Source organism: Megalops cyprinoides, chromosome 6, assembly GCF_013368585.1.
Source record: "Megalops cyprinoides isolate fMegCyp1 chromosome 6, fMegCyp1.pri, whole genome shotgun sequence".
Lineage (NCBI taxonomy): Eukaryota > Metazoa > Chordata > Actinopteri > Elopiformes > Megalopidae > Megalops > Megalops cyprinoides.
In genome coordinates, this window is record NC_050588.1 from 24,386,415 (window position 1) to 24,530,593 (window position 144,179).

Genomic DNA, 144,179 nt, shown 5'->3' on the forward strand with positions numbered 1-144,179 from the left:
GTCGTGATGAATTTCATTCCTCCGTTCCCACGGAAACTCAGCGGTGATTTTTATAAGCACGACACCCAGCCACACTTGAAAGAACAGTGGCCCGCCGACCCCTACGCTCTCCAGTTTGATATTTTTAAAAAAACGAATTCATTATTGATGCAGCGCATCGTTTACTCAGCGATATCTCTGATAATCAAAGGAGGCTGTATCCTGGTGCTGGGAAGGGGAGCACTGGCAGGGCATGTGCGCAGGGACAGCTGCTGGAGGACATTGACCAGGGACGCTTCCACATGCTCGGAGGGCACATTAAAGCTGGCCCTGGGATTGTCGCTCTCCAGCAAACACCAGGAAAGGCTGGCTGCTCTTTAATAGGGTGCTGCAGCACAAACACACAGCTGCTGGTGATCCTGCTTTTCTGATTCATCTCAACTCAAACTGTGGTGACAGTTGTTTGGAGATGGTAGAAGCCCCAGAGATAAGAGACACAGAGAGAGAGAGAGAGAGAGAAAGAGAGAGAGAGGGTGAGTGCAAAAAAATGTTAAATGTTACATTCTTTATTTTTGTTTTTTTTTCCCTGTGACAGATAGAATCCTGCATAAAAAATTCTAAAAAAAATCGAAACAAAGAACGAGAATGGCAAAAAAAAATGGCTCTACTAGAGAAGCAAATGAGGAGACAGAATTGTGAAATGCTGAGGCAGGGAGGGCAAACTGCAGCTTCAAAGGACAAAAAACGCTGTGAGGAACGTGAAATTGGAAGCCTTTTACCCAAAGTCCTCCTTGGAGACCCTGTATTGGGCTACACAGTCAACCTCCCTCACATGGGTCTGGAACAAACTGTGTCACAGTAACGCATTTTCTTTTGGGTCCAAAAGGAACAGATCATAGAATGATTTTGTATGGCTTTGTAATACAAATCTGTCGTATAATACCTATAGGTACTTAAAATATATTTTTTCCCATACATAATGAGATGCAAAGCATTATTTACTTGCCAACAGTGAAATTAATAAAATTCCAACCCTTTTGTTAAGATGCATGATCCAATAATAGTGCTGATAATAATGTTGTAAATCTGATAAATACCACATTCAGGAGCAGAATGTTTTTTTTTAATTTGGAAAAACACAAGGATTGATTTGATATGGCCAATATACTTTTTCACAGCTTTTTACTCTGATATTCACTGAGTCATTCCATTAAGATTTCTATCTATGTGCCCATGTGTAGTGTACCATATTCTCTGGTGATAGATTTGAAGTACTGGGTCTAGACGCAGTGGAGAACAGGGGGAAGTATCAAGCAGTTTTTTCTGTTAACCATCATTCTTACTGCAGTTTGTTTATGTGACAAGTCCTTGTTAATAGCTGGTATTTTATCAGGCCAATTTCAACCACAGGTACACAGGGTTGGAGCCCTTTTATGTAACCCTACTGAGTGAGCAATAAATATTTGCCATTTGCAACACTATATCTTACATACATTTCTGTTCCCTGCACACAGCTGTGAAATATATACAGCTGTTTGGTACATTAGAGCCTCACCAGTCATAAACAACAGGAGAAAGCAATAAAAAAATGCTTGGGGGTGGGGGGAGGCATGACCCCAGCATTAGGGAGACACCAAACTCCACAAGTACAAAAAATACTGTGTCATGAGTCACCATGTTCCATTCTATTTTCTGTCATTCCTTTAACTGCTAGTGTTTCAATTAAAGACAGATTACCCTGTGAGACCCTGTTGAACATTGATCTTTTCCAGTTTCAGTGTTTAGCATCATGACTAACAAGCAAAAAATCTACTATGTGATGCTAAGGTCCCGCACCCATTCCACTGGAATTGGTTTTGATTCGGTTCACTCCAGCCCCCTTCGCACCCCCTACCCACCAACCCTGCCAAAGTGTTTGTCTCTAACTGCCTTTTTGTACAACAGTAGCAGAAGCTGAGGACTGCGCGATGATTTCTACAGCGGCAGTGGCTTCAATCTGTCACCGAACATGGGGGAGAACGTTTATCCTTCAGTTGCAGTGACAGGCAACTTTGCTGGGCAGACATGAGAGGATCACCAGAGCTGGGCGCAGAAACAAAGAACTGTAGCAGCAAACAGACCGAGCGATAGCTGTCCTTCACTCGCATCACACGGTGGGGACTGCAGAGCTCACACGTCACGCAGTAGCACAGTCAAACAGCCTTCTATTAAAAGTGTGCAGTTCTGGGCTCATTTCAATTACTTTTCCTTAAAGATTTCAATGCTGTGGAAAGAGAAGCACGTTTCAGGGCTGATCTCACTCCCACCTCCTCCCACACTCCACCCCCAATCCCCCACCCCCATCGCCCCACCCCCCCTGCCACACACCCCCCTCCCCCCCCACTACACCCCCGTCCTCCCCCCCTCCACACTCCGCTGTAATGTGCCGTGCATCATTTCTGCTGATATAGTGGAGGGGGTTAATAACTGTGCTTCATTATACGATGTAGTGCCTCTGTAATAGTGGGCAGTCTGGCTTTAAGACATGTGATACCTCTCCACCAAGGCTGCACTGTAATACACGCACACTGTTAGTGCATTCTAAAGGAGACGGAGCTCGTGCTCAGCGCTGCTTTTCAATGGGAAGAGAGAGCGGAGAGGAGACACAGCTGTCATTACGCAGGGGCTGATCCTTGGCCGTAAGTAAAAGTGAAGAGGCAAATTAACTCCACATTACCACAAGGGTCCCCTCCAGAGGAAAAGGTGCCACTCAGAGACGATTTAAAGGTGGAATGACATCGTTGCCATCCTCTTAAATCCTGTCCAGATTCTGACAGTGGCTCTCAGCTGAGAGATTTCAGTGACTCCACTTGCTGGACGGCGAAACGGACTGAGCAGGGGGCAGGGGGGGACAAAAGACTTTTTTCCCTAATCCCCAGTTTCACAGATTTGACCAGGAACTTGTGGGAATCCCCGGCCGCGGAATGGATGGATTTAAGACAATGTGTTAAAGCTTTTGGATGAGCGCTAATAGGGTTCTTTCTCTCCTGCCTGGATTACATAGGTAAGAGCTTCCAGTCCTTTTAGTGTCTGTAGTCTTTTGAGCTCATTTGCTGAGTTAATCTTCCAAGAGCATCACTGCAAATGTGTTCAGTGTCAGGTTTTAGTGTAAGCAGGCAAAACAAGCCTCTGTACCTGACCTGCCTTCAAAAAAATAAGGACAGAGAACACATTTCACACACAGAGGGAACTGCAGAGAGAGATGTCTTAGAGTTAAAGCAGCAGAAAGAATCATAGGGGATAAACACCACACATCACATTGAATAAATCTGTCATTTAGAGGTCAGTGTGTATAAATGGATTTTGAAGAACAGTGTGGACAGATCTCATTTTTGTCATTCTAATGTAAGAAATGGTGAAAGTTCCAGACAGCACAGTCTTGTAGGTGGGGGAGATCTCTCTTGCATTTTGTTTAGTTGTTGTTATTACCCAGCTGTTTGTGTCCTTGCTTATCCATCCCTTGTAATGAGACAATTTTTTTGGCATGTATAGAAATTGCTACCCAGTTCCTGCCACCTCCTTTATCAGTTCCTTCGTCTGCTTTTGTCAAATGTCTTCACTCCAGGGATTGTTTACTTTTAAAATGCAAGCACAGTGCATCTTTTAACAGAAAAATTTTATGATGTTATACCAAGTTTTCTGATCTATCACACATTAAAAACAAACAAACAAAAATAATATTGGCAGAGTTCAGGCTGTCAAGAGTCACTATTTCTTACAGTTGTGTGTTTGTTTACTTAAATGTATGATACATTGCATGTAAAGGAGTAAATATAAGACTGGTTTCAGTGTATATCCTTTGTGAGATCGCCCTAGCTCATTTAATACCATAGCAGTGAGATAATAGCATGGAGGCTACGGCTGATCCCGTAAAAGAATAGTGGCTTTTGGACAGAGTAAGTGGCAAGTGAGGTATGGGATGGCCATAAAAAGGCACAGACATTGTTGCCATTTGTGTTCCCAACGCAGAAAGATAAATCAATGTACTAATTAGATGGCAGAGTGGGGGGAAAATGGACCATTAAACAGATTTGCAAATTGCCCATCCAACACAGAGACATGCATTTAACCATTAATTTACTGAAGGAAAAGGGAGGTAAAGGAAACTTAAATTGTGCTTCTACCGATGGAAGTAATCACAATGCCATATCTGAGCATTTCACATAATGCTCAAGGTATCACAACGAAAAAAATTATTTAGCAGCCCTTTCCTATTAAAATATTAAAATTCATGACTGAGCACATGTGGTCCCCTTTTTTAAATGGCTTTGTGGTCTGATACTATGCTTGTTATTTCCAACTTGGTGCACTGTCGATCACAACTGCTGCCATCTCCTTCTGATGTAAATATACGCAGACAGACACAGACACAATGCCCACAGCAGACTAGCTGAACGGAGGAAAAGAACATCTTTTTTCCATTTTGTTACTGAAGCAAGAGCAAGTTTTTTTTCAGGTTGAAGGCAGTTTGCCAATGAGAAATATTGCATGGTGAAAGCATTCCCCAGGGAATAGTTTGCATTTCCACAAAACTGCAGCTTAGAGAGGATTTAGTGCAGGAGAGGGGATTATGAGCTGTTAATAATTATATGCTTAATTTTAGGTGGTGAATATTCAGTAGCAGGTTCAATGTCAATCGAGGGTGCATGGAATGGGTTCAAGGTCTGCTTGGTGCTTCCCCAAAATAAGAGAGATAGCCATGAATGTAATCCTGGTGACTCTGCGAATAGTGTATTCTTACATAGTTATCTTAGCTGTTGCATCTTCAGATATGTCTTACAAAGTTTCTGGGGACTGTTGATTTCAAACTAAATGATATGTTTGTGATCTCTCTCTCCCCCTCCATATCTCTCTCTCTCTCTCTCTCTCAAACACACATCATATGCATGTAACCCCCCCCCCCCCAATCACCACCCTAACTCAGCAAACCAATTGCTCTGCTCTGAAGTGGGTTTTATCATTAAAATGTAATCATATAACAAAACCATTACTTATTTTGGATCAAAGAAGGTGACTGAAAAAAAAAGCAACACACAGAGGAAAATCAATATCCTCCCTAAACTGATAATGCTTACAGACCAATATATACAAAAAATTGTATTTTGTTTTTTTCTAGCACTATCTTTTGTGTCTAATTTGATTGTGCAGATATGTTGTCAGCGACATTGCCTATACACTACATGTTGTTTGTCAGAGTAAAATGATATGGAACATAAGTTGGGAACTAATTGTAGCCACATCACATTAAATTTTTAATCTTCTTTTAAAACTTGGGGAAATAATATTCAGTTTTTGGGAATTCGTGCCATAAATGTTTATAGAGAGCAGCAATTCAGTTTACCCATAAAGAGCTGAAATGTGTCTTAAATCTAATTAACAATATTTACACATTTCCGTCACCCACTTGTACAGAAGAAATCGGCCAGACGCGCTTGAACCATACATTGGACTTTGTTACGAGCACTGATAGTATTTACAAACATTTATTCTGTATATAATCAAGCAAAGTATAATCACAGAAGGAGTCGGGCTCTTACTTTGGTAGATAATGCTACTGTGTACATATAAGGAAGTAGATTAATACTTTTGCTTAATTTACACCATTTAAACAATAGAAGGGACAACCGTTTGAACTGTGTAGGTGCTTTGAAATACTCTACAAAGCTGCTTTGTTAGAGAAGTCATTGATGCGCCAACAATGTGATAATTGTAATGTTCAGATGATTGCCTGATGGAATATCAGACACAGACCCGAAAATGTAGCATGCCTTCCAAATTCGAAAGGACTCCATTTCAAGCCTGTTAGAGGAAGCAGCCTACCTCCATATGCCAGTCGTCAGCAGTCATTAGCAGACAGTTTGACAGATTGCAAAGGTGTCCGACTCTGCGATGAAACCTCAAGGTGCAGAAACATTTCGTCGGAGAGGAAAAAAAAAATCTGTTCTCAAGGTGTTGAGCACAAGTCGAAAAGTTTCAAAAATGTTTCCTAAATAGAAAAATTTAGGACTCAGTCCTGAAACAAATGTGTTTAAAAAAAATCAAAAAGGTTTTTTTTTTATTTTTATTTCATCACGGCATCATCATTGTATGCTGTGAGGCTCAGAGAAAGAATGGGCATTGGCCTATACTGGCATGAAATCAAGGTTTTGTGTTTGAACTACAAGTCTTGCTATTTTTGTGATACACATGACAGGGCTTTCATCACATTCCAAAATTCTGCTGTCATGTCACTGCCAGACTGTGACACGAAGTACACATTAGCTTTCAGAATAAAACGTTAAAGTCAAATGGAAACACTGAGGAGTTATTTAGGCTATATTTATTATTATTACTAATAATCAGCTTTGTTGTATTAAAGCTCCGTAAATAGACAACACTCCTTTTTGTCAAAACTGGAGAGACAACTAAGTGCTGAGGCATCCAGTCAGCGGTGTGTATGACATGCTTTTATGGGGCTTTTCATGGTTTGAACACATAACAAAGACCTTTGCAAAGATATAATCTTATAATATAGACTTCCAGTATTTTTCTACATTCTACAACACTTTATCAGCAGGGAAAATTATCAAGTGCCCAAAACCATACAATAGACATAATCATGGGACTTTTTATTATTCAAAGATTAAATTCATTTTCAAACTAATTCCAAGGTATTTAATCCTATGAACGCAATTCAAACTGTTGGGAAAAAGAAGAAACCTTTAAATTTTTTCTGCATACTGCATACAGAGAGAGAAAGCGAGAGAGAAAGCGAGAGAGAGAGAGAGAGAGAGAAACAAATCTTAAAATCTACTTTTTCAGTAGAATGACAGGAATATCTGGCAAGGATCAATATATTTCAGCAGTGCCAATATTTTGACACCTTATTACTTCAACAATGAGGCCCAACTGTGGTCAGAAACAGAGGCACCTTTGATTTATAATAATGTTGAGCCTCATTCCCTGACTAGTTTTAGTGACACTGAATTCTTCTGCAAGCTTCTCCCAGTCTATAAGGGACTTGTTGATTTTCCCTGGTCCTGTGCATTTAGAGACTGCTGTACTTCCTCTGTTCTGTGTGTGTGTGTGTGTGGACCTTGTTGATTCCTTTGTCTTTGTCTCTCCGCTTTCTCTGACTCTTGTGTATGTATAGCGTGTTATGTCTCTTTTGTTTCTGCCCTGTCTGTGCTTGTGTGTGTCTGTGTATTTGTGTGTGCCTGTCTGTGTGTTTCTGTGTGTGTGCACATGCGCATCTGTGTGTGTGAGTGTGCGTGTGTGTGCACGTGCGCGTATATACGTGTGTTTGTGTGTGCATGTGCATATGTGTATGTATGTATATGTGTTTGTAGGTATACATAAGCATATCCGTGTCAGTGTATCTCTCTCACTCTGCCCTGTATATGTGCGTGTGTGTGCACTTTGCAGACGTGCCCTGCCATGTCCTGGTTGCTGTGCCTGTGGATTAGCGTGAGCGCTGTGTTGCTGTGTCAGGCCACTCTGTATGACACCATCGAGCAACACCACCTGCCCCAGCCTGGCCGAAACGCCATCCAGATCCTTGGTGAGTCTATGCTTACCTCCCTCCCACTGGCCTGTCACTCAAGCACTCAGCAACCATCTGACTGCGATAAAAAACAAGCCTGACATCACCCATTTTTCTTTGCCTTCTTTTCCTCTTGTGGATCCATAGTCTTACTCTTGAGCTCATCAGGGCTATATCTCCAGCTTGTATTACATTTACACTATTTGACTAATGGCAAGTGGAGCACTTGATACACTAATTGTATGGGTTGCACCCAATAAGGAATGATGTAGGTATTTTTTGAAAGTGAAAGGTAAAACAGTGCTGTCCTGATATATATAAAAAATCATTGTATCATTTTCCTTTGTTGTATGAAATATATAATTATATATATAAGTTGTATGTGAAGGAACTTAAGACTCTCTTAAAGTTGGCAGTTAAGTTAAGGATGAATCACTTTGCAGATAGATGGAGTCTGAGTCTATTTTTTTTTCAGTTTGATTAACAGGATGAGAAAGAGCTGCTATGTGCTTTTAACACTGAAATCCATCCCTGAAGCGCCTTGGCACAATGTCATCTGGAAGTATTCTTGTGGGACCCAAGTTAGATTCTAAAGTCGTAATGCTTCTTAAACATTAATGCTGTCTCTGGCTTTCATAAATCCCTCTGTGTTAAAGCAAGGCTTGAGAACTGGCTACTGGACATTGGGAAAAGGAAATAAAAATATCTCATCAAATACATACTTAATTACATTATTAAAAAACAAATATTCATCAAGAAAAAAAAAACAAAAACAAATGCATTTTATTTTCGGTCACAACTTCGATTAAAACACTGAGCTGCCGTTGTCAAAGAGAAAGAGTCTTCGGAAAGCACTGTGGACTCATTAATCCGAACAAGAGGAAGAGAGTGGGACGAACAGCAGAAAGACCCAAATTAATTTTTAAAACTCTGCTTCCAGGTTTTTCAGGCTTGGCAGAGTCTGGTGCCAAAGCTCTACATGAAAGTATATGCCCTACAGTAAGTGTCTTTTAAATTATGCAGAAGGCCGGCAAAACAAAATCTCGCCTGTGGCAGATGGAAACTTAGGCAGGTTATGGGTGAGAAATCCCTCTTCTGTTTATGTGCAGGCGGATAGAGACTTCTCGTTAGTGCTACTCATGCACGCACAGACACACGCACGCATGCGCACACACGCTCTCTCTCTAAGAGAATCCTCAATCAGAATCCATTTCAGTAGATTTCTCAATGCTTTTCTGGGAAAGTGCTGAAACAAATATCTCTGATGTGACTGAAGGGCTCCTTGAGCCCAAAAAAACAAAGAAATGAGTAAAAACACATGTGTACGTGCCGTGTCAACTACCATACGGACAGCTGAAACGTAATCACTCATTTCACCTGAACCTCTGAGAAAAGTGTCTGCAGTCCCCTCAGCACTGCATAAAGCAATGTTCTATATACAGAGAGATGCAGGACATGGACACATTTCTGTGACCAAAGCATCTGTCATAAGATGGTGGGGTCTGTAAAGTTGTTGGAACGATTTTGGGAGAGTACCTCTCTTTCTGGAAGCAAACTATATACAAATCCTCAAAACAGTCTTTAAGACGCACGACAATCCGTTCCTACCATGTGAAAACCGAATGTTCCATATTCAGGCAGTCTTTGCAAAGCCCTTGAAGAGTTGCCTTTAAGAAAAAGAAATGTGTTTTTGTACATCTGGAGCACATTTATTCCCATGCAGTCATAGAAATATGAAGATGAAATCAATTTGAACCAGTCTCTGAATTATGTTAACTGATCTACCCTGAACTGTCTTCTTGGAATTGAAATGGTGTGATAAATATTTCCATTATGACTGATTTTGTAATTTGCAGACTTGCAGTGCCAAGAGAATCTTAGCTTACATTGGACAATAATTACTTTTATCTGTGACTGTTTAATTCAAGAGCAATCAGAGGCTATTAAAATGAGTGTGCATGATAACAAGTTGCTGATAAGGTCAATAGCATGATGCATTAATATACTTCAGAGCAATAATTTATTTGTCAGACACCCGTAACCATGGCAACTGATAAAACATTGACAGATAAAAGTGTAGCGCACAATATAAAGCAAAACATTCTAATTCAAGTGCTAACTGAATAAACAGTAATGCATTTCACAATCACTAATATATTACTTGATGCCACACAGCAAAAAAGCACAGATCTATCAAAATCAGTGTTCAGCAATTCCAGTCAATTGATTTGTACAGTCTGACTCATTGGTGGATTTCATAGCTTCTGGCCAGATGCACTCAGGTAGAAGCTTCCGAAGGCGACAGGAGGTGGCAAGTGACTATTCTTGTGACAGTCAGGAGTAGTCTTTCCGAGCACTGAGGGGACGGTGTTGAAAATGAGCAGGCCCTTGCCCAGAGGCAGTGAGGGAGGGTGGGGGGTTGCAGACAGTTGGCATGTGGTAGAGTGGCAGGAGGTATGGACGGGTAGGGGGTGTGTAAATGACAGTGCCGAGGATTGTCTAGCAGGAGCAGAGCAGCTGAAGGTGTGGCATCGCTGGACACTGATAAAATCCCGAAGCATTGTTGCAGTTGACTAAGTCTGAAAAATCGACCACCTCATAAACCAGGAGCTGGCTGAATGCTGCTCGCATACTAAATATGAGAAGGGTTTTTTTTTTTTTTTTGCAATGACAAATCTTGTACTCAGAGTTGAGATTCAGATTGAGTAACGGCAGAGCAGCAGCTTCATCACCTGCTTGGAAGCGGCCCGGCTGTCTCCCACGAGCCTCCACCAGGCAGCCTCCCTGCGTCCCGTGCCGGCAAGATTGATGGCGCTCCGATTCCGGGCAGCCAATTCTAGTCTCTCAAGAAATAATCCACAACATTGACAGATGAGTGGAATCTGACATGACGCAAGCCTCATTCAGATCACTCCTCGCCTTGGCCTGCTGGAAGCCGGGCGGGGCCGTTTGAGGGAAAATGAGGGCTAGAGATTTCAGGTGGTTCCCCTCCGACTCACGGCAGCGAGAGCCGCAATCAGCAGGAGTGCACGTGGTCGCTGTTGCCCCCAAAGGCATCCGGATAACAATGCTGCATAAAGGTTCCAATGCCTTGTACCCAGATTGCTGAATTGTGAGCGCAGTCACTGGGTGGGAGACATTCGATCACAGTGGGAAAACAGTTCTTCCTCTTCCAGGAAGCAATAAAATTGATCATTCCCCATCCTTTGTCAATAAATACATAGCAGCAAGTAATTCCCCAGTGGTTTCTTTTATTTTATTTCTGTACCAGTATTAACAGTGGCGTTACTCCTACGTACAAAGCAAGGGAATGGTTCTATTTTATTCCCCTTGTCTTTGTCACACTTTTCAGTGAGACAGGCTCAATTGCACAGGGTTATTCAGCAAAGATACCAGGCCGTTTCTAATTATTTTTAAATGGATTGTATTGCATGGGATGTGACTGATGAGAAATTAAGTGCACTTTCTATTTTTGCAACTGTCTTTAAATTCCTTTCTACCAGGGGATCATGGCAGGCTTGACCACGTTCAAGATGAATGAGATGCGATGCCCTCTGATAGGAACGGCATGGGCTCTGCACACTTACATTCACGGGCAGTTTGCTATGGAGCGGGCTGTGTGGCTGTTGGATTGGTCAGAGTATTAAAGGGGACAGGTCATGATTCGGTCGGTGCACCGGGCGGTGGTGATTGATAAACCATTGATGCGTCAATTTGAGCCATTGACCTGAGATTAGTTCTCAGTGACTAATATCCCTGCAAAGAATTGAAATGTCTGATCAATTCTAATGTGAGCACGCCATATAAAACAAAAGAAAAGCAAGCCTTATAGATGGAGCTCAAGTTCGAAAAAGTGAAATACATGAAAGCAGCATATTATCTCATATGTCTCAAAAAAATGGTTCCTTTCTGAGCAGTGAAATTCTTGGCTGTTCAGATCAGAACATTTTCTTACACAAGGATAGTGTCACAACATATGCTTATAATAATGATAATCATTTACATGATTGGTAAAGCACTAAATCAAAGAGTTAAACAATAATTACACATAATTCACAGAACACAACAAAAGACCAGACAGCTACAGTAAAACAGTTCACTACACTTCGATGAACAATCTTTGAACCCCCATGTTCCCTGCAAGCTATAAATTCCGTATTCAGCTAGCTGGGAAGGAAACTGCTTTCAAGAAACATCTTCATTGTCATAATTTCAACAAATCCAGTTTAGAGCAATAATGTCAAGGATTAGTTATTATGTTGGAGTAAAATTGCTTGGATTACTGGTTCAGCATCTCGCGTCTAACCTTCAGTCTGCCCCACACAGCATTCCCACTCCCCTCACAGCACATAAAGAACACTCTGTCTTTCTAGCCAGGAACATCTACATCATGCCATTTTGCTGTTTCACAAAGAGCGCAGCGCACACAAGACCCAGCTGGGATGAGGAAACCTGCATGGATACATGTTAAACAGGAAAGATATAGTGCTTATATTGTACCAGGAGGAGAGTAACAACTATGCACTTCAGGAAGAGTGAACGATTTGATACTGATCATAAATCATTTTGAATGCAACTCATTTTCATGGGAAAAGTGTTTAGTGGGGTAATGTAGAGCTCTTCACAACAGTGGTCATGATTTTGATTTTTTTTAATTGTTTGTTTTCTGAATAAAATCAAGGAGAAACTATGATATACAACATTTGTCACTGACGTATTACGAAATTTCACCAAATTTGTAACATATCTAAACATCAATAACTATAAATTGTCCCTTTTCTTTCTTTTCCCTGAAAAATGAGAAATATGTTCATGTGTTGAGGTAGAGCTCAGTCGCAGGGAAAGGGCATTTTGGGGATGAATATGATAGTGCTGTGGTAGTTTCATCACTAACCTGAAGTGATGGCACACAGATATGTGTCACTCCTGTCTGGCTGGTGGCTTTGATTAAGATCTCACAATGTGACTGGGCAGCAGTGCTGGGCCTGTGGAGGTCCTGTCTGTTCAGGACTCAATAGATTGAGATGCTGAATCAATGTCACAAACACTAGAATGCAGCTACAAGTGGAGGATAACACTGAACCCTCTTCTCAGCAAATCAGTGTCTGTTGGATTTCATGTAGTAAATTGTTTTGCTGAATCCACAGGAATGGGTCAGATCCTAAGATGTGTGGGTAAACAAGCTTGCCTGGGCAGCTCCAGAGGAGTGCAGAGCGTTGGCACAAAATCACATATGCAATGCAGTACTACACCCACACATTCTCAGCTTGGACATTATTAATGAAGCAATTTAAGTATTTTTATATATTTGCTTTTTTGTCTATAGATATAGACACACCACCGTCTTGGAATTTTGAGTAAAGAAACATTGCATTGGAGTTTATTGGCCTCCCATGTATGACTTCTTTTCACATGTTGTCAGTGCAATTCCATTTATACAACTGGGTTTCACAGATTTTAACATGTCATCAGAGTCCTGAAATAGTCTGATTACAGACAGTGTACATATACATAATTTACCCTAACAACAACATCTTTTCTTTGCATTAATTAACAGATTTCACACACATTTTAATTGAATTAATTAGAACTGGAATTGATGGATGAAACCAAATTCAATTAGTTTCTGTTTACTTGAATGAATAGGAATGAATCCGAGTTCAGCTAATTGGATAAAAAAAATCATTTGATCAAGCTGGCAGAGATTATTCAGTCTATCATTCAGAATTACTTCTAATAGTCACGAATAGGTCATTACAACCAGGGGAGCATGGCTAATGGTATTGGAGAGATGTTCCAAATAAGATACTTTCAGACAACGCGCATTTTTAACACATTCATGAAGGGCCTGACAGTTTATCAAAGCATATTGCTTTGATAAACTCAGCTGAATTGTCCAGAAATGTAAATGGAAAAGAAAGGAACAGATATAATTAGATATATTCATTTTAACTGTTATTTTATCCAGAGGAAATTTGTGCAGCAAGCCAGTAGTGAAGTAGCACATTTTATTTTAATTGCTATGAAAACTGTAGACTTAAGAGCAGCTTCTAAGGTCTCCTTCCCACTTGCCCTTTGAGTTAATCAAAGCCACCTTTCCTTTTTAAACTGGGCAAGAGTGTGATGATCATTTCTGTGCTGAACACGACTTTCTCACACATTTCGATCAGCTCATCTCTATCTGGCTCTGAGACAATTTGTCATGGATCAGATGAAACAATTTGTCATGGATTAGTGCACTTAAATGTCTGTCTGATAGTGGAAGCAGTCATTGGAAAAGCTGAAGAATCCTATTATGGTGTTATTTATGGTTGGGAATTGGCACAGTCCATATATATATATATGTGTGTGTGTGTGTGTGTGTGTGTGTGTGTGTGTGTGTGCGCGCGCGCGAGTGCGTGTGTTTGGCATTGGCTTTGGACCATCTTGGAATGTGTATCTGGAATATGGTCCATCAACTGAATAAGTGTGTATGAGTTTTTGCATTTCTCTGTGTGGGTTCACCCATGCACTCTAGATCTATTACATTGTCATGCAGCAATTTCTAAAAACACTTTTTTACAGTGCCTTCATGAATAAGCATAATATTCAGAAGATTAAGAAGAATGAAAAATGCTGATTAATACTGTCACAGAAGCTTCTAATATTCGCTGCTGAAAACAAAAGAAATGCATAATGCTAAAAAGAGCTTTTTTCCCCTCACATTTTTAATAACCATAAGCTTATTCCACACATTCAATGCAGCAGTTGTAAGATTGCTAGATTATTTAGCATTTACCAAGCTGAGCTAGCTTTCAAAGTCAGCATCGAGTTCTCTTACAGTGTATTCTGATGGCTTTCCACAGTGTACAATGAGATACTACAGATTAGATTTTGTTCCTTATCACTATTGATGTCAGATAGTCACTGTGGAGGATGGCTCTTACAGAACTGTGTTCTGTTTATTCAGAGAGCATACACTCCAACAAATGCTATGTGGAAGAAATCAACTCTCTGAGGACAAGGAGACACCATCCCTGGCCTTCAGTTTACCTTTCCTAAGTCTTCTTCAGACCTTTTTAGAGGAATGTGTTCTGACACGGCATACGCACCACTGAAGATTTTTTTCAGCAGGCGAAAAATAAACACCGCACAACCTCAAATGTATTAGTGACAGCATATTTAAGTACCGCTGTGGTTTTACACACTTTGCTTTTTAGTTTGATACCATCTGAATTCAGTAAGAATTCACATCCGCTTTGTTATGCTATAGAGTAACAAAGGAAGACAAATAGGATATTAAAATTCAGCAGAAATGACTGAGAACCACAGAGGTGGCTAAATGTTTCCCCATTACATACTTGTTTGCAGAGGGCTCACTGCTTGCAATTTATTTTGTGACTGTCTTTATGATTTTCTCTCTTCACTGTTTTGCAGATTTACATTGTAGTACAAGCCCAGATTTGCATTGCTTCCATTTCATCATCATCATATGGACATACAGATGGTGTAATGGAACATATTATGAGTTTTACTTATGAACAATTGAGCTAAACTCTAAGAGAAGTAAACATACGATGAGCCTGTTTTCACTGGCCCTATCTGGAGGTTTCTCCCCTACAGCAGTGTCATCTGAGCTGAGAGTATTACACAGAGTTAGACCTTTTCCTTTTCTTGAACTGAATTCATAACAAACAAGCTGAAATGAGTACAGATGGAACAATTGATACCAAATTACAGATTTTGCCTCAGGAAGGTATTGATTTCCCCTGCTCCTTGTTCAAGATGTATCTCTGAAATATTTATAAGATTCATTTGTAATTTTGTTATATTTCTATCTGGGTTTCAGCCCTTTCAGCCCAGTATAGCCTGCAAAATTTTGAATTGAACATTGTGAGGTATGAAAGACATATTTGGCCAAGGCATTGTTCATGCCATTCCCTTGTGGTGTGCATCAAGTCATTGGGATATTTGTTTTATTTTATTCAAGGCAATATTTTTACAGCCATAGGAATGGCAAGGTTCCAACAGTTTCACCCTTATATTGTTCTAGAATATCTGCCCTGTCCTTGTGAAGAGTGATTGAAACAATGTTGGAGGTATTGCCTTGGATGTTTTCGTCTCAGGGAACAGAACTCAATTTGTCTTTTCTTATGTGCCTCTGCCTATCGGGGGGACTCTGTGTACCAAGATGAGGGCAGGATTACATTGACTTACATTGTCTTTATTGTCCAGAAGGAGACCTGATAAGTCTATGGGGGATTCCTAGATGACGGCTGTACTCTGCAAAAAGAAAGCTCAAACCAGTTGTATTCAATGTGCCCCATGGTCGATACAGGTTGTGTACGGTCCTATTCGGTTCTCGAGAGAGAGAGAGAGAGTGAGAGAGAGAGAAAGTGAGACAAAGTCTCAGATGTTTTCATTCTTGGATAAACTGATCAGATTCTCTAGGGAGGGTCTATTCGAATCCTCTCAGTCATTAGTTGTTCAAACCCATCTGTCTTACAGCCAGACGTTTCCCCATTGTTACACCTTATGAACTACAGAGTATGTCTGTGTGTGTTTCTATGCTTCTTTGCAGGATGAAAATTTTTTTTACAAAATCACATTTTTCATGCGCCATTGAACAAACTGGAGTTTTAAGCTCAGCATATGAGAGTCTAGGTAGGGTAGCAATTATGAAATTACCACCATATCTGCATGAAAATAATAATAAATAAAACATTACAGTACAAAACAGCTTAGTTTACTGACCATCTTTCTGTGTTGTGCTTGTTAGAGCAATGATTTAGACAAATTCTATGCTTTTTCATTTACATTTACATTTATATTTAGTTATTTAGCAGACATTCTTATCCAGAACAACTTACAAAATTGTGTACAAACAGGTCAGGCTAGGAGCAGAGACAACACATCATCATCAAATCATCAGTGTCACAACCAATAGTTGTCATTACATAACATACAGTATACAGTGCCAAAGTAAGTGCAAGAAGTAATTTTTGGATATGGCAAACTTATCTGAGGATATTGCATGAATGATCAGAGTGCAGGGTTAGCTAAATGAAGACACAATTTCAAAATTTGAATGGTTTGGTTTCAGGCAAAGTTTTCAGTCTGCAGTTATAACACAATATAAAAAAGAGTAATGCTCTCTTTAATTTGTGACTGAAAGTAAAGAAAAACTGTGTCTGTGGTCAGATGAAATGCCCCAGAATACTCTGTAGAAATCACAATGTAAACATTAGAGCTTATTTTAGGCCACGGGCCCCAGCTATCCTCTATTACTGTGGGTATTTACTCAATGTTCCCATGAAGCACTTGTGAGCCCTGTCAGCCAGGAGGGATAGGGACGCATCATTATTCCCATCCCCAGACAGAGGAGTTCTGGGATACAGTAGCAGGTCTGGGCCCTGCCGCTCCACCGACAGAACACAGCAGCACTTAAAGACGCGCCGCAGGCTGTTTCCCAAGTGCGCCGAGCACGATGTGATGGCCCGTGTGATTCGCAGGCCTCACCCCCTAGAAGATTATGCTTTATTCAACACAAGGAGCACGAACAACACAGAGCAAATCGTGTTTGTCAAGAACACATAGCCGCAATGCGGGGTAACCCAGGACTTTCTGTGTCATGAGACAGAGAGCTCCAGAGAGGTGATTCTCTAAAGCATTTCTTTGGGGCCCTCTAAACAATGGCCTTGACATACCTTTTTTAAACACAAACTCACTGTAAAATGACCACCCTTCAGATGAAAGAGATTCTGCCTTTTTATCCTACCAAATGAGACAGTTATATACAAGCAAACATTTTTATATGAAATACTGAATCTTATAATTAAATCTTAGAAATTAATGCAATTAAAAAATGTATGATTTATCAGAAAATTTATCACATATTGTTTTCTTGATTTAAGTTTCTCAATCTGATCATTTTTACTGAATCATGAAGCGTACAGCTAGCAAGGACTCCTATTCCTGTTTTTTTATTACACTGGAAAATGAGATGATATGGGCGTAGGCTGTTCAATTAAAACCTCTGAAATTCAAATTAAGTGCATCCCGATACATACATTGCGCGCCATCCATTGTTCTGTTGCTAGTGCTGGCCTTCATATCGCCATGGTGAGGTAATTAGAATTTTGCACAGGATCCACATGAGAGTGTAGAACACCAAGCCTACTCAATTCTTCTAACTTCCGAGCAAATTAGAAATGTCATATATAATACAAACGGGTGCAGGCTCAAGGGGGTTCGCTCAAAGGTTGTGACAATTTATTATAATATGAAAGGTGTTGTCAGGTAAATACCAAAATGCAGCAAGAAGCAGAAGGAGAGCTCAATAACAGTCCGATTCTCATTAGAGGGGCGAGCATGTTTCATCTCAGAGGCTGAATTTCTGACAGGTAGAGAGTGGATTGACTTTCTGGCACTTGATAGCTGGTGATGGTAGCAGCTGTAAACTGCAATGATCTGCCCTTGGTAAAATACCTTTTACCAGCTGGGAAAGGTTTCATATGTAGTCGCTCGGAAAAGAGTGATTGCATCAAATCACACTGACATATACAAAACACACACACACACACACACACGTATATACAGTATGTGTATATGTGTATGCTTAAAGTGCTTGTTTACATAAGTTGTTTGAATCAGCGAGTCACAGTGAACCTATACTGACACATTCTATACTAAAGCAAGGTTTCAGCATTGCAAGGTATTTAAGGGAACAAGTACGCTCTTCAAATGGAATTCATCATGTCTGGGTGCATAATCGTGAAAAACAGTCTAGCCATTGAATATTTCAACATGCACTTTATCACAGAGGTTGTGAAGAAATATGGCATATCAAAATTAGTTTGAGTAGCACTTGAGCACTGAATAGATGGAGGAGATTCAAATGAAACTTGTGGTAAAGAGCCCTTCACCCTCACACTCAGGTTGCATCCAACAGCTGTATGATACAGAATGTTCAGAAACATCCGGAACTCTCCACATTTAATCATGTGGGGTTCCCCAGCTCGTCTTGATCGTAGATACTAGTATAAATATTTCATTGAAGTAAGGGTATTCTTTTCTCTGATGAAACCAAAGTTGGGGATATGGTGCATACTGGGATAAAATCACAATGTTCAGAGGTACTAGAACAGAATTATAATATTACAAAGCGCTGGTTATCTGTTGAATGGAAAAATTGTGATCATTCATAAATGAATGAATAAACAAACAGAGTGCACATAAACAGTAAATAACAATAAATAAATAAACATAAGTTCATTAACTATGCATACCTTCTACAGCCCCATTTTCAATTCCAACAAAGAAAAAAATTGCATTCCCTGAAGGGCCTGATCAGAGATGGAATAGGAGATTAATTGGATTTGTGAGTCTTGAGCAAAGACTCTAGAGCGAACGTGGTTGTAAAAGTTGGCAGGGAAGATGTGGAATATCAATCCTTTTCCACCAGGAACATGACCGCTATCTATCATTATTTTCAGGGTGCTTTGGCAGAATGTGGGCCCCTTTGCTCCCAGAATGCTTTGCATAGATGCTTGCGGTATCCAGAGGCAAGAGAGTTATTGAGCAGGGCATGATAATATTGATGAAGGAAATGCCATAATGGCTAATTTGGAATATCTTAGAAGAGAGCCTGCTATTAAAGACACCAGTAACGGCATTTCAGCTGCACAGTTTTCAAGCAAATTGGTCTTTTACTAATCTCACATCTCTATTTGCAAATACTGTATGTGCAAATTTGCAGAATGTATGTGCTATGCACTGTTGTTTTTAGCTTGTATTTTCTCTCAGTCATCCATGCTGCCAGGATTTCTAGGTCTTATATGTAGTTGGAGGCAGGCAGTGAGGCCATTAAATATGAGATTGTGGCTGTGGGAGGTTGTGTTCATATTCTGGAGGTGAATATTTTTGAAAAATAAGATTTTTTTCAGACAGAATATCGACTGCCCTTTCTGCTATGTATCTCATTGTTTCTGGGGTTTGTGGCTTAAGCAAGTCTCTTTTTTGTGATCAGGAAAAGAGAAACAAATCTTTTGCAAAGTGGGTAGATGTCTTATTGTAATAGTCCTACTGCAGAGTTCTATCATGTTTTATTTCAGTTAAAATGGATTTTTGTTCAATTTATGCATGTATACTTGACCACTGGATCCATTTCACCAGAATCTGATCAACAACTCTCTGTTAAATAGGCTATTAAGTTAATCTGAAATCTGAAATTGAAAGGCTGCTTCTTTGAGTATATCCTGGAATTTATGTTTGGTTATTATCTATCCAGCTAGCTAGAGACATCAAAATGCACCAAGGTCCGCTGTAGCCAAATTGTGACTAATTTGCTGTCGTGTTCAGTATAATGCCACTGCCAGTATAATGCTCAACATAATCCTAAAGTCAGGTCTATACAGTGCCCAGGGAGCTCGGATGTTAACATGCACCTTTTTGTATATTAAGTTGTTATACATGGTAATGGTGAACATACTGTATATAACATTTATTCAGCCCTCATCAAACTGTATCATCTTTTTATGCTTTGCCGCGGTATCAAAAACATTTTTAGAATACTGTTAAATTTTTCTTGTCACACTCACAAATCCGTTTTTAGAAGGTTGTTTTTAATGGGAAGAAAATCCTCATTTTTTCCCAAGATAAGATTACACATTTTACCCCAAGCAACAGACAGAAACTAATCTGTGCAGGAAGTAAAAAATGTGCCTGTACTAAAAAGATGACAGCTCTCGAAGGCTAAATCATGATATTAGGTATTTAATGGGGCAACATAAAACTACTTTTTCCCTGAACTATGAACCTGCAGACAGTATAGATGGGAACATTAAGCATGGTTTTATTTCAGACATGCTTACTGGTTGAACAAGACTGAACCAGTTGTCTTCAGGAGTTTTGTTTTTTGAGATATCACTTTTTAATTAAATGGTAATTTCTTTTATGTAGTTATGTATAAGTGAAATGTGCATGAGTGTCTTTTTGGATGGGTTATTGTTTTCAGAAAGGGTGAGGGCCAGTTGTTTCTCTAAATTCTCAGATTTACAATGAGAACATCTTTATATGCTGGACAATAAAATTTATTTTGGTAAGATAGTACCCCCACATTTTTACAGTTGCCCATCAAAATGAAATATCTGGTAGCCGTTTGCAAGACTTTAGCATTTATTGATATCCAATAACTCAACAGCAAAAAGTCGTGGGAGATATGATTATTTTTTGGAGGAAAATGTATATGTATAGATTATCAATGACAGCTGTCATTATTAATGGTATAATTAAAATATGAATGTTGTTATAAGATTCTCATTTCTAATAATTTTAATGGAATAATGGATAGTGAGAATGCGTTCATATACTTGAAAAATAATCGAATTAATCAGGACCCTTACAACATTGCAATGGATGTTTGAAATATGTGCTGAAAAAAAATGTGATTAGCAGCATACAGTTGTTTTAATTTAAGTGAAAATGAATTATTTGTTTGAAGAAGAAAAGCCACAGTCCACTTAGGAATGTTTCAGCTATGTCTTCCAGTGGTATAAGAATTCAAATAAGAGTGATGATTGTCAGAGGTTGCATGCTATGAAAGCAAGGAAGGTAAATGAAGGAGAAAATGTGGGTTAGCACATTTTTCCTCATTTAGTCCCTCAAGCAGAGTTTTGGCAATGTAACAGCAGGCTTTAGAATCACATATGAAAGGACCTTGAACTGAATTCAATGTGGCGAGGGCTTCATAACTTCAACATTTCTCGAGTGGTGTATCACAATGATAATTACTGTTTGGAGACAGTAGGGCACACACACACACAAACACGCACACACACACACACACACACACACACACACACACACACACACACACAAAAACTGTGATCATTTAAGACATGTGACATGCATTGCCACCCTTCCTCTCCAGCAGAGCACTGAGTGAAAACACCTCAACTCATTTGCCTCACCCTGAATTAACTCCATTTCTGTAGGAACATCTGCTGATGGAGAGCTACCATCCTGCATGGCCATCATTTTCCATCTTTCTTTAGCAGTTTGATCTACTATTCTCTACATGTTTATGAAACATCACTGGCATTTTTTGTGAGGTGCTCATAAGCTATTTTTCATATACTGATACGCAATGGGAACAATATAAATTTCATATTGCATGCTGTCGTAGTAGTCTTTGAATCACCTGATTTCTGATTTTTGCTTAATCATTCCTGGATCATCATTAGCCAGTATAGCTCCCCCTATTTCATACCAGCCAAAGGTACCTCTTCAGGAAATTCTCAGGTGGGCTTTAATAGACTTTGAAGAAATGACCTGTACCCTGGCTCAACTACCAAACACCATCAATGTAATGGAGCAATATGCAATTTCCTTTCAAAAACTGTTATACAGTGTACGGATCAAACATAACACATTGATTAAATATATTCCCTAAACACCGGCCCTTGGGCTATTGGCAGAGAAAAGGAAATTGTGATTTCAAGGGCAAAGAACATGTCTACATTTCTCTTATCTAGGGCTTGAAAGATAATATCTATCTACCTATCTGCCTATCTATCTCTCTCTGTCTCTGTGCATATATATATATATATATATATATATATATATATATATATATATATATATATATATGTATATGTATGTATAATATAATATGAGAGAGAGAGAGACCTTTCTGCCTGTGCTTCAGTATTCAAAAACATAATTAATAAGTCACAGAATAATCTCCCTGTGAGCTATTCAGATTGTACATCTGTCTGAATCAGGTTCAGCAGCCCTAGAAAAAAGCAAAACAGACTGAACAGATAGATACAGAATAATAGAAAAATTGACTAATTCTACTTTTACTGCGGCAGTGGTGTGATTGGCCGTGAGCTTTGTGTGTGCATGTCTGTGTGTCTGTGCATGCATGTGTGGGCGCTGTTGGGTAGGATGGGAGTCAAGAGACTGGAGGCTTCTCACTCATCCTCGCATACTGACACCCACATCTCCTGTTGGAGCCCCAGTCAGCTTGACATTGTGTACCACTGAAATAATCTTCTGGCTCCTACAGCAGGAGCAAACGCACATGTACTCACGCCTGGAAAACAGCAACTACTCCCCTGTTTCACAGTTCTGTCTGAAACTGGAGTTGGACATCGTGATAAGCAGGGTTTCAGACAGCAGCCAAGCTAATAGAGTTCCAGGAATAAAGAAAAGGAAGAAGCAACTTATTGAACAATAATATGAAATAATGTACATAACATTTTGTTGATCCACCCAAGACTGTGCAAACCATTTGATATACTGTGCACATAGAGCCATTTTAAATAAACATTAATTTGTAAGGAAGGACAGTCCAGTCAGCCCTGAAACAATGTCCAAATGCCTTCACTTATTTAGAAATTAACAACCTTGTCCTACTGGTATTAAGTAGGTCCATCAAGTGATATTTTGTCTGTCTCATTTACTCTTGTGTAGCTAGATTAACTGTTTACAGGCACATACAAAGTGTGCTAGCCATCTCCCTCAAGCTACATTTACGCAAAAAATGCCAGTCAAAGTATGGTGACCAAATGCTATACTGTTTGTTTTAGTATTTATTTTATCTGATTTTTCTTTCAGTAGTGTGACAGCAGAGTGGCAAAGGCACAGAGTGATTCCTTTCACCTGCACTCACATCACTGTGTGTGGGGGAGTAGGATTTTTATTTTTTTTTTATGTTAATGGTTGAATTCTGGGAAAAAAATTGTTAATGCATGAGTTCTACTGTGGGAAGGGGAGGAGGGTACAAGCTGCAAACTCCATCCATGCTCAAGACATGGTTATTACTTAAAAATCTGAATTCAGTAAACTAAACTTGAGCAACTGATATGACATATGTGGGACCTTATGTCTAATCAACATGCCAGTAACATTATGACATTAGACAGTTTTCTCCTATCTGCGTTCTGGGAAAACATGAATATATTGATTTATATGTGAAAGCAATTTATGTGTCACTGTATCCAAGAAGACAGACTGATATTATCTGTCTATAAAGCTCTGGGAATGAAGCGCTGGCCAGAGATGATAATTACTCCTCACATTTATCTGAGCCAATGCAGGAGGCTCTAGCTGGGAAGAAGTGTCAAGTACTGTATTTAGTCCTTGTTCAACTCACTCCTTTGGTCTAAATCCAATTTATCAGCAGCAATCGACTAAAGAAATTGTCTCTTTTAAGAGCCACATCAAGTGCCAAAAAAAAACTACTGAAAAACAAAGCAGAATCATACCATATTAGACTGGCAGTACCTCAGGATAACAGGTCACACTATTACTCTAGCACTCTCGTGTAAGAGATTATGTCTGACACAGTCAAAAAATATGATATGTACTTACTGTTAGTTACATTTCTAATCATCTAAGGTTAAAGGTGGGTTGTAATCCACCAGAGATTTAGGCACCTGGCAAAATGACAAAGTTATCATTGCCGGTAGGTGCCGCACAGTGTGGCAGACATATAAAAGGCCTGCAATTTGCTCACACAATTCCAGGAGTTAAATATTGAAACACGGCCCAGCAGATGTGCCACCACAAACTGGTAAATTGTCACTGTCATTTACTGTGAGAGACACCTGCAGTTATTGGGGACACTGTTCATTTCCCAGATTCAGGCCAGGAGAGGGTCCAGCTGTCAGGTGTCACGCTGACGGGAATGGCAGAAATGCGTCGGCTCTCAGAAACGCGCCGCATGAGTTGTTTTCTCGCCGCAGAAAGGCCAGCAAAGGACAATTTTCTGCAGCCAGGATTTATTATGAAGGGGGGGGGATGCCCATCAACAGCTGCATTGACACTTTGCTTTAAACAATTGTTTGCTAGTTTGTTTGCTTCTGCAGCAAAGGTTGATAGAACAGAGAAACAAAGAGCTGTTCTGTTTGCCACTTTTTAGTCCTTCTTGCCCCTTCTTGGGTATGCAGCATGTATTGTGAAGCGTTATTTGTTGAAATAATCACTGCCCCACAATGCCTAGAATACTGCAGTGAAAGGCTTTCCTGATGAATCAGATGCATTTGCTCCTTGTTCCTGGCATTAGACCCACACCTTCTCATTACTATCATTATTACCTGTCAGTTACAATACTTGTATTCTTAGCAAATGTCTAATTGTTTTCTTGAATGCTATTGAGCAGTCATTGGGGCTTAGGCTGAAGAATGATAATTGCCCCACGTGTTAAACGCCAGGTACTCCCACATCCCTCCTGCCACACCGCTTGGCCTCCTGTGCTCCTAAAGACACTCATACGAGTACATCTAAGTCTGCCTCTTCCCTCTCTCTCCTCTCTTTTTCTCTCTGTCTCTGCTCTCTTCTCAGCTCAAACTTGGTGTTATTATTTTTTAATCACCCAGTATCTAAGCCAACAGTCGATGTGAAATATACCCGAAAAATCCTTTTTTTCCCATCCTTACATCATATTTAAATCAGAAGAATCCCCCCCCCACCACACACACACACACACACACATGTACACGCACACACACACACACACACACACACACACACACACACACACCCCACCTATCCCCTCAGGCTGACTTTGTAAGAGAAATTTATTAACTCTTACCAACATATTTCTACCGTTCGATTGTCCTTGTCTCCTTTGCCCACCCTAACAATCAAGTCCTCTATGAGGCTCCACTTCTCAGCATAAAACCTAGCCTTACCATTGTGATGTGAACATGATTTTTCTATGGGGCTGGATCAGTGGGGATTTAAAAGGAAGGTGTGCTCATTTCTGTTTTTATCAGCTTTGATGACACTCAGATTTGATCCCCAATATCTATTTGTGTAGAAGTAAGAAGGCAATAGCCCCTGTTTACTGGTATGCTTACTTTCTACCCCTTTTGAGCCCGGTGTCTTGAAAATTGGGGTGGCGCTTTTAGCATCTTGACTTCCACTGAACTGATGAATGCATTGTGAAATGTCAGCGACAGGTAGAAGAATCTATGGGGAGGGTTACCACAGAGATGTCTGGAACTAATGACAGATGTTAATACAGCTCAGAAAACGTTGTAATAATAATGCTGTCAGGAGAGCACCTACCAGGGCTTCACTCACTGTGACAAAGTAGTGTGCAATTCCTTTTTATACTCGACCCCCTTTTAAAAATGAATCATCTGATTCCAACGTGAGAGGAAACATGGAAAATATTTATCTTAAAATGCATCTATGATAGATAGATAGATATATAGATGCAGATGTATTTTTAATCCCACAAGAAACAGTTTCTTTTTTAATGGTGACTATGTATGTCAAGATATTTAAGATCACTGTAAATACTGACATTTTGTAAATACTGTAATCTGGAGCCAACAGTTAATCACAGTGTGTCTTTGGCATTTTTTGTGATGGTAGGATCACACAGGTCTGGTAGATCATAAGGATTCCAGAGTAGTGCTGCCCTGAAGTGAAAGGTGCTTCACTGTGTTATTCATCACTGTATTGAGCTGAGTGCAACACCACCAAGCCTATCCACTGAGTCTTCACTGGCTACCAATGTGTCGCCATCAAGGAACAATGAGGAAACTCTGAACAGAAAGGACAGTGATGCAACTTTTTCTTTTAATACCGCGTATCAGCACAATTACTGCAGCTCACAGGAACCCTGCCAGAGCGTCTTTCCCTGGGGGGTTTACTAGGGCTTTGATCTTACCCAGAATACCCACGTGAGTTCCCCCTTTGATATGGTTACAGGCTCTTACAGAAGGATTAGGACTCGCGACCCTGCTAAGGTTAATGTAGTCTGAGGAAATGGACTAGCTCCTGTTTAGCTATAGGAAATGGTGGCTCAGTATTCAAATATAGGATTTAATTATGCTAGTGGGACTGCAAGTGTCTGTGCTGTGAGTCCCGGAGCAAACGGGGGTCTTCCCAACATTCCCTGGCATGATTCCTCAGACAGCAATTAAAGTCTTGCAGAAGGGATTTGATTTCTGATGTGTGTGTGCGTGTGTGTATGTGCATGCACATTGAAATTAGTTCAACACTCGTGGTGTTCTAAGTTCTATAAAATATTAATATCCTTTTTTTTTACTTAATGAATCGTAAATTGCATTCAGTTTTCACCATTATTTCCGTCCAATAATTGGTTCATCAGCATAAAAAAAGCGGGGAAAAAGAAGTGTGAAACACCACCACAGCCAGTTCTTCATGATTTAGCATTCAGAAAAGCGCTGAGAGATCATAATGTCAGTAAATACTACTCACGAATACACTTCAGGTGGAAAAATGTATTTTATTATTCTACAGCCTTTTTGAGTATGTGTTTCCATGGAGAGCAAAAAAGAAATCATATGCTTGCCAGACACAAAAATCAGATATTATCTGCTACCCTACCCTATCTGCTACCTAAGTTCAAAATATATATCATTTACAATAATAAACATCCAATTTGCGGTAGAAAATTTAATGATTTTGTTTCAGAGCAACAAAAATACATTTCTTCCGCGTATTTCAATTAAAATTAGATGGTTAATTTAGAAAACATAAATGCCCATCATTACCCTCTACGGTTTTTGCCACAGATTAGAATCGATTGGAAAGCGAGTGCAATTTCAGACTGATTAAGTGAACTCACCTCCATCATATCTAAAAAGCTTTCTGTTAGCGTTCTTACTTACCTCCAGTGCTGTAATGGTAATTGTAACTTTGAAAGCCAACATTTATGTAATGGGATTCTAGGCCAAACAAATGAAATAGAATTAATTATGCATGTTGAAATAATGCTTGATAATGACTTGATATTTATCTTGAGCAAACGTAGGAGTGCCATGCGGTTGTGTGATTTAGATAACCCTATGTAATCTCCCTCATTTGCCGAACGACAGGGATTCAGTGTTTTCTTTGCATTTACTTTATCCAAGGTGATCTTTAAAGGCAGAAACGGAGAGAAAAAACGAGTGGTGGGAATGGATGTCCAGCTGAGGAAGCTGCCCACAGGTCACAGCAGGGTTTTACCAGCACACGGCCCCACTTATCCCTGTTCATCAAAACGCCTACGGTTACATGGCCGTACAGGGGCAGAACGCAAACTACCCCACCCATCATTAACGCGTTCGCTGGCACGCCTGGCCAATGAGTCAGTCTCGCGGAAGGTGGCGTGCACTGTGTGCCAGGGCTGCTGTCAGGAGATGACTGTGATTCTCTGGGAATCAGGGTTATTTGCAGAGCATGCTGAGGTCATGTCCCAGCACTGCCAAAGGGCAATGGCAAGGGGGGGCAACATGAAATGGCATCATGCCACTGCCTTGAACACACACACACACACACACACACACATTTCCCAGGCTCTGCCTTGGTCTGCTCTTGCCACAGCTGTGGGTCAGATGTCACTGACTGGTGGCCAGACCAAAGAAGGTCTGACTGCATTAAACAGCGTCAAGCTGTTCCTCTACGGTACGGTCGTGCCTCCGCGGCTGAGGACATGTCACTCTGGGAGCAATCACCATCTCTGCAACACAGCAGATGTGACCTCAAAATAACTTGGAACGTGCATAGGTTATTGTCACCACGCTGATCGTGAAACAAGTAAGAATCAGACAAAGGAGGTTATTGCGGGATGGCTGCAATCTCTTCATAAAAAATGGTAGAAACATTGTAGCTATGACAAAACCATTTTTTTGTTTTCACCATATCAGATCACAGCAGAATGCTGTTTGTGAGATCACAGATGAGTTGAAAGCAAAATTTAGTTTGTGTGTAAACCCTGTGGATGCTGAATTTACATCATTATCATAGGTGTGGCTTCCCTCCTTGGGCTACAGAAATAAAGATCACAGACAACCCAATGTGTTGAACCTATGTAGGGACCAAAACCATGACCTGCACGTTATGGGTACGAGGACTACTTCAAAATATGGTTTGTGATCGCGGATAATGGTCTGAAAAGACTGTATGGTTGGTTAAATGACATGGTGCTCAATTGCATCAGTATCTATCCCTCCATGGTTAGTGCAACAAAGGTCAGCTTGTGCAGGATATATCGACACAGGGGGTCATAGATATTTCTGTTAGAGACTGAGGGCACTTTATATCTCCAGAACCCTACATTGAGCAATGACTAATGAAGATGGATCCAGTACATTATGTGGATAATGACTTCCTGTGACAAATAAATCCTGGCAGCTGCCCACCACTGTTGTTGCTGGATATAGGAGGATCACACCTTTGGAGCAGATGAGGACTGTGAGGCATTTATGCACTGCCAGTCTCTCAGCTGTCTCGGTGTCTTTGTGATATGGAGCAGAGTGAACATGATCCCGTAAAGCCAGAATATCCAAGCTGTAATAATATTGTAAAAAATGTACTGTCATATGCCTCCAAGCATATGAGATACGGTTTTGCTTACTGCATACACACTTGCGCACACACACACACACACACACACACGCACACGCACACGCACATTCACTCATGCACAGACACTCCTGGTCTCAGGAGAGCTGATGATGATGTTTATGGTGGTGATGATGATGATGATGATGATGATGATGTTTGTTGCTTGTGCAGATCAGTGAAAAATCAAAACCTTTGCACAGGAGAAAAGCAAATGCCATTTTGATAAATAGATAAATCAATGCCCAACACTAAGCACGGCAACATGCAATTATTTCCAAGCCTCTTTAGCTGGGGGGCAGAGGTGTGCGTGGAGGGAAGGGAGGGGTTGCTACTAAATAAACAGCCACTCTGGCTCTGCAAACAGTGCATTTACGGGAAGTGCTGGACCCGCGCGGCATTCCGTGTCTCCCAAGTGGGGCCGGACCCTTCCGCCTGCCTCTCCGCTTGATGAAGCTAATGCAAGGAGGCGGCTCCCTCGCAGGCCCCAGCAGGAGAATGGATTGTCATCAGTCACAAAACAAAAGGTTATCTGCCTGCATGCATGATACAAGACACTGACAGTTTAATAGCCTTATGTAAGTGTGGTTCCTGGAGGCACATTATTTTTATTTAGACATCCCCCCTCCCTTTTCCACCCCCCTCAAGCCCCCCAGCCCCCTCGCACCACCCTTTAATCATCTCCCTGAGACATCCCGGCTTGGGGGCGGCAGCGATGGAAAGCGACGTGCAGCCCTGGCCCCAGGCCCCACCACATCTGGAGCCTGCCAAGCCAGCTCTAGGCCTGAGCGCCGCTGAGTCGACATGACGACCACTCGAGGCCGGGCTCCTCCGCTGGGTAGGGGGTGTGTGTGTGCGATTCGGCAGCCAAGGGGGGTGGGGGAGGAATTGGTTGGGGGGGGGGGGCTGGAACATGCACCAGCTGCAGTACAAAACCGTCATGGAAACCTCGCCTCGGCACCACTGTCATATGCATCCGCTCCAATGCTGACATCTCATGTACGCAGACAAAATGCAGATGTTTATTGTGGAGCTCTGTTGTACATTTCAAGCCTTGCGCAGTCCATGACACATCAGTTTTGCCATTAAGTCCAATGGCATTCCTCCAGGTAAAGCTTGTTGAGCTCCCCCTCCATTTACATGGACATCGTTAAGAGTGTGATCAAAAGGATATATCGATTTATTAAATGTTTTTTTCTGGTGTTGAGGAGGAAGCAGGGGGAGTGTTTTAGAGATTTGTTTAGAGAGTGATGTTTTAAAGATTTTTGGTTGATTTGCAACTTCATCTTGAGGTTTTGCTGTAAAAAAAGAGAAAAAAATGAAAAGTTTAGGACCCTGTGGAAATCTTGACAGATTCTGTGGGAATACAACCATTTTCTTTACCAAAGCCTTCAAGTTAGGGGGTGATGTTTCATTTTGTTGGAGAAATGAAACATAATGGGGTAGAATAGGCTTATACATCAGCCTTTTGAGAGACATCCCTCCATCTCACTTATCCAGTGTTTACCCAATTTCCACCTTGTAACAGAGCACCTGCGGTCTGGCAGCGGTCCTCACTAACCCCCAGCAGCTTCTGCTCACTGAAGTAATAGCCAATTTCAAGCTCGTTTTTTCCCTAATTAGAAAAACACATTTACTTTGTTTAAAATTCCTAATGAAGAAAATCACTCTCACCTAAGCCATGACATAACAGTTACATCATATAATTGAGCCATTTACCATTGTTTTCACATAAAAACGCGGGCTGTGGTGATGCTCTGGAAATGAACGCTGTGTTACTTTTGAGGGCTGCATGTTGTGTCCTAAATTATTTGGGCTTTAAATAATAATGTCACAGCATGATATTATTCAAAATGACCTTTTGTATAGCTAATATCTTAATTACGCCAATTGTTCAGTCCGGCAGAGAAGGTAAAATGTCATTTTTCAGAGTTGCTGAAAGAGTTTTCTTTCCTGAACGGATCAGCTTGTAATATGCACTGTGCAATGTCTCCCTTTGGAATGTTTGTGTATTTGTGTATGTATTTTGGCTTTAACCTCAAACAACAAAGTTATTAAAGGCTTATGTTTTTCAGTTTCACATCTTCAATTCATTTCAGACCTCAAAGCACTGTTTCTTTTAGTGTTGCTCTGTATGTGATATACATTTTGAGACACTGTAGCTCAAGGAATGTTACTGAATAGCTTGTCAGCATCAGCAAGGTCAACATTATTTTTTTTTTCTTGGAAATTTTCAGTTCGGCAATCTTTCTCAAAAGATTGAACGTGCACTAAATACATACTAAAGACAACTATCATTTTCTCAGCTCAGCTGAGAATGCCCACAATTTTATTAAGTGCCAAACCCTTCCAGCAAACGGTGAACACACAGTTGCAATTACCAGAAGAGGTTGATCTAGGCCCACTGTCAAGACAATTGATTGCTGAACAAGATATTTTGGGCAGAGCCAAAGCAAACCTACATAAAATATTATGCGTACAAGAAAAAAAAAAACCCAAATCAAACCAGGGTAGACACGCGATTCACTGTTGGGGAGTGCTCGTCTGTAATGTTCTGTCTGGTATCAGAAGGCCCCTGCCTCACACCCCTGGTGGTTACTGGACACCGGTGTGTGACAGCTCATGGTGAAAGTGCCTCACGCTCGGCGCTCTGCTGCATTTGTGTTGTGTCTACGAGTGGCTTTTCATTTCGTTGCGGCAGGGCCATGGCACATTTTCCCCCAAGGTATACTCTTTCTGGTCAACAGGAAAGGAACCGTGGGAATCGTTAGGAACCCGAAACGGAACATGAGCTGAAATCAATAGGCAGAGATGCCTGTAAATAATGCACCGCCATACAATACGCACCTCGCCAGGACCCGACTTCCCGCTCGCCGCGCTATCAACGTTTCATCTTAATATGATGGAACAAGTAAAAACAGTTTGCATCCTGTCAGTCAAGCGCAAGATATACGAGTCCACTTCTCCAGGACGCGATGAAAACAAGCGCATTTACTTGTACATTTACGGTCTGGTTAGCATGTCAGTACAACACTCTCGTATAGCTAAATTGCTGAGATTGATACAGTATTGCATTTCAGCAAAAAATAAATCTGCATTGATTTTTCTTCTTCCTCTCTCTGAAAATGAATCTCATCTTAATATGCACTATTCTAAAAGGGCTTTTACTCGCTTTAATGTCTGGGTTCCTAAGTGCCAAATCAATGCTAATTTGCTTCTTCTTCACCTCAGGGTCATGTAGACGTTATACGTTGCTTTTATTCCTTATTAAAAATGCATATAAAAAAGGAAGTCTCAAAGTGGGGTGTTTGGACTATCAGGATTCCTTTTTAAATATGCCCTTTGCATCTAATGTGTTTTAATGATAAATTAAATAAGGGCCCTCTGATGCAGTTAGTGTCTCCCAAAATGAAGCAGGACAGCTGAGCTGGGATGAGGATTGTGAGATGCTGGTGCACAGACAGAGAAGTTGTGAATTAGTTATGGTCTGTTAGTCTTGTAGGGTAATAACACTGTAAGTGAAGTGCAAGTGGAACTCACATTTCACTAACTCAGTTATCACCAGATAACTATATGTGCATGTACATATACATATGTAGTGAACACGGGGGTAAGTGTGTGTGTATGCATAATATAAGCTCTGCATTAAATAAACAAGGACATGGAGGTACAAATTAAACCATTATTGCTGATTACCCTGAAAGCAGCACATAGAGGGCACACAAGTGTCAAGTGTTTAATAATTTGTGGCTCTGTATTTATGCTCTTTTAATGTCAGCTTCATGAAATGAAAGATTAAAAGTAGCGTCAATTAACAGGAATGTGAGAGCACTTCAGGAGCTTAGACAATTAAATTTTCAGACAGGGACAGAATCATTGGAATTGGGGGACCATCAAAGAAGCAATTGACACAACACTGAATCATTAAAGGAGACCAACTGCTTGACATTTTCCATGGAATCTTTCTCAATGATTCTGTCTGTCAAATGCAAAAAAAAAACAGCAATATTTTTTTTTTCTTTTTTGGAGGTGACTAATGTTTTTTCGCACATGGTTTATCACATAATATTTCTAATTCACAACAACCATTGCATGATTTTCACATTGCATGATCACATACATATATAAACTGCAGTGCTCTTCAGGACATTTATGGTGATGTCAGCATTCCCTGGGCATGAAAAAGGTTTAACATAGATGATTCAGTACTTTACCTTTTAGACATAATCTCATTCTCTACACTTGCAGTTATTGGAAAGGTTGACCAGTGTCAGACTCAAAACATTGAATATTGGCATGTAAACTCAATGCATATGTGATTGGAGTGGCAAGATTTAATAAAACCCATGACCTTCACCACCGCATTGCACATATTCACAACACAAGACATGCAGGATGCAATGTCCTGAGAAGACTCACCTACATTCAGCACTGAGCTCAATAATACACCGGAAATAATATTATATAATATGGATTGCAGTTATGTGGGTAACCCATGAACAACATTATCTTTACCTCCCATCATGAAAGAAAGCAGACAGCATGGTTGACATTCTGACTTACATTCAGCACAGAGAGGGTTAAAACATTGCTTTTTGTAATGGAAAAAGATGATAAAAACTCACACGAGCCTGTAAAGTGGAAATGTATGTTGTGCATTGTACATTGTGTATACCATGTCTTTTTTATAGGAGGCTCAGGCAGAATAACAGCCTAGCAGCAGAATATCGGCAGCATCATTTTGCAGTACCATATATGATCACAGGTTTTACAGCTTGTTCACATGCAGTCAGTGACACTGGTGGTGAACATGCATCTCACATTGAATTCCATATGACAGATTTTCACCTTGTGCAAGTGTGGATGGATAAAAAAAAAAAAGTCATATGGAAGCATAGTTATCGTGCTGTTTATTTCCGATTACCGTCTAACGCGCATTAATTGCACTTGATTTTCAATCCTGGATGTCCTTATATGTCGTTGGTTTCAGCTCCTTTATCCACCCCCTATCTCGCTCTCAGCAGAAATGCATTATGACTCTTTGTAGCATAAATTTAGACATGCTTGGACAGGATCATTTTTCACCAAGGCCTCTGCACAGCTATGAAAGGCCGAGACAGCAGCGACAGAGACAGTCTGATACAGAGGTGGTGATTTACCTCTGTGCCCATGCATTACGCTGTTGATTTGAATGGAGCTGTTTATTAATGTCGATCTACCTGTCGTAGGAACATGCTACTTGCCATGAGCAAACACCTTCCTTTTGATTATCCCGAAAGAGCGTCATGAATCTTATTTTAGCACAATAAAAAGTCAAGTCAAAGATAATGAAGCTTTAAGTCAATCTGCTTTATATGTGGGAAAACAATGTGCGCTTATAATGGTATTAATGATGGCACTGCCTGAATGTATAATTCGTTTCTTTGTTGTGCTCTGCAAATTAGAAGTAGCATGCATTTTCAAGTGCGCAAATGCATTTCTGGGCTGCATCATGCTGTGGCAAAATCAATACAAGCTATCCTAATATGTGTCGTCCATAGTATTCATTCAAGCAAGACTTTTACGGACACAGGATCAAAGGCCGGTAAAACTGGAACACCATATATTATCTTGGGGGAATTGGAATGATTCTTATTCGTTTTTTGAAAGATGAGGGACTCATCTAGACTCCTAGAATCAAACCACAGAGAGGCAGTGATGGGACAACAATTAATTAACTTCCATCTCTACAATCCAATTTGACGGGTACAGTCAAAAGTGGTTTGTTTCAAAATAAAAGTTCCTTCTAGAAGGGATCATGGACGATCTATTCAGTTACATATTCAACAAGGAACAATGAATGATCTATTCAGTTACATATTCAAAAAATGTGTAGCATGCAGACTCTGTACTTTAAATGTCCTCTACACACTTCTACAAATTATAGGAGTAATTTCACTATCCTTTCGACACGCACATTAATGTCCTTTGTGATTACTTTTTCTCTACCTTTTCTTCCTAATGTTTTGAAATATAACACAAAGACATAAAACACACAGTGAGGAATGTTGGGTTTGCTCTTGCAATTACATTACTTATTTATATCGGAGAAAGATGGCGTATAAAAAGGCACTGGTGAAAAGTTGAGGTAATGGTTCTTGGCACCATGGTAACAAACAAAAGCCTTGTAATGACTCACCTTGCACTGCGTGGAACGGTGTGACGCTAACATGTCGTGACACCCCAGCTAAACATCTCACAGAGCCAGGCGGACCGCCCAGGAAGGGCTTTTGAACACCCAGAGAAGGTCTTTCCTCCCAGCGGGGCCTACAAACTCACACAGCTTTGGGGATTCCACACCTGCTGCTTCATTCTCCACCCTTCTTCATTTGCACACAATAATGCAGGTGAAGTCAAAAATTCAAATCAGACTACATCCTGTTTTATTCACCCCGATGGGAATTGATTTCTTTCTCTTGTAAGCGTGCAATAGGTACATTATGAAAGAACACAGAAGTACTACTTGTTACACAATATACATTGTTTAAAACAAGGGGTTGTGGTTTATGTAATCACATGCAAATCTACATTGCTGCAGTATTTGCCTCTGTAACAATCAGGTAACACCTCAAGCTGTTTCATAGTTATTAATGTAGGAGGTTCCAATTACATGCATAATTACACATTTTATAAAAGTATGTGAAACCAATATCTGTCGACATCTTATTTCTACATAAAATAAATATTTTTTTGTGAGTTGTTTTTGAGATAGGTTGTTCGCAGTGATTTTATTAGGTATATTTACAGTGTTATTGTAATGATATTGTTTGCTTAACAACTTACATGCCCCCCATGTTTTTTGGCACTTATTCAGATGGATAGTCCCTAAAGGAATTCAGGTTAATTAACTTACACAAGGCCCCAAATGGGAACTTTACATGCAACCTTGAGGTTACAATCCCAGTACATTAACTACTACAACATAGCGCTGTTTCTTTATTATTGATATTATTAGATTGATAATAATAATAAGAAGAAGGAGAAGAAGAATAATGCTTTTTCATTTGTTGTAATATCTGTAATATGACTAATATCAAAATCACAAAGAAATACAGTTCAATATTTTGTGTAACCCCTAGGCCAGAAAGCATTGTATGTTGTTTTGGGTCAACAGTCAACCAGTATTTTATTATGAGAGTATCATCACAATTTACTTGTACAAGTTGAAAACACACTCTTGATTTTTACCTCTGAGCTGAGGTTTGAGTCATTTTCCCCTTGAAAATGTGGGGCTCGACTGGTTAAAGGCTTGATCTATGGCAGCCAAGTGCTGAGCAGTCAGAGGTCCTGGGCTCTTAGCTGTCAGTGTCAGTACAAACCTCCAAAGCTGAACTGAACAGGCAGATAACACCTTTCTCTTCTCAGACACATTCGCACGCTTTAATGGAATGGGTGGAACAGGATCTGTTTTAGAACAGAGGGAAGTGGCTGCTATTGTTAACCTATTTCCATAGTCCTTTCAGTTTACTCATACGATAAAATGCACTCAAGAAATAATTAATTAAACTAGAGGTGTACTTACAGCTCATTACTCAGGAGAGACACACTTCTGTTCGACTTGGGCTGGCAGTCAAAAGCCTATGACCATTCCCTTAAGATAGGGGAAATACTTAATTCCCTTTGAAGCTTCACATGGAAAAATGAAGTCATCAGAAAGAACTAAAGATCAATGATATGAATGATTGAAGGATAATATCATGCCTACTTGCATTTAAACATCCTTCATCTGCCAGAAAGTGGTATTTTGCATTTGAGCAGAAGCAAAGAAAAAAAGAAATATTTATTCTTTCCATTATTTATGCTTTGCCCTGTCTTATTCGTATGAATAATTCAATGTATGTGACACGAAAAATACCGGGGCATCCTTGTACATACAAATCTGAAGTATGTATTTAATTGAAAATGTACAGGCATTGTCATGCAGTGCCCTACTGGTCTTTGCTCGGGATTTTTATGAGTAAAATGAGTTTCCATCGCCCACAGCTTAATTAATTATACTGCGTGCATCATCTGACTCCCGCAGCTGTTCACAGATGAGTTGTTCAATAGGAGGATCCCCATGCCTTAATAAACACGCGAGATGGCTCCCAAAGTTTGCAGCTGTCGTCTCGGGTTTTCTCCCGGCGCCTGAAGCCCCGGCAGTGGCGCAGGAGAAATTGTTTATGCAGAAAGGACCCATCCGTTACAGCCAATGGTAATCAATCAAAATGATGTCAAACAGACACAATATATTTAAAAGCCCGTGTGGCGGAAAGGAAACATCGCTTTCTAAAAAAAAAAAAAAAAAAAAGACACACTGCTGTTTTTGCATTACGGTGGATCTTGTGACATCTGCAAGCAAAACCGCATTGAGGCAAGAGCAATTCCAGAGGAAACCTGCGGGCCTGAACTTAAGTAACGCAGAGAACCATGAACGCTGCGCTAAAACACATTTTTCTGTACACACATTTTCATCTATTCTTGTGAATACAAAATACAAACCCATCCAGGACTGGGTGCCCATGTGCAATAAGTTGGTGTGCTATGCACAATAAGTAATTTGCTGCAAGTTACAGACTGCAAAGAATTTAGTTCCTCTTTGAACAGCTATGCTGTCATGTAGATAAGTGACATACAATACACTTCCCTCCGTCCACAGAGAAGCAGTGTGAATGCATTATTAAAGAGCATTGTATTCATGGTAGGTTTTGTAGTGGACGGTCCCCGCTAACCACAAAATGGAATGAGTGTGGGGTATGACGGGGAAGTCTTTGGTCGCTGTTCTTGAGGGGTCTCGGAGGGTAAGCCAATGTGAACCAAAATCATTATGACCTATCGCCTCGTCTCTCAAAAACAGAATGCTTCACTTTGGGTCAAGAGACCAAATGGTGCCAAGGGAGTGGGTCAGTGATTACAGTAAGAGGCCTGCTCTGTCATCGATTTCTGGACTCTGCTCAGGTTCACGGAGGCAGAACAGAAGCTGATACCAACAGAGCTGTAGCGTGGCAAGGAGAGTGCAAGGTCAGGGAACACAGCCCATCTTATCCATTTTAAAAGCAACACTTTTGAAGTGTGGAGGGAAAAGCATGGCAGGACATTTAATACTGCAACAAAAGCCCCCCCCCCCCCCCCCCCCCCCCAAAAAAAAAAAAAAAAAAACGTGAACTGAGTGGAATACTCATCCCGAAATCATTCAGGCATGTCTTGGATCATCGTGTCCCTGAAGGGTTTTGCAACTTTTCATGATGATGGAAAGCTTGGCCAGATTGGATGATCTCTTTGTGTCACACATAAAAGAGCTGGGATTTGCAATTTCTTGTTCGAAGAAAAATGTCACAACTTTCTCTCTTTAAATTAGTCAATGTAATGCATCTTCTGGAATGTCACATTGTGCTTACAAAAAGTGTCACTATTTTCAGAATTGAAAATATGCATACAAAGCACTTAACATAATTTTTTGAAAACCTTAATATTTATGTATAGTTATAAGTAATTCTCTAACTGTGATTATTACTGTTGCTAGGAAACTGTGGCCAATTTAGAAACCTTAATGTGTTAGAAACCTTATTCAGAAATCCAGGAAAGAGATTAATCTAATCTATTTATATGGTTTAACACATAGTGACCATCCATACATACCTTCTATATACATATTTGTAAATGCATACACATTGCCTGCATGAATAGGAGCTGTATTGAAAGCAATTATTCTGTAACTTGAAACATAGAGGCAAACATTGGGTTATTGTAATGAAAAATGAACTCCACATGTGTGAAGCAAGATTTATTACCTCTACACGGATGACCTGCTGTAGTTACTTCCCCATAAATAATTTTGTCTTTAACCTGAAACTCTCCATTGAGGGGAAAAAAAAACTTTTTGAGATCATGAGTGGGGATAAAACCTTGGGAGAGAGGGAAGTATTAGTTTTCTAAAAAGGAAAGCTTTCACGCTATAATAGAAAATGCCAAGTTCAGTAATAATGGCTTTGTGCTGCCATAACAACTGTGGCACTGGTTAAAAAGATGCTGCAATTCCTTTCTCCCTATGAGCTGTTATGGCGAAGTGAATGTATGAGGGAAAAAAAAAAACTTTTGAACTTTGAGAATTAGCTTCATACAGCCATCACACATTTGGTTTTCACAATGCTAAGCACATAGTGCAAGCATAAATCACTGCTGTGCAATATTACTGTCAGCAGACACTTGGCATACTTTGCCATTCATTACAGTTTAATTGGGTTCATTTTACTCTCATCTTTCCATACACCCAGGTAGCTATCAGATTGGATCTCTAGTTGTCTATTGTGGAGGGTCACAATGTTGGTATCTCTACTCTAAGATCACTGTCATCTTCTTCATTTTCTTGCTCAGTATTTCCATTCAGTTTTCACAGTGACTCTTTGCTCCCTCTTGTTCTCTCCAGAGTGCACCAAGAGAAAGGAAAGGCAGTGAATTAGTGGGGTTATTCATATGTTCTGTAGAGTTCAGAATACAGCACTCTTGTTGTGAACACAGCTCCATTTTTCAGTATTTTGTGCAGACTTTATGTCATACATTTGTATTTTTTTGTAATTAAAGGAGTAGTAATCATTGTATTACACTGATAGAGCCATGTAGGGAATATTATAGGATTTGAATTGTTAGTTATGTTTTTTTTTTCCTCCATGATACTTACAGTACCTACACCCTGGTGTTGCACTGTAATTAACATTTTTTTTTGAAAATCTATGCCACACTTTATCATGCTGCAGGGAAACAGAGTGGTGAGGTGGTTTCAGACCTGGGCCAAATAACCAGAAGCGGCTGAGTTCCAATCCTGCGTGAGCCACAGCTGTTGTGCCTTTTAACAAAGCATTTTACCTGAATTGCCTCAGTCTGTATCCAGCTGCAGGAGCAGAAATTGTGTGAAAACGGGAGCTTTGAAAGCTGACCGGGGTAAAGGTTTCTCCTGAATAAATGGCAGAGTGCAATCCTCTGACTGCGTTAAACAGTAACGGCACCGGTACACTCACATACACACACACTACTGTCACCTGTCTGACTGGTTCTTCCCAAGTTAAGGCAGTTTCAGGAGAATGAGGAGGGGAGTAGCTGGGTGATGAGAGGTGGGGTCATAATCAGCTGCCCGTGGAGCTGATTTCAGTACTCATGACAGAGGAGAGCTGGCAGCATGGCAGGGACATAACTCTTACCCCATGAACAATGGTACCATGAAATTGGGTAATATTTAAATGTCTCCAGTGCATTTTGTGTATGGATGTGCATTATATATTTCACAACATCTCTGTTTTATTTAGTTCCTGCACCACCGGCTCGGAAACGATAAGAGTGGTGGATTACAAATAAATCAAATCATGCTCTTTAAAGGCTCTGCATTCCATTGCCAGCCGATCCAAGCTAAAAATAGAGTCCCATTTCAGAGTTTCTTTTCATCACAATGCTGGCTGTTGCCAAGCATATCATTTTCCCATCATCCAATTTGGCCCAAACTTCGGACTTCATCGCTTCTGATTTCCTGTGCACCTCCTCTCGCAGATGGCCTCTCATCCAGGATGGATAGCCCCGAATGTGGGACATCAGAGTTCATACATTGGCTAAGTATGTTTGCTTAAACAGCAAGCACATCTCAACTCTAGAGTGTCTGGTTTTTTTGTTACACTTCAGCTCACACTTTGGCAATCGAATGAATTTCTTGACTTGACTGAATATATGGCAAATCCTTTGCTGTATACAGTATGGCTTTGCCCTTGCTGTTTGAGCTGTGGAGGTATGAAGACAGCAATAAAACATGTTGAACTGCAGCCCTCTAGGAACAGAGCTGCAGCCAAAAAAGAACAGCATTGTGTATGGCTCTATTAAGTAAAACCTATGTTGAAAGCACAATTTTGTTTTTTATTTCTAACATGCAGCCTGTCAGTCCTTTCAATGTATCTGAGCGGGGAGGATTTGATGTATCAATTAGTGCCTATTTTGACCTTTTTTGCTATAATAGATGTCAATTTTTTAAGAATGAAATATATATTTAGCTCCACTGGAGAACTCTATGGCCATGCTTTGTGTTTACACACTCCATGTAGTTCATTCACCACAGCCCAGGAAGAAAGGATGAGCTATAGAAAAAAGATGAATAGAAATAAAGAATTCACGCTGAGTGAAAAGAGCCTCCAGGACCGTGGGATGAGAGAAATTGAGGCGCACGCTTGAAGCTACTAAAATTGGATTAGGACTCAGGTGACTAATTGCACCTGTGCTGTCAGTGCAGCTCTATGGCATGTATTAGAATAATGTGTTATGAAACGTACAGAAAATAAAAAGAACCATCTTTTAAGTCTGCATAACCACACACACACACACACACATAGACATGCACTCACATGCATACACACAGATACACAAGTACACACACACACACACACACACACTTGGCTCTAATTATAATTTTAAATTTTATACATTATAAAAACATTTGCCATTCATTTATTTGACTGTTGAACTGATAGCAAAGTGTAATAAAACAAAAAAAGTGAAATTAGACATACTTATTCAAAGATAAGGACAAATCACAAAGCTCATAGATGTCCTAAACCATGACTGTTTAGACACTTAAAAAGACAAAATGATCCCTGTCAGCCTTACATTGATCAAAGAATAACATTTCCTGTATCGGTATCTGGAGGTCTATCATTTAGATAGAAATCCAATTTAATGTCTGACCCTATACCTCCATATTTATTACAGGTTCTTAAGGCAGTATTCTCATCATTCCTTAACATTGCATTGAAGAACTTAAATACTTTTTTTAAATACTTCTTTGTTGCTGAAGGCCCAATCAAGGCAGCAGGCACCATCAATAATACTGGAGGAAAAGGACTGCATTTTGAATCAGGCTACGTTTATGATATACAGGGTGTGCCATCTGTAATGATAGAGGAACAGGATTGCATTTTGAGGTAGGCTATGTTTATGATGTACAGTAATTCATGCCGCAGGCACCAGAGCAAGAGCACTAATCCAGATTATGTGCAATAAAGTCATGTGATACATTTAATGTTCTCATTAGCGCCTGCTTCATTGGCTGTATTTGCCAAATGCCAATACATCGCATGGATCACACAGTCACATCACGTACAATATCACAGAGTATGGCATGCTTTCAACACCAAAATGCTAAAATGTAATCAGAAATTCGTATCACTACACTAACCTCAAGCTTTGAGAAATGAATATATCATGTTGATTTGAGAGCAGAGGCATATGGGATCAATCTAGCAACATAAAAGACACATTGGGATAATTAATGTCGCAATTTAAATATTCGGACACTTGAAAAGATGAGATTTCACCCTCACAAAGAAATTACTTTCAAGTGATTGTTTGAGGCACAGTACATTTGTGCTGTGGGAGTTATAAGGAAATGCTTCAGCATGGCAAATGTCAGGGACTTACGTTATAGAGTATAGAGCTTCAGATACGTATGTTTGTCTGGTATGTGTACACACGTTATTCAACATAGGTCGATTTGCTATAAACATTGGCAGAGTTGAAGATTGCATGTCAAATCAAAGTTTCCATTGTTCTGCATTGGCATTCTTGTTACTCGCTCTACTGTTTCAAGTGTTTAGACAGTTGTGAGATCAAGAACTCTGTTGTTTATAAGAAAAATCAATTACTTGGCCTTCGACTTAGACTTCAGCAGCTTCAAAGCATGTCCCTTTTTCACTTTTTTTCCCTTCAAAATACATTCACCACTCCATAAACTGACAGTAGCTGGAATGGTAATACACTTCTTCACATTACATTCTAAAGCCACAGTACTATACATAGCCTTTCTCCAAAGTCTATGCTAATCAAAATCAATATCCAAGTGACAATAAAGAAAAGTTCAACAAGAGTATTTCCCCTGAGTACTCTGATTCTTTGCAACAAACTCGGTCTCCAGCTATGTGCAAACAATTAATAATAAACTCAATACATCTGATAATATAAACATCTGTTAAAAAATATTGTATGATTAAGTTCTTTTTTCTAATATGTTTTAAGGGGCAGAACCTGTTCGCTTCGAAAAGAAAAACATGCATCTATGTAAACGAGATTCACTGGTTTTGGGATTTGTGGAAGGGGCAATCGGAATTTGCATTACAGTGATGGCAATTATCAGCATGTGCTAATAGAAATGACCATGGGCCCATTAAGGTATTGAGTGATGCACAGGTATGTGTGAATCTGCCAATATTGGCAAAGTTCCCAGAAGTAGTGTCTTTTTTCCATGCCAGAAAAGAAAAAAAGGTTCTGTCATATGTCCATTTTGTCATCCTTTGTGAATCTCTGAGACTCTTCCAGTTATATGTGGTATTTTGCCAACATTTACATAAAAAGAGGGAGTTATTTTAAAAAAATGTTTGTGTCAAGTCCACAGTACTTTATAGGTCCTTGCTCACATCTCAACCCAATAATAGCAGAGAACAGCAAAGGCACAAACCCCAAGATCCAAACTGTGATGATTCCAACGTGAAATGCATTACATCAAGAAATTGAACTAAATGTAAATGTAAATGGTAAATACGTTATAATGGGTGTTGTCCCATCTTTTGAAACATCTCAATTCAAGTAATCCACATCTGGTAGGTAGATATTATCTATTTACTCATAGGATGAACATGTTTTATTCCCATATGGATATTGTTTTATTTTCCCAGTCCTTTTCTGACAGGCATAATCAGTTTATAGCAGATACAACTTCAGAGCAGTGTAATGCCACAAAATAAAGGAACAAATCGTGACTGCCTCTTTAAGGGACAGAGTGTCAAACTGAATCATTGCTACATTTTAGTTTTATCTATTCAGCTGTTTATCTATGTCTGCATTGTATATGCATGCATACATACATACAGTACATGCATAATGTGGGCAAAACTGAAGAAAAAAACAACTCTGTTGTGTTGTAGGCTTGGGAGAAGATATTATGCAAAGCCTGGCGGGATCAGCCCTGAAAAACAGATGTTCTGGTGGCTTTTCCATTTGGCTATTGTTATCAGTGCACTGTGAATAAGAAGAGAAGTCTTCAGCCTTCTGACAGTATGAAACAGAATGATAAATTGTCCCATGAGCTTTAAACCCTCATAGATAACACATAAAACACAAGATTAAAACATAATACATGGTCTGTTACACAGAGAGCAGAAAGATAGAGAAACCCTTTTTTACAGTTGCCATAAAGTATACACTGAATGAATTTTAAAACTGAACAGTCTTAAACTGAAGAGATGAGATGATGATAATAATAATAATTATTACCTGTGCATGACCTTAATAATGCTACTAATACTAATACTACTGCTACTTCTACTACTACTATTTTAAAGGGACCATGTACAATATTACTACTGCTACTGCTACTACTACTACTACTACTACTAATAGTAATAATAATAAGAAGAAGAAGAAGAAGAAGAAGAAGAAGAAAAAGAAGAAGAATACATGTTTACCATCCAAATCTAAACATGTGAGCATCATATTAACCATGATTATTACTGAGACAATTATGTATTCCAACTTCCATGGAGGCCTTGGTGTTACATTGCATGTTACAGCGCCCTAACTCATAGATTCATTCTAATTAAAGAACAGAGAAATGTTCTTTGTGATCTTCAACTAAGCTGCAGTCTTCCAGGGTTGTAACTGATTAGCGGCAATAATTTCTGCTGCCCTGCTGAAAGAAGAGATGTTGAATCCCCATTGTATGATTAATCTTGCCTGCATGAAGCACCAATTATATCACATGCTTTTTGACATACTGTAATTCCATATACTTAAAAAAAAAAACATTAATATGTCTATATCTACACAATGAATATGTTTACACTATTGTATTTAGTAAGATTCCAGTAGGCTCTATGTGTCATGTGATACCATTCCAGGTACACACTTTCACAAGGCGATACCACTGTGCACAGTTGGCAATATCCTCTTCTGAGCCCAGGCTCACAGCTTAGCTCACAGCAAGAGTGTTTGGGAGGTTTTGGTGGCCAAAAGTAAAAGCTGTAAGTTTTGAGAACACAGAGCTCCCGGTTGATGTGTAACATTAATTTCTCATGATGTTAGTCAGCTCTCATCAGCGTTAAACTTTACATGCCTACAAAATGCCAGTCCAGGAGACAAGAAAGGGACTGGGGGCATACGAGAAGATGACTTTTTTCTTGAGTGTGACACTTTCCAAACTGCAATAGCAAAACTTGTATAAAATTTTAAGATTTCAATATCTTCCGCTCCGATGGCTTTGATTGTGCTGGAGTGATGTATTTAGTGCTGAGAATACTTTCTCTGCTCTCACAATTACCGTGGAAAGGCGAGGCAGATGAAATGTGCAGGGGTGGTGGGGGGGTTGGTTTAGGTTATAGGAGAAACATATTGGACAGACATAGTCCTGAAATTGCTTCTAATCCCTCACCTAAATGCTCAATTTAGCTTGCTGATCAAACAATTATCTTTTATTAGGCAAAATGTAGCAGAAAAGATGTGCAAGAGCAAAGGCCAATGGCTCACAGTGGTGTCGTGCGCTATGGCTTTGTGGTGGTGAGTGATCTGAAGGTTCGAGGCGTACGTCTGTGATGGGATCTGATTATACCGTGAGGTGAACAATAACGTGCTGCTTTTTATTGTCAGAGGGACAAATGCTGCATGAAAAGCCATCAGTGGGTTCAACTTTAGAAAAAAAAATTGCTGCTTTCCAAAGCCATTTTGAGTTATGGAATTATACACTTGCCAAAAAGACCAGTTCCTCTCTCTGTATTTTAATTTTTAATATTCAATTTTACTGTGCAACCGCACTATAAAACCAGAGGTTAATGGTCAAGGTTGGGAACAGAATAAATCTGTGTGATAGTAATAAAACAATTATTAAACACTTTTCAGCATTTTCCTTCACTTTGTCCCACGGTGCACAGGATGGTGTACAGAATGTGCACAGAATGTGTATACATGGAGTCTGTATATAGCATGTATACCCTTGACAGTATGTAGCATAAAAGTGACCTAACTCAGCCAGTCAACCAATGCACAATGAACCAGAGCAATATACAGTATTATTACATACAATAATTATATTACATCATCATATACTCTAAATTTTTATTTCTAGATAGATAGATTGATCAATGAAATTTCATTTGTTCATTCCAACAGTTTCATACAATAGATTGCATTGATGAAAGACAATCCAACACTAGAATCTGAAGTGGCAGGATTTCAAATTGTCGTGCTGACTTCTGGCTCCTTTTCTGGTAGATATGTAGGGATGTGTGTCTAGGTCATTCATCTGTGGCATGCCTTGTCTGGCTCAGGAGGGATCTGAGGAACATGGGGAGAGCAGGTACCTCTGAAATTGGTCATTAAAGTGTCTGCAGTCACAGCTGCGTGGGGCTCCGCCACCCTGAGACCTTTAAGAAATCCTTTACAACTTCAGCCATTCGACACCAAATAGCCCCATTCCCTGCTTTGTTAATAATATTAAGGTGACATTCATATGTAGGCAGTTAAATATGTGCCCATCAAATTTCCTGCCGCCCTTTGTGGTTCTCTTTAACCTTTACAGAAGTCTCTACAACCTGCCCTCCCCTATAGCCATGCCGAGTCAAAGAGAGACAGAGAGTACAAGCAAGAGACCTTGCTTTTGTCAATATTTTCTCCACAGTGCATTAAACAACCCTTGAGATAAGCCTTTGACCCTCAATTAAATAAAACCAGAAATCCAACGCCTTCATCCAACCGTTATGCAAGAACAAGATCAGTTGGCTCTGGAATGGCTCTGCCCATTTTTCAACTTTACTTTTCCTTAAGATCAGTGAAACCCAGGGAGTTATTTTGGCCTTACAGCCTGGTTCTTGTCAAAAGCAGGCAAAGGGTGGACATAGCAAACTGTGTGGTTACATTTGCATCAATTCATCCCAAAACTGCTGGCAAGAGAAGAGAATGTCAGAGGATGGAGACACTGATTGGTATTCCAGGGAGGATGGCTCTCAGTTAAGAAATCAAGAGATGCCCAAATCACCCTGAACCATTTCTGTGTTCTTATCAGATATTCATTCTTGTCCTCATTTGCAGTAAGCAATAATGTGACTGTGCTACAAATGGAAAGCTATGCTAACCTTACATTTAATATTTTAAACAGGGATGGTAGAATACTTTTGCCATTACATTGCTCTGCTAATGGGTGACAATTTAGATAACTACCTAGCTTTTCACTTTAGATGGATAGCTAATGTTTGACATAAGGTACAATGTGAAAACTTAAAAATCTGTGTGATACATTAGCTTCAGTTTGCCAGGCACAGAGGTAACCCAGGCATAGCCCCTTTCAGTCACCCTGAAATTCATCAGGCGCCTGCAAGGTGTTCAGATGACATCAGTGGAGGACCTTGTGCCCCCCAGTTGGAGGCCATTTCGCTGTGTAATGTCTTGTTGTGTGAAAAACAGCTGCTGGCTATGAGTGAGTGTTTGACTGTGTGCAGAGGATTGCATTCATGCCCCTTCAGCACTCCTTCATCAGTGCAAAGGCATGGCGTAGTGGTGAGACAAGCCTAACATTCAGCTGAGGATTCCAAACAGGGATGCATAAAGGGAATGGCAAAGTGAATTTCTTGGACCTCTCAGAGTTGCTTAGGTGTCTGCAGTGGTAGGTCCTTTGCTCAGATTCATGCACCCTCTGCAAGGTTCTGGCAGGGCAGGGTTGGGCAGAATCTGCACTCAAAAAAAAAAATCACAAAACCCACTGTACTCTCAGCGTGGAAATTCCCAAAACCATGCATGCATCCTTCTCACTCTGTTCAAACCAGCAAAGATCTCGTATACATTACGCTTTTTTATCAATGAATCCAGGGATACATCTTCACTGGTGTTCATTGCTGGGAATATGTGCTATTATATTTTATTTTACTTATCTATGTGTGTACAGTATGTACATCTGGTAATAAATGTAAAATATTTTAATATAATTAAATAATAACAATTATATTATTATTATATTAATAATTTAATAATTAAAGTTATAATTATAATAATAATACAGTTCTCCAATACAGTTTGTGGGCATCATATCCTTCCACTCTGACTACGGCTATCTTCACAAACCGACCTGCAGTATGTGCGGTTGTTGTTGAGTTCATGGCATATTTGAATTGCAGCGCATAATGGTAATGAGCTAATGAGCTAATGCTAAAAATGCTCCATCAGTGACCATAATCAAAGAACATTGTGGTATTGCAAAGATTTTTTCCCCATGTTTCAACTGGACGTAATCCATTTTACACATTCATACATCCTTGATGGTACAAAAAAAATCCCATTCTTAACATACCACTTCTTAAAGTAATCCAATTCTCTATGGTTAGAATGAAATGGCCAACTTGCTTTAATGTTATCTACAGTATTCAGAATTTATGAAACTTCATTTATTTTCAGCAGGAAATGCATTTAAATTCTTTGAAATTCCTGTGATAGATTTACTTTACAGAGCACATGGATTATCTGAAAATACTTCTGCAAGAATAAAAAAATCACCCAGTTGCAAGCTAGGTTAAACAGAGCTTTGCTAATTCTGTGTGGATTTGCAAGGAGTTGTATGGATCAAGGGGTGGTGTGTGAAAGTTAATGAAACTGTTCTGCCGTTGAAATGGCAATGCTCGATTAACACAAAGCTGGCTGGAACTTCCAAAAACTTGGCATGACAAACTAATTAACTGTGCATGCTGAAAATTTGGATGGATTGATAATTTTATATCACTAATTGTGAATAATGTACTGAAAACTGTAACTATGTGGCTTAACAACAATGAACGTATTAATTTAAGCATGAATATTCATGGAACGCAAACACACTGATTGATCGATATTTTGGATTAGTAGCTGCTTTCTTTAAAAAATATCAAAGGAAAGCAATAATTTGAACTATCCAAGTAAACATCACTAAATCGGCAGGAAAGCTTTCAAACTGGAAACAATCCTTAATCACATTAACCACATCAATAGCCAAGACAGATTCCTAATGTGCCAGGTCATACATCTTAAAAACAAACAGAAGAATGGGAAGCCATGATACTACTGAGCACGCTGGCACTCTAGGTTTGCTAGCATGCAGCCTGTGGTGGGGGTCATACTCCAAACCTGACAACGTCCTGAACACCGCATTCCCAATGTAACCTATGTCTCAAGAGTCCCATACCACTGTTTCTGACCCTTCTTCATCCATCAGAGGAGTCCTGCCCTGACAAAACTTGGATCCGTGGGCTTATCCTTTAATGGCTTTCTGGCTGCATTAAACTCTCCTCTGCTGGATGTAAGAAAGTGGTTAGAGGTACTGTAACAATCACTCATCAGATTCCATTAATTAGTGGTGGCGTGTCTTGAGCTCCTGCTTGGCTTGATGTGTGGAGAAGGCAATGTTTCGAAATCAGAGCATAATGAACTAAAAGGTGTGCATTATCATGCATCGGAGCACATCACAGGTTGTTATGGCCCCTAATGTTGTCCCCGGTGAGCCATAAAGCTTGATGCATATTAATAGAAAGCTTGCGATGCGGTGCAGGATCATCCTATTCTGCTCCACAATGTTTCACGTTTAAGCGTGTGGAGTCCAGTAGAGGTGCAGTCGTGGTATAATTACCTCCTTATAGCTACTATTGTAAAATAATGGATGTGATTATGAGATGGGCATTTTCAATGAAGGTTTGTTGTCTGGGTGTTCAATGCTGCAAGGGAGAAACAAAAGGAGTGACCCATGCTGTCAGTGCTGAAAGAAGCCGTACGACAGGCCTACCAGACAAGCAGGTATTCAGCCAAAAGATGGTGACACTAAGAAAACGGCAGTAATTAATTTGTCATGTAAGAGACAGGTCCATTGGGTCTCTGAAGCTAACTCACTTCCTGTTTGTAAACAGTCAGAAGTTGATTTATGTTACCGCTGCTCATGATGCATCTTTACCAGGAGAGAATGGTGAATCCATCAAAAGCGGATTAACAGCCGATGTCAAAGGTCAAAGTAAACAGAGTGCACATCAAGGAAACAATGGTCCCTGAATTATTGAAGGAACTTTTGAAGGCTTTTTAATGGATCCTTTTTGGAAAGAAAAGCTAAATTATTCCTGAGTTAAAGGGTAGCTCCAACTATCCCCATCTTTCAAGAAATATGTTAAAAATGTATCCTCCTAAATAACTAATTGCTCCTGATTCTGCTTTGATTCATAGCTTACATTAATATATTTCAGCTCCTGATTTATTTAGAGCATGCCTTTACAGAGATCGCCTTCGTTTCTAAAATAAAATCTGACAGGAAAAAAAAAATCCTTGGCACCAGCCGAGACTTTATTTTAAAACTTTATTGGTTGTGAGCTTTGAAAAAAGGCTCGGATAGTCTTTACAAGGACACCCCAGGACCCAGCCACAGAGTTTCCACTTGGATCAATTTGCTTCCCGAAGCTCCCTCCATATTCAACTCATCATGCTGGCATCAGTCAATATCAACACAATCCCTGACATGGTATGTCAAAGCTTTTAGAATGCAGGGGTTGCCAGGCATGAGCTATCCTCTTTGGTGAGTCACACCCTATAAAAATATGTGTTTATCTCTGAACTGATTATTTCATGGGCTAGTGAAGTATTTAATGGAATGCTCTGTGTTGTCATTTGTTGCAGCACCCTCGCTGTTCCCACTTTGCCAGGTGCCATTCAGAGTCAGCGGGGGGGCTAGCATCAACGGCGGAGTAAAAACAAATAGCAGGGTGGCCGCAAACACGCTGCGTGTGAAAAGGAGAGTGTCACTACCCGCCAAAGCCAACTATCAAAAGCAGCCGAATAGTTCAGCATGTGCCAAACGCCTACGCACCAGGCCACAGGCAGACGTATTAAAACTAAACATACAAATAAGAAACCAGCAACTGTGGTGTTACTCAGAATTAGTTGTATTTGCAGAGCGTCCAAAATAAACCATAAAAATCACCCCAAATGTTGTACTGGAGAAGGGAACCCATGCTATCTCTGAATGTGTCAATTCACCAGATCTTTTAAATGATAAAATAAAATGCAATTATTTGCATTCTTTTGCGAATATATGGATACCAAAATGACAACTTTCAGACTGACGACAGTGATTGATTACAATGCATAATTGTGCAGCTGATCATTGGGAATGACTGAAAGTGCATAGAAACTTTTCAATGAAATACAAACCTATTTTCCACAAACAGGTTATTAACAATTCAAATCGTGAATGATTTTAATTTAGTCCAAGGACTATTTTAATTTTATCAGCCATGCCAGAGCTTTGAAAAAGCTTTGAAAAAGCCAAAAGCTCCCACTTTGAAAAGTGGTATGCCTCAAAGAGGAAAAAAATACTGGCACGCCTCAAGAGACCATGTCTTTCTTGTTAAAATATTTTTTATAATACAGAAGCAGTTTTGCATTTCTTGTAGATGGAAGACCCATGAAAGAAATTACCCCATTCAAGTCCAGCCTCAAGAGCACCAATTGCTTCCAACAAGTCTTAATTTGCTCAATTCCCCCACTTGAATTCACTCTGGTGTTGCATTATATGTTTCTTCATTTAACATTACTCTAATATTACTCTTACGTACTGTAATGTATCTAACATTACTCATTAACTAGTCTTATAAAACTGTATAATAAATTAATTTGGCTGTTCATACTATTCACAAAATGTGTAATGTTTACTTCTAAGTTTCTGTAATAGCTGGTTCCCAAGGTTCTAGAACCAGGTCTTGCTTTTCTATAATTTAACAAGCGTTACACAGAAACAGGCATGGGAGCAGTATTTTCAGAAAAGAAATGCTTTAAGTTTTACATGTTGGAAAGATTTCAGAAGCTCTTGTCTCAGGGAGACATTGTTTTATGTTAAACAATAAGCTGAACAGCCATCCAACTCCAAAAACAGCCAAATGTCTCATTTAATCATTAGCTACCATGACCATCATGTCATTACAGTGAAAATAACATGTTAATATACAACTAAATAAGGCAAAATGCAGTGTGTGATCAGTAACATTAGTTAGTAAGTTAAAAAGACAATATGCTTTCTTATGTTACAATATTCTTTTGATGTGACTACGAGTTGCTCAGTGCCGATAACTGAGTGTTCATTGGACAGTAGGGATGGCTTATGTTCTGATGGGACTGCATGTATCTTTGTTGCAGACCCTGCTTACAGATCATGGTCATATTGCCACCTTCACCTTCAAAATTACAATACTTCTTTAAAGTACATGCACTAAAAAGTAAATGCATGCCCCAAACTCAGTAAAGCACAATTCCAGAGAAATAAACAAAATAAAACAACTTAGTAATGATGTAAAGTTATTTATACTCAAGTAAGTATTCATGCTCATAGCCACTGACACTAACACTATTAAGCCACGTTAAAAGAGAAGAGAGAAATTAACAGGAATGTGGCAATCAATAGGCACAAATTGCTATACTCACAGCCGCCTGTATCTGTGTTACTGAACAGAAAGCAGGCTGAGACCCAAGGGCAGATTTACTCATTTGGTGAGTGCAATATAAACATATGTGGGTAAACTGCATTCGCAATCAGTGTGAAGGTAACAACCAGTTTTCGAAGACTGTTATGGAAAGCGGGTAATTACAGAGTAACTCTAAAGAAACAATTTATGATTGCAGCTAGTTAAAGACATCATAGAACATAACAATTTACCTGGAATAAGTCAGAGCATAAGAGAAAACAGATGTTTTTCAAGAGTAATTAGCAAAAAAATGTGTTAAAAGAGCCAAATGTGAACTACACTAAGTAATGATACAGAAATGAATCAATACCATGAAAATGCAGGCACACAATAAAAGCCTCACAATATATATATTTTTTAACATTCCTTCTCTGTTTCAAGTAAAAATATGAAATACATGTGAAATAAAGTTGTACAATGTGTGCCCTCGCACATTTTTACAGTAAAACAAGGTTATAGACAAACAGGCTGATATTGTGTGGCAGGTCAATGCTTTCAACTTCGCTTCCAATCTATGGGTGCTCCCAACTGCAGCAATGCCATTTTGTAACCCACGGCGACAAGGTCTACCCAACTGCACCAGAAAGTCCCAGATGGATACAAATGGATAGAGAACGAATCTGAATAGATTTGTGAGCAAGCAGTACAGCTCACCTGAGTTCAATTTCAGCAAGTAGGTGTGCATGGAGCATATCACTGGAACGGATGGGAATCGGCCTCCCCTCAGTGATGTCAGCCATGCTTTGCAATGTCATTAGGGGAGCGTGACAGAGGAGGATGTCACACGAGGCAGAGGAGATGGACAGACAACCTGTATGTTTAAGGAGGGTTGCTCTAATGGAGTTCCATTAGAAGTGATAGATTTATGACAGTCCAATCAGAGGGACAACATTCTTGCGTTCATTCATTTCTCCCTCCTGGGACAAACTACAGTACACATATTCTTGGTGTTTTTATGCGTCTTCTTTTCCAGGTCTCTTCAGGTTTCATCCCCCTTGAAGCATTTCTGACATCTTATTATGAAAAATAAGCCATGAATACATACAGCTGGGAAAGCTGGCCAGGGGAAGGAATGTATTTTTAATATACACATCTATGCATTCATGGAGGGGACTATGTAATTCTTTTTTAGGCAATGTCAAAGATGAGTTTGTAATATACATATATGACAGTTAAGTATACTATTTTCACTTGTCACAGGTTTAAAATTATTTACCACATGTGCATTCATGCACACACAGACACACATTTCACCGTTTTTATGCTGTCAGTTGCAATAAACAAAGAAGGGGAAGTAACCAAGTGTGCACTACTGCAGCACAGGCAAGCTAAGAATGCAGCAAGGCTATTCTACAGCGTTAATATGGTTTTATTACCCTAGAATACTGTTTCCTCTGCCCCCTCTCTCTCTAAGTTATCAGTCAGTTTCTGCCTGGGGAAGCAGCCTTTGGCACCTGCTTCATTTCTTTTCATTAATCATTTCATTCTCTTGCTTTCATTTTATATCCCATGCCAGTTAAATGCTATTTTTGCATGACATTTCACAACCATTAGCACAAAATGCTAAATAGCTATATAACAAAACAACTAGTCTGCCTTAAAAAGACAATGATTTCTTTGTTGGCTAAAAGTAAGGAGTGCTTAGCATGTAGCAACTTCCAAAGCCTAAGAATAAGAAAGAAAGGACCCGATGATATGGCCTGCCATTTCATTCATGCCTAATATCGAAGCAGTGAATGTAGGAATACAAGAGACAGAAGTGGTTCATTTCAGGGATTTGCCTTGTGTTTGGCCTTGCATTGCAAAACCTGACGTGCAGTTGTTCCTTTACACATTTTACACATCATTTAACTGTGAAATTATGTTTCTTTACAATATAGCTGTTCAACATTGGAGAGGAATTACACTGCTTATTGAGTTTATAAGATGCTACTATTTCAACTTCCTTTATCAGCATTCCGATCCGCTGAAGCTTAAATAATTATTGCGAGCCACCCATGTGGATACATGTCACATTAAATATTACACTGTAGGAAATACCAGGAGTAATATAATCCGTACAGCGCACTTCTCATATGCATTAGTTGCCCGTTGAAGCAGTTTAGACCTGACAAATCCTGTGACACACGGCCTTGCTCTCTTTTAGCTAACAATGAATGTTACTCACCTCTCGTTCAGGGCAGAGTCTCTGGGAACTAGGCTTTCACGCACACTGAACCCATAACACCAGCATCCTGCAATCCACCAGTGTTATCACTGCACCATTTTCAACTCGGCCACACCAAAATTTCTTCTACTCCTTTGGCAAGGCGAGGACAAAGTTCTGATTCCACTGTGGGTTTTTGAAGAATCTTAAATTAAATCTGAAAATGAATGAAGCACACCTTCAAATGAATTAGGGATTTTAGATGTCCATTTGTTTATATTTTAACAAAGAAAATGAACAGTTTCTCTGTAAGCTCTTTTTCCGCATTCTTCTGATCATACTGATACTGAACATTTATGGAATGTTCTTATGCAGCAATGTTCTTATTGGTGCATTTACTTTTAGTATGCACACATGAGAGGATAATAAGAAGTGATTACTTAAAAATACACTTGCATCAGTATCTTTAAAATTCAAGCTTTGAGAAAGATAAATGAACATAAACAGCTTTCTGGAAGCTGATAAAGAGAAGAGGTCCTCTTCCAGCTGGAGAGACAGATGCTGCACGGTCTAATCTTACATTAGATAAACTCATATTAGACACTGGTTAGATGACACACTATTAAGTCTTTTGCATAAATCCTAATATAAGATGGTAAAAGCCCATATACACTTACTTTTAATGCCATTAGCGGGGGTGTCGTGGTATGAGGATGACATTATAGCAGCAGAGGATGCAATGTTCAGTGGATGTACTGTGTAAGGATAATTACACCCTTGAAGTTGAGATTGAAAAAGAGATTAATACTCTTTAACACACACATGCACACACATAGAAACATAGAGCGAGGGAGAGAAGAGGGGGAGAGAAACGGGGGTGAGGGGAGAGAGTGGAAAGAGTGAGAGACTGGTGTGCTCAGTTGGAAATCATGTAAGTCGTGACCCTTGCAGAATTTAAAATTCAGTCCCAGATGTGTGATTGATCACAGGATGTCTGCTCCAATACCCTTGGGCTGACCCAAGGCTCCCCACCATTCCACCAGGCTATCTGGTGTGACCAAATTAAAAACGAGGGGTCATGTTCCCCAACAGACCAGCATATCGTGGTCATGGCACCTAATCCAAATCTTTACGGTTCTTTGGACACTCGTGCAGGAGAGATGCATTAATGCTGTGCATGTAAATGAAAGTCCATTTCCTCAGTTTCCCTGGTTGATTTCATAGATCTTAAGCATTAGTTCAGTAATTCATAAACTTGCTTTGCATTTCATTAAGTCCTTCCTATGCCACATTCAAACACCCTGTCCTTCTGCACTAGCATGGAAGCACTCTGTATTTAGGAAAGCTTGCAGTGCGGCATATGTTGCATAAACTCTCCCTGCTTTTATTTCGATGCTATGCTCCCTAATTGTTGCTAATTGTTTCACAAAGAATGTATAAAATATGTAGCTTATGCAAACCAATGCTTATGCTTACACCAATAGTAAAATGAGAGCAATTTCAAACAGAGGGGGCTTCTCAGGTGGAATCTGAGTAAGGGTATGATCAGGGAATTGTGTTAAATTGCACTCGATAAGTAATTTGATTATTTGGCTCTCGGCTACAGGGCTGCCAGTCTCTCTCTCTTTCTGAGTGGGATGAGTGGAAGTCGATAAGAATGACACAAGTCCCTTTAAGGCTGAACCTGGTGGTGGGCTGTGCTCGGTGTACACGCTGACAAACCCGGGAACTGTGTCCCGTTTCATTAAGCCAGGCTTAAAACATACTAACATTCAGGAGAAAGAAGGGAGGTTGCCAAGGCCGTCCGTTGCATTATTGGGCTGCATCTTCTGTTTGTCACCATTGCTACGGCCTCTACCGACTGTCTGTGACTGCAGAAAGAAGTCAGAGTTTTGAGACTGTTGGTAACACATAGCAGTGTGTTTATGCAGACAATAACAATTTGGTTTGACTCGATATTGTGAGGGAGTGGGCGATAGTGCTGTATCCACTGAAACCATTTTGCTTGATATCTTTTTTTCACTTTTCACAAGACAGATTCTTTAAAAACAAAGGTAAAAGAAAAAAGACAGAAAAAGGAATGTACACACACAAAACTTGGGGATGTCAAATGTATCGGCCACAAAGATTGAAGAGCTGTCAGTTTTATTTTTATTTATTTTTTTTTACCGTGTACAAAAAGGAAAATCAACACCGTATCGCCCGGATGAGACATCACTCGAAGAACAGCAGAGAGCCGGAGTGATATGAGCTGTGGAATGAAAGAGTGAAGGGACATGAGGAGAGAGAGAGAGAGAGAGAGAGAGAGAGAGGATATGAGACAGGGGAGACCACAGCAAGCACGTGGGTAACAGATGAGAGAAGAGAGTGGGAGAGCACAGAGACTGGCAGCATTACATTAAAGCCTTGAGATCGGGGGGGGGGGGGGGGGGGACAGTTTACTCCTCGACCGGTTTCCTGGAAAGTGGTGATGTCACAAATATGCAATTCAAGGACAAACTTTACTTGCATTAAGAAGATGTTGTTTGTGGAGACAGGTTGAAGAGATGGGTTTGGAATAAAAATAATATAAAAAAAAAAACACACTCAGAAATGGGTCACACACACACAAGCAAACATGCATACATTCATTCCCACACAGTGTTGAGTTTGGTGGTTAAGTTACAATTACAGTGACAAGTTTGCTCTGTTGGAAACAATACCTTACAAGTCATGACCTCAGAAGAATTTTAAATTCAGCCCTTGATGTGGGATTTTTAGCAAGACGTCTGATTCAGCCCGTTAGTGCTGACCCACGGGACCCCACTCCTCCACAATGCTATCAGGTGTGACTAAAAATGATGGATTCAGGACATCCTTATATTCCCGAAATGCATCATTACCCTTTTCTCCAATATGAATACAAATTTAAAACCTACAGTGTACGGCGTGGAGTTCATAACCCAATACAAGAATGCACTAGATGAAACCATTTTAGTTTTCTGGCATTAGTAATCAGAGTGCACACAAGATGCCCGACTTCGCATTGGTAAGAATTATGCATACTGTCCTTGGGCAGCCCGGAAGCTAATGTCAAGGTAATGACAACATACCGGAGAGTGCGAGAACCACAGGTCCATAGACTGCTACTATGGCACTAAACAAGTCCTGGTAGATTATTCTGCACTAATCAAGGATCTAAAACTACAGAGATTGCTCTTTTCCCTTCAAAATGAAAGAATGTACAGCAATTTTTCTCCTTTTTTACAGTTTCTATTTTCTACCAAAATATAAACAAAGATAATTTAAAAAATCATAGCCTTTAAATGAAGACATTCAGACCTTCCCAAAACCTTGCCATCAGATGTAGTTCATGTCCTCAAAAAACCTGCAGTGACATTGCACCTGCCGTAGAATGCAGCAGAAAGCAGTATTTCCGCAGCCTTTGCAGATTTGCTTGTATTCCTAGAGAGTTGTCTTTGAGACTCTGCCTTCCTGTGTTCACCCCTCTGACCTTGGGTTGGGTATGTGCAGGCCAGTACATATGCTGCTCTGAATCTCTGCGGACCACACCCATGTTGCCCAGCTCCGCTTCTCTCGTGTCCATCTGTTCTTACATTTCCTCAGTCCTCCAACTCTCCCAAAACTCGCATCTCAAAGTCATCTCATGGACCCTCTCTGACAGCTAGTTTTCTCTGTTTGTTTGTTGTAATGCAAGCGCTAACAAACCGAGGCACGAGATATCAGAATGGAGAATGCTTTGTAGGCAAAAACAAATGAGTACCACCGAAGGGAGAAATTTAAGCACATTACTGTAATTAATGTTATGACACCGTGAGAGTTGCAGCACCTTGCAACTACAGGTGTTGCCATATACTCAGATTATAAAATTATACCATTTTGCGTGCTGGTTATCTACTTCAATAAATAATGAGAATCTAGCAGTGGTGGGGAGGGTCTCAACCGTTAGCACTGTCATTCAGAATGATTATTGCTTATTTTGGTGTCTTAACACTTTTTGAACAATGTAAAAATTAAGTAGAACATATCACATGTGGGAACATGTCTTCCAAGGAGATTCATTTGTAAATTATCTTAGAGTTTCAAGCAGCAATGAAAAAGGCAAACTTGTTCATGTATTTCTAGGTACTTCTGATGATAAGACGAACAGTATTCAAGGGAAACTAAATGGGAAATTAATATATAGGGGGTTCAGATCCAATTTCACTCCATAATCCAAGAGCCTGTTCTAGTTTTTCAATGCAAGAGCAGAGTAAATTTTTTTTTAGATACTTACATGTTTAAGGCACTTCAAGCCTAGAGAGATGTTAAAATGACTATTTGTAGAACATATATAGAAATGTTGTGGCAGTCAGTGCCATATAGAAGAGTGACAATAAAGATGTGTCATTCAAATAAACAGAATCATCCCTTTCAACCTGATGGCAAATAAAAATCAATTCCATATTCACTGCAGTTCTAGTGCCACTTCTCAAGCATAATATTATTCATTCTTCTTTCACTCTTCAGTCTTTGATTACAGTGACTAAAAGTGAACAGTGATGGGACTTTCATTACTGAATGAGGGCCCCAAGATCACACTTCAAATATTGACCATTCTATTTGAAAATCCAATGCATGAGGACCAGAATGGTTTTCATTACATTGATACTTTTAATTTAGACCTGGAATCACAGCTCTTTTGATTTCCAATCCAGTCAAGAACCTTAATCAAAGAATTCTGACTTAAGGTGGCAAAAAAGATGGTGCCCAGTGTAACTGCTATATTTAAATGGCACTAAATCTATCCAACAGGTTCTTTCTTTAAGATTAAGCAGTGAAAATGAAATAAATTTCCCAGTTCCTATTTATTGCCAGTCCTCTAAAGTTCATAAACCCCCCACTCAATGACCTATAGTGATAGTAAAGTCTCATTGTGTTGTGTTCTTGGATGGTGGCAGCTAGCATTGATTCTGACGAAGACAGGCAGACATAAGTGATGATTCAACCAGATGATGGGATTACTGCTCATTCAACAAGCATTTTTGGGTCTCTTGGGGATACAAACCCAGTCTCAGTATTAAAATTCAATCAATTAAAATAAAACATGATAATAAGTATCAGAATTAAGAAAACAACTTCTCACTGGCTATCCTGGTGTAAATAAAAAGGTCATTACAATAAGCAGTTCTTCAGATCTAAAATGCATTCTCATATTTACAACACTATTTACACACAATAACATTAAACATTCAAAACATGTAAAAGATCATCTCTGTTCTTATTACAGTGACCATAGACAGAAAATGAACCTTACAGTTTAAAATTTACATTTACACATCACCTGAGGGATACAAGCCCTGTCTGACTTCCTTGGCTATTTACTGTCATGGCAACCATGGTAACCATAGAACAGGAAAAATGTAAAATATTCAATAATAACAAAAATAGCATTGAAATAACAAGATATCATTGTAACATGAGTCTAAGTCATATTAAAAATACTGAAAACATTAAAATAGCTCAATCTCTAAATCAATTTTTCATTAGACAAGAGAATAGCATGCAAGTCCATAGCAAATTCTAATGACACAGTGCAATAAGCATCTGTTACACCAGCAATGCTGGGAGTTACTGTTCACTGTCAGATGTAAAGGCTACTTCAAGAATAGACACTTTTTACGGCACCACGACTGCAATTGTTCGAAAAGGTTTCCATCCACGACCACGACTGATCAAATGAGAGACCACTGCAAGCCTATTTTGCTGACATCGCTGGATGAAAAGAGAGAAAATAAATTGCACTGGCTTTTGTCAGGGCTATCCAGCAGGTTTTGGCAGCACATCGAGCAGTGTGAGCAAGGCGAGGAGAGGAGAACTGGCTTGTGGAATTGGACCCTAATAGGACTTTGAGTGGTTGGTGCTCACCGAACAGGAACAGAGGAATTACACAAATGCACTGTTAATGGGTTTATTAATAACTGCGTTATTGACATCCCTGTATCTCAGAGAGCCGCTGGAGGATGGCGGAGAGCCACCATCGTCCAGCCTCTTCATTCTGCCTCCTGCCTTTTTGCGCCGGCTGCGGGGCTTTTAGCTGTTCGGATACGGTGGTAAAAACGGCACTTCTAATGGACCCTTGGGGCAAAGCGGAATGTGTTCTCTTAACAAGCAGCCGATGCTGATGTCTAAACTTGGTAAACCGAGCAACCACAGACACCTAGCACCTAACAGCGGGGAGATCCACGCATTCAAAGCATCTATACACAACACGTGAACAGAGTTACCAAAGGACACTGCTGGACTGAACATCACCTGCCAGTGACAGGCAGGCAGAATTCTAAATAAGATATGTCAGTCATTTTATAGTTACGATCAGCAATCAATCACAACACGTTTGTCATGATGTATGATCACATGCACTCAGTCACAAACTCGTTTTGGTGTTAGAGGTAGAGGTGTAGAGGTACAGGTAAAAAAATTTCAGGGAATGCGCAGCTGGAAGTAAGGCTTTGAAAGCCGACTGTAGCATTTGTGTCTGGGCCAATCACAGAGATCCTTCAGTCACCATCAGGGGAAGATTAGGAGTGAAATACCTTTTTTCTCCTCAATGCCAACAGCCACGGTAGTTACTCTGGGTCAGATCTGAATAAATCTTCAAGCGCCGCTCCATCTGTGAGCTGCGTGAGGTCGGCCGTAATAATTCACTTTCCATGTAAAACGGGGCGCGTTCGCCTCCGGAAGCGGAGGACAACCCCTGGGCCTGGCAGCAGGTCTGCCACAATTAAGTTTAAGTTTTTTCCTCAAGGTGACCTGGCGCGCCACTCCTTCCCGCCACGCGTCCGCGCCGGCTTGCTATGACAGGGCAGTCACTGCTGGGTAATGAGACAGCGTGATTGATCAGGGAATGTCAAATTAATGCAGCTGGAAGTCGGCCAGGGCCCAACACAAGCCTGCGTGGTGTCACAAATTGCGGACCCTTTTCTCCGACGCTCTGATCGCGGCCGGGAGCCAGCCACACTGCTCCCAACGACAGCCCTCCACAACACTCTGGGACAATGGGAAAACAAAAAACAGAGAGTAATGAATTGCTTGTCTTTCACAACAAATTTGGCTCTGCGAAACGCAAGACAAGAGATGTGTCTCAAGACCAGTGGTCCTGTCAGCCAGGGGAAATGATATGTTGCGAATCAAATGAAAGGAAAGGAAAAGGCATTCTACCTCACCACTTTGCAAACAATTTGGCGCTGCATCATACCCATTGCCAGCACAGCGAGTGCTTCAACATCCTAAAAAAAAAACTGTCCATCGGGGTGTAGATGGTGCCCACCTCCTTGCTGCCCTACTCCGTGCCAGCCAGCCAGATTTCTAATGTCCCCAACCCCGCTGGGAGAGGGTGACATCGAGCCTCCGCAGTCTCGGATCAGTAAGGCAAAAATGACGGGATATGGGGAGTTGTGAATATTAATGCGGACACGGGGGGCAGGCGCGCAGCTGAATCCGGCATGCCGCTCCGTCAGGGACACGCTGGTGCGGAAAGCCCCGCTTTGACGCAGCACCTTTCAGAATTCTTACACTCAGTATGCTACACTAACTTGGGCCTCCTTCCATGGCTCTTGGCAAGCTCCACAGAACCCGAGCACAATGGACTGGAACACACACTGCAGGGCTTTGCATGTGAATGAGGAAGTGGTGCAGGTATCGCTTTAATGTGAGATGACGGCTCTGAAACGGGCACGGTGCGGGATTAATTGATTGAGGAATGCCCCTCCGGTGCTGGAGTTCTGTAAGAAGAAAAAAAAAAACATAAACCTGTGACATGCACACCGGTGAGCTGAGTTCTACCCGCTCTGCAGACGCTTCCAGAGACGCCCCACCCATACAGTAGCACCTACTGTAACTCTCCATCAAATTAATATTCTGAAGTCTATCTTATCAAATATGCTAAGTGCTTGCTGAAAACCTGGGTATGAGTGTGGAGGAGTGGATTTTTTTTTTTTCTCAATTTCGATTAAAATTCCCCGGCAGGTGTGTGTTTTCAGCATGTGCTAATGAGCATGTGTGAGCTTTCCAAAACCTGTGCGCCCTGGCGAAGCTTCCACAATTAGCACTCCAAAACTGCCAACGCACGCACCACGGCCTGACAGACTGCAGCACCTGCAGACACGTGGGGCCACACTTTTGAATGGGTTTTTCAGCCGCAGCACCCCTGCAGCACTGCATGTCACACAGGCTCACAACAGTTGCTGTCACTAAACAAACCTTTCACAGAAAGGATTCTCATACATCTAGAAGCAGTAGAGTTTGAGTTACTGTTATAGGCTGGTCAGCAGTGTGGAACAGTGGACAGAGACCTACACCAATGAGCAATGTATTTCACCTGAATTGATTCAGTAAAACCTATAGCTATTTAATTTACTGTAAATAGTACTGTGAGGAAAAAAAACAAGGGCATCACCAAGACCAGTGTGTTGGCTAGGGTAAAAAATACATAATAAATATGTAATATATACATAACACACTTAAAAGTGTAGAGTTCATTCAATTGCTTTGGCTAACCCAGATTCAACATCAGCCAGAAATCATTTCGTAATTACTTGCCTGCTATGAAACCAAGGCATTTAAACTGGAAATAACGTTGCACGCAGTACATTTGACCAGAAAAATGAAAACAGAAAAAAAAACAGGTAAAAGATCATGCCATATTAGCACTGACTACATACACAAGATTTAACAAGGGGCCCAGTTACTTCAGGGCCATCAAAGCCCCAATGGATTATTGTGGACCAGATTTACCATCTCTGAGTGACAAATCTAGGGAAGCGCCACTTTTTCATTCCACATTAAGCAAACTGATGGTTCACTGTACATTAGCTGACCTAAGCCTCTTTAAACTTAGATATAAATTTCATTATAGTGATGTCCTTATTTTCACAGCAGCTCCTCTACATTTTGAGTCTCAAAATGGTTTTTTTTTCCTTTTCTAAAGAAAATGTCAACTAGGACATTTTAAACTTCTCTTCATAATCAATTGTATAGACTTTTTGTTTGTTTGGGTATGTTTCTAAACAAAACATCTTCATGTCATTCTTTTAAAAGGTTAATTGAGTCTGTTGACCCCTCACTTGCGACAATGTGTGCCTTTGAACAACATGCATTTAACCCTCTCCCCACAAAGAGAACACAAAAACACCAAACAAACAAAATTGTTCAAAGAAAAAAAATCTATTCCAGAAGTCTGGGAGGATTGTGGTACAAAGTCCAATCTTTAAATGTCATCCCAGCAACCACTTTTCACTTTTTATTAGAAACTTTCCTTGAGTGCAACACAAAATGCATATTCTGTCAGGGAAAGAACACAGTTAAAGGATTATAACAGTATTAGCTGGTCTTAAATTATCTTCCATTTATCCAACCCATCAATCAAAACTGTCACAGTGCAGGAAATCACATCATATCACCAACTTTTTTGCCTTTATTGTAATGTGCAAAAAGTCAATGGCTGTGGACTTGGACAATGTGATTAGTGTCTTTGATGAATTAGTTCTGTTGGTAAGAGACTGTTTACTGAGTGAAATGATTGACCGAATCTGAAGAGCTCCCGGGCATATATTGATATTTGTCCTTTTTCACATCATATTTTGACTGCTTTTGGAGTTATTGCTTTAGGGCCTGCGGGTTCAGTTTGCAAAGCAAATAAAGTTAACTTTAGTAGTTGTAAAAAACTGTTCATTTGCTGTGATGCAGACTCATGTGACACAACACCTGGTAAGCAGTACATCTGGGTCCTGAGATGTACCCAAGGCTCTGAACATCACTCCTAGGGGACTTTTTGGGCTTAGACCCTTGACAGAACAATCAGGTCAGATATGCTCCAGAGGCCCCTGGTAAAATGGCATAATGTGCCCACAGTACAGTCACAAGATGTGCCCACAGTATGAGCACACAATGTCCCCAGAGTACAGTCACTCATTTTGCCCAGTATATGGCCACGTTATGGTCCACAGTACAGTCACACAATGAGTGTGGTCACACAATGGTCCAAAGTAAGATCATGAGTGAATCATAGTCAAGGTTTTTATATCAAGTGTGGACTTTTTCTGTTGCAAAGATTGTGTGTGTGTGTGCGTGGGTGTGTGTTTGTAAGGATTGAAATAACAATGCGATACCAGCTCATCTTATCATTCAATAGTTTATTTGTATATCCATGGCTTCCCCTGACCAAGACCTTTACTTTGTGAAGACGGTTCCCTGGGTTGGTTTCACCACTAGCGCGTTGGTGCTACATAAAATAAAGGTTTACATGGGCCTAAAATTGAAACCCAAGCCTGACCCAACGCTCTGGAATACCTGAACCAAACCCAGCCCAAAGAGGATATCCTACCTGGCCCAAACCTGAACTACAGAGGTGGAGTGTACTCAGATCAGGGGGAAATCAACTCAAAATCACATTCAGCAGCTTATCTTACAAAAACCTATCCTTTTCTGTAAAACACAGTGTACTCAGTGGAAAAAAGGTTCATATCAAATGAACTATCAAATAAATCCCACAGTAGACCTATGCAATGTTCTCCACCTTAACAAATGAATACAATACAGTCCATCCTTGCTGGGAAAACAATGCACTATATGGTGAATAACGTCAGTCTTTTTCAGGAAAACAGGGGACACTTTGGTAAACATAAGTTCTATTTAAATAAATAAATCAATTAATCCTCTATTCAAGCTTGATATGTTCAGTAGCCATAAAAACTTAAAAACATTATTTCCTCTTCTGTATACTCCTTTCATTCAAAATGGGATTTTTAACACCGATGTAAACAGCAGTGCATTCAAACCCTGACACCCAGAAACACTGAGCCTGAGCTGGTGCAGGTGAAGTTTCAGGGATTTAACATAAAGAACAGATGAGGTTTAGTACTGCACTGTTCCCCTGCCATCAGCTCATGATAAAAATTTGTCGCAGTCTTACTACCAGTATGAAAGATAAAATTCTCCCTTACTTGAGGCTGGTTTAAAATATGGTAGCGGACCTTTAATGGATATTGATAACGTGTTTTCTAATGGTGTTTAGTACAGGCAGAAAGACAACGTAGGCCATAGATTGACATTTCAGATGATGAATGAGGTCTCGACACAAAAGTTGTTAAGTATACCTATCACAGGACTGATTGATTTAATCAAAAATAGCGACTCAAGATGCAATAACTGGAACTGATGTGGGTGTGTGAATTCATGCATACGTATAAGGAACCACCAGACAGGTTACTCTGATCTATTGATCAGAGTTTGAGATAGTGGTTTTCATTATGAGCTGCAAGGGGTAAAAACTACCACAAAAAATGTACTTCGGCCCAAAACATACAGAACAAGTGATTAAAAACTAGTTTTGTTGCATATTTACTACTGAAATACTATCATATCCTCCCTTAAGTGAAACAAACAACACCACCGTTGTTGCTACTGTGATTCACTTTAACAAACAGTGAACTGCAGAAACAAAATTTAAAAAGATTATGATATGCTTATTGCGGTCAACTTCAGGACTGAAGTGACACTGACTTAAATAAAAGAGCAAAGATAAATTAGAGGTAAACGTATCATGAGCCAGATTATTCATGAGCACCCACTGTAACCCCTCAATTTACACAGATACATGTTTTCATCTGCCCCACCGAGAAGATATCATATCCTTATATGCCATGTACCTTACGGGAAGAAAAAAAAATCCCTGCATGACGAATCCATTCCTGCTATTGTTCTTGTGCAATGTAATCACATGCATCATGCTTTGCCTGGAGAAGGGCTGTTTGCTGATAAGGGTGGTGATCATAAAAACCTCCCATTGCCTGAGAGAGAATTCCTTAAAAGGGCTTAGGGTTTAGGAAAGAGAAGCATGGCGATGGGTTACTGACCATAAACTGCTGATGAGCAGTGACCCGGCCCTGCGACCCGCCGCCGCATGCTGGAAGCTCCCGCCCGTCCCGCGCGATGACGCATGCGACCTCCGCATCGGCTTGGCCGAGGTAATCGAGCAGCGCAGGCAGGAAACGGAGCAGATGAGTGGGATATAGGACGCGGGCGATGGCCCGCGGCCCACAACACCATCATCTGATATGGCAGCGCGCGTGCCACCCACGTTGCCTCGGGACGCGAATTGTTGCAGGCCGGCCAACGATATTCTGGACACGTCTTTGTGTTATGTCCGAGCCGGAGCTGGCTGTATCAACAAAGATGACTTTGTGGAGACTGGTGTTTGCATCCAGCTCTATAATCCTGTGAAGATAGAGCTGTGCAATTTAACTTCCACTGCAGTACCTACCCATACAGTATTATTATAAAACTCATATGCTTACACTGTTCTGTGAAGGTCTCCCTGCATATGCATTGCCATAAAAGATATATGGATATATAAGGAATTCTTATCTACATGTACTGGGTCTGGCATTGGCTTCACCTTGGATTAACACTTTCAAGACAAGACACCAAGTACCTCCACCCACTCAAAGACATGGTTTTCATTGACAATATGTCAGGGGATTTCAAAGAGCCAGACCTCGTTTTTGCACCAGCTGTCTTGATGAAAGAAGACACAAGTACAGCTATCACTGAATTTCTGTTTCTCTGCTCTGAAAACAGAGCACAGCATGCTGAATGCATGGCCTAGCTGACCTCTTGCATGGAAGTCTGAGATGATGGAAGCTGCTTGAGACTTTTACAGATTTGGTGGAACAACCAAATACTGTTGGTTGACTCATATGTTACATTTCTGATAGCCTACTTTCCAGTCGTTAGCTCTGGCCCTGATCATTTTTCTGATCATGATCATTACATGGTCACAATTATTGCTCTGGCTATAATTCTGACCATGAAAACTACTCTGACCAGAATCATTCCTCTTACACTGACCTTTACTCTGACCACCATTGACCACCATCTGCCAATGATCTTGATCCTAAATATGACCTTAATCTTGACCGTGACTGTGATTAGGCGACCTTAACTACTCTCCTGACCATAACCACACTCACACAAACTATACCATTCAAAAGATTGTTCCACATTTTCACAAACCCTAACTGCTCTCATTGCCATCCATGCAATGGTGAGATGATTATCATTTAGCTCACAGTGTATTTTCACAATAAGAAAGCAATTATCAATGATTAGAAGTGATTCTTTTAAAAAGCAATTACAGTAAAGTACTTTGAAGGACAAATATTAACATTTGTGAGATGTACTTAAGCAAGAAGAATTGATTACAGCAATGTGACAAGGTTAACCCTTGCCAACCTACCCACCCCCATCCGCAGTACAACAGAGCAAATTTGTTCCACCGCTGTGGTATCTCAGTCATGGTCAGAAGATGATATAGCTGCCTTCAAACCCTGGCTATAAGGCTCAGCCTGCTCTCATGACAAGCACCTTGCTGAGCCGCTTGGGTCTCAGATATTTTTTATGTTTACTTGGCCTTTTTAAGTATAGCTTAATTCAAGCAAAAATTCGTTTTTAAAAAGGTATACATGGTGTCAAGTATCCGGGTGGCAACTGATAAAAAAGAAAAACCATTAGAGTGCCAGAAACTGACACTTTAATTCCAAAAGTCTTAACTGACTTACCTGCCCTAAGAACTTTGCACCTGAAAGAAATACAGGCCATTGATAAATGTCCTCCATCTGGCCCAGTTTAGGGCAGGTCTGTCAAGTCTGCTCCAGCTGCAGCCCCTCTCTCTCATTTTTGCCTTCACATAGATCCTCCAGATGTTTCTGGCTCAACCTCCTCCCAGATTGAGTCCAAATTAGGGGGGGGTGTCCAAATTAGGTAGTCTCTGATTGGCTGACCTAAGGATTAAGTTTGACTCCACTGAACTGGGAGATCTTGTTCTCTTGCACATCATTCCCCCCCCACGAATAAATACTTTGTCAATTTGCCAAAAGTCATTGAAAAGCAATCCTTTTTTCCCATCCAATGTGCTCCTGACATGAATATTGTAACAAATACTATAAACAAATAAGTAGTCCTCGATCTAGTAATAATCAATAATGTAACACTGTAAGAAAAGTGTGGATATTGATGTAACACTAGAACCATTATGCAATGAGCAGGACGATGTAAACATATTTCAAAGCATGTATTTTCCTCTTGACGTAAGTGTGCATGTCCGTCTCAATGAGGCTGGAGTGAAAAGGGTCACTTCCACCCCTCTCTTATTTTAGTGCTCCATTAGTGATATACCAGAGGACAGATAAAGCAGACAGAAGCAAAATCTATCCCTTTAATGAAGGCTAAATTCATTCCTCATTTTGCATTGACAAGCATTTTCAGTATTGTTTGCAGATGCCCAAAAGGCAGGAATGTACTATAAATATAGTGATCTTTTTTCAAAGGACGAGTGACTTCTTAATGAATTACACCAAAAACATTTTTAAAGAGGAAACTATGAATAAAAAAAAGCATGTATCTTTTTCTATTTAAAGCACGTGGATTATGTGCAACAATTTGTTTTCAATAATCTTTGTTTTTTAATTAACAGTTAATTAAGAATCCAATCTTTTCCATGCAAATTTACATGCAAATCTATCATATTATATGTACTGCTCAATTTCTGAACCAAATGGCTGAACCAAAACCAAGGCTTATTTACAGTGTACACACTCCCCACAGAGTCTTTGTGTGTGTAATAATGCTGGTATAATAAAAATAAGGGTCATAAAGTGTAATAAACCAAGAAACTGGCTCTATTTGCTGTGATGAGGAAGGTGTTTGTTTCTAGTATGGTAGAGAAAAGGTACAGTAGTATATACAGAAGTAGGCTGACTAGGGAGGTATAAAAAATGTTCACCTCAACTCACAAACCAATATAAGCTCTATGGTTAGGCATATCGCTGTAGTCGTACCTCATGGCAGTTTCACTATCAAACAAAATAACCGAGTCACAGCTATCCAGTAATGGAAGTTAATTTCATATCAGCTTCTTTCCAAAGGAACAGCACAATGCAGACACTAAAAAGAGCTCCAAATTGCACTGATGGCCCTTTCTTGTGAGTGACAGTGAATTATACCTTTTCCATATAAAGTTCTGATAAAAAGCCAAGATACATGGGCAATTGATTGGTCTGACACTTGCTTTAAAGGCAGAAGTGATATTTTTACTTGAATGCAACAAATAGGGAGAACCAGAGAGTTTCAAAAACGCATCTTATCAGTGTGATTAAAATAATTTGAGCAGACCTGTTCCTGGTTGTCACTGCAGAGCCCATCACTGCGAAATGTCTGTTCAACTACAATGGTAAAGCCCCTGGAAAGGACCCAACTGTTTTGGCTACATTTCTTTCATAAGTGTATCTAATATTCCCATTTATGTAACATTCCCAGCTACTTCAAAGTAAGCGTTGTTACTTCAGCACAGTGTTAATTATTCTGTCAGGAAAAAAAAAAAAAAAATATATATATATATATATATTTCATTTCTTCATATATCATATACTAAGTCAATTATATTATAAGTCAATTCTGAAAGGGAAAAAAACAGGCACAAACTGCTGCACTTCGTAGACTTTATATTCCTATTTGTTAATAAAGCCATTGGAGGGGAATAGTTCAAGCAAGAAGATCCTATACTGTCTACACCTTGATATTTTTTTTTGTGTAAACTGATGTGAAATTAGCCATTAAGAACCACTGCTTTAAGGTAAAAAAAAAAAATTATGTCCAATACATACAACATGCTTTAAACCTCTACTCAAATATCATACGTGACATCCTTTGAGCTTGCACACAAAACAAATCCGAGACCTTTTTCTTTGGATAATATTAAATATTCCAGGAATACAATATGTTATGAGCACAGTGTCTGCTACTACATCAGAATTACTACATCTGTTCTGCTCGTGACATACAGCTCCCAGTTGGTTGAATCGCGAGAGGCAAGTTTCCAACGGAAATGGAGCGCAGACGGGATGATCCTCCAAAGATCGGGGGCGCCAATTAGCCAGCGCAACGAGGCCGATTCATCTGACATTTGACATGTATTGTCTAAAAAAACTGACTGTTTTTCCTCTTCTACAGTAACATTACAGGAAAAAATGTGATTTCATTCGTCCCTTATGGCTCCTGTTCAAGTCCATTAAGCAGCTAGTGTGCTCCGGATCTCCACAAATCATAATCTGCACTTGCATCGCTCTTGTCGTGCATGTCGAAGAGTGGTCCTAGATTGATTTTGCCCCGGACAGTCCCAGACAGGCTGTCCAGGTGCGTCTCAACACAGCTCTCATTTGGAGGGGCGTCTTCTGGGACTGGGGTTGAGACAGGCGTGGCACATGGGCATGACTGTATGCCCCTCCCTTCTGAACGCAACGCAGCAGGATGTGGCCAACAGGTCGCCTCCCATTGAGGATGAGACTGCGGGATTCCTTAGGCCCGTCAGTCAATGCTTCCGTGTGTTACACCGCTGACACGCTCCTGGAGGAAAGCGGGCCTGCTCGACGCCCGCCAGCATGATATTCCCCATTCGCCGGGGAAATGAGAGAAGGGATCGAAGCGACTTTGCCACTGTTTAAATCTTTAATTGAGATTTCTATTAGGAGCGCACCGTTAAGCGTCAGTCGCGATGGCAAAGTGGCAGCTTTGGTTCTGAGATGATAGAGGAAGAGGACAGAACCACGTCCCCACCACCCCCTCCCCCATGCGGAGGCCGAAGTGCAGGGGAAATGGAAGGCAATTATCATCGTGCATGGGTCCAGCCTTCACATGGTGAGGCATCTCCCTGGCAGTTCATATTTTAGTCCACCTTCTCCCATGAAAGATTCATAACCCAAGGATGTGGTCTTAAAACAATAAGCATTTGGCTCTCAGCATCTTGCATCAATCACTAAAGTGAATCCATGCGTGAGCTAAGAGTATGGCCTTGTAAAACCCATTTGGGATTGCTTTTGGCAGGGGGGGGCAGCATCTCACAGGTGGAAAAACATGGACAATTTGCATGTTCATTAAGTTCCATATATTGTATCCAGATTCTTGGTTTCTATTTTACTAAAGAAAATGAAAAAACACCCCCTCCATAGTTTATTTTCAGACTTCTGCATTGAGGTTATCTCTGTTGCATAACATGCGTTTTTATGTTTTTTTACATCAAAGGAGAACTGTGGGCCCTACATTATGTAATTAAGAATATTCTTAATAGATCTATGTCTGTGTTTATGCTGCTGTGCTTAGCAGAGCAAATATTGTTGCTATGGCAGGGGTGTCTTGTGATTTATACCAAGAGAACCTGCCCTGCTGCAATTCGCTTAGTATCCGTCACGGGGGGCCCTGTCCGTGCGTCCAGCACGCATAGTATATAAAGCTTGTCTAATTAAACTTATGACTGAAGACACCCGAGGATGTTTCTGCTCCATGGGATACCAATCTGGGGAGAGTTGAAAAGTAATTTCCCCTGTCTTTCCTGCCTTCTTCAAGCCAGGCTCAAGCTATTACATTTAATTGCACTTTAACAATTTGTTTTGAATTGCCTTCTCGTAATCCATCTGTGGACTGACTGCACATCATCTCAAGCTTTTCTGGTAATTAAGTTGAATTTATGCTGTTGGGTGGAATGTTACAGATACGGCTGTGACCCATGTGTTGGGTCTGACTATATGTACAGAAACATAAAGTAAGTGAGCAGTAACAGTGTGATATACTGGTTAAGGATCTGGCTTTGAGACCCAGAGGTTGCAGGTTTAAGTCCCAGGGGGAATGCTCCAGTCCCACCTGAGTGAGGTACTTAACTGGAATGGCTGAACATCCAGCTGTGTTAATGCAAGTGAAGGGCGTACATGCAAGATGTGGTATTAACACAGCATTTAGTTTATAGATCTGCAAAAAAAAAAAGACATTGGTATTTCAGTCTTGGGATACATATTTCCAATGCAGGCTTGCACTGAGTGGTAATTTTCTGAAATATTAAGAAAAACCTGTCAAACAATTCAACATTCTCCTCAGGTGTTTTTGGCACAGTGGGATATCAATTGTCTTTTTTTTCCAACAGACATACAGTAGCATTGAACTAAAGGTCTTCTGTATGAAAAAATAATAATTTCAAAAATCTCCTGCTGCTGTCAAAACACAAATACGATAAACAATCACAGCAGCAAATCTACAACTATGATTTGATTTTTTTGGATCTGGCAAATTCTGCATCATAAGCTCTTGGTCAGCAAACACATACAACCAAATATTCCCCTTTCTGTGGGTCAATGGCCATCACAATGTCAGTAAAATCTGAATTTTCATCTGTTGAGGTGACTGCTCAGCTCCTCCAGTAAAGTGATTTTACAGCCAGGAAACAAGCCCCAAAATAAATAAAAAAAATAAATAAAACAACTTCTTTGTGCAAGCAATGGTTAGCCCCACAGGAGGTCATTTTCAGCACAGTGTAGTCTCCAGCTCCCTGCACAGTCCCCAGTGTAACTCTTCCCCATGTGAAAGAGAGTCCATGGAGGCAGAAATCTGATGTATTCTAACTGAGAGGGTGAAGCACATCACAAGGGAAAACTCTGCTGATCCTGATAATTCCCTCTGCTCAGATCACGAGAGGTAAATGGGTCTGATCAAGGGACTTACTGTTGGTTTTCTGTCTGCCTTTATTAAGTTTTTTCTTCCTGCCAGGTATTCGGGATGATAAATGAACTCTGGTTGAGTTGAGCAAACAGTGCATAGCAAGTCAGCAGTGCTTTTTTTTGTATTTTTTCCTTGTTGATGGTCCCTTGATGAAACAACGGTAGATATTTTGGCCTGTGCGTGAGCTGCTATTGGAACAGAGGGGTGGACTGTCTCTGTGAGAAGGAAATTATCCAATCTGGAACCGTCACATCGAAAAAAAGTTCACACATTCTGAGAGAGGTCAACTGAAGGAGACGGGCTCGGCCCATTTTTCACTCTGACCACTAGAAATGACTGGTTCCAATGGAGATAGGAACTCTTGGCACAGAAAGTTGTCAGTTCTGGCTGGGCCTGTTTTTTGTTGTAAAGAATTTTTAGTTGTAAAGGGGGCATGCTTGTCCATTTTTCACAGTACGAGACTGAAATTGTCAGTTTTGGATGGGGAGGGGTGGGGTACTTTTTACACACCATGAGTATGAAACTACAGAGCTGCCTTTGATCCACCCCATATTGACTAACTTTGAAAAGAGAGTCCGCTGCTTACATGAATTTCACAGCTCTGCTAAGAGGATTTCAGCCTCGGAAAAATGTCACGCTGCAATTTTTTATACATTTTATGCCATCTTCAAATACTCATGCAGTACCTTTCCAATGTTTCCAGACTCTAACCTTCTACTCACCTACTAGCCTTCTCAGAGAAAGGGGTTTCATAATACTGATGGCCAACTACTTCATGCGAGCATCTAGACTAGGTACAACTGTAGTGTTTAGTACTTAACCACTGAATATTTAACACCCATTTAGAGAACAATGTGTTCTTATGTCATTGCCCATTAATACTTATACCCTTTACCTGTAGACAAAAATGACCTTTCTCCCTCATCCAGCAACATTATGAACTAATCCAGTAGACATGTTCAGCACCCTGATCTCCACTCCAAATGGTAACCTTTGAGAAACACTGGTAGGAATGAAGGGAGAGACACCTGGCAAAGATAGGAGCATATTCTCTCCTCTAGGAACCCAAGAGTGCCCTTCTTCAAGGTTAGCTCCCCTGTGCCACAGTAATTGAAAATTAAGAATTTAGCGTAGTGTAATTAAACGGTACCCTTTGAACCTTTGGAGGCTTTAACAGCATATTAACTTTTGAGGTGGTCAGAGGGAATGACTTGGAAAGAGACTCCAAATGCACATGTCCACACGGAAATGTAACGAACTCTGACAGGTCCTTAATTATCGCCCTGCCCAGCAGTTAAATTGTCTTTAATGCTATGGTTATATTTCCACGACGCGTGAGTCAAAGGAATATCTCATTTGTTTTTAATTAATTATCAAATAAAGATGTAAAATAGGGGCTCGACACTTCCTCAGTTAGCTTTAATGCTCATTTGTGAACTTAGCACTGTATGTAAAAAATAATTACACAAGTTATTACTCTTGGCCTAATGAGGTAGTGAGGGATGAGGGATATTTCTTGTGGTTTTTGCTCTGTCGTGTTGGGTTATATGGGAGAGCGGAGCACTGTTCTCTAACGGCTCATTTTCTGCATGAAGCTGCTACAGATTTAAATGAACCCTGACTGTTATTATCTTAGTTTCAAGCTTACCTCAAGCTGCCTCTGAACAAAATAAACCTCTCAATGATATTTAGATATTAGAGCTTGACATTCAGTTCAAGAAGTCCTTGGGGAGTCATTATGCCTTGAAATAGAAGTTAAAAGCAAGATGAATTTAAGGATTTTTGCAGCATGGTAAACATGCCAAGGGATCATACAGAACCCAAGAAATGTCCTTTTACTCTACTTCCTTGGCATGAACAACCAAATGCAAATCCTAAGTTTGATTTTAATATACTGTCAGCAATTACACAGTCTTTGCCCGCTTGGATATTCATGATCTGAAAGCACGGTCAGATCGTATCGATTTTAGTAATACAGCAAGGTACGCTTTAAATTCAGAGCAGTCCCCATCCTCTTCGGGTTAGGCTTATGGTTATATTTATTATTCCTGTCACTTTTAATAAATTGCACTTGGCCTGCAGTGCATTGTCTTATTCTTTTGTATTTTTGACTTGAGGTTTGCAGTGTCTAAAGTAATCTACTGCAGCGCTGTAAGTCTCCTCCACAGGAAACTCTCTGCATTAGGTTCAACACAGCTTAATCTACTGGGCTGAAATAATGCAATCAATACCATTAGTGCATTTTCCAGGTCTCTTATCACTTATCTTCTCAGCTATCAGGTGGGGAAAGAAGAACGATTACAGCAGAACTCCATACAGCCCAAGCAAACAGCAGTAATCTGTTTCTGTATCAAAACACATTCAATTATTCATTTTTATTGCAAAAAGAAGCAATACTGGCTATTTACAACTATATTTGTTTGCTTCAGAATTTGATGGTAAGTTTCACAAATACTTTGTTGTTTGTTGAGAATGACTGCACTTTCAGTCAGATAATGAGCTCTTTGTTGATACTTCTTGCATGCATGCATTCATTTCACACAAGCACAAACACATGGTGACGTGACCCTGCAATGTTTCTCCACACAGCCTATGTGGAAAAATGCATTTTGCAGTTCAACACAATGGTGATTTTTTAGTAAAGTGGAAACTGCACTTAAATGTATTGTAGAGAGACATCTTAAAAGCAAGAAAACGTCTGCAACACTAGAAATCTGTTACTAGAACAGAAAAACAGGATTGTACTGTTTACCACCTATCACTCAAAACATTAAACTGCTTAACTATATCTAAGAAGTAGCTCTTAAAGTACAAGAAAGGCGTGGTGTGGTTGATGTAGGCAGGCCCCTCATGACCAAACATGGACATTTTTGTAGTATGTATGCAAATTATGCAGCCAATGACATCTCTGTCTGCACATGTCACAAATTAATGTCAGTAAGCAGTAAGGTAAAGCTCTTATGTAAAGCACAAATCAACCTTTAGTTTCAAGCATCTTGCTCCGTTGTATACTCCATCAAACATATTTTATGTAAACCACCACTTTGGCCCAGACACTGTTTTTATGCAATTCAACGCTAATACATAAGGAAGAAATAGGTCACCAGCAAGCTTAATACTTTAAATAAGGTAATTAGTCATTATGACATTTGACCGCAACCCATAAAATAATATGCTGGTTATGTTTTGTGAAAGAAAATTGATTGATTCATTAACACTGAACAAGGGTACTCTGTTAGGCTGGTCCCATTCCATGCACATTCTCTGAGAGGGTTAATGCAATGAGGTAGAAACCTAACCTTGTCCACTTCTTACAATAGTTTAAAACGCATTGCTGCAGCTCATTAGCTGCCAAATGCAATCGCTGGAAGCCAATGCCCTGTGGCACTGAACACAGAGCTCCTAATGAATACATACAGTCCATTCGCCTTCTTGCACAAGCAAAATGAAAAATGGCACCATAAGCAGGGAAGGAGGCAGCCTACACCTACACTGTTGTACGTAACACATCTCCACTGATTTGTCATGTCACAGTACATTGTTCAACAGCACTTTACGATGTGGGATACTCCCTTCCAGCATTCCACATGAACATAAATTGAAAATGAATTCAATCAATTCAAATTCAGTTCAATTAATTCAATGAATTCAATCGATAATAAAAAAGTTAACTCTTTTTTATTATCTGAATTTCTGAAATTACCCCCAGTGCCATAACAAAAGTATTCTGGATGCAAGCCAAGTGTTGTGCTTGCATTATAACAATAGTTGTTGTAATATAGCTTTAAGGTTTAACATTATCTCGAATGAATATTGAGCGTTTACAATGTTTTCAGTTTGTCAAAAGGCAATTTGTCAAAATGCATCATTTTTGTGGATCTGATGAACAGTACTTTTATTTTGAGGCTATGGCGATAACAATATATACTTTTTTTTTTACATTTATTGATTTGTGAGGGATATTTACTTGCCCATAGTTTGAATTATATTTAATTACATTTTCTACCCTGCACTGTGCTTATGTACTATGATACGGCCTTAGGCACTAACAACAACTTACACAGGCTTTAAATAGTAAGATCAGATAGACAACAGCAAGGGCGCTGAGACTGCTTCCATTCCAGACCTTTTTTTGTTGTTTTTCAGTCCCTAGAGCAACTCAAACTGGTAAATTGCCGTATCAGATATGTTTGCCTAAAATCCAGCTCAGCTCAAACTTTCCCAGCACCATCTGTTTCCTGTCTCTGTTTCTTTTTTGCTCAGAATTGCCTGTGTATCACTAAGCCCTTTCCCCACCATGGTTTCCTCATGCTATCTGAAGCTATGCATTGATTTTCTGTATTGTACTCTGTGTCAAATGCGTGATTTAAAAAAAAAACGAAAAAAAAACAGAATGAAGAAATAAATTAATTTGATGTATCGGTTGCTTCAGTTCTGTAAACACTCATGCGAGTATGCGCTCTATATGTTTGTGTAATGTTGCACAGCAAAAAGCCTCTCTCACTGTGAATGTATTTTATTTATTTTTTATGTTTTTGTATTTTCGTTTCAAGTTAGTCTTCCAATTAGCATTCCTAAATGGATATGCGGAATGACAACCTTTCAGGGAAAAAACCAGGATTCCTCAAGTGTACATCTGGAATTCCTGTATGTTTTGTACATTCTGACATTTGATTGACACACTAAACATGATAAACATGTTCCTTAAACAGGCTGTAGGCTGTAGTTTCTCCCAATTCCCATTTCATTTTCTTGGAAGCTGACAGGCAGATGTAGCCTACATTTTCTACAATGTTTAAATGCACTCTGCTAAGCCCTGATGGATGGGTGTTTTATCATCAGGCACATTTGCATGAAAGACAAACATTATGGTGTTTCGGTTTGTTTTGACAAACGTACACTAAATGCTCTCTTAGAATGCAGCATACAGTGGAACTGTCTGAAAACATTCCATGAAAACGGGCTTTAATTTATTCCATCAAGAAGCAAGAAGTCGTTTGACTGAAACCTCTCCTTCCTCTCAGTTTGAATGCATGAGAGAACAAGCCCCTAATGATCTCCTGGAGCTGTGACCTAATACAGCAGTTTAATTAAAGCTTTTCATGAGCTCTTGGGGGTTCCTGCATCTTCGTTAGTTCTCTGAGCACATATCGATAATTCCCTTACACCTTAGGTTTTGTGTCTGAAGTGACCTATTTAAACGTGCCTGTCTACGTCGGCGTGGAAAGCTCAAGAGGCTTTAACTGTAAAAGCTATGTAGCCCATCTAAGTCCTAATGTACATTTGTTTTAAGAGGGATGAAACAGGATTAATTCTGCAACTGTACACTTCACTAAGCGAGGAGCCCGACCAACAAACTGCCTTAATGAAACACTACAAACAGTTTGTATTGAAACAGCTGGAGGGGCACAATGGCAATCGTGTCTGCCAGATGCCCTCTGTCCCAGGGCTCCTGGTCACCTGACTGGGCTTTTGTTTACCGTGTTTTCCACACGAGTATTTTTTTCTGGTTGGTGGCGCACGATGCCAGGCATCGCATTGCGTGCAGAGGAGGGAGGAGAGGGAAGGCCCTAGGCAGACCATCGGCGTAGGCAGAAATCTTGTGTTTCAGGCTGATAATGGGGCTGACAAATAGGTTTAACAATAGCTCCTTTTCAGAGGAGCGGTCTGAGGAGAGGCACCTAGGGTCTGTTTGTAAGGCCTGAAGAGGAGGGTCAGAGCAGAGAAATTGAGGGAGGGAGGAGCAGTAGGGCTCTCAGGAGAGCTCCATGTATTGTAAACCAATGACAGAAGTTGATTAATTAGATTTCTGTGAGACAGGAGCAGAGAGAACAAACTGGTATGAAAGAGTCCAACATATTATGTGGCAACCATCACGACAACAATATGACAAAAGAGAAATCAGACCATTTCTCACTCAAACACTCATTTAAAGTGTTGCAGAAGTGTCCTATAGATATTCTCATTTGATTTTTTTAACATTGAAATATTAACAGAAAAAGAAAAAAATGACGCTTAGACCTTGGACTGTACCAGTCTTGTATTTGTATGTTTCAGACAGCAATCTGTCATTAAAGCTCTCAGGCTGCCTGGAAAACATTGTGGCTGGATACTACATGTCTGCAGCATCTGGCATTCTAATTTTATTATTGCTGCTTTGTATTTAATCTGTAAACATGTTGACAAATCGAGAGAATGATGAATAATTTCCAGATTAGCCCTGCATGAAAATAACCCCTCAATTTACTTCTGCCATTGTGAAACAACAGCGACCCCCCCCCCCCCAAATCACATTGGTATGTAAAGGAGATCATGCTTTTTATTAATGGGATATGCTATAAATGGGAAAGGGTGGGTGGGTCTTGGTACATTAGCCTGAGTGATTCTGCCGGAGACATCATTTTGATTTGCAGCGAACATGTGCCTGTGTAAATGAGTTAGCTATGTTTGCCTCACTCTCTTCCTCAGCAGTAAAGCAGGTCAACCCTGTGTTTCGTGCATGTCTACAAACATTTACTAACAACCAGTGCTTCACCTGTCCTGTCCACAGACATATGCTAGCATTGACTGCGGACACTGACCTTGAATAATGAGAAGCGATCCCCGGTGCTGTGTGCACTGTGTGCGCATGACAAGGTTCAGGATGGACAGTTATCTCCTGCCCTTTCGATAGAAGTCTAACGAGAGAGAGAAAGGAGAGGCTACACTAACAAGCGACTTCATCAAGGTGAAAAATGAGTTGAGCGAGAATGCATCCGTTTTGACCTACCTCATAAAAACGACGGTGAAGTGAGAAATGAGCACAGCAGTCGACAACTACCTGCAGTGCCTTTTCCAAGAGTGTTCGTCATGAGACTGTGCTTCCCGCCACTCTTGCAGTAGAGACAGGTCTCATAATATGGTGCCATCAAATTTATAAAGCACTACACTGTCAAAAGCCATTAGGAGCCAAGGCACTGTATATTCCAGAACCCTCCACAGGGTAAACATGGAATCGGAAAATATGTAGAGATAAATATTGCTTAAAATACTCCGAATATTATACTTAGACTGTGTAGTACAAAATAAGGTGTTGATATGGCCCAAGGCAAAGCTGAGGGATGTTATCCAGCTCATCCATCCATCATTTTTGCATTACACTTCTAAGAGTGTTATACCACTTTTAACATGGTTGCCAAGACATTTTATGCAACGGTCACTTAAATTAAACACTATACATTTGTGTTAACAGACAAAAGATGTACTGTTAATGAATGTATTCCTCCGAAACGGCAAGTACAGTCCCACCGTGGTGATGTTATTCAAACCTCAAAACTTAAAATAAACTGATTTTCTGTGCTACACAATAACATATCTGTCTTTATTGTTTGTATAATATTAATGCTGATCCTAACGTTGGAAACTGGTTGGTTAGAAAACAATGTTTATATGATATGCTACGTTGAAGCTGCTCAGTTCAAGCTGACATTAGCTAGCCAGCTAAAGTTAACATGTAGCTAAACACTCATAGCAAATTGTCCAAATGCAAAGTAAAACACAACAAACAATTTGCACCGTGTCCGATTACTCTGTAAACTACAACGCTATTTGTTACCACAGGCATGTCTGTGCCATACCATCCTACACAGGAATTAGTTGAAGCACATACTCACTAATGGAGAGGAGGTTGTTCAGCTAGTTGGTCCTTCCATGTTTTCCGACTGTTCTGGGACAATGTTGTCAGGTCTCTCATGTCGACATGCGTTGTCCAGCAGACATTTTTTCGCAGTTGTACACAGTGGTCCTTATGCAGTGCAATAAAATGTAATGAATGTAGCAATGCTAGCTAACTAACATGCTACCATTCCAATTATAGCGACGATACTGCATCTAAATGTCGTTCGTGGCCTTTTCAAACGTGTTGCTTGTACTGACACAAACGTAGGGGGGAAATCGCATAATCATGGTTAACGTTAGCTTGGTGGCGATGTAAAGCGATAGACGTATAGACGTTTCAAGCATCTGCTTAGCTAAATAACTATCATACGAGTTAGCTATCGTAACGATAGATTACCTTGCTAATTTAAATAAGGACTCGCTCCCTAGCTGTCATATTTAGCTTTCTCGTTAAAAGGCTAGCCGTGATGGGAAAAAACGTAAATTTGAAGCTGTATTTAATATCCTATATTAGGTGATCTTGTCAAATAACCGATATGCTGTAAACTACTTACTTCTTTTGCCGTTAAAGGTTAAAGGTGAAAAGGCAGAGATTAACCTGTCCAGACGGTTTCCGGTGGGTAACACATTTGGAATGACAATGCGTACTGTTGTGTATCAATTTGCAGTTCATAATACAACATAATTATAGTGCTGTTGTGGGGAAGCTGCACATCTTTAGAGTACGGCCATAGGGTAGCAATCGAGAAATTATCAAAGCAACATATAAATGATACCTAAATTCAACAAATCAAATGCTATTGTTAAACATAATTTGAAGTGTTCTCAGTAGTAATAAGTAACCAAAAGATCCCCACACTGGAGCATTAGAGATGTGAAGGGCAATGAAGGAAATGCCACCTTCATACCTTAATTTCATCTGGCATTTGTCATATTGTATGTCACTGTTGTATGTCACATTGTATGACTAAAGTGCAAGTAATGATTATGACAAAAAGCATAAATTAACCCCCTAATTGTCATTAAAACAAAGAAACTACGTGGATACTCCACGTGTCCCACCCCCTGACAGACACACATGCACGCACACAGTATTGCCACACGTTAATACGGAATTATCTGATTTCACGGTTAGTGATGACAGTAGAGATCACATTAAGAGGTGAATTGAACCAGTCATGAAGAGCATTAGGCTTACATTTCAAATGGACTACAGGAAGGGATTGCTGACAGGTGAAATTCGCTTGTGATTGTGTCATCTGTTATTTACGTAGGGGAAAGTCCAGATATATCATTTTAATGAACTTGCATTTTCTAATTCTCTAATTCACTTTCCTTCTTTCACTCTTGACCTTCAAATTCTTCAGGTAATTTACCTCCGAGGTGAACCCTTACAATTTCAATTGATTGATAAAGTTCTACAGGGATGTCAGTGCATTCCCATCTGTTTTGCTGTAGTCATGCTGATATTTAATAAAAGGCCTTGTATGCAGGGGAAATAGTGACAGTGAACTGCGAACCAAGCTGGAGATTTAGGGGACAGAGGTTGTCAAATGTAACCTTTTGCCCTCCCCACCTCACCCGTTGTCATTGTATGGTGTTGGTGTTTTAATTGGAAAAGACTGCCATGTTGTATTGTCAATAAACTACCCAGTTTACCATTGATTGATTTGCTGAGGAATAAATCAATATACAATGAGGCTTGGGCCTTTATCTGTTCAAACCACTATATGATTTTTTTCTTAACTTTGAGTAAAAAATTGAAGACAGTATTCTGATTTTTTTCCCAGGTCTTACAAAACAAATGTAACACTTTATAATGTCATTCATATGTGTTATTCAGTCTTAGAAATTAGGCGCAGTAGTTGGATGTGCTTGAATGTGTTTCTCAGTTTTCATTACGTTCCAACTTTTGGTTTAGCACGTTACGTGTTTGATTATTTTCATGGCTATTACTCTTTCAAAAGTCATGTTGAAAAAGTAATTTCAGTGCTCACTGACATAAAATAGATGACCATTGTCCAGCGTCTCTCTTGCCCATTTCTAATGCATTATGCTTCAGAACAGCAGTATTTTTGTATGACATTTGCTCCCATTGAGTTCTGAGAAGTCCTTTCAAATATTATCAACGGAGCAGAGCACAAAGGTAATTAACTACAATGGCAGAATAATGGTGTGCCTAGAAACAACCCAGCCAAACTGAGAAAACACTTCATGTTGTCGTGACAGTATATTCCGCTGGCGACTAAATACAATGGCAGAACCAATGCAGATATTATCTGCTCCTCTAATGCCAGTGCTGTTGGAAACATTAAAATAGTAACCTCCCTGAAGCTTTTGTTCAAAATTTAAAAATGGAAAATGACTATCAATTATGTGCAGGCCAACAGTGAATCATCGCAAAGCGTAGGAGAGGAGTACAATATTATAAATCAGGAAAAAACTGTAGTACACAGATATTTTTTTACGGACTAAAGCTACAATGAAGTGTTGAGGTCTTTAAGGTACAAACCTACAAGCAGTACACTTTTGATTTAAAAGATTTAAACTTTTTTGATACCTATGGTTATCAGCATAATTGGATGTGGAAATGAGATTGTCAGACTGGTGTATGCTAATTCTCTGCACACAAACATTTGAGCCTTGTTCCATTTGCAGGCTTATAAATCTCAGTCTGACAAAGTTAAGGACCTGAATCTTGTCTGAGCAGGGAGATTTAGATATTATCATCCATCTAACTTGAGATGGTTATTGTTATTTATCCAGCTACTGTTCTGCTGTTAGTCAGATGTGGGGAGCAACAAAATTGGTGCACTGTTCACCATGAACCACAATAGTGTTCTACTATTTAGTCCTTCATCCAGGAAATAACACTTTAATTTATAAAAGGCTGTCTCTTTTATTACATTTTGTGTGCGTGTGTTAAAATGTGTGACTTGACCCAATTGACAACTTCTCCTGTTCTAAAAACAGGTCTAATCACTATTGTTCAAATGTGACATGGATAATGAAACGGTGATCTCATACCTTGTGAAGCATCAACTCTCATTAGAGTCAAATCAGGGCAATGTGCTGAAAGGATCCCGTCTGTCTGCTAAAGCTCTGCACTCTTTTCATACTTTTCAAAGCATGTGTTTCCTGTTTTGTTTTTTATTTGTTTGTTTTTAGGTTTTGATGCTGAATTTAGAGACTTTCAGAAATGTCATTTTCCAATCTTTCCTTCATAAGCGTATACTTCAGACACTTGTAAAGGGGTTCCAGCTGAAGTCTTCTCCCTGTCTGTGCTATTGTGATTGATATTTATTTGATTTTAGATTATAAATGTTTTCTCCTGTCAGTTCAGGAAGCTCAGATGTTAAATGAAAGATAATATTTGCCAGAATACTTCTATCTGTAGAATACTGTTTTGACTGTCTGTGTCAATCGTGTGCAATGTATTCAGTAAAATACATTATTTTACCTGTATTGCCCCCCTCTCACAGATCCTTGGGGAACAATAAGAAGTGAGTGATATGGGGTCTTACCAGACTGGCATGTTGCATTACAGACTGCAGGAATGTATGCAAATAACTGGCAGAAAGAGATGTGAGCTTATTAACCTGCATTGCAAATGAAGGTCTATTATGCAAACTCATGCAATTCCCTGTTGTTGTGCTTTAATAGTAAGTGGGCAGATTATTCATACTGAAGAGGATTCTCTTTAAAACATATAGGGATTTTGCATGCATGCATAATTTGAAATGAATAAATGGCAATTGATGCATTATGCCTGTTAAATAATGAATTGGCTGAGATCCCAGAACAGTTTCACAGAACCGAACATGTCGGGAATAGATTTAGTGAATTCAAACAATACCAGAGATCTCAACAGATTATCAACGCTGTGGCACATTCCGCAATCTCTGCAGGAGTCCGTTTCACTAGAGTTCATGAGGGTCACGTGGAAAACCCTCACACATGGGCATTAAATTCACCACATCATAAGTGCAATGGTGTCATCCTTCTCAAGACATGTATTTGATGGCTTTCAAAGAAGCAGTGCCTTAATAAATGCATTCCTACCCCTGGATTCAATCAGCATTTGTTCTTAAATTTGATTTACAAATATATGCAAGTGTTTTATTTTTTCCATAACACAATTTTTTACTAATTTTGATAACTGCTGGACTCACCAAACTGCACTTTTGTGAAATGAAATTTTTAATTTTTAATTGTGAGTCAGCGTTAAGGATTAATTTAACTTAAATCCAGGGGTTAGTCTCAACATTTTGCCAATGTTACATTTTCTGTGGTTTGAAAGTGAGGCTTTTCAGATCCAGAGCCCATCTGTGAAATGTGAAATGCAGACAGATTCAGCTAACAGTGAGCGTGAAACTAAAGAAGAGTACTAAAAGGCGTCCATGTAGTCCCCTGAATGTTATTTTGGTAACACCTTTAAGATGCGACAGACCTGTAGAAAAAAATACCTGGCCTTTAAAAAATGATTTCCAGCACTGGAACCGTGCATATCCCTGTGTCTGAAACCGCAGCCCAAAAAACTAGGTTAGATTCTGCATATTTTTACAGTAATTATGCTCTCTTTTTCCATTGTTCTTTGAAGAGAGTTTCATCATTTTGCTGAAACCTTTTGTAGGCATTTGCCAAAAGCCGGGGGTTCTCACAATATTAAAATACTGTTGATGGTTTCACATTTTCATGACGTTAATGTGCTAAACATACTGTGGATCAAAACCACCCTTGTCACAGGAGTCTTGAGAAATAGGGCATTTATAGATTGATTTCAAATCTGGATACAGAGCATAATGTCCTTAGGCACAATGACAGATATTGGAGTTATGGCACAGAAAACATTATCCCTTTGAACACTAAGGGCTTTTTACAAGCTTTTTTCACTGCTTTTACTGTTGTACAGATGGCAACCGTATGTTAGAACTTACTTTATTTGGTAGACCCATCTGTAAAAGTAGAGATCCCATTACCAAACTTGGAAAGGAACCATACTTGTAAAACTGTTAAACAAAAGTGTCTTTTACCAAAAAATATTTGTGTGGTATTTTCAAAAATATGCGTCATGTTCTGTGCTGTGAAGGTATACAACTTACTACATCAAAATATTCAAAAGGGGATCTGAAAAAGGCAGGTGCTCACAGATAGAGGACCAAAATACTTTCCCAAAAAAAGATCTCATTTGAAAACAGAGTTGAAATTAACAAAAAGTCAATAAACATAAAACTGATGAATTATAGGATGTCAAATCAATGATGGAGACATGACTGAGGATCTGTTATTGTATAAAGGAAAGGACATTCTTGGTTTGGAAATAGTGGATAAAATCTGCAACAAAGGCAAGCAGTAGTTGGCAGTGGAATATATGCATCACTTTGATTCAAAGGATTCATGTACTAATAAACTGTCCAGGTATGGGGCATGCAGTGATAGGTCCCTGTCTCATTAAGAAGTGTAGGTCTTTAAGCAATTTGTTTTGGGTTATGAAATGAGAGGTTTTGATTTTGTGACAAAAACTTTGTTAAGGTGAATGCTACAGTAAGATTGAATGGACAGAAATCACCACCTGAAAGAACTTTTATTGGTTTTGATCACCTTCCATGTGAATATACACTGTGAAAATATATCAAAAATAACATTATAGGTAGATTTTTACTTCTGCAAAGCTTTGCCAGCCATGATCGTGATGAATTGCAAATATATTCTCATCGGTGGGCCTCCAGTCTCTCTGTCCCTCTCTCTCCAGCCTCTCCGACTGCCTGTTATTTTGTTCTCATCCTGCTCTTCACTCTATTTATGAGGTGGCGGCTTGTCTCGTACTATCTGGTGCGAACACTCCTTCTCCCAAATTACTCCATTACCACTAAAACACCACAATTTATGAATTTCAGCCCTTCGAGATCCTCTGCCATAAAAAGCAGATGCCCAGAGCACAGACCCATTCCCTCCAAAACACTCTAAAAGAGTTTCCTCCCACGTTCTGGACATTATTGGTGGTGTCCTTTAACTCTTGTGTATTTCAGAAATATCAGGTTCAATGGTGTACAATAACTTTTTTCATGAATAGGATTTTTTTTTTTTTCCAAACAGCAGTGGGCATTTTGAGTGGGTCAAAATTAAAGGTCCTTGAGCTAGGCAAGTTTGTGGCTGTTGCAGGTAGTCAGTAACCTGCCGTTTGACTGCAGCCAATGTGTATAAACATCTGTCATGTCTGTCATGAAACATCAGTAAATTGACCTTTAAAAGAAATGACAGTGCACAATTCAAAAGTGCTGTCAGGAGATCAGATACAGTATAAAAAGAAGTATTACCGAAGCTTTGAAACTGGAAAGCTGCCTGTGATGGATGACTCTGACTCAGGAAATGGACATTACAGAGTCAAAGCTACGTATCAGACAAAGTTAAAGTGGTATTCATTTCATATATCCACACTAAGAGGCTGATGCCAGTATCTTGTGTTAATCAGAATACATCATGTGTTATCCTTAGATGTGGAGTAATGCCTGAGGAGGAATCAGTTGGACACTTCCAGGGCTGCAGTGAGGTCAGCAAACCTGTGAGCCTATATCTTGTGAAAGATGCAGGACTACATTCTATCCTGCAGGGGTCATGAACCAGGTCTTAAATCTCAGCCTTTTTGCTTCAGGCCTTGGTTGCTGTGGTGTGCTCACTTGTCTCTTATCTGCTTACCTAATGTTGCCCTCCAGGCTAGGGTGAGCTGGGGAATGAAATGCATTGCAACCCAGTCACGCAGAGAGAAAGACCTGAAAGATGGAGAGAATGTGCGGGCATAAAATTGTGCCCCTGTGCTGCATTTCACACAGGTGGACATACGCTTGTCACTTAGATTAATAAACACCGCCCCTTGTTCCTAGCCATGCCATCCATGAATTATGCATGTGTGCACATAGCTGCAACCAAGGGCCTAATCTTTGGGATTTTATCCCACCTTTGGACACTGTCACATGTGCAGAGGGTGGGAAAACACATTGCTGCACCCAAGTGGTATGGCCTGTGAGATTTTAGCACTCTTATCTGGGGAACATGAGCAGGCGAATATGCAGTGAAAGGGCCATCCTGTATGCATATAGTAAAGTTCTTGAATGTGTCTTTATACATCACCGTTGTGGGTTCTGTGTTAAATAGTCATGTTCCTGCAGTGTAGTTTCTGCTCTCCTCTAATTGGCCATGAGAGTATTACACTAGCTGTTGCAACATCCACATTTCAAGTCATTGATGTAGCTCTCACCAATCGACTGTGTCTGTAACAAATTATCTTAGATTACATTAAAGACTGTGACCCTGCTTAAAATGGAAGATTCTCATGTTGGTGATGCTCATTGTGTGTCATGAGATGTTCAAAACACAATGCTGTCCTTCGCACAATAACACACATTTAGTGGAAAGCGGCAGAAATACAATTCCCAGCACGCTTTGCCAAGAATACTTTCTTATCTAGCCATGTTGGCCTAACTCTCAGTTTCCTGAAAACAAGGCTGTTCTTGGCTGTCTGGAGGAGGTTCAAGTCTTTGCAGATGACTCATTTGCAGACTCGGGGCATACTGGTGTTGCTGCAGATTATTTTAAGAGTCAACTTGGGCAGTGTGCCATGAAGTATCGCTTATGCTTAAAAAGCAAGCGAGTCCCTTCTTCCACACAGTCCTTTATGAGCAGTGAGGTGTGAGTCAGATTGCATTAGGGGAGAGGAGACCAAATGGGTCTCGACACCAGCCATGGCGCATATTTCCATGAAATTACTTGGATCCAGTGAGACTGACCATGCATGCATCTTGGACAGGACTAAATGCCACAGTCATGATCACAACTGCACAATTATGCAAATTTCATCAGAAATAAAATGTAAAACCCCAAAAAAGAAAATCATGCTCACAGGCAATTGCGTGGATGGACATGGAATTAAATTGTGGAAAACGCATTTTGGAGTTCAGAGCTAGGCGTGTGGCAACAGTACTTCCTGGGCTGGATTACAATATAATCCATGTCCATACAAACAAAATGAAATAGCATGATATTAGCAGGCATATGTTTGGGAACGTGAAATATATGGTGAATTAATTGTCATCTTCGAACAGTTACATGACTAACATCACAAATCTCAAGTGCCTGACTTGTGTTTTTGCTCATTGAAACTCCACATTATCTTGCTTTGTACTGCATTTAAAAATTATCTCCTGAAACTGGGGAAGGAATTCAAAGCTCTCCCTGATGTTTTAATAATGATTTCTTTGCATGCCTGACACCAGGGAACATTAAAGATACATGCAAAATGCTAGCTGGCCCTAAACCACTTTGCTACATCTGCTAAAGCACATTTGAAGCTTTTTTCATATCCCTTTCAAAACCGAATAAATGCTGCTAAACAATAGCTGGCCACATCTAGACCAGTCCTACACATAGACTGGAATAAGACTGAGGGAAAGTGCTTTTGATTCAACATGTGGTGAAATCCAACAACATTTCAGGACCATTAGATCTGATCATGGTTTTGAGGACCCTTCAGTGAGGCAAAACCATGGATTTAAACATAATAATAATTAACAATTTCATAATTCAATATTTTATTTTCCTGGACTTTGGATTGGCAGGGAAATAAATTTGCACTGACACTGAAGGAATTTGGTATCAAAACCATAAAAATGTTTAGACTGCGACGCATCAGACAAACCTCAAAAACATCCATACTCCGGGAGCACTTGAGGGCAGTGAGAAATTGTTATTTACTCTTTCTTACAGAGTTCAAATAGAAGATACCTCTCAGGTACATCAATGTAAGGTATGAGTGAAGGGTGTTTTTTTGTATTTGTATTTATTTATTTATGGAGAGCATCATTATATTCTGTGCTGCATAGTCTGAACATGCCAATTAAAGCAGTAAACAGGATCTTCAGCGGCTCAAAAGAGCTGCAGTACTCACACAGACACACTAAACAGATTTGATGCTTAAAAAGGTACGGTATCTTTTTTTTTGTGAGCTTTCTGAATTTGAATCAGTAATGGGGCTAGTTAAAATTCCCAGTTAAAACATAATATGGAAAATGCAATTTTCTCCTGACTAAAGTATAATTAAGCTGTTTATGCTAAGAAGAGCTTAAATGATTTATTTGAGTTGCCCTGACCCTGTTGTTTGTTTCTCTTGCGATACATTACTGCTTAATGGCTGCTACTGAGTCTGAGAGACTCTTGAAGGTACTCACGGAGTCACTCAATAATTACCAATCACTCGCACTCTGCATAGATTACATCTGCGTTAATTCTGGGGAGGCGAGTGTATCTGGAGCCGGTGTTACTGCGGTGACAAAGAGCAGCCTGTTCAAATTTATACGGCACATTCAAAATATGTGATACAAAGCTATTGACTAGAAAACAAGTGCATTTTTTTACAGCTCTGACAAGCAATGAAAAAGAGACATTACAAAGTTATGATGTGAGTACTTTATCAATATACCATGGTAAATATAAAGTCTCCTTTAACATATGGGATTCCAATTTGCTTATGTCTACCTCTCATGTACCAGAAGTAACATGTGCTGGTAATGAAAGTTTCGGTGCAAGTGGGTAGTTATTGATGTTTGGTTCTTCATATGTACGTTTTCAACTGACAGACAAATATGTTTGTAACTTTTGATCGTTTTTTACTATAATATTATATTCTATACAAGAATCAGAATGAGCACCTTCAGATGAAAAATTAATTATTTTTCACACACACAAATTTTATCCTTTTAATACAGCCATTTTTGCCTGAGATATTTTGTGTGAGATAATCAATAGTATGCATTATTTTAAAAGTATACTACTGAAATATTATATCCAAAGAGTAGATCTAAATGAACTCTAATGAATTGTTCGCTATTAAATTATGTTTACTACACAAAAGTGAATTATTAGCATGTTGCTAGTAAATACTCCACATAATTTTGTGACTACCATGTGTGCATTCAGCTTCTGAATTCCAAGCCTTACGGCAATGAGGTATGAGTGCTACACATGTAAACATTTAAAACATAGTATCTTTTTGGAAGTAGCTCAATCTGACCACAAAAAAACAACAAAGCAATTTATTATATCATATGTTTTCCCATTAAATAAGCATGGTTGAAATATAAAATGCTGGTATCTCTGATTCTCTTTTTGATCCCTTGTTAGAACTCTTTAGTGGAGAGCGGAATGCATGATTTGATCAACCTGGGAACTGGGATTTTATGATAGGTCTATAAAAGGGTTTTTCTGCTAGTTGTGTAATTGTATTTGATTTAAGAAGGTTTTGGAAAAAATACCATTTTTGTAGTTAAATGAAGTGAAGGTTTTTTTCTTTTTTTCTTGTTGAATACCATCTTCCACCAAAGTCTCTCATTAGTAGACCTTTAACTGCCTATTTGCGTGACCTAAGATAATGAAGCATTGATCTTCTTAAACACAAGTTCTTCATCCAAAAATCAAATAAGCGCTGTCTATGGGATGGCCAGGGTGAAAAATGACTCCTCGATCTTTTCATTGATGGGTTTCTGTACATGGTGGTGAGGAAACACAAAACTAGATAACTTTTTCATTAACATTCACACTTACATTTTCATTAATGATGTTGCAGTTTGTTGATGTTGTTCTTGTGCAGTTGAGCACACACACCGTGAGTTATAGTTTAATACACAAGTATTCTTCAAAGTAAACATTATTGGCAAATGGCAGTTTATTGCTGCTGTTTTGTATATGTATGGATGCATGATATATGTTTCCCTTTTTCGATGTAACACAATTTCTGGTTTACTTTCAGTGACTCACTACACATGTTGAATGATAAAATTAAATAAGTACAGTTTTAGCTAATCTGGGCTAATCAAGGGGTTTATTCTGAATTCTCCTCTTTTTTTCTCTCTGTATCCACATGTCTTGTCAGCTAAAACAAGAATATGAGTATTTGATTAAATATTTACACCCTCAACCCGCCCCAAAAAAAAAAAATCCCCATTATCCTCTTTAAAAGAGCGAGCTGTATGCCAACCCCATTAGTGCACAGTGCAATAACTGTGGCTCTTGAGTATAACTGATTGCCTGGTTGTTGCATGCTATGGTGCTGTAGCTGCAGTAAAACACCAGATGTAAATTTCATCTACGGAGGCTGCAGCATGTTTCATCATCCAGCCCCAGAGCAGCCCAGCTGGGTCCCGGGTCCTGGGGCCTCATTTATCAATTTCACTCTTAACCATGCATAGGCACATTTTCATGCAAAGCGTGTGATTTATCAATGCACGAAGCTGCATGGAAATGCTGGAAAATTGAGGCATACTTAAAACCGTACACACAAGTATTTCCCGTTGATTGAATAACAGCACTGTGGGGCAGAAACACAGCTCTGTTTCCTTTAGAAAGTTGACTGCATAAATGACAGTCCATTAAAAAATCTTTTTTTATTGAAATTTTACAGTGAACTGCATCTTACACACAATTCCTTCAGCCCAAAGCGAAACAAATTGGTTTATGCATACACATACTTAAGTAATAAATAACACATATGAGTTGAGCTATTTAACCTGCATTTATATTAAAAGAAATGTGTCTACACTGCCAGAAAACTGTTCATTATACTCCGTAAATATTTGCACAATTGTTGAACATAAATAAAATAGTACAAGCTGACATGAAAATAATTCACAATTACATTTTGGCATTTTATGGAGGTGAAAAATGTTGAACAGTGATTTAAAAAAAAAAAAAATTAATAGCTTTTGGATTTCAACCTAAAGAAGCATAAGTATAAGGATTCTTAAATGTGGAATGATAATGCCCTGTATTCAATGAAAACCGCCGAGTAATTTGTAGAGGAAGTGCAACTCAATAGAGGGAAAAACAGTCCTCCCAGACGAATTCAGCAGGAGGTTGACAGAAGGGGTTTTTTTTTAAAATAACATGACTGTGACTTTTGATTGAATCCAGGGATGAGTGTTGGAGACGTGTCTGTCTTAGGCAGCAGCATGTCACTGTCACAATATGACAATCCAGAGTGCTGCTCACCCAGGTTCTCCTGTAAGGCCAGGAACAGCCATTTCCCCTCAAGCTGCAGGCACACTCACTCTTCTTATGAACAACTTTTTAATTCTATGCACCATTATTTCCAACTTGTGCACAACTTTTCAGTCCCAGGCACTATTGTTGTCCACTTAGGGTCATAGAAATTTGTTTGCTTTTGTTTTCAAAGTTGGACAGTAATATTCCATGGTAACAACATTGCATGAATAGATTTATTAAATGTATATCTTCACCATATAGTGATGATTTTGGGAGTGGTCTATGAAACATACTTGCATAAGTGCAGTTTTCCATTGTGACTTCCCACATGAAGATGAAATATACTGTAATGCATACAGAAATATGTTGTTCAGGCCTGAGAATATATTGCAAATGCATTTAAAGTATATTTGCACTATATCAGATTGACAAGAATATATTTTCAATATATTGAAATAAAAATATATTCTCTAAACTATATTTAATACATACATTTTTTGTATGGGTCATTAACAGTTACAGGGCAGATATGTGTACACAGTCTTCATAAATACCCTTTTATCTGTGCTAATTTAGGGCTGTAGAACAAATTTAGTACCCAAGTACTTTAGTATTCCATGTATAAAATGAGAGTCCTTGAGTTTAGACCACTCCTTTAAGGGTTTGTTGTTTTCTCTGAAAACAAAGTCAGTTATCTCTCTCTCACTCACTTTATATACATATACATAAATACATACATACAAAAGAACTACAATGTTACAGTTATCCACAACACTCTCCTGTGTCTAACAAAGCCTCACCAGTGGCAAACCCAGTGATGGTCTACAATTAAATGAAGACTTCCTCTCATAAATGGGCAAAAAGAGCACATAACCGATGACAAAGTGCACATTTGTCCTGACGACTGTGCACAGATCTCTTTATTATTACCCATTCATTGCGGGGAGGGTCCATTATGTATGGCTCATTTTGTGCACAGATGGTCCAGGGTGGTTTAATGTCTGCCTGGTGGCCAGACAGAGTGCCTCTCACCTGACCTTAAACTTCCCAAGCAAACACGAAGCAGGCATGAAAGAAATGAAGCCCTGTTTATCATTTTGATGAAGAGCCCTCTCTTGGTGTTGCAGGATGCACTGGGTAGATCCACACAGTTACATTATTAACTCCTCATCAGTGTCAGAGGGGAAAGTTTTCAATCCCACCACGAGTCATCATTTATAACTCTTAACACCGCTACAGCATCACAGAGGAAAGAATAGGTGTGATTGTTAAGAGCTGAATGTATGGTTTGTATGTTTGTTTATTAGATAGCCTGTGCAAACCCTGCATTGCATACAGAACAAAAATTAATTACACTTTTCCTCTGATCTGCTGTATTTGCTCTTATATTACATCAGTTCTGGCAAGGCAAACAGTCTTAACTCTCCTCCATTCCTGAAAAAGGTGCTCTGGGGTGTATGGAAATGGGAAATGATTACCATTGAGTTGTGGAGATGTGCACAGTGACAGATAACATAGACCACCATTCTGACCCAGATGAGGCTTTAAATGTGTCTCCTTTGACACTGTAACGCAGGCTGATGCCTACATTCCCGCTTTCCCGTGCATGCATGGAAAGGATATGAAGCTGTTTGCTGTGATATAATGATCTGGCATCTAGGTATGAATTTGTGGGTAATTACTGTACTGCAGTGATGCGATTCTGTGGTGGGTGGATACAAAATGCATTTGGCTGGTGCAAATGAGCACAGCGGACACAGATTGTAGCTGCAGAGCGAAGGTGATGAGAGCACCTGGTTAGGCATTCAATGCCCGTTCACCAGACCGCCGGAATGTAGATCCTCAGTGATAATGCGTTCTGTTTGTTACGAGGATCCATGTAAGAATACGGAGCCAGATCAGATTGCTGTGGTTTTACAGAAACACATCTTCAAAGAGTCCAGGGGGGAAAGGCAGCTGTGTTCTCTCCATTTCCCACACACCAAGGTGGGAATCGTAAGGGCTTCATTGGCCACAGGCTTGGAAGCAGGAAACCAACAATAAAATATTAATGCGAGACAAAATTGTGGGATTTCAGTGTATTTATAGCACACTTAAGGGATTTTTGCTGTATTTTCATGGCTTGTTGTCTGCTTCCAATCCATGTACTTTCATATCAACAACCGGCTTTTAAAAAGTGACATTGACACTGACAGAGACTGTCATTAATGGGGCTGGAGAGCAGTGAATGCAACATCTCTGCAAATGTTTTTTTTTTCTTTTAAATCTCAGTTTAGTGAACAACTATAGTTGTGCATTTCACTAGCTAATGTGATGGAAATGTTAAATGAGATGCTTCCAAACTGGTCTGAGAATATAAACTTGGCGCTAGAATCATTTACTTCATCAACTAACCTAAACAATTTTTGCTTTTCGCACCAGTTCATTGATGCGTTTTATCTCCAAAAGAAAAAATAAGGAAAAAACCTTATTTTGGGAAAATGAGTGTGGTTTCTGTTGCGTTTATTTATCTAATGCTCCCTCCATCCCGGGAGAGATCGCTCCTCCCCATCCTTGGTCGAGCCGCGCTTTAATTGTTGGACGGGGCGATGATGCGATGGCTGTCATGGAGAGATAAAGAGTTTCCCCCGGGCAGCAGGAGGGGCCTGCTGATCTTCCCTGCCAGCGGAATTAGCCGACCGCTTTCTAATTGTGCGAAGGGGCTCTCCAGTCCTGCTGTCGTTACTCGCAGTGCCAGCAAGGGCTCTGCAGGCCCGTGCCTCCCTCCCTACCCCCTACCCCCCCACACACTGATCCCAGCGCAGCCCCTGCGGAACCTCTCAGCCTCCGTTCTGCACCACTCCCAGGGACCCTGCGTTCGCACTGTGCCATTCAGCGTGTGCCAGCAGCCACAAAGACAGCGAAGATTGATTTTGTTTTGTTATTTTTTTCCTGTGTTTGTTGTTTCCCTTAATTAATCCAGCGTTTTTCAGAAACTGTCAATCTGTCAAGGGATGCCTTCTCTCGTAGCAATGATGATAATCTCACCTTTCAGTAATGGTCACTCCAAACGTTCATTCGAAGGCTGGTTATTTGAAACTCCATGAGTGAATTACAGCAGCGGCGCTGATTTTTTGAGTGTAATGGATGAGAGAGCACTTAATTGTTCTGTGTCTCAGGGCTTATTTTAGAGCCCTGGGAGCATGTCTCAATTATCCCACTGTATCAATACCATATGTGTGTCTTCAGAAAGGCAAGGCACTAAACTCAAAGACTGCTTCAAATTTCTGCCAGGATGAAGGCTGTTTTGGGGGGTTTTTTGAGCATGCTGGAAAAAAAATTCAAATCTGTTAGGAGAATGAAGACGCTTAGCTATTTGCATTGTGAAGTGACAGAGAATAAAATATCTATTATAAGTGACTTGCACATGAGAAATAGAACATCAAAACAACACAAGAAAATGCAGATACAGTATGTGCAGGTGTGGTAAGAAATCCTTTCAGGCCTTACATAGATATAAGACAGATATATACTTTATCTCTATGTATACACATATTATAACACTGAACCTAAAAAAGAATGGTGTAAGGTGATATTGGTTTTATGTTAAATATTTTTAAGAAAAATAAAAAATTGAAACTGCTGTTTGCATAAGTATTCAACCCCAATACATTAATATTTAGTAGAGCCAACCTTTGCTGTAATAACAGCTTGAAGTCTTTTGGGGTAAGTATTTAACAATTTTGCGCACTGTTTTGGAATGATGCTTGTCCATTCTTCTTGGCAGATTTGCTCCAGGTTTTTTCGGTTGGTTGGATGACAGTTGTGAACTACAATTTTCAAACAGTGCCACAGATTCAGAATTAGAATCAGAATCAGTTTTTATTGGTCAAGTACGCTTTTACACATACAAGGAATTTGACTCCGGTTCCTATGTCTCTCATAGTGCGTACATACAATGATTTTCAAGGTGACAACAACAAATACCATCCAGCAGTAGCGGTACAACAAACAACAAGAGTAGTGCAGGACACATACATGGAGTGGCGTAAGGATGGAATGAATGAGGTATATAAAAATAAACATGAACAGATGTTGTGCAATACGTGTACAGCTACATAAGTTACCAGTTTCTCAATGGGATTTGGCTGGACCACTGTAGGACATTCACCTTTTGTTCTTGAGCCACTCCAATGTTGCTTTGGCCTGGCGCTTGTGCATTGTCCTGCCGTAAAGTGAATTTTCTCCCAGGCTTCAGTTTTTAGCAGACTGAAGCAGGTTTTCTTGCACTACATCCCTGTTTTGCTCCATCCATTCTTCCCTTAATTTTAACAAGATGCCCAGTCCTTGCTGATGAAAAGCATCCTCCAGCATGATGCTGCCACTACCATACTTCACTGTAGGCATGTGTTTCTTGAGGCATGGACAGTGTTAGGTTTGCGCCACGCATAGTCCTTTGAATTTTGGCCTCTTGTTTTCATATCATCTGACCACAAAACATTTTCCCACATTTTAGCTTTCTGGCAAACTCGAGACTTGCTTTGAAATGGTTCTTTTTAAGTAATGGCTTCTTTCTTGCCACCCTCCCATACCGGCCAGTTTTGTGCAGAGCTCTTGATATCGTTGACTGGTGCACCTTCACTCCACTCTCAGCCACTGAACTCTGTAGCTCCTTGAAAGTGATTGTTGGCTTCTCCATGGCTTCTCTCACAAGTCTCTTTCTTGCTTGGATGCTGAGTTTTGAGGGACCACCTTTTTTAGGTAGTGTCTGGGTTGCTTGATGTACTTTCCATTTCCTGACTACTGATCCCTTAGTGCTCACTGGGATATCCAAACACTTGGATATTATTTTGTATCCTTTTCCTAATTTATGCGTAGGTGAAACATTATCTCTAACTTCTGCAGAATGCTCCTTAGTCTTCATTTTCACATCGTTCCTTCAGATTCACAACCTGACAAATGATCCTTAAACATAGTGGGGTTTTCATCCAGAAAATGTTACAATTATTTTAATGGTTCACAGGTTGAGGTAATTGGTCTAATAGTAAGGCAATTGTGTTCTCGTTAGGGCAATTTTTTCATCTGTGTAAACTTGGAGTTTGTAGAGCACCAGGATTGAATACATATGCAAACAGCGTATTTCTGTTTTTTTTTTTTTTTTAACAAATTTCTAACATAAAACCAAGGTCACCATAAAACAATACATTTTGAGTTTCAGCGTTTTAAAATATCACACAGAAAAAAATTTGAATGTATCATTAGTAATTCAAGGAAATGTGAGAATTGGTCAAGGGTCTGAATGGTGTTACAAGGCGCTGTATGCATGCACAGTATGTTTAACCTGCTTATATGAGTGACCATGGCTGTCTCTTTTCAGAGGGTGGAACATGTGAGGTCATTGCAGCTCACAGGTGCTGTAACAAAAACCGAATCGAGGAGCGGTCCCAGACTGTAAAGTGCTCCTGTCTACCAGGGAAGGTGGCCGGAACAACAAGGAACAAACCTTCTTGCGTTGATGGTAAGTAAGCCTGAAGAGACTGAAATTTCTCTTTTGTTTTCCTCAACAATTTCTTTCCTTTTTGTTCAGCTTGTGGAGGAAAGAAGATCTATATGTCTTTATATAACCTTTATCAAGATAATTCCTAAAGGGTACGATACAAGACATTTTTACCTGAGCTGAAGCTGAAAACTGTTCTTGCTGAAGAGATTTTTGTTGTAACAGTGAGGTCAAGAAAACAGCATTCTTGTATGCTGAAGCTCCAGCCTTGCCAGTATATTTTTTCATTCATAGTTTTCAGAAGCTTCACTGATATTACAGGCTATTCATAGTTTTACATTAGCTATTTATAGATTTACATTTCCACCAGTCTCAATCTGCTTGTTCCACTGTGTTGGAATATACTCAAAATTAATGTTCCCTACTACTGAATACTTAAAAAATAGAGTTTTCTCAAATGGTCAGAGCCATTTGAGAAATAATTCAGCATAAATCATGCCCATTATTGTAGGAAAGAAAAATGAATGAAGAAGGTAAGTTAGTAAGTGCATTGTTAAGATGTCTTCATCCCAGAATCACTGGGCTGGACACAGGAAAGGAGCTCTTTGTCTGTAATAAATTTGCTCTGTGAAACCAGAGTACCTGGATGGCCATGGCTTTCATGGTGAATCTCTGAATAAACAGTTTAGGATCCAAGAAAAAGGATGTAACTATAATTTCTAAACCAAACATATTTTTTCTGGTACAACAAATCTGTGTCTGTTTTACCACAAAAAGATATCAGCCAAAAAGTTCAGACCTGGTAGATTCCTTGGGATCCTACAGCCATTACACCATAACACATTGCCACAAAGCAAGTATACAGATGCAAGTACATCAATCATTACACAGAAATTACTGTTACACAACTGTTACATATGATACCATGTGACTTCAGTTACGTATATGTGTTCTTTTAAAAAGACACAGATGTTTTATGAATACTTTATTTATGTTTGCAAATCTCAAAACCAAATGAAGAGTTGTTCCAATACCAAGGACCTGATTTAACAAAAGGAGGATCCAAAATGCCCCTTGTCAAGTTTCTATCTGTGAGGATATATTGCAAGGAGGCTGAGTGACTCTCTGATTACCTGGCAGCTGCAGGTGTCACCGATCACAGTTGCGCAGTAATCACCCCACTTAGCTCAGTCCAAACAAAACCCACAACTCAGTAGTCTGCACACACCAGGGCTGACATACGAGAAATGCTGAACTAATGAGAATAATCAACACCATGGAGTAGGTACAAGAGAGGCCTTTACAAACTTTCCAAGCTCATTCATTGTGCCTGCAGAAGTATGCATGGAGAGTCTCAAGAGATCACTATTGAACTTGTCAGTGACATGGGAGAAAGTGAGACATCTTTACACAGTGGCAAGGGGATAAAATTTAATTTAAACTGCCCTTTTCATCCGAGAGGAACTGACTAGTTTCCATGGTCCTCAATTGTATCCACAGTGCTTAGTATTGCATCTGTCTCCTTGGTATGAATTTTCATCCAGCAAGTTCTGAAAATAAGTGTAATTACCAGCATACCAAAGTGACACTGTAAGTAGCTCTGTTAGACATGAAAAGTTGTAAGTGTGAAAAAGAAAAAATTTCTACAGTTATTATTTAATTTCCCTCATATAAAATAGGTCAAATAAAGGTGGACTAATAAAATTCAACTGAATGTTTTGTGTCCATGGGGAGAAAAAAACACATTTGTAGGAAAACCTTGCTATGCAGACCAGTTCTTACAGAAATGAATTGTCTGCTTTTACAGAAGATATTGAGACACTAGCTACGTTTACATGCACACATTTTTTTCATTCAGAATGAAATCATTCCACTTGATGATTCCAAACATACTGTTTACATGAAAGCAATCCGATAGTTTGTGTGCATTTACATGTCACAAGCGTATAATCAGAATTGATACTCTGGCATGCGCAAGATCCCGCATCGAGCATTCCCACATAGCCAGCTTCAAATATGGATGTGCTGCGTATTATAGGCAAACATTTCTCAATTCTAATAAAGCAACAATTCAAAAGAAATCTCCTCTTTGAATAAGAGAAGGCGAGCATGGGGTGCTTTGTGCCGGGATACTGTCCTGTGCAGAACAATACCTTTGCTGCCCATTCCATCCGCCAAAACAAGACTGATGTGGATGAAAGTCCGAAGTAAGGACTGGTGGGACAACGTTGTCCTACATGAATTTACAGATCTGGAATGGAGAGACAATTTCAGGATGACACGGCAGTCATTCATGAAGTTATGCTCAATGACAGAGGTGTACACAGCACCAAAGGAGGTTACAGTTAGAGCTCCCATTCCTATCACAATGCGAGCCGCAATTGTGCTATAGGCCTACGAACTGGGTAGCTGTCCAGAATACCCCGTTATTTTGAACCAGTTCAGAGTCCACAAGAGCACTGTGAAAATGTTTGTGTACATGTTCTGCAAAGGGATGGTGAATGGACCCATTAAGCAGCTGATCCGATCACCAAATGAGGAAGAGGCATGGGACATAATGTTTAACATAAGCGTGGTCTCCGTCGTCAAACAATTTCTTGCACTGGCCGCCATGTTTTTTTAACTCTGTCATGCATAGTAAAATGTCAGTATGTCATTACTTCGCGTAATGAACATGCGCAGAAAGTTCCAAGTGCAGAAGGCAATCCGATTGAGCGTCTACATGGCTAATATTTTCCGATCAAACGTATTATCAGAAATCTACACCACCTCTTTCAATCCGATGGAATTCTCGATCCGATTGGAGTATTTCATTCTGATCGAGGTGTTTACATGAGACATTTTCATTCCAACTGAGCTTGAATCCAGTTATTAACAGAATATTAGGCTCCATGTAAACGCCCCCACTGTCTACAAACATGTAAAGGACTGCATGTCCGTTCTTTTTCTTGTCATCTTGCTCTTTTCATTGTGTCTGAGAAAAAAAAAAACACTACCAAGGTCTTCATTAAATCAGTGTTAGACGACACTGATTCAGATCATTGTCTCTAGAAAAATGCACATCTCACATAAGCAAACCAGCTTTTGAACAAATGGAAAATCCCCAGAGCCCATTACAGTCATGAGTTTGTGCCAGGATGGAAAGAAAAGTTATTCAGCAGCGGCTCTAGTCTACTCACTTCTAAAATCCGGGAACAGGAATACCTGCCCAGCATGGATCCAAATAAGAAGGTCCTTTGCATGCAACAAAATGTCACTTACATAAATCTCAAATGCATGCAGAATTGATTGAAGTAAAAAAATGTACTCGTTAAACACAATTCTGACTCCTGATTCAAGAGTGGGCAGGCTCCTCAGAGATACCTAAGCACAATGAGAAAAGCCAGAATGTTGCAGCCCAAATATCGACCCGCAACATATTTTTAAACAAACACAAATATTGTGAGCTGACACTGGCCTCACAGCCAGAGTTTTTCTCCTTCCTTCTCATTTCTTATTTGGAGCTGGGTTGCTGCTAAGGGCCTCTGTCACATGTGTCAGGGATATGGCTTCAGAGCTTCAGCGAAGGTGCAGGGCCCATGATTGCGAGCAAATGGCAGTATTATCTCCAGGGACATCATCAAATAGCTGTCACATAAATGTTTTTAGTACCTTTATTAGGCAGATTTTCGACACATCACAGATTGTTATCAGGGCTCAGATGGCTCACATAGAAGCACACATGTGTAATCAAAACAATTATTTACTGAAAAGGGAGGAAGGGAGGGGAGAGGGCGTGTACATTTTGAGAGATTAGATCGAGTGGAGCGGTTCAATTTATCCGTTTCATGTCCCTTCGGTCGGGTTAAAAAATGTGACTCTAAACCCGTGGCGTCAGCGGCATGTCCCTCTAGCGCTGCCACGGCCCAGATAAGCACAGATCCTCCGGTCCCGCATTGTTAATGTTCTGTCTTTATGAGTAATGGGGACACTTCCGAGGATTGTCTCCTACCCCTGGGAGAATCTATGGGTCCCGTCCCCCTGCACAAACTGCCGAAGACAATGCGCCGCATCCACATTTTTCACGCGCCAAATGTGGGTGGCTAAATTTGGAGTGCAATCCCCCCTCCCGTTGGGTGACTTTTTAAAGACTTTCAGCTCAAGTTGTTAGGATTGTCATTTTCATCATCGTTAATATAACACTCTTTAAAAGGAATAAGAGACTTTTTTAAAAAAAAAAAGTTCTGGTGGTCATATAAAAGACAAAATCTGAAATTTGTTGCCATGCCATTGCTTTTTTCCTTTCACTTCAGCTTTTAGAGATGTAATTTTTTTTCCAGATTTGGGAAAATCTGTGATCTTTAATAATTTAGGGGAAAATGGCGCTTGTGTTGATAGTACCACACACACTGTGAGTGTGCTGTCAGATTAGCGTGCTGTGGCAATCGATTATTAGCTTTGACAAGGAGAGCCACGTCCCAGTTCTGTCAGGCATCACAAGGTTCTTATTGAAGAACATTCCTTTTAACAAGTCAAATGCTCTGGCTTATTTCTCACAGTCCATGCAAGGGCAATCAAATATGGTCATATTACATTTTCTTCGTTGCACAATATGCTGTGTACTAGTTACAAACACGCAGAAACAAACACCTACTTTTTCACACGAGTACACACACACACAAACATGCACACACACGCATGTATGCTCATGCACCCACACATAGACGCAAATACACACAAACACACACATTTTTGCATGTAAAGCATGGTGTTTGCCGCATGTGGAGAATGAGCCCCTCTGTTGGGTGCTCAGTAGGACATGATTTCATGCAGTATTTTACAAGCATACGGAGGGAAATCCAAGGAAATCATGAAATCTGAACATTCTAAAACAAAATGAATTATTTTGTTGTGAATCAGATATAATGTAAAAGAGATACACATTTATAGAATAATGCAATTTTTTTCACAGAAGGCCATAGTAAAATAAATATATAAGTAATAATTACATAAGTAATAATTACCCGCAATATTACTGAATGCCATAATCAAACCATTCCATTAGTTAAGCCATTGAAAAGCATCCACTTCTCAATCCTGAAAATGATAGATTATAAAAAACCTAGAACGTTTTATTTTCATAATAGATTTTCCTTTCAGGATACACATGTATTTTGATAATTTTACCTACAAAATTAGTATATACCTGCTCATCTTCATAATGTACCAGGGAGGTGTTGAGACTAAAAACAGGAGTATTTACCTCTTTAAAAACACTGTTTTGTTAGGAAAACATATTTTTGAATTAAACTATGTCAAAAAATTGAAAAGATTCTGTAATACACATTAAAATATTTAATTTGATTCCTTCCTTCGGGATATATCATAATATCTGTAGTTACAGTGACTGCTCAGTTCCATGTGAATAATCATGTACCTCATCTCACTCCTGGAAATTTAATCAAATTTATTACAATAATGACGGTGTCCGTATTCCTATTCATTTCTGCGCCCCACTTCAAATAGTGTTCATCATCTGACACATTTCTCTTTCCATCAGAGTATCAGAGCACACACCCAGGGAGACAGATATGGTTAATTGACTGTACAAAATGAGGTAAAACTGCTACACAGAGTAAAAAAAAAAGTCATTTAATGGGAAATGTGATATACGTCTCCTCCACTTCATGTGTATGTTGAATCGTAATATTACTTCACCCTGTGAAGCATGCATCAGCATAACCACTTGTTGAAATGACATATCGTCTTGTTAATATGTCACATGAATCCAAATTTGTTGTGTATCTGGGTGCACATCGTCAAACAGACACACAAAATTGCTTTAAGTGACTTACTAGATTCAGATTCATGCAAAGTCAAATGCTTCAGTCCATTTTTGCTTAAAGTACAGGAAGTGAAGTGCATATTGCTTTGCTGTGTTGTTGCAAAAGTACCACAGAATGAATGTCATATTCTCCTTGGGTGAAGCACTTGTTCCCCTTCAGAAATGTATTCCATCATAGTTTGCATCCCACGGATACAGGTGTCAGAGTAGCAAGTTGACTTGTCAAGGTATCTGCCCTCTAACAAGCAAGAACAGGGGTGTCCAATTCTGTTTCTCCATGCTGCGCAGTAAGCCCACAGTAAGCCCACACAGTAAGCCCACACAAAAGAGTTACTCAAATGTGTAAAGTAGAAGCAAAGAAGGGCACTGCAGAGCAGCAAGGTGGGTAAGCGCAGCCAAATGAATATTAGACCTATACTTTGCAACACTTTTACACCCAAATTGCACTTTTATCGCAAAACTGAAAAATTTCGCCAGCTAATGCCTTGCAAAATAGTATATGCATTCATTAAATAATGAATAGGAGGAGGAAATATATTTATTTGCATGAGCATCCCAAGACATCAACTTTATGGATTATAAAACAGTATGTTTATCTGCTCTCATTTTACCATTGCATTGTAGGTAACATTTTATAAATGCAGGGTAAATATATGTTTACATGTAAGGGATGAAGGTTGAGTTTAGGTTATATTTATATAAGGGACATGCATACTAAGATGACAGCTCCAGTGTGTAATTATAAAACATCAGGCGAGACATAAGTATTGCATTGTAACAATATGCAGATACATTGTAGTTACACATTAGTAATATGTTAATACATAAACTACCTGTTTAATTTAGACTTAAACACACTCATGAGATGTTCCACTTAATACTGCAAATATGTGCTTCCACCTACCTTCCAAAGAAGCAAGGTCTGGCCAAATAGTAGCACTGCAAGAGAGCAGGATTGTGGGATTTTTCTAACATAAAGATTTGGGCTTGTGAACACCCACCACTGCATCGACCTTCACTGGGCCCTCAGCCACCGAAGACCTCATTAGTAACCTGACCACCAACCAGACCAGAGGAGCTCTAATCTTTGACCAGGGGAGATCACTCCCTCTCACAGATAGGGCTGAGATTGTGCTGCAATGCCTCTGCTGGACCAACTAAAATCTTACTGGTGCTGAAGCTTTGTCTATTTGTGTAGTTGCAGTTGTATACCCTTCAAAATAAATATGAGATTCCCACATTTGCTACCGCTAGGAATACAAATACTGTGGTTAAATACACTGTACTTTATTTAATATTTGCATCTTGAATACATGCAATCAACAGAGAGGTATTTGTACAGCAGACACTGATAAAACCAACAAAGTCTTTGTTAATATCAAATTCTTCACATGAGATCTAAAATCAAGGGTCTTATCTGCAATGATTGTATAATGTTAATTATGGCTGGACACATTATTGATCAAATCTATAGGAAGCATCACTTAATAACCAGGTGTTTATTTCAAATTGAATATTCCTACAGGGATCCATCATCCTCGGATTTAGGTGGTAACAACTGTCAGCTGTTACTGTCTGTCACTGGGACCACAACTGTGTATGGGCAGTCACTCTTTCACTGGGGTTTATTGTTTTGAGGAGGCTCTTCTAAGGTACCTTGTGCAAAGCTGCTAACGAGTAATTTAATTGCTCTGGGACAGTCAATAGCCCCCTAGCTAGCTAAGTTGCATGGTTATGAGCTTTATTGTCATGCAAAGACAGGTTTTCTCTTGCTAAGTTCCAATTACTGGGGTCTTCTACTGTGAAAGCACCTTTATTTTTTTTGCTCCTGAGACTGAACTTCCTTCATCCTACCAGTGGTGTAAACAGAACACTTATTGCTGATTGCCGCAGAATGGTAGTCATTGACATGCACCAAATCATTTGATTGGTTGAAGTGGTGAGCTTGCCGTTTTTCTTCCTATTTAATTCTGGGGTTATAACACTGTCAAAACAGTTCTAGCTGTGAATGTTCTTAAGGATTCTGGCAGCAGGTAGTAGCCTGCCTGCTCTCACTCTTAGTCAGTCTTATTGGAGTGAATGGTGAGTGTGTTGCCACATCATTGTTATCACAAATATCCCTAATGGCACTTGTACGTGTACCACTGTGTCTTGCTTCCCCATTCACCTTCATGTTATTTTGAGTAAAAAATATCAAAATGCTACCTCACTTGACTTTTAATAACGGTGGTTGTGATTAGTGGTTGGTGCTAGAATTTTTATAGCATAGTGAGTACTGTACTTTAATGCACACTTTCTATTCAAATGAATTTTGAAAAAAGTAGCCCTCCAAGCAAAGCAGGAGCATCACACAGCATGGTGATTTCTTGGGACAGATAGCCTAGCCATGTTACGTCTCAAGCAGTGTTGCTATGCTGTTTAATTATGATTTGTTAGTGTTTGCTAATGGTTTTGCCCTGCATGTTTTTAAATTTTGAACTGACAAAAAAACAACCTCCATGAATCCTAGTAGGATGAAGTGTCCTTTTCCCCAACAGAACATGGTGCTGAGCATAACCATTGTGAGTGCCTGCTTGTAGCAGAAACATACCATTAACATGATCCTATGGGCAAAAAAAAACTGTACGCATTCAATCAGCAAATTATACATTCCATTGTATCCTGTCGGTAAAGTGTGGTGTCTGTGCATCACCAACTTTTTGTGGAGATATCAGGGGTTTAAGAGGAGGTAATGGGGGTGGGGGGAGTTCTTTGATCCCAAAGACACTGGAGCATGGGTGCTGCACAAGCTTGACAATCAGTGACTGATTGTAAGCTCAGCTGCTGTCGTAGTTCATTTCAAGTCAATTAATCAAGTTGCTGTCTGAGTTGTACGCACCGACTGTGTTTCATTAATAAAGCAGGTTCTGGGTATTCATTATAACTATAAATTCAGTCAATACTGTGACTGAAAGGCCACACAAGCGTATTTGAATAGCTAATCAAGAGCCGAGTCCAGGTCAACGGTTCAGCAATTAATTCAAAGTAATGACTTCCAGTCTGACCCCTGCATGCGGGGATGACCCCAGAACCCCAGATTTCATACCGCCCACTTCCTAATGTCAAACAAGGTCAGAAATCCAAACTTACATAAGAATGAGCTTAACCACTGTTACCAAGGCCTTTCCTTGCTTGAAAAGCATTCTTTTCCATCTTCATTTTGCAAGGATTGAACACGGTTCCTCTTTTAATCAAACAAGTAATGATGTTTCGTTTTTCATTGGGCAGATTCACAAATCAGTTAACAGTTATCAATAGGAGAGATATCATCCATCTCTGAGAGTGATGGGCAAAGTTCTTAGGGGATTGACATTCTGTATCTAAATGGAAAATTAATACTTTGCTCTGATCACTGGCAGGGCATTGATGTAAGACAAATGGGCATGAGGAGGCCAGAGAGATGCTGAGAGAGTTCACCATTATCTAGTGTGATGCATCGATTGGGCTAAACAGTAAATTAACACCTGCGGAAAACCATGAAAATTTAAACCTAATTGCTTTCCGCTGCTAATCTTGACTGGAAACAATCAATATGTGGCATAGAAAAGACACTTAAAGCCACCAAAATGACTGAAAACCTATCCTGTGGCCTTGATGAATATGACATAAACTACACTTGTCAAGAGTTCCCCATAAAAGTGCTTTTGGGCTTAAAAAAAAAAATTCATCACCGCAACGCACTAGAGGTTATTTGTACCCTCAGATACACCCCTACTCCTCATCTGGAGTAATGGTCAATTATTCATCAGCAGCATTCCATGCATGGAGTGGAGTTATGCCTTTGTTCTGAGGCACTGTAGGAAGACAGACAGTACATGTCGACTACAGAGTAATGACCAGGCCATGTGGGTCGCTGGCCCCTGGTGTACTACACTGCTCCAATAATCCACTTCCCTCACATTTGGGAAAAGATGAGATGGTCTAAAGTTGCTGATGTTGTGACTTTCCGGTGCAGGGGGGCACTGGGGAGGAATTAGAGTGGATCACATCCGGGCCCTCCTCCAGAACAGAAGGTCACCTGGAGCAAGCCTGGCACAAGTCCAGCGTGCGTTGAACTGTGAGGTTGTGCACCGAAACTCTCACTGCTGCTTAGTGATTCAGGGAGAAAGAACAAAAGAGAATTGGTGAATTCCATTTGAAAAAAATCCATTCCATAAAACTACAGAAATGTTGCAGTCCATATCAACTAGTGTTCATTCTTGTGATGCGCAGATTTCATGCACCTTCACCTTGAGTAAAAACACAGTTTCAAGGATTTGTGAGCATGGACTCAGCAGAAAGATGCATGCATTTCAAGCAGACCAATATTTACATTTGACTTCCTGTACTTTACATATTCATCTACAAATGTCAGGCCAGTACTCATATTCTTACTAACACAATAAAATCCCTTTAGCTCAAGATGTCCAGTTTTTTAAGGCCATTTTGTTAATTCAATTTTAATATATTCATGCATATTTTGTATGCCATATATACTATGCTTTCAAGAACTGAAGACACATTTTTAAGAAGGCAAGAATCCCATTTGGGGTAATTTGAATTTGAATATTCCTTATCTTCAGTGTATTTGTTTGCCTATAAATCTGACAAATGTTGGTCAATCATGCTGCTAAACTTTGGTGTATTTTCCTGTGAAAGCGTAATTTAGTATTTCTGTAATATGCCTCTAAAATCACAACTTAGTATAATGGAATAACTGGAGTATAATGTGAAATATTTATTATTGATTTATTATTTAGTTTATTTATTTATTTATTATTTTATTTATTTATTAATTAGTGTTGGTGTTATGATGAATCCTGACTTTTGTCATTCTTCTTGACTTATCGAAGCCTGTCAGGGCTTGGCCATTTTTGGCCAGGAACACTGGTAACTCCCAAGTGTTACTTGGAACAATAACACAGCAATCAGATTTATATTTACTTACTTATGCACCCAATATTAGAAGCATATATAGAAGACTTAATATATTTAAAACCCAGGGAGACATACAATATCAATATCCTTCCTTTTAAAACATGTTTTAACATGTGTGTGTATGTTTGAAAATACCAGGACCTGCATTAAATAATAATCTCTGTATCTCTGGGTACAATAAATATCATTAATTTTGCATTCAAAGTCTGTTTCATATTTCAGCATCCTTGGTTAGACAGCATTTTAATCTGATCTCTGCCTCTATACTTTTTTATTCCAAAGATTGATTTTTCTTTTGCAGGTAATACTTCACCATTTTCAATTTAGCTGGAATCCTGCATTGAAAGTGTTGAATATAAATCCTACCGAGGCTTGTAATGAAAAAGAAAGTTTCCAGGTTTGCTTTTCTAAACATAAAAAAGAGAAAATAGAAAAGAGCCCCATTGCATTGCTGTTCCAGTGTCATGTTGCTAGATACTTGTTTGTGTGTGTAATTCCCGACAGACAGATCAACATGATTAAGTTCAGGAAACATGTGAACTACAGAGACACTGCAGGCAGCTGTTATAAAAAAATGTTATGATGAAATGTGAAATCAAAAAAAAATTAAAGAATGTGCCTTGTATTTCAATACAGTGTATGCATGTTATCATGCCGATAACAGCACAGAAGGTTCTACCAGCTCGGAGGTAATCAGAAAATAATAGAGCAGGATTTGTCTTGAAAAGGACAATCAGTGTTGATGCTTTCATGTGGAGCATGACGTCTATTAATTTCTTTCAAACATAAAAAGCTATAAAATCTGGAACAATAGCACCAAACTATACTCAGGTTGGAATGGACAAAGAGAAAGGTTGCTCTTTTTTCTGTCTCTGTGATTTTCTGATATGGTGGGGTTACTGTATAAGATGCATTGTATCTTTAGCCTAGCAGCTCCTTTCCATGTTATTTCCAGTAATTGAAGGCTAAAGTAGAGAAGGCTGCTACCCATATAATTACAATGTACTGCAGGAGCACAAGCATAGATTGCAAAGGTTAGTATTTATTACTTTGTGTGGAAACATAAGATACAACACAATCCATATTGCTTCAACCTTTTTGTCTCTTACAGAGCATTAGGCAGATCATAAGGTCGCTATGCTTGGGTGCAGTTCAGGCATTCAAGCCTTTGTTGTTCTGTTTACGTCACATTACATGTTTGAGTTTCTCATTTTGTACATACATAAAGCAAAGGCTTCAAAATCTAGAAGTATTGTATATGAAGACAATAGACAACGCTGTTTAGAACTCTGATGGAGCAGATGGTTCAGGTAACCCTTTTACAGCAGAATGTGGTTTTCTTTTTTTTTCTTTCTTTTTTTTACAATGCTCTGTTTGGATCTTTCATCATCATCAGTATATACCTACTGAGGAAACAGTCTTTGGGTTAGGCAGCACCATTGTGCTTGGCTCAGTTGCTGTGGATGTCTGCATATGCTTGGCTTTGTTTAACGTAAAAAAAAAAACAATCAATGCAAATGAAAAAAAGCTTTCAGGAGTTCACAAATCAAGGGTGATTAAATGAAAAGGTACACCCTCTATCATACATGGGATTTCTGTGTAATAGCTGCCACGAGACGCGTGCTGAGTGCAGTCGAAAATGAAAAGGGACAGAGCAATGCGCTGTGATTACTTTATCTCCTCGGATTGACACAGGGACCCTCGGATTAATGGATGCTCGGCTCCTGCTCTGAATCCAAAATGCACCACTAGTCCCGCACTCTCTTTGCACAGAGTCACTCCAAGAGCACAGGCAGGGCAACAGCATGCCTAGGATATCTAACACAGCCCAAGTCTCCGTGGTACCTATTAAGATGACACAGAGATGGTGCATTCCATTCTAAACTGCACTTCTGTTCGATAATAAAATACGCGTAGAGAGCGCACTGCGTGTGCACTGCATTTTGTGTTCTCCATGAAAAATAGAACTGCACGATATTTCTGATTTGCTGTGGAATGAGGAGAGGGCTGCCTGCGGAGAGTTATTATTGATTAATTGTTACCCTGTAACCTTGGTAACACCGACACCAGAGAAACTTTACTGAGGATGAAAAAGATGAGTAGAGAAAAAAAATGTGTTAAATGTTTAACCTTCAAATCCTGCTTAGCTTAACTCTAAATCACAATGATGTCTGGATGTAATGTCTGAAAACCATTATACTGTAGCTACAGGCAGCAGGTTAGGCATAAAGGGCGATGATGTGTACTATACAAATATATTTAACATGCATTATTATTTTTTTATATGCATTTATTTTTAAATAAAGTTAGATTACTTAGTTTAGAAAAGAATATTCCTTTTTTCTTATGGTAATCATCTAATGATAGTTCATGAATTGATTTAAAAGGTGAGGTTCAGAGATAAATGATTATTTTATGGCCATTATCTTTTTTTTTTTAATTGAACTCTAAACCTACAGGAATTTGCAGGCTGGATTGCAATATACCAAAATGTACCGAGGTTTCTCATGCATTAACATGCACACTGTGTGAAAATGCTAAGAAATTAAGAATGGAAAGTGTCAAACATTAAACATCTAGAGAAATTGCCATCAATTTTTTCACTTTTTCACTTAAACGTGTAAACGTGTAAAATGGAGTGTATGTCATGCAGGGTTTCAGCACGTCTCCAGTTTTGTATGATGAGCTTTTAATGGTGACCTGCTGGGGAATACGAGAGGGAAGGACAGTGTGAGGTCCCATCCAAACCGGGGAAGTTCATGTAGGATGCATTCAATTATGAACTGAAATTCAAGCTCGGATACAGTGACTCAAAGTTTCCATTTTACCTCTTACACTGTGACCCCCACATTCAGTGGTGAATGCTGACACACAGAGTTGAAACATAAAGTATAAAAGGTGCACTTCTACACAAAGAGTGCTTTTAAGGCAGTGAGTGGGCCCTAGGCCACAGATTCCCAGTGTAGGTCTATTAGTTTCTGCAGCCTAAAAGCTTTCATTTTTACTCCTTAAAACTAATCCATTCAGAAGTGAGCCACAGAGCAAAGAAAATGGATGTATTTTCTTTGGTTTAACAGACTCCTCTGACAAGCACCTGAAATGTGCAGGTTGCTTAAAGGACAGCTCTAAAAACATTTTTTTATGAATAATGTAATATAGAATTAATGGAAATGAATAGTTTACCTGATATTGTGCACGCATGATGCTTCCCTCTGCTTCTTTTAGTGATTGTTTGTTAATTGCATGTCTAGCTTGAGAACTGGTACAATTAATATAAGAAATAATCAAGTAGACATTGTGAATTATAATTTCTAAAGTTTTGCACTGAGCCATCAAGTTCTATCCTATTTCATTTGTTGTATCTGTTGAACTGTATATGTCATATGTCACATGTTCAAGTAAAGCAGACTCCATTAGCATGAGGTTAGTGGACCGTCAAAAAAAAAGTGTACTCGGTAAAACATGAACCAGCACAGTGTTCTGGGAATTAACCATTTAATGTGTAATGTGCCAGTGACAAATAATGTATGGGGGAACCTGTAGCATGAATAGCTTATGTGCACTACAACATCTTAACACGAGATGGTGCTTGGTTTTCTGAGATGTGCATTAGGTAGTAAGTAGACTTACCAACAGCATTTTTGTGCCAAACGTTTGGGAGATTTCAATAAATGTTAGAGAGAAACTGATTATTACCCTTTGGTAAGCATCATATTTTCGTTATATGATGTTATTGGGTTCTGCCCCTTATTAACAAATAGACAAACTCAAATACATGCAAACACACAAACATATAGGTACGGTACACATACAGAAAAATAAACATACATACATGTGTACATATGATCATATACACACATGCATGTATGCTCACATCCACCTTCAGAGGGCAATGGGGAAGTTAAAAAAATGGCTGATGGCTTACAGGAAGTGTATTGTCACTGGTAATTAGAGGTAATTAGATTTAATTAAAATATGAGATTACTGCTTCTTCATGCACTACAGTGATATCAAAACAAAATAATGATTAATCAGCCTTTGAGCAAACTGTTGTTGTACACAGCGAATTTCATTAGAAAACTAATTGCTTCAAGAGGGAATGCTGATAGAACACTTGAGACAAGTGTTTGTGGTATTCATACATGTAACCACAATGTGAGCTGCTTCATTCACGTCCTTTCACCTGGGTTCAATCACCATTTGTCTATATTACTGTATCAAAATTGAAAGCGTATTAGTTTTTTTTTTCAATTGTCAATTTTTTCAGTATACAACTAATTTTGCCTTTTTTGAAAAACAGTTAATTTTTGCATTAATCTGGTAGACACTCACAAATCTCTCTAAATTCTGTTAGTGAATCAAAAAGCATAAAATAATACTTGGGGCAATTAGTGATGAATTGATTGAATTCAGAGGTTTGTCAACATATTTGAGATTAATTTGTTGCCTTAGACTAAATTGTAAAAGAGAAAAAATGTTAGCTTCAAATTTTATGGTGAAAATCAAACACAGAGAATGGTTTTAGTTGGACAACACAGATAAAGATAAATAAAGATCTTTTTTAGAGGAAGACCTTAGGTTAAAAGCCAAAAGTATTTCTCTAAAAGTCAATTGTGGTACTCCTGCTGTTAATATTGTTGTAAATAATCCCAGCTCTTATCATTCATCCTTCAATACTTTTACAAGGCCAAAAGTCCTTACACAAAACATGAGCAATTTAAGCTTACCCAATATGTAATGCTAGTATTGATAAACACACACACACCATTGATTTCATGGACTAGTTAAACATCACTGGAAACTCCTCTCTACTGGATCATATTGGAACCCCTTTAAAATCAAACTCCACTTAATACTATATGTGGCAAAGGTGGTATTAAGGAAGTCACAATGTATGTCTAATAAGACTTGGACCAAACTAGACATGCCCAGCTTGTCAGGCTTGACTAGTCCTAGCCCATCTGGAGCTCACTATGTGATTGCTGTGCCTCTCTGTTCCCCCACCTCAGCATCCATTGTGATTGGGAAGTGGTGGTGTGAGATGGAGCCTTGCCTGGAGGGAGAGGAGTGCAAGACACTTCCAGACAATTCCGGGTGGATGTGTTCCTCGGGGAATAAGATCAAGACAACAAGGGTAAGACCTCCACAGCACTCCATCCTGATTCCTGAACACAGCCCGGAAAAGCTAAAAATAGTCACAGAAAACCACGCATACTCACTGGATACTGTTATCATTTTTTATATTCTGTATATGCTGTTTGTGAGTCAAATAGGGGCAGTTGAATACAGTAGCTGATTTTCATTTACTACAGTAGTAGATAGTATTATATATATACACACGCACACATGTGCACACACACACATACATGTTGCAGCTACCAACTGCCTGTTTAGTATCAATTTCAGCTATGCTATAAGTTGTTTGGTTTCAAAACACCCTGCATGGGTTCACTGACTATTTGCCAGTAAACTAGGTTAATTACAGGGTTGCATGCTGACATGCTGGTAATCAGGTTATCAATGTTTGATAAATAACCTCAACAGGAACAGTCTGCAATCTGCACAGCTATCATGAACCACCCAACTCTGTGATGCCAAATGCATCATCAGCTGACAAGCAGTCCAAGTCAAACAGTCCAGGGTTCCACTAGATGGCTTATTTTGAATAGCAGTTGATAGGGAATAAAGTGCATCTAAAACACCATTCACCAACAAGAATTTCAAAACATGACATGAAAAGTCAGAGCCTCCAGGTGTACAATGAAGCACATAAAAGACACCAAAGCTTTGTGGTCCTGTATATCAGAAAGGATCTCAAAGAGCTATGAACAGACTGTCAAGTGACCTGTCACAGAAGAGCAGAGAATCTGAAAAAGGAGGAACACTTTTTGGTAAAGATAATGCTTACAGTATTCTATACAGTAATATCTATATTGTAACTCATTAATATGACCACAGTGCAGTCTTTCATTTGGTTAAACTACCTTCCCAATCCCAAATCAAACTGGGTCTTGAAGTCTTGTCTTTACACATTGATTTGCAAGCACATTTGTGAACAAAAGAAATGGCGTGTAAACAGTGGGGGAGATCAGCCATGCTTAGGCAACACACAGTTTTTCAAAGCATTGTTCCCCTGGTTGTGTGCTGTTCCAAGTCCAGCTAGAGTGAAAAGAAGTTGACTGGATGATTCCATTTTTCAACTCACCAAGGTAAGATCAATGGTCCTAACCCTACCTTTAAAGCATTGCAAGAGCACATCCTTTGCATCATCGTTAAAGTGATTATAGTGATTTATTTACATCACAGTACTTTGTGGACCTACCTTCAACCTTTTTTAATATCCTTTTTCTTTGAGCTATTTTTAAGCAGTGCAATTGTGAAACATACATCTACATCAAGTCCCATGAAAGATGAGTTGTTACTCTTGATTACACATCAAGGTGAGAGAGGAAAATGCATGTGGAAGTGATGAATATACTGTATATGTAATTTGTCCATGACCTTTCTTTACAGAACACCCAGCCATACTCATCTTTTTAGTTCTGGAAGGAAAATGCAGAGGAGAGGGCAAAAATTAAGACAGAGTGGCATTCTTACTTCCAAAAAGGTTGGTTCTTTCATGTTTTTAAATTTGCAAACTGTAGCGCTGTGTGAAAGTAATTCATTTGGACATGTTGCCAGTGATTGCTCATTAACCCTAAGACTTAATCAAAACAATATTTGCAATGCATGCATTTTCATGCTGCTTACATTTAGATGGAAGCTACAAATTTGCTGAGCTTTCAATACAAGACATTGCCTATGCATCACCTCCAAAATTCCCTAAGAAACATGCACAAGCATACGCTTTGCTCAAGAACAAAATTTTTTCTCTGAAAAAAAAATGTTGATTTGGAGAGATGTGCCCACAAGCCGTGATTCATCATGACAAGCTTCAGCTTTTTTGCACAAAATGGTTGGGACTGGGATCAGGCGTGGGTTAGCTAGGTTATCCTGGATCAGTGCTTGGGGCCACTATCTTCTCAGAGCCAAACACTTAGGTGCCCATTACATGAAAAGCTCACCATTGGCTAACAGTAGGGAGGAAAAGGCTGACAACATGCTGTTTCAGATCAGTGTAATGCCAGGATCAAGTAGTTCTACTCGTTGGGGCCTTTGTTTCAGGTCTTTCTTAAGAGGGAGAGACCATCAACACACTGACAGGGTACGATGTATGTTTGACTGGTGATTGCGGGTATATCCACCAGACTAATCCTTGGCATGCTCTATCTGTCTGTGTGAGTGTCTCCTTGGGCAAAGACATGTGCTTACGCCATCTCTGTCCTTCTGCTCTGAAGAGTATTAGGAGCAGCCTTGTCTCTTGACTGTCCCTAAGGGGTGTACCAAGGAAGCTGTTTGTGCACAGACTACACAAAAGGCCTAAAGACATTTCTTTTTTGCCTTGTGCATGGGAAAGGCAATTTATGGATTCACATTGCATAATGGGTGAAAATGTATATTTATCAATGGAGTGTGAAGGACCCACTCTGCAAATACATTTTTAATTGACCAGACCCGTTTTAATTGATTTGTCTTCCGTTCTCTCATTCAAACATTAAACAAAGGCAGTGCTGTTACTAGAGTGCTTCTCTCTCACTGCATTGATTATGCCATTTTTTTAGAGGCTTTCACCCTCCTATATGACATTTTTGAGTTTAGACACTCTTGAAGTATAAAGTTGAAGTGGGGACATTGTCTCATATGAATTTTATACATAATGTGATCCACACAATCATTTACATTTTTACTACTGTCCATTCTGTCTGTTAATGGACCTCATCTTTCATCCTATCTGGGACATCTGAAAAACAGAACCACTACCATCAATGTCTACATAGTCACCAGCCCCAACTGAATTAAATGAGCAGCCATCTGCAGTCGATCATTTTGCTCTGAAAAAATACAAGCGAATGACACTCCGTCGCAATAGACAGGCATAAAGGCGAGAGTCCGAAAAGCAGGTTCCTGACTCCCTTGTCTTTCTCTCTCTTTCTTTATGTCTTTCAGAGAGGGACCTTCCTTGCCTGTATCACCAGACAAGGCAGGCATTTTGTTTGAGGAGTCTCAGTGAGAGGAGCTGGAGGCCTCCTTACACACCCCACAGCATAGATCCTCATTACCTGCATCACTGGCTAAATAGATCAATCAATTATGTACTGCACAACAATAATAAAACCAAAAAAAAACAGAGATGAGAGTTATTTTTCATCATCCATCCATACTCCCAGCATGGCCCAGTCTGGGGGGAAAGGGTTGGATCGTTGTTAGTCCGAAGAGCACACAGAAACATCAGCATAATGGCTGTCACTTCTTGGTGACACTGAAAAGAGCAAAAATATTTGTGACTCTTGAGATTATTACGTGATGCATCCTCAAAAGTAAATGCGAAAGTGTTTTAAAAACCTTTTGCCTGTGTGGAGCAGCAGCAGTGATTTTTGGAAGATCATACTATGTTGACACATCATGGCTGTTTTATGTTTTCTAAAAAAAAAAATCTGAGACAAAAACAGTCATCAATTTAGCTCTTTAATGTTTCAAGGACCACATGTTTCTAATTAGAAAAACAGAAGGCCCTTTATACAAGAGTATGCAAGCTTTAGTGTAAAGTGAAATATAACCCATCTGCTCCATGTTTCTTTTCAGAGCAAAAGTGATTTGCCCACAGATGAACTAATATCATAAAGATAAAATTGATAATAACCAACCACATGAATAACTACCGCAAACCTGAACAGAATGAAAGAGACCATAAGAGATTATTTCCCATGAACAACACTACCTGTTTGTTTGCCCTCTCTCTCTCTCTCTCTCTCTCTCTATTCTTCATTGTCAATGGTACATTAAATAGATTTTGATGCATTTTGTTGTCTGGAGTTTTCTTTTAATAGGGGGATATTTATTTACTTCCACTAAAATGCAAAATATATGCAGATGATATGACAAGTTGAAAATATAACATTGTGGTGAGTTTTGTAACTTGGCCTGATGGCATTGGAAGTCAAAGTCAAAGCATTTTAATGGTATGTATATATTTTTTTAAATGCATGAAGCAGAATTTCAAGCTGACATACTCTCCAAAAATCCTTTTTTGCTCTACTAGCCATCAGTTGCACGGTTCAATATAAGAAGATGGTATGTCACAGAAAACAGGTGCAGTGGCTGCAGTGATAGCGTTTGCTTTCATTCACAGCCCCATACAAAAACCCCTTAGGGATGTGGGGTACTGTTCCTATTGTCTGGGTTTTCCAATTCCTGCCTTACTGTGGGAGTCTGCTATTTAAACTAGAACAAGAATAAGATTGGCATTATGTAACACCAGGGTTGATGCCTCTGCCTCGTTAGGGAACACTCTTTTATTGAAAAATGAATGGTCATCAGGAGCACTGAATAAATAATCGTTCCTAGTTATGTTCCAAAGGGACAATTCATTATGTGGCAAGGAAAGTTTTCTGGGATCACACATTTTTTTAAATCTGTTTGTTTCTCCAAAATTTATTCCGTTGTGCTGGAAATTGCTCTGGATAAGAGTGTCTGCTAAATGAATGCAATGTAATGTAATGTAAAGTAAAAAGTCCATAAATGTATCACATTCCATCAAAGCTCAGAATACAGTGACAAAACATGCCATTTTAATTATTTAAAACTGAAATTTGTTTTACTTGAGGATGTGTATTCTGTAGGTTGTATGACTCAGTTAGTGATTCTACAAATATCGCTTCTGTATGGATATTTGGTATTTTAGATTTTGGTATTTTGCCATCACAGATGAGCTCAAACAAAGGATTTTTTTTGATGCAACTTTGTATTGGTCAATGGAATACTCTAAAGATGGTGCAAAAATGCCAAATAGCGTTGTCTAAATTACTTCTCAACTGTGAATTGATTACATTGCCTATCATAACCTATGGAAGCCCATTTGGCACGCAGGCAGGCTTCACACTTCAAGGGCGATGCGAGAAAAGGGCGGCGGTGACAGGAGTTTACCTCAGTCCGGGCCCATCTCTCAGCGTGACACACTCCACATCCTATGCCCCTGCCCATGAGCACTTGGAGTGCTGATTATCCATCATGAAGTGTGTCACACTTAGCAGTATCTGGGCTGGGGGACAACAGGGCCCCCACGTTCTCCTGCTTTGATTTTTTGCACACCTGGCCACCACCAGGAGAAATGCTGCATGTGTATGAGCTAGCCACAGGGTTAGTTTTAATCAGCTCCACTGTGTGCAGAGCTCCCCAGGCTGCAACAAAGAAGAATTGTCCTGTTGCTCTTTGCAGAGGTCTTTATTTTCCATCCAGACTTGCACAGATTTAGGGGAAAAAATGCACTGTTTTCAATCTAATTATTTATTTTAAAAATTGTTTTTCTGGGTGGAAGTGATTTGATTTCTTTGAGATGATACATCTGGACACATTTGGATTTTTCATGTTTCAAAATATACATTACTTAAAGCAAATTAAGCCAAGAACATCTCACAGCTACACAGAATTGCTCAGCGCTGAATATGTTAGTATATTTCAGGACGCACCTTTGAATTCAGCCGTATTGAGAGTACAGGCTGAATAAGAGTCCCTGAACTTAAGTGACAATATGGAGGAAGAATTGGCGGTGTTTCTCTGCTACACAACTAAAGATCCTGCTCTTCTCCACTCTGAAAGATTCTTTAGACGGATTCAGAGGAATAGCATGCAGAGAAGCAATTGGCTGCTTTCTGGAGGTGCCAGCCTATCTGGAGCAATGAATGCTGAGGGCAAAATGGTAAACAAGGAAATTAAACTATCGCCACGGTAACAAAACTCAATGTCGACTGATACAGCAGACAGGTACACGCGGAAGGTTTTAACTTTCAAATGCTCCCTCAGCACAGTGAACTTTAAATATCCGTCAGATAAAGTCTGTTTTTAGCATCAGTGGCAGCAGAGGGTGATGAGACAAGGTGTACGAAACATTTTGGTTCAAAAAGATTTCTCTTGTTTTGAAATATGGGATAAAAGAACTCCTGTGGGTGTAATCCTTATGCACTTGTTTGGCTTTGTACGATCTAAGTGTTTGTGTGTCTGTGTGTGTTTTGTCTCTGTGTTTCAGATTCATCCAAGGACCTAACAAAGAGCTCTCTCACAGGCAACGAACACGGACCCCTCTATTAAATGGACAGAATCATTATACCAAGGGCGACTGACTGGATTACTTGTTCCTCAGGCTTTCCAAAAAAGGATATCATTCAAGATAAAAGGGTACCACTTTACATGGTGCCAGGGATTTTAAAATCAGACTAATCCTTTTTTGATTGCTGAGTCCTTTGCTGGCGACTTTACTCCACACACTGTACGTCATATTCAAAATGTACATGTGCTTTTTCCTTTAAAAAAACACTTAACCAGGGCTATTTAGAGGATGTACAACGTTATCTGAAGACGTTTTACCCAGGCAAACCGAGTGTCCAAACCAAGGGGCTCTCCCCCAAAATGAGAAATCAGACTGGATCATTAGGACTTATGAAAGATATGTGAAAAGCAACTTTAAACTTGTGAAATTTTCAGCTCTCTGTCATCACCACTTCCTGTGCGACATCAGCATGCTGGCTCCGTTCAAGTTCCTTGAGTCTCAACAGTATCCGGTATCTCTAATAGTCCTGCCACCCTCTTCGTTTGCCTTTAGAAACAACAGGAGCCTGGGACAAAATGCCTGGAAAGGTCACCAGGTCAACTGGCAGCACAGTCAGCATCCTTGACAAAGATGTCACTTCTCCAGATGTATATCCCCAATTATTTGTTGGCATGCTCTATGTATTTCATGGGAGCTCTGTTTGTATTTAAATACTCTGTACATAAAAAAAGAAGAACTTTTGAAACTTCATAACAGTTATGTAGTGACACAGTTCACATGGAGATCCAGTGACTGAGGTCCTGACTACACCGGAATTGGTAATGTATTGAATCCAAGTCTCGGAGCACGTGGATCCCATTAAAGAGGTTGTATGTGGAACGCTTTTCATTTGTAAAGGACCATCAGAAGTCTTTGCTTGCGCCAAGAAACTCAAAATCTGCCTCTGGATAAAAAAGTGTCAGTCTTGTTTGCTATCAAGTGATGTGTTCAAACACCAGGGACCCCTGTAGTATCTGTGAAGATAAAACACTGTACAGTTTAGTCTCACAAGAGAAGCAAATACAACAGTATCCATGTTCTCTCTTCGGTTGTAAACTACAGTAGGCTGCATAGTAACAGGGCCCCGTCTTAAAAGAGTATGATTCAGTTCTACAGTATTACTGTTTTTAGTGTCTGTCTTTGACAGCAAATGTTGACTCAGCCATACTTGTTTGTTGGTAGATTTCACTCAAATAAATTCAGCAGGAGAAACTGACAGTGGAAAAAAATGGCATTGATAAAAACAATAGCCAACGTCAACAGACAACGCCACTAGACATACAGCCTTATCAGAATTAAAAGGGTTTTGTATACAAGCCTGCTTGCCTTGTTCTTTTTGACAGAATCACAGTGCCATGTGTCCTTCAAAAGCAGAAAAGGCTTCCTGAACATTACAAACCACAGATAAGGATCTTCACTTTACCTAAATAATACACTAAATATCATCTGTTTATTTTCCAATTTTTTTCAAGTTTCCATTATATACATCTTTTCAGAAGAGATTCAGAATGTCTCAGATATTATGGTTTGTTACTAATCTATCTATTTATTTATTTGTTACCTGGGTGATGTCAACTTAATTGCACATGAATATAAAAAGATGTGTTATTCAGCCACCAAAATTTTTGACTGAATGGTTGAAACTCATTTTCAGTGTTAAATCAACATTAACCAGGAACTGCCTTAAAACTTGCAGTGCTCTTCTTAAAGTAAATTGGCAATGCTCTGCAAAATAACTAAACAACAGCACAACATCAAGAACAAATATGTCTTCAGGACACTTTTTGAGACATTAACACAAATAAATGAAACTGATTTTTTTTTCCATTTAAACAATTCCCAGTGTGGCATGCAGACATTATAAGCCCAGCCTATTCAATTACTTTATTTGATTAGAACAGGGTTTTTTTTTTTCATTATTAAGTGAAGAAACCTCTGGAATGAATGGATCTAAAATAGGACCCCCTCTCCTATTTTTCCATGATATAAGCTCTGTCATTTCTCTACACAAATGTTGAGATTTATCCATCTTTGAACCAGCTGCACAAATGCAATAGGATTTTTCAATATAGCATTCTTCACAATATAGCCGCACAAGGGTAAAAAAAAAATAAAATGACAGTGGTATCAATCATGTTACATTTTCCCCCAAAATTACACAAGCTTTAAAATAATGTGCATTTTCTCTGGGTCAATGAGGCATTGTTTCATATCTGATGGGAGTGAAGAAATAGGAGATCAGCGATAAGAGAACCGTATGCCTTTCGGTTCACAGAAACAAAACAATATCTTGTGCTCTTCATGACAGAACAGCACCATTCAAAAGAAAGCCCTAGCTGTGGCAGAACAAGATTCCACAAGATATTCATTTAAACATGAATGAGGAAAACTAGAGGATTATACCCAAATACGGAAAACGAAAGAATGAAGGGCTTTGGCTCCGTTTTTATCAGTTTATAAAGTGGTTTGTCTTTTACAAGGTGCTTTGGGATAACTGGAAGCAATGTGCTCTGTTTTCTCCACTTTCTTTACATGCGGCACAGGAGTCTTGCTGTGTTGTGGGCTCTGCTCTATTTCAGGGAATAATTCTGCATAAATAACAGCCTCTCTGCCTCTCCGACTGATTGCAGTCCAACAGAAGGAACATCAATGGAGTCCTCCGACAGTCCTGTGAAAAACCTCCATGTCCACAGCAAACTTGAAAATCTCTGGAGACAAAAGGAACAGCACCAACACTTTGTGCACAAACACATGCTACCCTATAAATCTGCTTTAATGTTGCCTGTGCACAACTGGGGGTTTCCAGCGTAATAACTTAAATGGAGCAGATTGTTTGTGAAAGGGAATGATTTATGCTCTTGCTCCAGATAATTGTCACTTAATCTTCATCTGTCAGCACATAGAAAACTGCATATCATTTTCTGATAATGATGATGAGGAGGAGGAGGGTGATGATGATGAGGATGATGAACAGGTAAATGCTTAATGTTCTCAAAGTGCCAAAGACTAAAGTCATTATGATGGTTTGTGTCATTGGTTTGGTCTCAGCGTTGACTTTGCATAGTTTCATGATGCCCCTGTAATGCACCTGAAATGTATTAAACAGCTTAATAATGCCAGACATGTTTTTGATGGGGCCTCTAATGCATCCAACATAACCGTAATCACTTGTAATTAGCTTAAGGCCAATTGAAAAGCTAATGACTCAGAAAATGCTGATCAGCAGTGACATGCCTGTTCAGGGGCTTGTCTCCAAAGCCCAATGTGCACCACCGAGAAGTTCATGGCCTTTACAAGGTGAAAGAGCAGGAAATCACCTGAATGCTACAGCATCGCCCCAAACTCCAGTCTGTTTCTTCCAGCATATGCCCCCAGCCCACTACATCAGTGCAACAGCTAAGAGCCTGCACCATCATCTCAGGAAATTATCCTCTCCACAATATATATTTTAAGGATGCACTCATCACATCCACATACAAATACAAACATTTCCTTTATATCACAATTCTCTGATTCTATCACATGCAGGCACACACACACACACACATACACACACACACACACACACATGTACAGGCACATAGAAAGTCATGCACAAAATCAAACAAATCTTCCTCCATTGTTCCTCACACTGAAAGCACTGATAAAGTAAATGGTAAAATGCTAAAATGTTAATTGGGCTATTGTGGCTTAACAGTTAAGGATTTCTACAGACAGAGGACATATCCATCAACATCTGCATGCAGTGACACTAAAATGACTCCAGCCCACTCACACATTAAACAGAAATATAGCTTGACAGTTCATTAGTGTCAAAATTATAATTCTGATTATTTAAATCCACCTGTTTTTTTCTCTTTGACAGCCAAAGCCTTACTCAGAAACCAAAATCCTGAGACTGTGAAAGAGCAGAATCCATCATTTTCTCCTTGGGTGAATACTGTATGTTCACTACATGACAGGGCTTGTCCCATTAGAGTCTCTGCAGTTCTGCGGTGACTATATCCTGTGAGACTTCAAACCTCTGATTTTCTCTCTCCTGTTAAAGAAGGACCATTTTTCATTCCAGTTTGAATAAAACCAATGAAATGTCAGCATTGTGCTTTGAATTTAGTCTCTCTAGAGAGCAAGTGACCTGCTGATATATTTAAACCAGACACAGAAAAAGACTGAGCACAGCATTCCACTTTTAGGTGCAGATAATAATAACATTTTTCTAATAGATTTTTTTTATTGTTCTTAATTGTGTTATTATTCCATTTACTTGTGTAGGTATTGATTTTAGTAATAAATATTTATATAATTTACCATTTATTACCATTTAAAAATATTAATAATAATTCAATAGACAGTGAATTTATACAGCACTTTGCACATAGGGCATGACTTCCAATGGAAGCAGCCTTCCAAACAGAATTCTGGATGGATGCTTGTGTGCTGGCTTTTCCAGGTAAAGCACCATTGAAACAAATAAAAAACACACTGAATCGATGCTTTCTATTTTTAAATGGTACCTTTAGACTAGACTTAGTCTAAAGAAATGTGTGGAGCATACACTGAATATTTTACATGCATTTAAAACAGGGCAGCACCATCAGTGCATCTGTTGGGAACACAGCAGCTTTTTCTTTCCACTTCACTGAAGCTGAGGAAGCTGTCTCAGGTAAAGTGAGCACTGCAGATTCAGCTGTCGTCCGGAATGTCTTCATCCTCCCCTCTGACTGAATGGGATCCATTGCCAATGTGTCAAGTGCTCTTTTGGAAGAGTACAACTGAAAGAGGAGTGGAGCTGTCTTGTGTAGAAGTGGGTTTAGCCAGAGGTATATAAGTATACATTCATCTGCATCATGCTGTGCTTAATTCCAGTGCAGCTACATTTAGTGGCCTATAAATGTAGTTACTTTTAAATGCTTTATCTGAAAACAGGTATGAATAGATATATGTCCATAGATGCATTCTTCCTACAAAAATAACATGTAAAGTTGGATTTTTTTTTTTTGATTAACTGTAGCTTTAAAGACAAATGTTGGCCTTTCTTTCATATCATGAGTTCCGCAACTGAAATGGACTTTCTTGTGCCGCTATCATGTAAAATTGTTTTGTTGCATCAGTCTGATGTAGCTGGTCAAAGGAGGTTAAAGCCAGCTTTTCAGCTATTGCAAACAGATGGCTTGTTTGATGTCGTTAGTTGTGAGGGGCTTTTATGTACTGCACTCATTGCCACAAAATGGTGAACAGAACCAAAGTTGACCTGTGAATGCACTGCAATCACGTTCACATTCGGTCAGAAGATGAATGTAAACAAAGTGTACAACTTTCACCATCTTCTGTGAACAAATACAGCAAGCCCCATGTTTCTGTCACACCAATTCGCCCAAGGACTGAGCAGTTTCAGAGAGCAGCATCATCAGCATCCCATCATATGGATCTCATTAAGTAAAGACAGAATATGGACTCTCACTCACAGCTGTAATCGAGAGGATTTTTGGTCTGTAATCTTGTTTTAGAAGGGGCAGCCCACTGTGCAAAACAGATAAGACTGATTAGATTTAGTGACTCACTTGAAACACAATTTCTTAGCAGAAGAGCAATATTATGAGCAATATCCAGGTCTCAGATGATGAATTTTGTTGATGGGTTATTTTCAAATGATTTCATCAGCTGAAAGACTGAATAGTGTCCATTGAAGTGGCTTATATTGAAAAGTCTTTTTAGATTTAATTACATTAATCCTTTTTTTTCCTTGTAATTTATTAAGCCTCCCTGCTTTGTTCTTTCATTTGCCATGGCTGTCACCTCAGGAACATTTCCAGATTACATCCTGTAAAGAGGTCTGATCAGAGATGGGCTCAGTGATATGATAGTTGACAGAGCTTTGGTGTCAGAGACTCTTCTCACATAGGGAGCCTGTGGCAGCAGCCATAATGTGCCATATCAGCTGTCATTGCTGTCATGCAAGAATAATCTGATGTTTGAAGTTCTTATGATGTCAGCAAACATCACCACTCCCTCTATTAGCACATTGAGGTGTGAAGGGGTAAGCTTTTTTTTCCTTTGCTGAACATTGCTAATCGAACTGTGATTGCCACAGACACTCAGTCTGAGACTAAGTCTGCCTAAATAATTGGCTGGGTAGCAGTTACATAATAAAAATTAAAAATAAAAATGATTAGAGCTTAAGCATAAATTCCATCAGAGAGAGTTCTGGGCAATATCTATCTCAATGGACCCTCAGTAGCCAACAAGCACAAATGTGAACCTATTAAAGATGACTTACCTATTGCTTCCGCCATTTCAGCAATTCATCCCTTTCTCCCGCCTCTGCCCAACTGCCACCAGCTTCATTCCCACTTAGGGGGAAGAGGGCCTCTCATGCCCCTGTCCTCCTGCTGCCAGGCAGACACGCAGTGCTCTCCTTAAAATTCTTGCAGGACAGGAGCTCCCTGAAGGTGGGGCCTACGGCAAAAACCGTTCCCCATCCATCGTTTTTCATGTCGTCAATCCAGATAAAATCATTTTATACTGAAGTCTGTCTGACTGAACTTGGGGCGGTGGTGAGCAACATGAGGCCCAACAGTCCCAACCGTGCGGTCCAGGAGGCAATGATAAAACAAGCAAATACACAAGACAGCAATGAATAAAACATTTTTGCAGAAAATTCAGGACAGGTTTATAAACAGTGGGTAAAATAGTGGAATGCTGCATTTCAGTGTTGCCTGAACAGTGCCTGCATTGCATTTGTCAATTTCAGTATTGAAGCCATTTTGTTCTCTTCTTTTTAATGGGCACTACAGTATTGTCTATATATAGTCCAAATGAAAAAGTATAATAAAACCCTTTCACTTCACAGTTGAAGGTTGCTCAGTATTTTTTCTGAGCCACTTTAACCTGTGCCTCTCACTCTTTTGTAGTTTTCCGAATGCTGTCATGTTTTCATATGAAGCCATTAAACAAGCAGCACGAGGAGGTGCGCTGTCCTGCTGTAGTGTTCTCCCCATCAGCCTGAGCCTGCAGGAAGGGCAGGGAGTGAGGACCCAGAGCTTCACCGGCACCACACCATGCAGTCAGGCTGGCATCAATCACTACATGTGGAGCTTTGGAGCAACTAGTCACTACTGCCCAGAGCTGGGCCATAACAGCGTATCTACGTTCTCTCCTAGGTTGTTGCTTACAGTCAAACCTAAACTCAGCTAGCATGTTCATTACTAGCACTATGTAAAATTTGTGCACCACAAGTATTTTGAATATAAAAGAGCTTATCTGGTGTATACTATTGTAAACTGAATCTAAGACAACTGAGAGAAATTCATAGCAGAGAATGGCATTTCTGTACCTTGACATCCAACCAGCCTTGACAGATTGATGGTCAACATTTTCATGTATAGACCATGCAAGTACAATAATACACTCACTTTTGGGATGTGGTCAGCTATTAACTTATAGCTATGTGGTGCTATCTACTTCCCAATTTTCAAGTTGTAAATTTTTCCCTAGATAGCCATCATTTCCCTCATGTAGCCAAATATACAGTAAAAAGCCATAATAAATAATAAATAATAAATACACTTAGCTAGCGTTGTAGACTATGTGGTAGTAAGTTTGCCGGACACTATAAACACATACCTGAATGCAAAATAACGTGTCAATTTGCTCATGATGAAAAAGCTGTCTCTGTTGTGAAATGTTCATGTTGGATTTTTATTGTTGTTTGCTGCTGGACCAAACTGATGCATTTTAGTCTCAGAGGGCTGCGAACTGGATAATACTACCAGGCATTATCTGTACCTCCTTAGTGGCTGGTGTGGCATTTTAGCAATCACTAAGTTGTGCATTAGAACTCTCTTACGTTGTTCAACCCATTTGAATTTAGTATTGTAAAGTCAAACTTTGTAAATAATTATGCAATAAGTAGTATATAGACAAACTTATGCATTCCTGGTGCAACTGGCCCTTTACCATCACACCTGGACCTCCCAATGGATTGGAATGTTGCAAACAATAATTAGTGTGCAATTCTGCACATCTGCATCACACTTGCTAACGTCCATCAGGGTGATCCACACAAATCTTTGATTCATTGCTTATGAGGACCTGTCTCGGTTGCTGGGAAGCCCACCTCAGGTGCTGCTGGCAGCAGCATCTCTTTCCATTGCGTCAACAGGCATACAGAAGGTCAGCACTGGGCCCTGTGTGGTCATCTGGCTTGGCATGAAGATGTACTTCCCTCTTCACAGATGAACCGCTGATGAATAGGTTGTTCTGACCTGGCAGTTTTGATGCTATGGAAGTATTTGGCTGTAATGTCTTGCCAAGTCCAAAACTTTGCTGGCCAAGTTGCTGGCTGTGAGAATCCAATCACTGTCTTTCAGCCTCCAACATACCACAAGCTAACACAGGCGATGCAGCAAAGTCACATTAGTGAATTGTTTTCCTTCATGAATGACACAAACATATAATCAACATCCAAATTCTTCATTTTTCATAGATGCATAAATAAAGCAGCCATTGTGCATCTTGTTTAGACTTTGAAAAAATTCATCTCAAAGATTTCCCCTACTGGATTAATACCATACAGGCAGAGTGAGAGACAAATATGGATACACTTGCGATCAACGTGGGAGTAGGAGGGACAGAAGAGAAACAAGTTCAGCAGCAACAAAAATAGGTAATGACAACACCAAATCCAGAGAGGAAAAGGAGGCACAACTGGGAGAGAGCTGGGGGTCAAACAGAATCTCTGAACAGAATCGGAAGCTCTTTTGTCTAATATGCGGAGAGGCTGATTTTCAGCCTGCTGACTCTGCTGGTCACTTGGGTGTTTTAAATGGGTCAGTGCATGGAACAAATCACAGCTTGCCTACACTAATCACAAGCATCAATGTCCACTGCTGCTAATGTCCACACATACACTGTCCACGCTCACACACACACACCCTTTGCAAAACTGAATGAGCTCTTACAAAAATGTTCCACTGACAAAAATAAGAAATACAACCTACTATATCAATTCATTCAGCGAGGCTCTCTGCTTTTGACAGAGAAATTTGAAAATCGCCTTGCTTCACTGAAAGCACTGAAGCCTTCTCCATCCGTTGTTCTCAAAGCAAGAGCTGTATTGAGACATACTGTAGCTGTAGATCCCTTATGTCTGACCTTAGGACATCCATGGAGATTGCTGTCAACCAGACGTCACACTGAATGATCGAGTATTTCTACTTGGTATTGGAGCTAGTATTTGTTTAAGAGAAATAGTGCATTTATTAAATTAAAATTATAGACTTCTCGTGACATTTTCTATGTACTGCATTCAGTGGGTGCACGTGTGGGTACTTCCTTGAAAAACACCTTTTTTATTTTAAAACTTTTGTGTTGTATTTCTAACTTGTTTAATGTATAACTTCTCATTGTGTTTAGGGGTTATGTAAAGTGCACACACACAGGTCACAGAATCAACCCATTCACAAGCCAAGGTTATCCCCCACTGATTTAATGTAACTCTGGTAGGGTAAGCTGGTAACAGTGGCGTGCATTCCCTGTGTATTTGGACATTGTAAATACTCCAGTATTCGAATGAAGACATTAGCACAGTAATCTGTACTCAAATCTGTATTACTGTTTCCAACACACTGTCCTCACCAATATTAACTGAATGACTACTTGATGTAATCCATATAGCAATTGTTGTTACACTGGCTTTTCACTTTGATAAGCTCAAGGCTTTTGACATGAAAGGTGAGGTCAGGGACATAAAAGTTGTTTGCTCAGTAAAAGGACATTGTGTGTTTGGATGATACTTCAAACTAGTCACACTACCCAAATACATAAAATCTCCACAACAATGGCAAGTTTGGTCATACTTATTACCTATTTATTATCTAAGAGTCAGTACTAACACTTGGAAAAATTGCACAGGTTTTGGATATGTTTTGATACCATACAAATTAAGCCACAGAACAATTTGTGCAGCATTACCTCACACAAATTGGGCAGCAACTATTTCAACACAAACCCATACAATGTCTCCTAAATTGTTATGCCCAGCTCAGTCCTGTGTTTTTTTTTCACTAAATGGGGGGATTTTTATCTTATCCACATAAAACATTCCACTACCCCATCTGTCCCTGCCATTGACAACCAAAGCGAACATCATAGATTTTCTGCCAAAGACAGAAAGTGGCTTGCAACTGGCTACAATGAGCAGATGTATTTTTGTGGCAAATGGCTAAATGTGGGAAGAGACCAATGGTGAGAAGTATTAACTGAGGGCTCAGAGAATCATAGATGACATAGAGAAATGCAGCAAGAAAAATACAAAGAAAAAGAGGAAGAGAGTGAAAGTTCCAAGGTCAAAAATTTATTGCATGGCCATGTGAGACTGTGGGCAAAATCTGTATGTTTGTGGAGAAGCTCCTCACCAAAAAATGTGGAGCAAAGCTTACAAAAACAAATAATTTATTTTCAAAAAAATCAAAGAAAAGCACCAGCCTTGAGACACACACAACCAAACTCCTCAAACAAGTGAGCCCTCCTCAACCCAAACTTGCCCTTCATTAGACAGGTGAGGGTCATTTACCAATGGCTGGCACACACTGACAAAGACAATTACAAATGGACAGTTACCAATGAAACAATTAACCTGTTTCAGTGCCATTCATTGGAAGGAGATCAGTTAAACAATTAACCACTTCATTAAAATACAGGGCTGTGAGGCAGGTGAAGGCTCTCCTTCACGATTTTCAAGTGAGGCTACCTGGCCGGATCTTATGGCTCCGTTCCTTTCCAAGAGCCGTTCAAAAGAACGGCTCATTGTTCTTTTAGGGGGCAGGGGTTACTAGGTTTATCTGCGAAATAATCATATCGTACAATGATATTCTCTCTCTCTCTCTCTGCAGGTATTAAGCCAGCGACCCTTTAGTTGCAATTCCTGCTCCATAACCACTGTGCTACACTAACTGAATTTAGGGCACACAGTAAAATATGGGTGCAACGATAAAATGAACAGCTCTCAAGTACGACTTGGATCCCTTCGTTCATACCAAAGAGCCGTTCAAAAGACTTGGATCTGTCGCAAACGTAACATCACTACTTTGTAATTATTTCTGTAGGAAACCTTACCATTGACCAAAAAAGTCTTGATGTTCTATAGATATGAGGTATGTGCTGCCAACTCCAAAATGCAACATTCTTTTAGGTGTGTTTGAAAAATGCTCACATCCACATTCCCAACATTAGGTTAAAAGCGATCAATTTTGAAAATCTGTTTTGATCAAAGAATCAGTTGTAAACTAAAGCTTTACTTAATCTTAACCCATCTTTCAACATTGGTAAAGATCTTCATCCATTTTTGGTATTATTATTGTTTCTGTTTCTCATAGTTGCTCTAGTTCTAGTTAATTTGTTTGTGTTTGTATTCATCAGCTATTCATTGCAATCTCTGCCCCTTAAAGCTAGTTAGTTAAAAGATTTGAAGTGAAGAAAACAACTAACCCAGATCAAGTCTGTTTTTTGTCATTAGAAAGATGCATGTTGTAACTCTGCTGAAGTAGCTAGTACATCACCAAGTTTGATACCCATTAAGAAAATAAAATATATAGTATACATTGTAACATATACTGCAAATACATTTATATTAATTCAAAATATATTGCAACATACAAAAACAGCAATAATGTATATATTTTATATATTAGTTTGATCAATATATTATGTATAATAAATATAAATATATTCTCTCTGTATATTGTCCCTTTGTCCAACTCCAAGCCAAATTAAGTACCACTCTAACACATCAAATGCAACCTTCAGGCTTTGACTGTATGAAAATTCATATCTACTGATTTGCCAGTTGGACCACAAGTGAATGATGTACAAAAAGGATGAAGTGCAGTTGTACTAAATTAGTATTTGATTCTTACATGTGGTGTAGCAGCCATTTTATGGCTGACTGTGCATTTATGAAAACAAATTGATTTCAGTTGAAAATGAATAAGGAGAAAGCTACTTGCCAAAGTGAGCCACTGTGTGAAAAGAGGTAACGAACTGATTTTGTCATATTAATTTTACAAACCAACAATCAATGGAGAACTCTTCCCCACAGCAGTAGAATAGAGGGAATAAACGAAATGGTGAGATGTAGAAGGGAAATAAACACCCACAGGCACATACTGCAGTTGTTTTTCTCCTCCCACACTAGGTACCTAAAGGAGCAAAAACAATTGAACAACTATGTGCCTCTACCAAGACTGATGGAAGCATCAGTTGAGACAAAAACCACAAGATTCCCAAACATCCTTCCTGTTCAGCACAACAAGGCCAAAACTGCCCATGAACTGGGTTGCTGGTGTAAATAAATAAAGCAAAAAAACTGAGAAATTTTATCCAAACAGGTAAAGCTCTTGCTATTTATACTGCAGTGTCTTTCTCGATAAGGAAATAAGCTAGCATGTCTGAAGTGTTTGATATACCGTCTGTCAAATGCTGCAGGTGCACTGTCTGTACGGTGGAGGGACTATTTTTCTTTTTCACTATTCCTGGCAAAACTTATCACAGCTTGCAGATATCTGTTTCACATTGGCCACTCTAATGTTACTGTGACATGCTGCAGCTGGAATGTCACTTTAAGGATGAGACTACACCAGGCAGTCATTGGGGGATAATTGTGGAGGCAGATCCATTGCTAATGAGAAGAGATTATTCCTAAATCTGTCCACAGCCAATAAGCTGCTCCACACTCTGCGTTATGCAAATGGAACACAAGGGCATGAAGGGAGCAGGCAAGGGCGCGAGGCCTGGCACCGGAGGAGAGCGCAGTTCCCTGGGGACTCACGTCATTTGGATTCAGAGAAAGTCATTTTCATAGTGCAATGGAGAGCAAAGTATTCTGTCTGCATGCCCAGCCATGAGCATTCTGAGCAGAGATTCCCCCCCACAAAAAATACAAAGTGATGCATTTCACACTCAAGAGAGGTCCACCGACAGAGGCCACTCTGAATACAAATGACCGGATTCTCTGTGGTATGCAAAACGAATGGAACTTCTGAATTCTTCTCCGGGGCAGGTTTCAGAGTATACTGAAGAGCCGCCGCCACGTGCACCATCAACAAAGGATCAGCAATCTGTAGGGGAAAATAAGCAGCTGAATCTTTTATCCTTTTCTAGGTGAAAGCTTTGCATGCTCTTTGGAAGGTAGACATTAATACGGTCCACTATAGATGCGCTTTGTATTCCCATGGAAGATGAATAATTTATCACTCTGTGTATTTTTGTTTTGTTTTGTTTTGTCTTTTCTCGTTGTTTTTGCTCAAGCCTGCCTTCCAAAAGGCTAGGAATGTGGAGCAGTGGTTAGGTCTCCAGGCACTGGCCATTGATTCACATTCAGAGTGAGATGCTGCAGCTGTACACATCAGTGAAAAATTTCATGTGGATAGCCAAAGTAAAGAGACCAACTATGTAAACTCCCCAAATACAAAGGTAACAGTAGTCCAAATGAAAGTATGAGGGGGTTCTATAAAGGCACTAGGGCAGACAAGCATTTTGTCAGAATTGAGCTCTTAACGAGGTGAGCATTGCTAACAGAGACATGCGCTACTCCTGATACAAATTCTTCTTTCCTCAACAACCGTTTTCTAACAAGAACACTTGTCTGCCATGTAGTGCTACCTTTAATGCATTTTTTATTATTATTTTTATTTTATTGACTGGAATTAAAATTGAAAGCCTCTCCACTCACTCGTACCCATGATACTATCCTGAAATCAATGCAAAGCAACCCGCTTCAGTGGGTTTCCAGCATTCTCATGAAGATTTGTACCGACAAAATAAGGTCTGGAGTGAATGTAGTTAACACCTGGACTTTTGGTCTGGCTTCTATACTTATAGATACTGTGCTGTAAATTGCTGTAAATTATGCACAGCAAAGTGTTTTATCTGCCAGTTCATATGTTTTGAAAAGACAGAAATGTGTGCACATGCAGTGGGGTTATTGATTGGATACTGTTTTACTGTTAGCGTGCTTTTTTCTCTCTATTCCACTCTAATAAGATGTATCAGTTGACATTGCTTTGAAGGGACAAAGAAAAGCAAAGTGTTGTGCTATGCATCATCAACATAGTTCAGGGTGCAGAACTATCATCAACATTTACCATAAGAAACAATGTTAATCATTTCAATGAAAGTGTTGGTTGTGGAAAAACACAGTCTCTAACAATCTATATTAAATGCAAACATAAACTTGACAATATGAAACAGAAAACAATATGGAGATGAGCTGTCCTGCATGGCTTGTCACATTGTCCTATTAATTCTGCCTTCTGTATGAATTGCAACAATCTGTCTAGTGAATAATCTTCACTGATCATACACTAAACCACTGACAACCAAGGACAACATGATTATATTTTAAGCAGGCTTGTCTCGCTACCTCAAGGAGAAAGAAAGACAGCTGTTCAAAAACTGCCTGCAATAGGCAACCAGACAAGAGTCGACCATAACTTATGAGACGAAAGAGCATGCAATTTATCTGGTGATTTTTCCTCAACTAACCTCTTTTGTAGTAATGGAAATATGCAGTTGTTCAGTGGGGACAATAGGCAAGGGCATTACAGCAAGTGTTGTCTGCTCAGAGTGATTTCTCTCAGTTTCAGATGAGTAGTACTGTGTGATCTATTACAATAGTGTCATATCTATCACCAGCATCAGGTGGTCTATGCAGTCAGTAATCAGCCAATGCCCATGTAGTTTGCAGTGCCAACCATCAAAAACCTCAAAAAATGTAAAAAAAAAAAAAAAAATAGAGAGCAAAGCTTAATAGAGAGCAGCTGTTTAACTTGTTGATTAGCTGATTAGTATATTTGAGCAACATGGATAGCTGTGCTTCATTGAGACTGAAAAAAAAACACAATTTTGCAACATCCTTCCTTCCTTGGTTATTTTTAAAATATGGGTTGTTTTATTTTCTTCTTTGCAAGGCAAAAGAGGCTATGTTTACATGCACATTAACCTGAATATTAAAGTTATAAATATGTATTCCAACAGTGTCATGAGTCATGTGAATACCTTATAACCTTAAACAAGCTAGTATTTCAATTATAAGAAACTCAAGATACCAGGAATATTCTTTTATAAAACAGAATACTGAGTCATTTAAACACCTTATTCATAATTTTCCTAGTCTTACATCTGTGCATGTTTGATTTGATGCCAGCAATCTTAGGTCTTATTTCATTCACTAGCTGGCTTTCTTAATTGGCAAAAAGCTTGAATTTTTGAAGCAACAAGGTGACAGTTGTTTGCAATAACCTATTTTCCAAATCTCCTAAGAAAATAACACAAGATAATACAAATGCAGAATTGTTTTGAGCCATTTCCCCAAAAGTACAGTATAATAAAATTTAACACCAATCTTTTAAAAGGCTTATTCTGGATACTTACACAGGATTACCATGTTTACAGGGATATTAGTGGGGGTCATGCTTGAAAAACAATGTGAACGTGCAGTAAATGTAAACAACTTATTCAGAGTATGACCATAACCAGGGTGAGGGTCAGAATACTATGTGCATGTAAACATTGTCAGTGTTATTCAAATGTGGTGCTTTGCTAAATGAATATGTTCGAATACCTGAACAGTATATTGCCTTGTTGAGACAATAAACGTGATTTGAATGGATCACACACAGATGCTTGATATCTCCAAAGAGTCGATAGTTCAGCTGATGCAGCTGGTCCTAGAACAGCATGTGATATAGGCTAAAAAAATCATTTCAGGGAACAGAAGGCATTCATCATATGTGATGCCAAATGACAAAATCCGCTTTGAATATTTTAGTGTATTACTCTTGTTCTTATATTTATTTATGTTTCCAATTTTAAACTGTCATCCTTAAAGCAAAACAATGCTAGTTTTCAAAAATAGTTAAATAATTCTTTCAAGGAAATATATCAGTTTTTCTCTAATCATTTCAACAGTCTCTTTCAAGTTAAGGTGAAAACACACCTTTGCTTGAATTTTGTACTTATTATCATTTTACGGTGACAGCAACAGTGCTACAGCGTTTCTCAAACAACTGTCAGATGTGTAATGAGTCATCTGTGTTCTGTTTTGGTGGCCACTGCTCTCTTGTATTGCTTGTTGGTTGATGTTTTGTTTTATTCTTTTCTGTAAATTTTATTGACTGTGTTCCAGTGGATATTTTTTTGTTAGCTTGAGAGAAAGCCAATGCTCGGTCGTGTTTGAATAAATATTTGTGTATTCATGTACATCAGTCTGGCCAAACTATTGTTTGGCCCAACACAAATAGCTCCATGAATTTAGCTCGTAGATTCTGTTTGAGTGAAATTAAGCAAATGGATCCCACCTTCCCCCTGTGAACACAAATGGCTGCACTTGTTCTAAACCCCACCTCATAGGTCACTTTGTTACTCATAAACCAAAACTGATCTTGTTTATTAATTGTTTATCACAACCATATGGTACGTCTTTATCAAAACCATTCTTGATATTACCAGACTTGTATTTTCTGTAACTGTTCTTCCCAGGGCAAAAAGAAGGAAATCCTCTGCAGAGAGTGCAATGACAAGTGATGCACATTTAGACTGCACATAAACTCAAGCTTGGTTTGCAAGCATGAGTTTATTTTATAATATGTCGTGGAACAGCTAATTGTATGGCTGCATTTTCTAAATATATGCAGTAGGTTTCCCTTGCAACAGCTAGAAGCATCACTGTGAATTTCTTACAATAAATCGCAGGTTTACAAGAACACTGATTGCTCCATGTATTGTTTAAACATTAAGAAAGGCTAAACCAAAATGCAAATGTTATGATAATGGTATAATAATATATAAAATAATTATAAAAACATAGCAAATAACAGTCACATACTATTTATTTAAAATATTCTGGACTTGTTGCTACTACACATTGCACATAAATGATTACAATGTTTAACGATAAAAATATACAATGTCAGATATTTCTACACTGTAATGTATGTTTTGCTTGATAAATGATTACATGTTATCAAGCTAATTTATGGTTGTAATATTTTTCTCATTTTTGGAAAACTCTGTGCAAAAAAATATTATGTCCATCTGCTCAAACTAGGCTGTAGTCTTTGGGAGTTCAGCATTCGGAAACAAATGATCTCACAGAAAGTAGGTTAAGTCAAGGACACCCATCTAGACTGATGGAGAAAACAAACGTGACAGCTCTCAGTTGTCGCTTATTTTCAGTATCATCTTTTCAAATTAATTAACATATGCTAGTGCCAGTATATCTGTGTGTCTTTGTGTGCTGGGTTTACAGCTGTTCAATGTTGTTATAAAAAAAAATTTACATTGTTTTGGGGTTTTTTTTTTTTTTTGCACAAATTAATTGTCATTTGAATCGTTCTGAACTGCTTCTGAACAGATAGAAAAGTAAAATATGCTATTATTAAATTACTAATTACTAATTTTAAATTATTAGTTGTTGCCATGGTATATCTGAAAATCTGTCTAGCCTATTTCAAGAGGGGTTCATTGAAGCACTTGCCTTTTGTTTATCAGTGGCATTAGTATATCAGGTCTAAATTAAATTGTAAATTAATGATGGATACAGTAAATATACACTAATATTTCTAGACTTGTTGTTTGAGTTGCATTTTTCCTCAGAATGTTTTACTCCCCCTCTCCAATGCGCAGCAGTTTGTATTAAGGCATTCATCAACATTAAACCGGCTGTCATCAGCACTATAAACATATCCCACAGTTTCCTTCAGAATCAAAAATTTTACTGTCCAATGCAAAACTGGTGGCATGGATCCAATGAAAGCACACAGTGGAACCTAGATCTAACAGGTGTTTACTTTGTGACTGTACCACAGTGTCTGGTCCAAATATGATCAATGTGTGTATAGACAATGCAAGGGATGAAAATAGCCACAGCCTTTGTAAGCACAAAAAATGCAGCAGAATCAAAAAGCCTTTTCCTTCTCGTCATCTCGAAATGAGATTACACAAACTGTGGACTGTGAGCGCATCAATTTAGATGCTTTTAATGTACCCGCTGTGCATGTATGTGTGTTCCAGCAAAGGGCAGATTAAGATGGAGGCTCAGTCATTACAGCACAGGAGCTGGGCACCTGCTTTCGGCTGGATGCTTTCACAGTCTCACTTATCGGGCTATCAAGGATAGAGGGCAACAGCTGCTGAAATGGGGCTGCTGGGACCATTCAAAAATCACCCTCCTCCCCTTCATCCATCCATATTAAGCATATCTCCATGATAAATGAAATAGCAGCATCTTTCTGATGTAAAAGGTCAAATCGCACCAAGAGCACTGTGCTGGTGGAGCTCAGGGGGGACACATTGTCTTTACTGCAGTGCTGCAGTAATCCTCATCAAGGTTATATACAGAAGGAAAGGGATGGATCACCAGGAAACATCACACCAGCCAGCTGGTTAGCGACTGTTCTATTTGTCATAGTGTGCGCGTATGTCGTTGAACAGTGAGCTAGGTCATTGTTCATGTTTTCAGTTTGTTAATTACTATTTAGGTTGTTTGTTCTCTGAATTCAGGATTACTTTACAACGTCTTTTTCTCAAAATGTTTGGTGTGAAAGCAAAGAGGTGTGAAATGAGGCTTTTGTGACACTTTTAAACAAATTTCTATTTTCTTATCCTTTCTTTTCAGCATTCTTGAACAGAATATTTGAAATATAATATTTAAGAATATTTTGCATGGTCAAGACTTTACAGATTTTATTTTCTTGTTTACCCATGGACCCGTTATCACTCTTACAATGTTCAAGCTTTCTCAGAAATCAGTAGGACTCAAGAGAGGAGTGATCAGCAGATATGTACCTCAGGTCTTTCAGTTCAATCTTGGTTTAGCAAGACAGTACATCAGTCAGTCTCCCTTGTGGAAACACCTCCACTCTCTTTCATTTTAACTTTCCCCTATACCCGAAGTGTGGTTTTTGGGTGCTCTCTCTGATTAAATCTTCAAGCCTGTTTCCTAGAACCGCCTTGAACTCAAAAGGTCTCAAATGGTTTGTTACCTCCTAGCCAAGACTTACTGTATGACTGTGTAAAATGGAGAATTAAAAAGGAGTGTCTTCTAAGAAATGACTGAATTCAGTAGTGGGATAAGAGATGAAACGTTCCTGCTTTGCACTATTCCCATCCAATACGTGTTTAATTGAATCCTTTTAAATGCCTCACGTTGCACAAATAATTTGCATAGCAAGTTAAAAGTGTAAGAGTCAAAGAACACACAATTAGCAAGGATGAGTCCGACATCCAATAAGAGATCCAATTAAGAAAATTAATAAGGTGTCAGTCCCTTTCAGTGGCTGCTCGACACGGAGATTAATTGCAGGTCGGGCTAATTTGATTTGTGACAAGGAAGCAGAAGACCTGGTTGTCAGGTAAAAATCACCCTCTGAAGCACAAATGACATTAATAAAACATGAAAACAAAGACAGGAGCAGAAGTTCTTTTTCTCCTCATCTAGCTTTGGTCAGGGCATGAGACTGAAGACAATGAGATGTTTGATTTTCATCACCGATTCTGTCAACAACCTGAGGCATTTTCTTCTCCGATAGCTTTCAGATCTGTGCCGGTCACCATAGCCAGTTCCCTGTGCAGTTATCCTTCTGAGCGCAGCTATCAATTGCCATGGAGTCAAATGGCGCAGTCATTTAAAACTGGTAGTAGAAATCTTCACATTAAACGAAGAGGGGGCCTGGAGAGCGAACAGGTGTTGGGACTAAATTTCCACTAGTTAAACCAAAAGAAGACAGATTATATCAAAATCCATTTGCTCCATTTTGGGATTCATCTCGACTCAGGCTGTAAATCTTTCTGACGCTGAAGAAGTAATTAATCACTCTTGTCACGGGCCACAGAGGGGCCAGTTCTCTCCTGTGGAAGACGGGTCATTTGTGGCGCATCCGTAGTCTAGTTGTTATGCAACGTGCATTTCACGTTGTGACTGGGCATGGAGGATACCCATGTGTAAGTGGTACAGCCACAGACAGTGCACCAACCTGTTGGTGTCTGCCAAGGGTCTGTGGTATCAAGAGTTCTTCAGAGCTATTCCTTCCACCCAACTCAGATATCAGATATCTGCCAGATATCAGTTCCAAAAAGTCCTTAAGTCCTCAAAGTTGTTTCAGCTTACTTTGTCGTTCTCCCCAGTCCAGACCCCAGAGGTTTAAACAGAGGACAGCCATATCGTTTCCCACAAAGCCCCTGTGTGCCCAATCTACCAATGGGAAATACTGTACCACCTCTGGTATGTGTGAAATGCTGAGGTAGGCTGGTGGAACCATGCAGGTTGCTGATGTGAAAATGCCCGGTTGCTGTGAGACAGTACAGACACTGATTCCAGGATAGTCAAGAGGATTTAACTCACTGCTTGAATCAATCACTGCTTTGGCATCTTTTACATTACATAATACTCAATGGGTTCCACTGTACTGTACTGTATTGCTTTGTTTTTTATTAAGGTCTTCATGTTAAACAAATGTCTCACATATGAGGTTGCTCTAAGCCACTGATGTTACCATAAATGTCAGCATATTTAGATTTTATTTGTTTTTCGTTTTTTTTACTTGAAGGCAAAGAAAGTCAAAACACCGTATCATTGTTTAAACTCCAAATATGGCATTGCAGCAGCAATCAAAGATGAAATCAAAGCGTGAAAAAGTCCAATGAAATGGTTCAATAAATCTGTTTTTCTTATTAAGCACTTCAAAGATATGATTTGCTTACTTTTTGTTCTTTTTGGTAGATACATTTTAAAAGGTTTCTAGTACAACCATTTAGTGCAGCATATGTGATACACCTCAATAATGAATTATACTCCACATTTGTCTCTACTCTGAAATGCACTCATCTCCTCTGCATATCTTGCTAAAATAATTGCATGGTGCTGTGGAACTATGAACCATTAAAAATGGCAGAGCTTTTCTGCCCATATCAGCAACTGTAATAGAATTGACTACTCTGTGGACAGGTCTGAAATTCTGACAGCAAGAGTATTTGCTTTTGTCTACAGGAGATATGAAGCATAAATCAAGCATGGTCATTCCTCTAACATTTACTCTGAGCAAACATCACGATTTGTCTCATGAAACGCAAATATTCTTGCCCTGCCTGCCTCCAGTACACTTTGGCCTTCACAATAATTTTTAATAAACTTTCTTGGCAGCTAAGTGAAAATGCATATTAGAGAAAATGTAATAATTTAATTCAGAATTTCCTCAGTGCAAAACTGTGCTTGTGCTTAACCTGTTTAGTTCTGAATTAAAATGGCCCAATGCAACATAAGCTGCAAAGGCAGCAATGGTGCAAACTCTTAGTATCCAAGTTACGAGAATGGAATGAGTCGTTGCAATGTTAACTCAGTAACTTACAGCTTATAGTGCAGCTGTTGTAGCTAGCTTTGTCACAAAGCAGCATCCATCACACAATGTTAAGAGCTGGTACCTCATTAGTCTGGCTCCTGCCTATGCCCTGAGCCCTGGTACACCCACTGCTGAGCATGTAAAATCAACAGTCACTGCATCAGCTTTAAGTGACCCATGTTGTACACCCTCTGCTGTACATCCGTAGCTTTTCCTCAGAGCAGAACAAATGCCTCATTTGTGTTTGGAACGAAAGCTTCCCTGTGGAGGTTTCCTTCCTATTTAATGCTGAAATGTTAATGTATGCAGGCTCCAGGATGCCCAGCAGTTCCCCCAACTCCATTAAATGGCATTGGCTTCCTCGGCCTTCCTCAGGGGACCAAGTGTCTCTCGCTCTTGTGCTGCACAATGACTAGCGTGACGCAGCTGACGCTGATCTGTTCTGACTCCTGTCATTGCTAAAGTGAAGCAGCTTGGGATTTGGGGGGAAGGGGCAGGGGGTGGACCACCCCCCAGTGGACACTTCATGCCATATTTCTACTTAATGACTTCAAATGAGACCTCTGATCCTGGCATGAGGAGGGAGGTATGTATGTGCTGTACCTGCAACACACATGACACTTATCTTACATACCCCCAAGGGATTTAAACATTACCTGTCACAGGAAACTAATGGCCAAACTCAATTAGTGCTGCACATTTAGAACTTAATAAATGGGAAAGAAGAATACAGATTACAGTACATTAGTGGGGTTCCCTTCAGCAAACATTTCGGTATTGTAGCCAAGGTGCCTATATAATATTACTGTAATGTGAAGTCGGACATTAAACAAAGTAATAAGATTGCTGTGCATCATTAAAAATCAGAGGGATGATTGTGTTTTCAAGCACTCAAAATCCAATCCATCTCAAATATTAAATGGAAGATGATGCAACAGCATTCATCTGAAGTTCACATATTTAAAATCCATTGAGTGTGAAATACATTTATCTGAGAGATGTCAGGAGTCCAAATGTGAGATGATGTTATGTAAGGTAGCAGTTTTGTTTGCTTGAAAAACAATGCGCCTTTTAAAGTATTGACAAACTTGTTCAAGTTTGGAAGTACAGTTGTGATCTCATTAGTGTTCCAGCATTCAGGAAATAGATGGTGGCAATGACTACACTATCTCAGTAACAAGGCTGGTGATCTGACGGGAAAAACGAGCTGATTAGGCCCACTAGATCAGCTTGTCGAGAACAACACATACCTGTCAGAATAAAACACAGGTGTATATCCCCAGTAACAAATCAGAGCTACTAGAAATGCAATCTATGCATGGCATTTTATTAAATGGATTCCCACTATCAAAACTTTGGGGGTTTCCCAGGGCCTTCAGGTAGGTTTAATTTGACCTGAACATGTACTAGATCCTAGAGAGGCCATAATTAATATGGTTTGTAAAAGTGTGTGTTTGTGTGTCTGCATATTGCACTGACATAGAAATGGTTTTTCCAATGAAAAGCCAAGTTTGCTTATTTACAATTGTTGTTCATGTCAATTCCATTATAACCTATTTGTTCACATCTGTATTCTCAACGTGGCTTTTGTTGCATTAAGTGTATTAATTATTGGCAATGCAATAATCAGAACTTTGTTGCTCTGTAATTAAACTGTCACTAATGAATCTTAAAACCATACCCAAAAGCTAATTGATTCCTTCAACTTTCTCTAACCTCTTTATCTAGAACCTTTTATTGCTATTATTATTATTATCAGTAAACAATAGCCCTCATCCCAGTCGTATTTCCAGTGTGATGGCTTAATTTTCATATTCAATCCCTCGTTAATCCTTTGTGGTCGCTCCCATTGCATAAACATCCTGACAAGTCATTGGCAGCATTGTTTAAAGCTGCCGTGCAATCATAATTACTTTAAAGGTTAATTGTGAAATTGTTCATTCTCAATTGAGACCACAGTATGCAGGCCAGGGGGATGGGGGGAGCAAGTTGCAGAGAGCACATCCTTCACTATATGAAAAGGTCTCTCCATGCAATGCTATCATCCACCATCAAGACATTTACCACATGTTTAGAAATGACTGGTTCCTCTGTTTAGCGAACATCTCAAAGAATTGGCTTTTAGAGGGTAGATTTTAGCATATATGGGTCTTAAGGGATAGTACAGTCATTTTTTTCTTTGCTCAGTCAATATAAGATTCTGACAGGGGGTACATCCATATTAGTATCGCTTTTTACAACTAGCATTTGTTCCAAATTACCATGCAAGTGCACCATAATGTCATCACTCTGGATCTGACAGCAAGAGCGGCTAAATGGATAGGTGAAAGAGTACAAAAAACATGAGAAATATCTTGCCATTATTCAAGGACTCCAGGAAAGTACTGAGAACTCAGGCTACAAAAAGAAAATAAGGGTAATTGCAAATAACTACCAAACTATTTCACAAACAATAAGGAGAAAAGGAACGATGAAATGCCCTACCCATTTTTGGCTGTCTAAAC

The 144,179-nt window shown here is 39.5% G+C and overlaps 1 protein-coding gene across 3 annotated transcripts; it reads left to right on the top strand.

Moving 5' to 3' along the window:
- Positions 1-2,475: 2,475 nt before the first annotated feature.
- On the top strand, positions 2,476-121,560 carry LOC118780000 (chemokine-like protein TAFA-1). 3 transcript variants are annotated; one of them, XR_005005044.1, is made up of 6 exons: positions 2,476-3,022; positions 7,423-7,558; positions 98,202-98,342; positions 114,111-114,235; positions 115,615-115,708; positions 120,224-121,560. XR_005005044.1 is itself a non-coding variant. In XM_036532385.1 (5 exons), exons 2-5 carry the CDS (start codon positions 7,435-7,437, stop codon positions 120,239-120,241), a joined length of 408 nt encoding a protein of 135 aa, XP_036388278.1. In that variant the 5' UTR covers positions 2,476-3,022; positions 7,423-7,434; the 3' UTR covers positions 120,242-121,560. The 3 variants fall into 3 exon arrangements, 1 of the variants encoding a protein (XP_036388278.1); XR_005005043.1 differs by lacking the exon at positions 120,224-121,560 and adding an exon at positions 117,148-117,502 and having other exon boundaries at positions 114,111-115,310; XM_036532385.1 differs by lacking the exon at positions 115,615-115,708.
- Positions 121,561-144,179: the final 22,619 nt, after the last annotated feature.

Excerpts from the sequence above, each read along its gene's own strand:
- LOC118780000 (XM_036532385.1), top strand. The coding sequence starts at position 7,435 with ATGTCCTGGTTGCTGTGCCTGTGGATTAGCGTGAGCGCTGTGTTGCTG. Across the intron at positions 7,559-98,201 it reads AAACGCCATCCAGATCCTTG|AGGGTGGAACATGTGAGGTC; the intron begins GTGAGTCTATGC and ends GTCTCTTTTCAG. Across the intron at positions 98,343-114,110 it reads CAAACCTTCTTGCGTTGATG|CATCCATTGTGATTGGGAAG; the intron begins GTAAGTAAGCCT and ends CCCCCACCTCAG.